This window comes from Molossus molossus, unplaced genomic scaffold (genome assembly GCF_014108415.1).
Source record: "Molossus molossus isolate mMolMol1 unplaced genomic scaffold, mMolMol1.p scaffold_m16_p_7, whole genome shotgun sequence".
NCBI lineage: Eukaryota > Metazoa > Chordata > Mammalia > Chiroptera > Molossidae > Molossus > Molossus molossus.
This window is the reverse complement of record NW_023425401.1, coordinates 598,887-739,164: the sequence shown is the minus strand read 5'-3', so window position 1 is coordinate 739,164 and position 140,278 is coordinate 598,887. Positions and strand designations below refer to the sequence as shown.

At 57.4% G+C, this 140,278-nt stretch overlaps 4 protein-coding genes across 4 annotated transcripts; 2 read left to right on the top strand and 2 right to left on the bottom strand.

Moving 5' to 3' along the window:
• Positions 1 to 53,462: 53,462 nt before the first annotated feature.
• IGFBP3 (insulin like growth factor binding protein 3) lies at positions 53,463 to 60,171 on the top strand. The gene is made up of 5 exons (XM_036247116.1): positions 53,463 to 53,990; positions 56,798 to 57,024; positions 57,499 to 57,618; positions 58,383 to 58,519; positions 59,236 to 60,171. The coding sequence occupies exons 1-4, from the start codon at positions 53,570 to 53,572 to the stop codon at positions 58,509 to 58,511; spliced, it is 897 nt and encodes a 298-aa protein (XP_036103009.1). The 5' UTR covers positions 53,463 to 53,569; the 3' UTR covers positions 58,512 to 58,519; positions 59,236 to 60,171.
• Positions 60,172 to 62,697: 2,526 nt separating this feature from the next.
• On the bottom strand, positions 62,698 to 65,898 carry IGFBP1 (insulin like growth factor binding protein 1). The gene is made up of 4 exons (XM_036247391.1): positions 65,541 to 65,898; positions 64,321 to 64,439; positions 63,387 to 63,515; positions 62,698 to 62,817 (listed from the first exon to the last, which is right to left on the bottom strand). The coding sequence occupies exons 1-4, from the start codon at positions 65,896 to 65,898 to the stop codon at positions 62,698 to 62,700; spliced, it is 726 nt and encodes a 241-aa protein (XP_036103284.1).
• An 11,714-nt stretch (positions 65,899 to 77,612) lies between these two features.
• Positions 77,613 to 80,811, top strand: LOC118620314 (coiled-coil domain-containing protein 201-like). The gene is made up of 3 exons (XM_036247390.1): positions 77,613 to 77,630; positions 79,274 to 79,744; positions 80,725 to 80,811. The coding sequence occupies exons 1-3, from the start codon at positions 77,613 to 77,615 to the stop codon at positions 80,809 to 80,811; spliced, it is 576 nt and encodes a 191-aa protein (XP_036103283.1).
• Positions 80,812 to 86,705: 5,894 nt separating this feature from the next.
• ADCY1 (adenylate cyclase 1) lies at positions 86,706 to 137,355 on the bottom strand. The gene is made up of 20 exons (XM_036247217.1): positions 136,686 to 137,355; positions 132,225 to 132,374; positions 127,772 to 127,890; positions 125,747 to 125,858; positions 120,875 to 121,002; positions 119,626 to 119,784; positions 118,569 to 118,710; positions 117,235 to 117,390; positions 111,119 to 111,313; positions 110,873 to 110,970; positions 110,109 to 110,193; positions 107,855 to 107,944; positions 107,253 to 107,482; positions 105,312 to 105,438; positions 100,371 to 100,487; positions 99,736 to 99,882; positions 99,191 to 99,289; positions 89,143 to 89,257; positions 88,568 to 88,692; positions 86,706 to 87,256 (listed from the first exon to the last, which is right to left on the bottom strand). The coding sequence occupies exons 1-20, from the start codon at positions 137,337 to 137,339 to the stop codon at positions 86,918 to 86,920; spliced, it is 3,387 nt and encodes a 1,128-aa protein (XP_036103110.1). The 5' UTR covers positions 137,340 to 137,355; the 3' UTR covers positions 86,706 to 86,917.
• Between the last annotated feature and the right edge of the window lie 2,923 nt (positions 137,356 to 140,278).

The following is a 140,278-nucleotide window of genomic DNA, read 5'->3' as shown; positions in this document are numbered from 1 at the left end:
AACGATCTTTCATGCCCATTAGTTCATTTCATTGTAACAAACCCACTTGAGCTGGCCGGCGCCTGGTCACTGCTCCACGGAGCAGTGAGTGACCGGTCACAGGTGGTCTGCCCCGTGTCTCAGTCAACACCGAGGCCAGGTGCGAGGCACCGACGTCTCCAGACTTGAGAGGTTGTTCTTCTCTGGGACGCTTCAGGTAGAAAAAGGTAACCTTTCATTTCCAATTTTAAACACTGAAAACGCGTGGTGAACTTTTGTTCCCGTGGTTACACGAGATACAGTTACCCCTGCGTTTCATATGCCTGTTACTCTACACTGAAATGTTACGGCTCAGATGTTTCCAATCATATCATACACATTTTAGTGCTAGGACTCGGGTAGATGAAACAGTTGGAAGTTGCCCCAAATTCTCCAACACTTAGGAAATCGATGCATCCATCGCCTCATGAGATGCTCACGCTGTACACGTTAGCGTTCGGGGTCCAGCATGGCCACCCAGCACGCACACCCCTTTCCGCAGGGGTGCGCCCTGCGCGGCCCTCCACCCTCCCCTGCCCCCACGCCCTCCCCACCGCCCCGCTTCCCGCTGGTTCCTCGGGGGGCCCCTCCCCGGTCTGTTCCCCCCGACCTCTCCTCACGTGGGCTCCTTCCCCGCGTCTGCTGTAATTTCCTGGCACCGGCATCGAGCCCTGAACTTATTCCAGAGCAGGGAGCTCCCGCTGCCTGGACCCCTCCTCTAGGCCAACCTGCATTTCTTCCCACGGGTCCTGTTCTGGCCCCTGGCCGGGACACTAACCTCCTCCCTCCTCCAAGAAGTATCCAATCTCAATATTTCCAGACAAGGTGATCTGATCCCACAGTTCTGGGGTGCAGGAGGGCGTCCCAGGAGCGGGGCCCCCCAGAGCTGAAGGGAGAATGGGCAGCCGGAGATCTCAGCAGATATGTGGGAAGGAGGGTCTCCCTCAAACTAGCCCCACAACGGGGACCTTTCCGGGGGCGTCAGGGATGAAGGTCAGAACACACGGGCTAAGGCACAATGAGACGTAAGGAGAGAGACGCAGCCCACGTAGGAGGTTAATCTGTAATCTTGGCTCTGACAGGACAAGGGGGTGGGGGCTGCTATGGCAAACGGCCCAGGGGAGGAAATTAAGAAATCTTTCATCATAATTTAGCAGAAATGTAAGAAATGTTTCCACTCTGCATTTGCGCCTCGTGACACATCTGGGAACTGTGTCACCGACGTCCCTGCCACCACAACAGGGATTCCGCCCTGCAGCGAATGGGGGGCCAGACACCCCACAGCCCCCGAATTCCGTTCAGCTGTTTCCCGTCCTTCCCGTCAGCTGGGGAGTGCGGCCAAGGGGCGCCTCAGGACACGCGCTCTCGGCCCCCATGCGAGGGTCGAGGCAACCGCGCTGGGACCACCTCCGGGTCCCGATGGCGTCCCGTTAACGGCGACATCCGCTTCCTCCCGCAGATGAGGACGTGGAGCGGCGACCAGCCTGACGCCCCTGAAATCGCCCGCTGCCCAGGGCGGATCTGTGCCCAGAACTGAACTCTGAGCCCAACGCCGACGTTTTTTCTATTCCTGTTTCTAGTCAAAATTCCTGGGAGCCACACCGACCGGGAAAAGGCGAAAGGCAAGTGCCAGGCGCACCCAGAGAAACCCGAGCGTCGCGCCCGGAAGGCGGACGGCAGGGCTCGGGGTCCAGCAGAGGCTCTTACACAACAGGAGTGGACACGTCCGGAGGAAAACAGGACGCGCGTGCCCACGTACGGACGGCGACGTGTCCCCAGAGCAGAAGGAAGGGGCTTCACCCTTGTTCAAAGCAACGGCCGTCAGCATCCACCTGCCCTTCCGAACCCCATTTCCTCACCTGAGACACGGTCTGCAGTCCTGGCCGCAGAGTCAACCCACTGAGGACGGCGGGTCTGGCGTCGGGTCTGGAGACACTGGGGGGCCAGGCCTGTGTCCTGCTTCTCTTTCTAGATCGCCCTCCCCCCCCCCGCCCAGCGCTCCTCTGCTGGGACCAGACTGGTGCTGACGCCCCGCTGCAGGCTGGGCTGTGTCCTGCCCGGTCACAGGGACAGCAACGCAGCCCCGGGCACGGCTGACCAGTGCTCTCATCCATGTTTCTCTCTCTCTCTCCCTCTCCCTTCCTCTCTCTCTAAAGTCAATAAAGGAAAAAGAAATGTCAAACGAGACATGACAACCAACAGTCATCAGGTACACAGGGTCACCGCGAGCTCGGAGCCGGCCTCGGACCCGCAGCAGGGGGGCGCAGGAAGCCGGACCGTTGGTGAGGACTGGACCGTCGTCTGCACTGGCTGCTCGAACACCAACAGCGCCCTTCACTCCAGGCCTGTTAGGAAGTAAACAAGCCAGGATCCCAGAGGGTCTGACTGGCAGGGAGCCCGGGGGGGACCCCTGAGCGGGGACCAGTTCTGCCTCCGCTGGGCAGACCAGCTCCATGCCCGTGCTTACATCTCCGCAAAGCGAGGCCGCCGTGGTCCCGGCCTCACACTCCCGAGCGTTGCAGTGAGACAGGCAGGTTCCTTTTTAAAAATATATTGTTATTGATTTGTTTTTTAGATCCTCACCCGAGGATATTTTTCCATCTATTTTCAGATGGATTATGAGGGGGGAGAGAGAGAGAGAGAGAAACATTGATGTGAGAGGGACACATCGATTGGTTGCCTCCCACGTGACCCCGACCAAGGCTGGGGACCAAACCGAAACCGAGGTACGTGCCCCTGATGGGAATCGAACCCACGACTCTGGTCCATGAGCCAATGCTTTAACCATTAAGCCAACTGGCCAGGGCTGTATTGATTCTTTTTTTTTTTTTTATCCTCACCTGAGGACACTTTTTTATTTTTTGTTCAGATAGAGCAGGAGAGAGGGAGAGAGAGAAACATCGATGTGAAAGGGACACATCGAGTGGCTGCCACCCACACGCCCAACCAGGGCCGGGGACAAACTGCAACCGAGGTACGTGCCCTTAGCGGGAACCGAACCTAGGTCTCTCCTGACCGCAGGCCGACGCTCTAACCGCTGAGCCAACCGGCCAGGGCTGTATTGATTCTTTCAGAGAGAGAGGAAAAGAAAAAGAAAGGAATATTGATCAGCTGCCTCCTGCACACCCCCTCCTGGGATCGAGCCCACAACCCGGGCGTGTGCCCCGACCGGGAATCGAACCAGGGCCTCTCAGTCCACGGGACGACGCTCCATCCACTGAGCCACACCGGCCGGGCAACAGGCAGGCTCTGGAACACTCCTTGCGGCGGCATCACCGCTAACCCCCTTCTGTGCCGAACTGGACGTCACAGATGATCGAGGACCTTCCTGGAAACTATGACAGAGCCTGGCAGGTGCCAAGAGAAACACAGCAGCGACGTATGAGCCAGATGTGTGTTATCTAGACAATAAGATCGCAACCAAATCCAGCTCCTCAAACCAAATCGTCTGCTGTGCTTCACCCCATGTTTACAGCCCCAGGGGAAGGAGACATTCTGTCCACGTCTTCCTGCCCCCAGACCCCGCTGTCCATGACACGGAAGGTCCGACTTGGCCTCATTACAACTGCCGACACCAAGTCGGACCTCAACACCGCGCGTGGTGGTGAAGAGGCAGGAGCAGCCTGCTCAGGAGGGGAGAAGCCCAGCTGAGGCTGTTCGGGGGCGACGGGAAGCAGAGGCCACGGGAAGGAAGTCGTGTGCCCTGAGTACAGGCTTTGGGGCTGAATCAGTGTGATAGGTCTGGGTGCTTCTGAGAGTCTGTGTCCTGCACCCAGAGACCCAGGCAATGTCTGGGAGACATTCGCGAAACCCAAAGTCTGGGATCCGTGGAAGAGCCCAGGTTTGTGGAGGGTTAAGAGAGACAGCGGGTCTGGACTCGACTGGATTCCAGTGGTAACAAATCCTGGCTGTGTAGGCTTCAGCAAGACCGTTCTGGCCTCGCGGTTGGGTTCTCAATGGTCAAAAGGAGATAACGTTCATAACGTAGATACCAGATGCCTACATATACTTTATTCCGTGAAGACTCCCGCTGGCCCTGGCCGGTTTGGCTCAGCGGTTCGAACGCCGACCTGCGGTCCTGAGAGACCCGGGTTCGGTTCCCGCTAAGGGCATGTACCTCGGTTGCAGTTTGTCCCCGGCCCTGGTCGGTCGTGCGGGTGGCAGCCACTCAATGTGTTCCTTTCTCATCAATGTTTCTCTCTCTCTCTCTGTTCCTCTCTCTTCCTCTCACTCTACCTGAACAAAAAAATGGGAAAATGTCCTCAGGTGAGGATAAAAAAAAAAAAAAGACTCCTGCTGGTCATGCATGTCTGCACCTGCCAGGAGAGGAAGCTGGGCTCGGGGGTGACAAAGGCTCGTTGTAACATCAAGTGACCAATGACAGCGATGCGTGTGTGCGCTGAGTGGGGTTCCTCGGGGTGGACCACACTGGGCACATGTCTCCCCCATCTCAGGAGGAGCTGGAAGTGAAGAGAAACGGAGAAAGTCCAGCCTTGTTACCCTTCAGTTGGACATTTTTCTACACTGACATAGATACACTTCAATTTGGCTTCAAGATGCATAAAAAAATACTCCAATCAATAGTCTCAAAAGTGTAGAGATTACTTTCTCTCTCCTAAGAGAAGTCTGGGGGTGGAAGTCCAGGCCGGTGGGCCGACTCCACAACTTCATTTGCAAGGCGGCCCCTTGTCCGTGGAATGTGGCTCTCTGCTAATTTGCCTCATAGCCCAAGGTGGCTGCTGGAGCCCCAGCCTTTTCCATGGACATTCCAGGTAGGAAAAAGGAGTGAAACAAGAACAACACCTGTCCCGGCTGAGTCGGGACCTTTAGAAAATGACCCGAGGGCCTCACTGTACATTGCTTTGGTGACAGTCAGTGGGAAGGAGGCAAGGAAATGTTGCTGTTTAGCTGGGACATCGCCACCTGAAAGGGGTCTTCAGGAGGGGAGAGGAGGAGGGCATCTCCCCTGGCTCCGGGCCCCTCAGGTGCTGTCAGGATTGCCGGATGCTCTCTGAGGGTCTCCCATCAGCCCGGGCAAGGGATGTGCCCACCTGGACCACCTTCTGTTATGAGGGTGAGGCAAAGACCAGCCGGAGTGGCCTCCTCTGCAGGCTGCGAGGACACCAGACGTCCTGCCATGGTCTTCCAGCCTGAGGCCCCGTCCAGTGGGCCACCCTCCTGCCCACAGGCAGTTCCTTTGGTTTATTGTGTGCTCACGGGAACAGGGGTCCAACCATTTTTAAAATAAACTCGACAAAGTGGAAACAGCCCCACTGAGCGGAGGTGAAGGGCCGAGCCCAGCATTCAGGTGCACTGACCCCCGGCCTCCTCACGCTCCGCGGGGCTTGTGTGTGTGTTTTCTCTTTATTGATTTGAGGGAGAGAGAAAGGAGAGGGAGAGAGAGGGAGAAACATCGATGGGCCACCTCCTGCCTGCCCCCCAATGGGGATGCAGCCCACAACCTGGGCATGTGCCCTGACCGGGAATCGAACCAGTGACCTCTTGGTGCAGGGTCGAAGCTCAGCCCCTGGGCCACCAGCCGGGGTGAGCCTGCCGACAGAGGGGAGGGCCTGGGGGCTCCGGGCTGGGATGTTCCTTTACAGCAAACGATGGGCACCCTGGATGCTGAAGTGATGGGCAACGCCGCTCCATCTCCGGGTCAAGGAGCTCACTCCGAAAGCAAGCTTGTTATTTTTAAATCTTGCTCCCTCAGGCATGACCAGCTCACTCAGTGTCCCCAAACCTGCTGGTAGGTCAGAGCCGGACGAGTGTCAGTCAGTCTGCACGGCTGACGACGCAGCCCCGGACCCGCTGAGCTTGCTCAGGGCGTGGATGGCGGGGCCGCTGATCCCTGGGCCACTCAGGATGCGTTCAGGGTCCCCCAAGGACACAGCTAAGAAAACAGTTACTAGTCAATTAATTCACCGAGCCTGACAGTCCTGTGTTTATTGGGGAACTAGGCCAGGGCAGCTGGAGCCTGGCCACGGAAATCGAGGCCCGAGGCACATGACGTCAGCAGCTGGCAGGAGCCGCACGTACCAGAGACACGTACCAGAGACGCGCACAGGCTGCGAACACGCTGCAGTGAGCGGCCCGGGCTGCCTCCCCACCCACCGGCCCCTCCCGCAGCCTCCCTGGTGGATGCGCACAGGAGACATGCACGTTTGCTGGGTGTGTCGGGGGTGATGCCCACGGCCTGGGCCTGTGCCCGGTGACGCTGCCATTCCGCCCGGCAGGGAGAAGCGGCTGAGTAATGGCCTGGCGCCCGGCTCACTGGGCGCGGTGGCTCCCCTGGTTTCGAGCGGGAGGCAGCTGTGTAGGCTGATTAACACCTTGCACCACACCCTGGAGCAGCAGGGCTAGTCCGGGGCAGCCTGGGGCTGAAGCGTGCTGGCTGTGCCCCTGCCTGAGCTGTGCCCCTCACCACGCTGTGACTGCTCCGCGGGCATCAGGCAGCCCGAGCCTGGTGTCTGCAGGTCCTCGTCCGTTCTCCACAGGTGTCCTCCAGAACCTGACCTTCCACGTCCTGTTGCAGAAGGGAGTGATGGCCCCCCTACAACACGGCAGGTCCCCGACCACATGGCAGGTTTCCCTGCAACACGGCAGGTCCCCAAGCTGCATGGCAGGTCCCCCTGCAACACGGCAGGTCCCCGAGCCTCATGACAGGTCCCCCTGCAACACGGCAGGTTCCCGAGCCCCATGACAGGTCCCCCTGCAACACGGCAGGTCCCCGACCGCCTGGCAGGTCCCTGTGCCACATGCTGGGTGTTCAGTAAGCGCCCGAGCCCGCCCTCTGGGGAGGTTATCAGCCTTGGCAGCTGACAGGCAAAGCTCACGCGGTCACTGTTCAGTCCCCCTGTTGCGTCTGAGCCTCAACCAGAAGGAGGTGAGGGCAGCCGTCCTCCTCTGGCATCAGGTGGGAGGTGAGCTTTCCTCGGGAGCCCCCCTGGTCCAGAGCAAAGGCGACTGCTCGCCCCGCACCCGAGGAGCGCAGAGCCGACCTGCAGGTCTCCCGCAGAACAGAGCCGTACAACGGGGACAGGCCGTGTGCAGTGATCCACCAGGGGACCCCAGGGGCCTGCAGCGGGAGCGCGTTGTCTGCAGAAAAGTCAAAACAACGTGGAAACTGAGGTCGGTCTGGCCGTTATCCCCATTTGCGGGCAGTTCTGAACGCCATCCAACGCTGCTCCCCCGGAGGGTCTCCCACGAGCTCTCTCTGGGGCAGCAGGTCCGTGGGCTTAGGAGTCCTGGCAGGTGCAGCTGTGAGCAGCTCGTGGCGACTGGGAAGGCGAAGAGCCGCACGCCCGACGGGGAGTCCGTCACCCGCCTGGTCCCCCGACTGTGATGTACGTTTAAACTTTAACAGGAGGGCGAAGCCAGGCACCAGAGGCGCAGTGGTCGCTCTGATTCGTAAAAGCTCATCTCAGCTCACAGACTGAATGTTCCGCTGACCTGGATGAAGGGATTTCAAAACGAAATGTATTCTTTGTGAAATTGCTCCTTGACTGATCGTTAAAGGATGAACCCAGACAAGAATAATTCCACGACTGCTCCCGAAAACCACTCGGTCACCTGTGGAGGGGACTGTTGAATTAGTCTGCTTTGTCTCGGGGAGATGTGTGTCCGTGGCCACGTGGCCGGGGCGTGTTTTAAGGTCATTTTATAGTGACTCAAGGCAGAGGCCACACAGGCGGTCAAACAGGAGGGTCCAGTCTTGGTGCTTGGATCCCACAAGAAGGTGCTTGTGTTGCCCTGGCCGGTTTGGCTCAGCGGTTGGAGCGTCAGCCTGCGGACCAGAGAGACCCGGGTTCGGTTCCCGCTAAGGGCACGTACCAAAACAAAGAAGAAGGGTTGTGTCTCTACCCAGAAGTAAGTCCTGAAAAACCAAAAGGCATTGACCAGGAGCTGGACAGCTGATCCTTGTGCTCATTCCTGGACCTGGAGTTGGAGTCCCAGCTCCCCCTCTGCCCTCTGCCTCGGTTCTCTGAATTCCACAGCAGGTGTCACCAAAGACCACGCTCCTCCAGGTGGTGGCTGTCGCCTCGGCCCCGCCCACCCGGGTCACCTGAAGCGTGGAAAGGCCGGGGACAGGGAGGGGGAGCCCAGGGGTGCCGGCTCCACGTGTGCACGGCCCAGCTCCAGCCGGCAGACCCGGGCACACAGGAGTGACGCTGCTGCTCCCTCTGGCAAAGAGAAATGAGTGAATGTCAATCACCCTCACGTCCCAGTTGGGAAACGTAGGCGATGGCTTTCGCTGTCGTGTCCGTACAGGCCAGAATGTCACTGCAGCAATCGTTAGAGTTCTATTTAGGTCGCTAACAATTTCCAAATGTTTGATCCCCGGGGCCTCGCACGCACCCGGGCCTGCAGGACGACCAGAGCGGCAAGGGCCCGCGTGGGCACTGTGGCCTCGGTCGGCGCAGGAGGCCCTGGGGCCTGGGTTTCCACGTGCGGAGGCGGCGCCCGTCTTCGGGTCGCGTGCACCTGGTGGGACGTTGGGGGCTGGGAGCAGGGAGGCGCCGTGCACCTGCCCGGGAAGGCAACACGCCCAGGGGACCCCGCACTGAAAGGCACATTGTGATCATTTTTAAAGTTGTCTTTTTCTGAAGTTCCACTTCTCTGAAAGTGGTCTCGAGGCTGTTGCTGTTTTAAGTCATTTGTATGACCCTGAGAACCCTCTCGTCCCACAGCAGTGCGGACAGCGCTGGGCCTGTCCCCACCTTCCTGCCTGGGCACACGGCACGCCCCTCGCCGCCCCCTGCCAACCCGCCTCAGCCCTCGGGGGGAGCAGGAGCCAGCTCATGGTGTGACTTGTCCACAGCCACTCAGGGAAACGCACCTAAATGTAAAACCCAAAACTGCAAAACTCCCAGAAGAAAACCCGGAGCAAGGCCTTCTGGTCGTGGGCTAAGCCGGGAGTTTTAGATGCCGCACCAAAAGCACAAGTCATAAAACAAACGATACGCTCCACGTTATCGGCATTTAGAAAATCATTTCTTCTTTGGAACAAGCTAAAAAAATGAAAAGATAAAATGAGCTGAACTATGAGTTTAAAGATTGGAGAGAAAAAAAACACAGACTGCAAGACAATATTTGTAAACAGTACGTGTGAGAAAAACACCAAACCCAGGGTGGGTAGGAAATCTCAGTTCACCATTACAAAAGGACAAACAACTCAGCTTTTAAAAGTGGCCAGAATGGCCCTGGCCAGTTTGGCTCAGCGGTTAGAGTGTCGGCCTGTGGTCCAGAGAGACCCGGGTTCGGTTCCTGCTAAGGGCATGTACCTTGGTTGCAGTTTGTCCCCGGCCCTGGTTGGTCGTGCGGGTGGCAGCCACTCGATGTGTCCCTTTCACGTCGATGTTTCTCTCTCTCTCTCTTCCTCTCTCTCCCTCCCACTCTGTCTGTACAAAAAAATGGGAAAATGTCCTCGGATGAGGATTAAAAAATAATAATAATAAAAAATAAAATAAAAGTGGCCAGAATGTGTGAACAGACACTGTCAACCAAGACGTCCAGGTGGGGGACCTGAGACGGGCGCTGGGCATCACTCGGCGTTACGGAAATGCAGGTCAACGCTATGACGAGATGCCGCTGCTATTGGGGGAAGTGGGGCTCTCGGGGTGTCTGAGGCCCCCAGGGGAGGATGGGGTTCATGGAAGGCTTGATTGATGATTAAAAGTAAGGGGGTTCCCCGCCTACTTCCCGTCCTGTCCATTTTGTCAAGGTAGAGTCCAACCTTGGCTTCAGCAGGGCCAGAATTAAGGCCGCTGCCCGTGGTTTCTGCCCCTACTACAGTCCAGTCCAGTCCAGCACCCAGTGTGTGGAGTCCACAGGGCCATGGGCCACGCGGCTACATAAGGCCACGTGGCTGTGGAGATGAGCACACAGGTGAGCGTGGCCACGGAGCCGAGAGAAGAGCCCGCAAGAACAGAGAGGGATCTCTTTGGGGTTTTAACTGTCCAAGACTGTACATGCTTCTGGTGGGGTCTACCCCTGGCCTGCCCACCGTTCCTCAGGCTAGACTGACAGGCAAGCCCCCCCGACGTCGCCCTGACTTCACTGGGTGTGCGCCCATCTCCCCCTTTGTTGGGCTCCTTCCCCCAGGGATCTGCAGGGACCGGATAGGCTGTTCCCTGGGGAGTGCGAAGCTGTAGCTTCCTGGTGAAGCTGCCCAGATGACTGCTTATAACGTCTGGCCTCCCCTTCGCTCTCTTCCTGTTAGTTTTTTCTTTTTTTTTCTTTTATTGATTTTAGAGAAAGAGGAAGTGAGAGGGGGAGAGAGAGAGAGAAACATCGATGAGAGAGAGCATCGATTGGCTGCCTCCTGCGTGCCCCCCACTGGGGATCAGGCCCACAACCTATGCATGTGCCCTGACCGGGAATCGAACCAGTGACCTTTTGGTGCAGGGTTGATGCTCAAGCACTGAGCCACACCAGCCGGACTCTCTTCCTGTTATTAATAGTAAGAACTAGCTAATTACATCACAGTGTTCAAGTCAGCTTCATGTCACGGACCCCAACATCACATGATGGGAGGGGCACCTGCCGGTCTTCATCTCCAAATTCACATCGTGGCCCGATCACGAAAACACACCAGACCCGCCCAAGTGGGGGACATTGAGCAAGGGGCCAGGCAGCATGTTCCGCGGCCCCCGGGCCCTGAGACGCCTCCCGGGAACAAGGCCCTCTGAGCCCAGCACTAACCGCACTGCCTGGGGCAGGTGGATTCCGGAGCCCTGGAGAGCCTGCCAGCCAAAGGGAGAGGGTGAACCCACACGCGTGGGCGGACGGGGGTGGATAAACCCACGGTTAGGCCATTGCTCTGGCAGACGTGAACTTGGGTGGAATCGGGGGAAGAAGTCCCCTAGACTGGGAACCAGCAACGGCAGCAGCCCCGTAGGCATGAGGATCCGGTGTCCTAACACGGACACTGTCCTGGGCCGCGGCCTGGCCCTGCGGCGGCAGGGCCGTCGTCACCCACCAGGTCACTGCTCGGGCCCCTCTGGAGGCCACTACGGACGAACGCTCACCCCGCGGAAATCAAGAAGGCTCTCACGCCCCCACATGGAAATTTGCTTGCGCTCCAAAGCGTGCTGTAATTGTTTCAAGCATTTGAGGAAGAATAAATAAAAACACCTACAGAATGTTTTCCTAAATGCGAAGCCCGTTGATCTAACATCAAGCCAGAGAGCACATTCTTCCACTCGCTTTTGGTCTCACCATGTGGAAGCCAAAACCCACATCAGAGCAGACGGAGGGGGGGCAGGAAACAGGTCGGGCTGCCAAGTCTTCCCGGCAGCCGGCCTTTCCGTAACACTCACCGCCGGGGCCCTCGAGCCGCGCTGGTCAGCACGGAGCTGGCCGGGTTGGCACCCCTGCCCCGGGGCCTCAGCTCACTGCGTCGCCCCGTAGGGGGCGCTCTCTCCAGGGGCTCTGGGGCATCAGGCCTCTTCAATGTGAAGAGGTTCAACCTTCCAGGCCTGAAATACGCACCCCAACTGCATTGCAAGTAGGTAGATGGACCTATTTTTGTTTAAAACAAACAGGAAGTTTTCTGTATAAATGTAACTGCTCCAACTTAGAACGAAGGTCACCGGAGAGAAATGACCTGGGACCTGGACAGCTTTGCTGTGTCAGAACTGCTGTCCCCAAGCACCGGGCTCCTGGGGGGACCCTCAGGGACGGCCTCGGGCAGGGCTCTGGGGACGGCTCCCCTGCACCAGGCTTCCTGCTCCGGCTGTCGGGGCCACACCCGGGCACCTCGGGGCCACCAAGGAACCCTGAGCTGTAAAAACTGACCATTCGGGCATTTCTCGCCCAGCCCGTCACTGGTTTGTTCATGAAAGTGTGCCCCACTGTGCCGTTAGGACCCCGCGTGCCCGGGGGCGCCCCAGAGCACCTGCTTCATCAGAAGGGCCCAGACCTGTCCGTGCGTCCTGGGCTCCTGCCCCTTCTCCTGGTGGGTCAGAGACCCCACTTCACTGTGGGGTCACTGATGTCCCCTCTTTGGGGCGGTGCACCACTGAGGGCCTCTAAGGAGGCGTGAATCGATGGTGCTCAGCTACCTCAACCTCCAGGCCTGAGCTCAGCGGAAAGCCCACCTTCCTGGAGGGATGACTCCCCCAGGAAAGGAGCCTTCCTCCAACCCGGGGCTCCGGTGACACCCCCACCCCGCCTCTGCCAGGCTCCGAACCCAGGAGGACCCACCTCGTACCCAGGACCCAAAGGTTCTCCTGCTCACATTTCTCCCTCAACACCCGGCAGAGCGCCTGGCACCCACGGAGCCCACAGACACGTGTGGGATGGGGCGCCTGCACCCCGTGATGGAGATTGGAATCAAGACTGCAGACGGCTATCTGTGCACCCCACAGGCCCAGACCAGCGCGCCAGGCAGGCAGCACAAACCCACGGCGGTGGGCGTTCCACGGGGTCACGGGCAGTCTGGCCTGGGAACATTCCACAGAGGGGCCTGGCCTGTCCCGAGAGGGGGAGTGTTTCCTTTAAGTGGGAACCCAAAGAATGAGTAGGCAGCCTGTGCAGGGTGCGGTGGGGGCAGGGCGGCCAGTCTCTTTGCAGAGGTTGGTGTCAACAAGGGGATGTTGACAGCCTGTAGCTTAGCAACAAGAAACCGGCCACCGGGGAGTGCCAGGGTGGGGCGAGGGACCGCACCTGTGATATTTGGGGGAAGAATTTGTCCACGTCGACACTCACTCTGCAGTGACTCGGAGGTCTTTCCACGTTTCCAAAAGCCTAACTCAGAAGAAAGAAATTCTTAATTTTCTAACGCTGAGAGAAATTAGCTCTTACATTTATTTGTTAAAAGGGTGCTTTACTTTGGAGGAAAAAAATTAAAGTGACACCTTGGTTTCTTCCAGCTTTGGCGTTGCTTTCGAGGGGTATCGGAAAGAGCTAATGGCACGAATGTCAAAGGCAATGATGGAAGGATTGTTTCAGGATATATTTAGTTTTTTTCTTTTACTTTTTTATCCTCACCCAAGGACATTTTTTTTTTTTTTTTTTTTCATTTATGTTCAAATAGAGCAGGAGGGAGAGAGGGGGAAAGAAAGAGAGAGAAGCGTGGATGGGAGAGAGACACACAGAGTAGTTGCCACCCACACGACCCCAACAGGGGCCGGGGACAAACTGCAACCGAGGTACATGCCCTTAGGGGGAACCGAACCCGGGACTCTCTGGTCCACGGGCCAAGGCTCTAACCGCTGAGCCAAACTGGCCAGGGCCAGAATATATTTAGTTTTAAAATTAATATGTAAATTAATATATTCAATTCTTTATAAAACGACAGTAGGTAAAACTGAATCAAGACTTTCCTGTTTTTAGTGTAAGTTGGGTGAGTATGGTCACAAAGGCAGAACGCGTTTTGTAGTATCTTCAATCAGTCAAAAGTTTTCTTTTCTCTAAAGGAATTAAAAGATGGGTCAATATAGGTGTTTAAATCTATGTTTGGAAAGGCTTTTAAGATTTAAAGTACCCAAAGAGAATAACAAAGTAGGTACTAAGACCATAAAATTAAGTAATGGAGAGAGAAAAATTGTATGTGTGTTGGGGAAGGTAGTAATAGAAAGTATAATTTTTTGCATATAATAAATTTGAGGCGCTCATGAGAAATCCACGGCGTTCAAAAAATGCGGTTTTGAAACTCCAACTAGACTCCTGGCCAGGGAGCAGGTCTAGAATCCGTGTGCACAGCGGAGTTGGGAAGTGACCATTGGGGCTGAACTACCCCCAAAACAGTGAAACCAGCCTAGGAAACAGGAAAAAGGGAGACAAAATGCAGTGCCTGGGGAATTTCAGAGACAATTGCCCATAAAGTGTCATTGTAGCAACATAATGTTCTCTAAAGGCACTCACATTGATTGAAACATTGTTTGAAACCAGTGAACTCGGCTAAGAAACTCCTCGGTGTTTGAAACAGTCGTTTTCTAAAAGACAGAGAAACCTGACAAACAGAACCCCCGCCAGGAGATGAAGGTCAGCACCAGCAGTGCTGGGTCACGGTGACAGCGCGTGTCCTTGACACGGTGCCCTGAGAAGGGCACCCACCTCTGTGGTCTTCCTCCTCCAGCGGGCGGCACCCCAGTGTCGCGGGAGAGAAACATCAGACACGCCCCGACCGAGGGCCGTTCTGGGGAACGCCTGGCCCGTCCCCCACACTGCCCGCCCTCCAAGGACACCACTGTCACAGCCCAGAGCCTCAGGAGACAGGAGGGTGGACTGTCCCGGAGTCCAGAGTGGGACCCTGGGACAGAAGGCAATTAGGGAAAAACTGGGGAAATCTAAACAGACTGGAGCTTTAGTTCATAGTACCAGAAAGATGCAATAGTTACAGTTTTTGGTTTCTGTGAGCCATAATATACTTTTTATTTTTTTAACCCTCACCTGAGTATATTTTTCCATTTACCTTCGAATAGAGTGGGAGGAAGAGAAAGAGGGACATCAATGTGAGAGAGACACATCGACTGGTTGCCTCCCTCACCACCAGGCCTGGGGACGGACTGCAACCGAGGCACGTGCCCTTGACTGGAATTGAACCCACGACCCTTTGGTCCTCGGACCAATGCTCTAACCACTGAGCCTCACCAGCCAGGGCATACACTACATTTTTTAAAGCCTGGTGTGCTTCAACATCAACCAAAGTGGGAACGTTTGGAGAATTTACGTCAATGTGAGATTGGCCCGGGGTGGACGGATAGGTCAATGGGATGGAATGAAGGGTTCAGAGGTACATGAAAAAACATACGTGGTCGCCCTGGCCGGTTTGGCTCAGCGGTTGGAGCGTCGGCCTGCGGCCCAGAGAGACTCAGGTTTGGTTCCTGCTAAGGGCGCGTCCCTGGGTTGCAGTTTGTCCCCGACCCTGGTTGGTTGTGTCGGAGGCAGCCACTCGATGTGTCCCTTTCACGTCGATGTTTCTCTCGCTCTCTCTCTCTCTCGCTCTCTCTCTCTCCCTCCCACTCTATCTGAACAAAAAATATAAAAATGTCCTTGGGTGAGGATAAAAGAAGAGAAAAAAAACATACGTGGTCATAGAAGCGGACATGTTGACAAAGTGATTTATTGGGGAAATAAAAGCCTTTTCAAGAAAAAATGCCAAAGCTGCTGTTTAGTCCCACAGTGAATGATAATCGTAGATCCCGGTCTCAGCCCACACACTCCCAAATGACCTAGGCCCCACGGATTTCGTTAAAATGTTGTAAACCCACATGTTCATTGAAAGTCTGTAAAAATATAGCAGATTTGTGTAGGGTTATCTCCTACTGTGTGACATTGCTGGACTTGCTTATGAATTCTACCAGTATCCTTGCAGGTTTCTTGGGGTGTTCTGTGAGGGTAGCTGTGGCATTTGCGAACAGGGACAGTTGTACGTCTCCCTTTCTGGTATGTAAGCCTCTTGCAGCCTTGCTTTGTTCTTGATCTCGGGGTATCCTGGCGAGTGTGGCTGTTAGAACAGAACTGCAGAGACGGGGGCTCATCAACAGTAGAAAGGTCTCTCCCTCGGCTCCGGAGGCGGGAAGTCCGAGATCGAGGTGCGGTGGTTGGGACGGGGGGAGGAGATGGCCGTTTCTCTGTTGTATCTACTGTGGGAGTGAGCGAGCTGGCTGGCGTCTTTCTCGTCGGGGCGCTGATCTATTCATGGAGTCCCCACCCTCATGACCCATGCACCCCCAAAGGCCCCGCCTCCAAGCACTATCCCTTGGGGCCTAGGATGTCAACATATGGATTTGGGGGATACCTACACATGCAGGACAGGCGGGAAGCATTCAGCCTTCCTCACATCGAGGAATATTAGCTGTGGGTTTTTCGTACATGTTCTCGATCAAGTTGAGCAAGTCCCCTTCTTACCCCAAGGCGCCTCACCTCCTGTGTGCCCCGCCCCTGACGGCTGGGACCATGGAGCTGCTGTCACGGGGGTGAGATTTTGCCGATGCTCTTTGTGCATCAACCGATAGGATTGTGTGACTTCCTACTAGACCTGCAGGGGCATTGCCATCCCTGTACCTGGGTGCTGAACCAGCCTCGCATACCCATGGTACACCCCGCGGGTCACGGTGTAGAATTCCTCTCCTGTATCACTGACTTCTAATTGCTACTATTTAATTAAGAAGTTTTGCATTTCGCTTCATCTGAGATGTCAGTCCGTAGTTTTCTTTCGTGTGTGCGTGTGTGTGCGTGTGTGTGTGTGTACTGTCCTGTCTTTGTCTGGTTTTGATAGCAAAGCAGTGTTGGCTGCACAGTAAGGATTGGGGGTTCTTGTTTGAACGGTCGGTAGAAGGTGCCGATGAAGCCACCTGGACACAGGAACCGGCAGTGGGTGGGGTAATGCGAACTCAAGTTCTCCGAGTTACAGGGCTACTGCCATCGAGTTCACTGAGTGGGTTGTACTTCCGGAGAGAGGGGTTCGACGCTTCTGAGTTGCCGCGTTGACGTGTGAAGAGTTGTTTACAGTATCCCCGGATGATCCTTGCGGTGCCTGCGAGTCCGGTAGGGACACCCCCTGACGAACCCCCGATCTGTGCCTTCGCGCTTTTGATCTCCGCCGGCCTGCCCAGATGTTTGCCAATGTCGCTGATGTCTTTAAAAAGCCACCCCTGTCCTGCCCTAACCCTCTCCATTGCGTTTCTGTTTTCAATTTCACTGATTTCTGCTGGTCTCATCATTATTCCTCTGCTTGCTCTGGGTTTATTTTTATCTGCTTTTGAAGTCTCTAGAGTAATTGGCAGGTCTACATGATTAAGTGGAAGGCTTTTCTATTTGTAAGTGTATTTGTTCAGCGATATAAATATACTTTTCCAGCGTGAGTGGTGTCCGCGGATTCCTATTTATTACATTGTCATTTTCACTCGGTTCCATTCTGTTTTCTCAATTGACTTCCTTTGAATTTCCTGTTTGAACCATCTGCGATTATTTAGCCGTGTGTGTGCAGTTTTCACGTGTCTGGAGGTTCCTGTTACCTCGTTCGATCTCCCGTCCGGTGTCAATGCAGCTGGAGAGCCCGTCGTGGGGGGCTGCAGGGTTGCTAACGGTTCTGGAACCGAATTGATGGCCCATTTTTCCTGAGTTCTGCTCGCTGGGGTGGAGGTTGGCCGTGGGGTGCTCGCACGCCCTGGGGGGCTTTCCGCCGGCTTTCCCATCATTGCTGAGCCGGGTGCTGAGGTCCCACCTCGCTGATTGGTTCCACCACGTTCTCCCCTGTGCACCTCCCTGCTCCGTGCTGGCTTTGCGGTTACACTCACACGCTGTCCTGTCCACCGACCCTTCATCGTCCTGGAAAGTCCCTCCATCTCCACTAACCTGGTTCTGCGACCATGTGGGTCGTTGCCTCTCATGGGCATTAAGGCATTTTCTCTGTGGTTAGGGTTTAAAAGGTGACCATGTCCTGGTGTGGGTTTGCTTGAGTTTATCCTGTTTGGACGTCCTCCAACCTCTCGATTCTGTGGGTTTGTCTCTCGTCACCATTATTTCAGGTACTTCTCGGCCTCTTCTCCTGACGTGTGTCGCTCTGCTACTCCCGCGACACGTGTGTTGGGTGTTTAGCCACAGGCCCAGGGGCCTGTTCATCTTTTCTCACTAGCTTCTCTGTGGTTGGGGTTGGGCAGGCTCTGTTGTTCTAGCTTCCACTTCACCGGTTCCGTGTCGCAGTCTGGGTCCATGTTTTCTGTGTGTTGGCTGAGGCTTCCTAGCCGCTCGTGGGCGTCCAGTGTGTCTGTGAATCGCCGTTGAGACATTTCGTGCTTGAAAATCCTTGGCGATGACGCTTGGCGATGACGCTGTGGTCTGCTGACGATCCTGGTTCTGGTTGTAACTCGTGGCTCCGGATCGATGCCGCGGGTGTTGCATCATGAAGCTCTGGGTCCACTGACATCACCGGCAGGGGGAGAGGTGGTTCCTGCTCTTCTACCGTCCAGTAGGGGACACGTCCTAGTTCCCCTTTTTTTCTCTATTGACACCCAAGGTTGGGGTGCTTCTCTTACTGCCAGGTGAGTGTGAGTGTCTGGCCCCCCAGAAGGCCTCCGTGGGTCACTGGATCTTTACTAGCTGGGCAGGCTGGTACCACCTCTGTTCCTCCTGCGACCCCCATGGAGGGTGGGGGTCCCCCTCACTGCTGAGCAGCGGTCAGAGCCCCGATGTTGCCAGGCCTCCTCTGACACAGCCCAGGGGAGGGCAGGCTGTCCCGTAGCTCACTGATATTTACTATTCACTTGATTTATTTCAATCTGTTTTCTATTAAATAGTTTTATATTGGTTTCTTGAGGCTCTTGTGACAAATTATGACAAAGTGGGTGGCTTGGAATGACAGGAGTGTGTTGTCCCACACTTCCGGAGGCCAGGAGGCTGACGCCAACCTGTGGACAGAGCTGGGCTCCCTCCGAAGGCTCCCGGAAACCGTCTGTCCTGCCTCCTCCGGCTGCGGTGCTGCCCCGGCCCTCATCCCTGCAGCCACGTGGCTCCTGCTCCACCCGTCTTCTCGGGTTCCCCCCGTGTCCAAACAGCCCTTTTCTTATCAAGACACGGGTCATTTGGATGACCAGTAAGACCGCACCTTACTTTAGTACATCTGTGCACACACACACACACACACACAGGCCCTGTTTGCCTCACTCACACGGTTTGGAGGACACAGTTCCACCCACAGCCAGACTCTATTGTTTTATATCAAAACCCACTCGTCCTCACGTTTGTTCTGTACAGTCAGCCATTCACCCCGTCCAGTGTGCTCTTGGTCTCAGACAGTCTTCGTGTCTGGAATTTCGTGTTTAAATATACTTTCCATGCTTCTCCTTGACAGTCTAGCTCCGCTCTGCCCCCTTGAACACATAGCATTCGGGCATCGCCGCTGTCTTCACGTCCTTGGTGATGACGCCATGGGTCTGCCCTTCCAGGCCGGTTCCCTCTTCTCGTTGTGATGGTCGCGTCTTCCCGCTTCGTTGCATGACCAGGGACGTTTCACTGGGTCCCTGCTGAGAGCAGACGTTGCTCTGGGCCCCGTGACGTGTGCGGGTCCTCCTCTACCTCTCGGGGGGCTCTCGCCCTGGCTCCGCACGTTTCCCTCACACACGGGACCGTCCTCGGCCGAGCGCTGGAGGTGGACCTCGGCAGATCTCAGCCGGAGGCTCTGACGAGCTGTGTCCTGAGAGAGGGCTGGGCTCCGTGTCGTCAACTCAGAGACTCGGCCAGCCTGCCGCCGAGGCCCGTGCGGCCTGCCCTCCACCACTGTCGGGACGTTTCCTGCCTCTTCCCACCGTCGTCGTCCACTGTCTTGTTCCGATGGCTGGAGGGTCTTTTGTTCAATCTGTCTTTGTATTTTATCCAGTTTTGTGGGTTTTCCCAGATGGAGGGGCCAACAAGCCCTTGGCCGTTCGCTCGGTCGGAGCAGAGCCCACCGCCGAGTCCTCAGCAGGAGCAGAGCCCACCGCCGAGTCCTCAGCGGGAGCAGAGCCCACCGCCGTGTCCTCAGCGGGAGCAGAGCCCACCGCCGTGTCCTCAGCGGGAGCAGAGCCCACCGCCGAGTCCTCAGCGGGAGCAGAGCCCACCGCCGTGTCCTCAGCGGGAGCAGAGCCCACCGCCGTGTCCTCAGCGGGAGCAGAGCCCACCGCCGAGTCCTCAGCGGGAGCAGAGCCCACCGCCGTGTCCTCAGCGGGAGCAGAGCCCACCGCCGTGTCCTCAGCGGGAGCAGAGCCCTAAGTCACTTCCTTGCATTGTCCCCTCTGATGGAGGTACAAAGGGTGGGTCGGATGATGAGCTTCTAGAAGCAAAAAAGGGAAAATTAGGCCACTTTTGCAATATCTTGGCAAGACGGAGTAGGAGTTGGAGAGGACTGTGGGCGTGGCTAAGAGGAGGGGACGGGATTGGAAGGCGGAGGCCAGAAGGAAGAGCGGTGTCCGGGCTGGGTCCCTGCGGAGAGGAGCCAGTGACCAGGAGGCCAGCGGGTGGAGAGCAGCCGACGCCTCCGGCTCCGCGCACGCCCGAGGCCCGAGGGACGTGGTGAGGCTCCAGGGGCGGCTGCGCCGGGAGCTCAGAGACAGACGTGGGCAACGGGAGCGTGGATGACTGCAGATGGGAAAGGGGTGACGGTGGGGAGGGGCTTGGGGATGAACTAACAGTCTGGGCAGCAGAGACCAGGCTAAAATCCGCTCAGAGGAGGTGGCCACACACCACGGGTGCCCAGCATGGTGGACAGGAGGGAAATCCTCCCCGTAAAACCCGATGCAACCCAGTCGGAAGTCACCGCTGATGTCTCCGAAGGAGGTCCATTTCAAATGGAGCACTGCCCCACGTCGGAAGGAGAAGGGCTGCTCCCCGAGAGTGGGCGACGCTCTCACGAGACCCCTTTCCTCTCGAGCAGACATAAGGTGTGACCGACCACGTCCTGGTGATAAATTAAAGGGAGTGGGCAGGAAGCTGAGCGGATAGCTCTAAGTTCGGCGACCCTTCCAGGACTGACCCACAGAGCAGTTAACACAATACTCTGAGGGGGTCATTACTGTTTCTCCTTCTCAGGTTCGGACAGTGAGAATCAGACCTGATGTATACCCCAAATAAAGGGTACAATCGAGCCCACGAACCCCAAAGCCCAAGGTTTCTCCGCTGTGCCCGGCTTCTCCATTCTGCGCCTGCCATCTGTGCCCTTGCACGGGAGTGACTGACCGCCTGTGTCAGGCCCCAAAACTGCCCCAGCGGAAGAGGCCGGAAGGAAGGGCTCTCCCTTGTTGGGGTGATGAGCCCCGAGCCCAGGCTTCATGCTGTGAGCTCCCAGGGAGCCTCCGTCTCTGCGGGGACTTCCGACTGGCTCTTTGACGCCCAGTTCCCAGAAAAATAAGAAATCCGGTTTAAACAAGAATTGAGTGTGTGGCTCTGGCTAAGGGAGGGCTAAGTTCAGCGAAGGAAGGTGTTTCCCTGAACAGCGGCTTGGCACCCACTGGGGAAGAACTTTCGCACCATCCCTGATACAAGCTGATAAGCCGGGTTTTGCAACCCTCACTTGCGCCGTCCCCGGTGATGTGTCTCCACCCTGCTCCCTTACAAAAACCGGGACCACGCAGGAGCCGGAGGAAGGCATCGCCGTCCACTGGTTGTCTGTGGGCCTGGTCCCAGCGGCAAGGCCACAAGTTGTGCACCAGTGTTGTCCTCGGATGGCTACTGTTTTCCAAATGAATCCGACAGAAACGTGCTCCTGGCTCCTGGGGTCATCCGGGGCCTTCTTAGCCGTTCGTCTTCCGCAAAATTTCAGGAAGAGTCAGGGCCAGAGGGGACTGCAACGGCCTCTGATTACATCATCACTCAGGGTGTCATTTCGTTACTAAAACGATTCTCCATCCTTGACGAGACTAAGTGATGACATAACATACTTTGGGGGAGGTGCGTTGAATATCAGTGCCTTGGTCCGTTTGGATCAGCGGTTAGAGCGTCAGCCTGCGGTCCAGAGAGTCCCGGGTTTGGTTCCCGCTAAGGGCACGTACCTCGGTTGCAGTTTGCCCTGGTCCCGATTGGGATCATGTGGGGGCAGCCACTCGATGTGTCTCCCTCACATCAATGTTTCTCTCTCTCTTCCCCCCTCCCTCGCTCCCGCGCTATCTGAAGATAAATGCTAAAATGTCCTCGGGTGAGGATAAAAAAAAAAACAAAAAACATCAGTATAGTTTACAGGCAAGAAAGAAGGGTGAGGTGTTCCGAAGCCAACCGTCTGCTCTACACAAAGCAGAGAGAGCCATAGCCTGGGGCGTGAGTGGCGTCGACCTGGTCGGCAGTGCGACCCGCCAATACCTTCCAACACGCGTCAAACTGAGAAAAACTCAAAATCACATTTGAAAAAACAAAATTTAAAACAACTATTAAAATAATGCTACATATTTCTAAGTAATATATTTTAGAACTATTTTTAAATGATATACTTTTTAAAAAATGTTAATAATAAACATGTTTTAAACGTGCTCATTTCCAGGGGCAGGTTGCCGGACGCTGGACTCAGTGCAGACAGAAGACCTCGTGCTGAGGGCTCCTGCAGAGAGCGCGCCCCCCCCACGCGTCCCCACGTCACCGAGGAAACCACGCGGTCAGAGGAGATGCCGTGGACCCTTGGCGCTGCCCCTTCCCCGGGCACAGGTGGTGGAGCTCGTGTGAGCTCGTCTCGGTCTCTGATCCGCTCCTTCCTTAGCACACGCGCGGCCCCTCCCGTCTGCGACCACAGACACGCCTGCCCACGCACACACACACGCACACACACACGCACACGCACCTTCCCTCTTCTCTGCTTCCCTTCAGGGAACCTCTCCGAACGTCCGTGCTCACCTTCTTCAACCCCTCTCCTCCCCTTTCTCCTTAACACCCCAGCTGTCCCCAGCGGCCACCAGACTCACGGGGTGCAGCTGGTCAGTGTCTGCAGTTCCACCGCCCATCCCAGTGGTCAGCCTGGCCAGGTGCCGGGAGGGGCAGCTTTGCCGACCCCTCCCTGGAGGTACTTCCCGCTGGCTCAGGAGAGGATGCTCACCTCCCCCACCACAGTCGGGCTGGAGGAGGAGAAGGAGCACCCGACACTGTCGTCACAGACGCTTGGGGCAGGCGTGGCCTTCAGCAGGGTCCCCTGTGAGGCCGGGCTCAGGCTCTCCCGTAAGCCCTGACCATCCACCCCAGCCTGGGCCGTGGGTGCCCTCGGGAGAGGGGCCTCCTGGTCTGTCTGTGGCTCAGGCAATTCCTGGAGAGGGGGGCTGAGGCCGTTTGTTCCCCATCTTCCAACAGCAGGCAAGAGGGGCCCCACATCCCTAAGCGTGGACTCTGGGGGTGCACCCAGTACTGCTGTGACCTTTAGGGCTTTGGTGCTAAGACAGAAATGCTCACTGGGATTCATTCACCTTTTTTTTTTTTTAAATCTTCACCCGAGGATATTTTTCTATTTATCTTCAGAGAGAGAGAAACGTCGACATGAGAGGGACACGTCAACTGGCTGCCTCCTGAACAACCCTGACCCGGGCCGGGGACAAACCGCAACCGAGGTACGTGCCGTTGGCGAGAATCGAACCCGTGACTCTTCGGTCCATGGGCTGATGCTCTAACTGCTGAGCCAAACCGGCCAGGGCTCAGCTCCATTTAATAGGCACCGAAAACTCGTGTCTTCGAGTCATCTTGGTCGCACCAGAAGTACAGACTTCCTCTAATGTCAACCTGTTACACAGTCACAGAAAATCTAGCAAAACGAAACATTACCTTTGATACAATACTGTTAACTAAAGCACAGACTTTATTCAGATTTCCTCAGTTGCCCCCCACGTGCCCAGACGTCAGCTGTTTAGGAGACAGGTGAGAACACCCCCTGACACCTGGCCGTCTCCCCCCGTCCTGTGGAAGGAGAGAGCACGAACACTGACGAGTGAAGGAGATGGTTTTATTCAGGTGACGGCAGCAGGGAGAACATGGGGGCCGCCTCAGGAAGACAGGAGTCTGGGCTGTGGACAGGCCGGTGGACGAGGACTGAAATCATCACGGGAGGGGCGGGCGGGCAGCTCTCTGGAAACAGGGGCTTGGGTGTCCCTCCGAGTAGCTCCCAGTCCCACAGAGGACAGAGTCCACACTGGCCCCACCATAAATCTCCCCGATGGGATCGCTGCTGCAGGCGCCCCTTCTGCCGTCACAGTCGGCACCGACCGAGCTCAACACCACGATGGGGATAGGCCCAGCTGGGGGTCATCGGCACGATTTAAGAACAGAGAGCAGCTTTCAAAATTAAAGAAACAACAAAGGGAAAAGTAACGACTCCTGTGTCCCTGGTTGTATCGGGGAGTATGGGATTCAGATGGGGGCTCAGTCCCTCCACTGGACTCTCTGGGTCATTCCGCTGAGTGTGGCCTCTGGTGGCCCACACATCTGCACCTGCTATTCCTCAGCTGTGCGACAGCCTGGACACGTCACTCAACCCTCTGAGCCTCAGTTTCCTCGTCTAAAAATATAAGGATAAGCTTAGTAAGTGCATTTGACCGGGGCACCGTCCATGGGCCGTGCCGAGCGGGAGCCTGGGCAGCCTCAGTGTGTTCTGCCCATCGCTGTCCCCATGCTGGACCGTGGAACCTGAACGGCAGCGTGGACGCCAGCGTCGTCTTTGACTCCCCAGCACCGCACCGTTCCTGCCGCAGGGGGTCACACTGCACCCCGGAGGAAGGAAGAAAAACCAGGAGTTAATTCTGTTCTTCCCCAGAGATCTTCACGCACTTAACACACATCATTGGAGAAGCCCTTTCTCTGCAGGAATGCGCGGGGCCGATAGCGGATGCTGACCAACCCAGAAAACATGTGCCTGGGTCCAAACTGAGCTCTGGCAGAACCGAGAAGAAAGCATCAGAATAGAAATAATTGCTCGGCTCCGTCTCCCTCTAACAATGTCCTTCCGTAAACATTTATTTTAGGAATAATGAGGCAGTGGAAGGACTTCCCAATGGAAAAGGCTCTGTGGTGCCAGAAACAGGAGGATTTCTCACTCTGGTCGCCTCCCAAAGAATGTCTCCGTCTCTGCGAAACACGCTTTTGGAAAATGACTGAGGCCCACCTGGAACATTCCATGGTGCTAAGAAGGACCCAGGCTCTTGTCAATCCTCTGTCTCGGGCCCTAGAGGGACAGCGTGTAGGGGCGGCTGTGATCCGTGACCCCGCCTGGTGGAGGGAAGTTGAAGGGAAATCAGGCTCAGTCTTCCCTGAAACATGGCTTGTTCTGCAGGAGAGGTCACCCCACCACGCAATGAAATAGGGCACCCACCAGCTAAAACGTGACTTTTATTATGCATATTTGCCTTCTGCAGGAAAATCAGCATCAGGCATCGGTGCTGAGCCCCATCAGTGCTGAAGAAACCTGCTATTCATCAGCTGTGCGACAGCCTGGACACATCACTCAACTCTCTGAGCCTCCGTTTCCTCGTCTAAAAATATAAGGATAAGCTTAGTAAGTGCATTTGACCGGGGCACCGTCCATGGGCCCTGCCGAGCGGGAGCCTGGGCATCCTCAGTGTGTTCTGCCCATCGCTGTCCCCACGCTGGACCGTGGAACCTGAAGGGCATCGCTGGTCCCGAGCGGAGAGGGCACCTGGGGATGTCAGGAGAACAGAGAGCAGACGCCGGCCAGGAACTACAGGCCAGGGAAAGGCACAGGGGTGAGAGGCCAGAACCACCCTTTGCTCTTCCAGCCCCGCCCTGCTGCTGGGTGCACCTCGTGATAGTGTGGTCGAGCCCGGGCATGCTGGGTGCACCTTGTGATGGTTCCAGAGCCTGGACGTGCTGGGTGCACCTTGTGATGTTCCAGAGTCCGGACATGCTGGGTGCACCTTGTGATGGTTCCAGAGCCCGGACGTGCTGGGTGCACCTTGTGATGTTCCAGAGTCCGGACATGCTGGGTGCACCTTGTGATGTTCCAGAGTCCGGACATGCTGGGTGCACCTTGTGATGGTTCCAGAGCCCGGACGTGCTGGGTGCACCTTGTGATGTTCCAGAGTCCGGACATGCTGGGTGCACCTTGTGATGGTTCCAGAGCCCGGACGTGCTGGGTGCACCTTGTGATGTTCCAGAGTCCGGACATGCTGGGTGCACCTTGTGATGTTCCAGAGTCCGGACATGCTGGGTGCACCTTGTGATGGTTCCAGAGCCCGGACGTGCTGGGTGCACCTTGTGATGTTCCAGAGTCCGGACATGCTGGGTGCACCTTGTGATGGTTCCAGAGCCCGGACGTGCTGGGTGCACCTTGTGATGTTCCAGAGTCCGGACATGCTGGGTGCACCTTGTGATGTTCCAGAGTCCGGATATGCTGGGTGCACCTTGTGATGTTCCAGAGTCCGGACATGCTGGGTGCACCTTGTGATGGTTCCAGAGCCCGGACGTGCTGGGTGCACCTTGTGATGGTTCCAGAGCCCGGACGTGCTGGGTGCACCTTGTGAAGGTTCCAGGTTCCTGAGCCCGGACATGCTGGGTGCACCTTGTGATGGTTCCAGAGCCCGGACGTGCTGGGTGCACCTTGTGATATTCCAGAGCCTGGGCATGCTGGGTGCACCTTGTGATGGTGTGGACGGTTCCAGAGCCCGGACATGCTGGGTGCACCTTGTGATATTCCAGAGCCTGGACATGCTGGGTGCACCTTGTGATGGTTCCAGAGCCCGGGCATGCTGGGTGCACCTTGTGATGGTTCCAGAGCCCGGACATGCTGGGTGCACCTTGTTGTGGTTCCATCACCTTGTGATGCTAGGCCTACGCGAGGGACAAGTGCAGCCATCCCGAGGTGAGGGACGGCTGTAAGATGAATTTCCCAGTAAAGGCCCCCCTGCTTCCCTCTGTTGTCGTGGGTGGGCTCCCTGTTGGGCGTGGGCTCCGGGTCGTGGGTGGGATGGTGGTGATGACTACTCGAGGTCCTGAGGGTCAGAGTCCTGGTTACCTGGAGCCCTGGAGACAGGCTGGGAATGGACTTTGTTCCCTGGGGCCTGGCCCTGCATCCCCCAGGATCAGCCCTCATTACCTGCCCCAAACCTTCTTTCTGAAGCTGTCTTTCTGAAATCCGCTTACATAACCGTGTTGGCTCAGTTGTGCCCAGACTTCCACAGGAAGGTCGGCACCATCGGCGCGGGGCCTGAGGCGGGGCAGGGCCACGGGCCGTGTCACCACAACGTCCTGTCTCTGCTGGGGAGGACGCCCTCTCCTGACGAGACCCTTTCCTGCAGCCTGGCTCATCTCACACACACACCCGATCCCGTGCGAGCCCCCGACGAGCCCACCCCCGGCTGTGATGAGCCTTGGTCTCCTCCTCCGTCCAGTGAGCTGGTGGGACAAGAGCCGTTCCCATTCCTCGGGCTGGGACTCTGGAAACTGTGTTAACGTCAAGTAAACGCTGGGCTCCTGCCTGAGGCACCGGCAGGCGGCTGAGAAAACGTCTCATTGTAGCCACTTTAGTTCCCCACTTTCCACACAACCAGAAATCACTTGCCTCTCACAACTCCCTCCCCTCAGCGCTCCAGGACGCTCCTGCCAGTACCCGCGGGCCGTCCCCACACCTCCTGCGGGGGCCCTCCGATTGCACCCTGTGTTCCTCGTTCTGGAAGCACCTCGGAGGTGCCCCGTGGGGGGTGACGGGCTCGCCGCGTGCCCGGGGAGGTCACATGCGAGCAAGCACCCGCACGGGTTCTGGGGAGCCTGTAGGGCACGAAACCAGAGCAGACGGGCTGCAGAGCCAGGGGGCGGGAGAGAGGCGTTCGGGGTCTGGGAATCCCACCTGATGAGGACAGGAAACCATGGCGCCAGGGTAAGGGTCGGGGGCAGGAGGACCAGAGGAGGGAGCGTCTGGGGTTGGGGAGAGGAATCGGGAAGGGCCGGCCACAGGGTCAGCACCAAACAGCACAGTTACGGCACCATCCTGATGGGCTCTCTCTGTCTCTGTCTCTCTCTCTCTCCGCCTCCCTCTCTCTCACCCCACAGTCTCCCACGTGCTCCTTCTCGGGCGTATGCGGGGCTAACCTCCGCTCTCCTGGGAGGGCAGCGTGCCCCACAGCTCCACCCACGGAGGAAGCCACAGTCCTGGGGCTGGACCAGTTGCCAGACAGCCTGTCCCATTTTCAGATAGAAGGGGGCTCATGCCAACTGCCTTCAGCCCTGAATCCTCACCCAAGATCAGGGCCGGCATAGGACCGGGAGCTCCGCACACCCAGGGCGGGCTTCTCCCCTGTCGGGGGTAGGAGGAGACCCATATGGGATCGTGGGGCTCACGTCTCTGCAAAGGGCCCAGATCCGACCCCCACCCCATCTGAGAGCCTGGATAGTCACCCTGCTCCAGCCCTGCCCACCTCCCCAGCGCGTCACGTGCCCCGAGCAGGAGCGCGGGCTCTGCTCCCCACAGAGCGGCCACATCTGTTTCCCTGGGAGCCAGGCGGCCACCCTCCTGCAGTGCACCCGCCCGGCGCGCAGCGTGGCCTCAGCCCCCTGCGGACCCCACTCCCTCCGCGCCTCCTGGCTGCTCCTCAGCTCTTCTGAGTCTGGTCCCACGGTGTTTTCCACGGGGCTGGGCCCTCCCCCGCCTCCGGCCAGGTGTCCCTCCAATGCCGGCTCCCAGGAGAACCCGTCGGACCACCGCCCAACCGTGGAGCCCAGCCTCCCTCGCTCCGTCTCCTGGCTTCTGCCCAGCCCACCACCTGCTGCCTCCTTTGGGTCCCTCCTCATCAGAACTGCGGTCCCAGGTTTTCTTTCCCGGTGAGAATCTAAACTCTGCAAAAGTGGGGGTCTCTTCTGTTCAACAGTGTGTCTTAGGTGCTCCCACAAAGGCCTCTACACACTGGGCACAGGGTAAAAATGTGCTGAAGGAGTTATTTACACCCCAGGAGGGAGCTGAGTGTGGGGCCCCAGGAGACCTGTGTCAGCGCTCATGGGCGAGGTGGGCCTGTGCAAAGCAAACCTCGGGTCCAGGGGTTCTGGGGTTGTTCGTGTTGGGGACCTGGGGAGACACTCACACAAGTGGTACCAGGCTTTGTGCCCTTCTGCTTCCCAGGAAGGTGAGTCAGGACCACGGGGCACTCGGGGCCACCAGCATCCACTTCACATAACCGAGCCCTTGACCTCTGTCTCTCTCCTCCCCCCACCTCTGGAACTGTTTCAGGGTCACAACTGAATAATACATTATTTGTGAACAATAACCCTCAGAGTGCTCACAAATCTATTCCCTGGATAAGGGAGTCTACATTTTCACAATGCAGGTGCTCTTTGTGTGGCTCTTTACTGGCAATGGAATAATCCACTAAACCACAAAGAATTCTCAAGCATTTACCCATGTCAAGAAACAAAGTTAATTATACCTTTTTTTTTAATTCTGCAGAAAGTTTAATTACTTTTTTTTTTTTATCCTCACCTGAGGACATTTTTTGATATTTTGTTCAGGTAGAGTGGGGGGGGGGAGGAACAGAGAGAGAGAGAGAAACATCGATGTGAAAGGGACACATCGAGCCGCCGCCACCCGCACGACCCAACCAGGGCCGGGGACAAACTGCAACCGAGGTACATGCCCTCAGCGGGAACCGAACCCGGGTCTCTCCAGACCGCAGGCCGACGCTCTAACCACTGAGCAAAACCGGCCAGGGCTAATTACTCATTATAATTAAATAAAACCTGGTCTCTAGCCAAGAGAGGACCCCCAGAACACCGCGGTGGCTCTGACTCCGTGTGGCAGAGCCAGAAATCCGACGAGAAGCCTGTTCTCACCGCCTTCCCAGCTTGGCCCACACTGAAAACGGCTGACGCTGAATTTGAGTCTGGGTGACCCACATCCCAGTCTAACCCCTACCCAGTGAGTGACACATGGCACCCCGTGCCACGCCCCTTTTACATACGTCGTGGGGGTGACATTGCAAGCAGACACGGACACCCAGCAGCCGCCAGGTTATCCGCAGGGACCCCAGTCTCATTTCCAGGACAAACCCTCAGAAGTAGAATTGCTTGGGAAAATCCTGCATTTCGGCTTTGATAGATACCACCCAGTCACTGTCCGTGACGTTTTATCCATTTATACATGAGCTATAAATCCGAGAGGACCTAAGTTATGAGTCTTTTCGAAGTACTCTATTTTTACCAATGTCCCACATTTAAAAAACAAAACCTCTCTTGCTCTGAGGTTGAGCCTGTGGTCGAGTGTGTAAATGTGAGTGTCTCTGCTGCAAAGGCTGCCGGTGCTGCCGTTGGACGTGTGTCCGGGAGGCTCCGTGTGACCTTCCCTAGGAGAGTTTTTCACGTCCAGGGCCTTTGCCCCTTGGCTGTGACGGAACACACATGGATTTCCCACGCTGACCCGTGACTTCGGGCTTCTCTGCCTTGGATACAGTTTTTATTGTCATGTTGTAAAATTTCTGAAACTTTCCTCAAGTGACTTGTAGGCTGATAGGCCATTACTTTTCTGTTGAAACAATGTATCCATCTGAGATGTATTTTGTTACAACAAATGAATTCGGTGTTTTCTTTTTCCAACGTGGCTCTGTCTTTCCTGGAAAATCCTTCCCTTCCTGGCCGGTTCTCCAGCACATGTTTCCGTTTGTGCTGTTCGTTCGTGGACTTTATTCCATCCCATTGTTTATGAGGTTTATCCAGCACCTCAGTAGTAGCTCTACACGGTGTCTTCACACCTGCCCAAGGCCAGGGCCCTTTTAAAAAATATATATATTTTATTGATATTTTTAGAGAGAGAAGGGAGAGAGAGAGAGAAACATAGATGTGAGAGAGAAATATCAATCGGCTGCCTCCTGCACGCCCCCCACTGGGGATCTGGCCCACGACCCGGGCATGTGCCCCGACCGGGAATCGAACCAGGACCTCTCCGTCCCTGGACGACGCTCAGTCCACTGAGTCACACCTGGGAGGCCAGGGGCCCTTTTTCATTGTCCACTTTTCAAAACAATTGTGAATACTCTTACTCCAAAACAGGAGGTTGAGAACGAACTCGTCAAGTTATGTTTTTAAACGTGCGGTACGTGTTTTGTTATAACTGTGCTAAATTTACGAGTTAATGTGCAAAACGCCATGTCTTTGGATATGGAAACTCCGTGTGGTGTTCTCAGCTTCTTCCTACAGACGTTGCCAACCTACTCTGAATATGTTTGTCCAGCTATGTAAACGTGGTCTCTGCTATTATCAATGAGATACGTTCTTTGATATGTTTCCTAGCTGGTTCCTTTCCGTACACGCGAGAGTATTTGCAGGTCGTGCTGTGACCATGTGTATTCGCTCTCCGCTCATTCACTGTCCCCGGGCCTGTCCACCGTGCTGCCCGACGGCCCGTCCCCTCACCTACAGGTGTGCGAATGCTGCGGCAGGTACGCTTTGCGCGAACTGAGGGGTAAACACACGCCACTCCGACGGCCCCAGACGGTGCATTTCCACGCATAACACTCATGCGACGAAGCCAACTCGTTATTTTGAAGATTAAAATGTAAAGCGGGGAAAATCAACCATCGATCTGGCTTTCCCCAGAGAACGTTGCGTGCATGAAGGTAAGACCGTTTCAGCTGAAAGGAACAAGGAGCAGCAGGGAGAGGAGGCCCCCGTTTGTGTTCCTCCTGAAACGAGCCACCCGCGGGTCCCCCAGGCCTAGCCGCCAGGAAGAGGCACCGCCGGAGACACGGCCGCGACTCCCCCAAACTCGAATCTGAGTCGGACGAAGCCTGTGCGTGCCCCTCACCGCGAGGCAAAGGCAGGGGCATGGGGTAGATTTCCCAGGGGATTCCATCAGCAACGTCAGTGGGGGCCCCAGCCCAGCGGCTCTGTCGGTTGGAGCATCACCCCGTACAGCAAAAGGTGGCGGGTTCGATTCCCGGTCAGGGCACGGACCTAGTTGGAGGTTTGATCCCGGTCGGGGTGCATCTCGGAGGCAACCCATCGATGTTTCTCTCTCACATCAATGTTTCTCTCTCTCTCTGTAAAATCAATATAAACATATCCTTGAGTGAGGATTTTTTTTTAAATCCAGTGTGGGAAATTCTATAGAATGGTCTAATTTCTGTATCAAGTGATTTTCAAAAAAGGATGAAGAAGAAAGCAGAAGGAGAAGAGGGGGAAGGGAGGAGGAGAGGTAACCTGAAACCGACAGGGAAGATCAGCCAAGTACGCGTACGTGTCCGTAGAGACACATCCAGAGACGCACGCGCGCCTGAGATTCTCAGTCAGCACACAGCCCACCGCGCAGTGAGCACCCGCACCGGGAACCCCGGGGTCCGGCGCCCAGGGACCACGGACAGAGCCCCGAGCGTGGCCGGCTGGCTGGGCTCAGAGAGCAGAGAAGAAACCGAGGAGCAGCCCTGTGGGCAAGGTTCGGGCGGGCCTCCCTCAGACCCCACACTCCTGGTGTCGGTCTCCGTCCTACTTTGTTTAGTTTCGTTTGCTTTAGCTTTGGCCTCTGTCACCCCGTCCCTGGAACGAGAAGCGGAGACAGCGGTGTTCCTGCTGCAGAGGCTCGTGCTGTGCCCGTGGTTCCGTCACCGCCCCTCAGTGTCTGCCGTGGCCGGTTGCACGGAGCAGCGCTGTGCGGACTGACCGCATCGGCAGGAAACAGTGAGACGCACACTTCTGTGAGTGAACCCCCAGATGAGTGGCCTGCTCTGGCACCTGGGGGGGTGGGAGGGCAGATCACCCCCAGTCGCTCCGAAGCAGCTCCAAGGGACCCCTCCCCCAAAGACAGGAAACCACAGATTTAACTGAGGGGGCGGAGTCACAGGTTAGTGGAGGGTAGACGAGGGGTCCTTGGGCCTGAGACAGAGTTCTCCCCGAACACCGTTCACATCTGCTCTATCTGGGTCTCACCGTGCACAGTGAGGAGGGGTCCGTGGTTAGATCACAGTGACGGTCTGGAGGGGAGTGGGGACTGTGTCCCCGGCCAGCGGTCACCACATAGCAGCTCCAAGAGGGGAGAACACCTGGCCAGTCCTGTGTGACAAGTGCCCGCAGATGCTCCAGCCACACTGTGCTGTGTGTCTGTTGTCAGGGTTACCAATAGACCAGAATCGCTCTCTAAAATAACAGGTTTTTAAAGTCCGACTCATTCCATGAAATAGATCCATCCTTAACACGGATCCTCTTAGAAACGTCCAGAAGGCGCACAGGAAATGCGTCAGGGCGGGTTCCCCTCAGGGAAGCCTGCTGTGGGGGGCGGGGCTGCAGCTTCGGGGACCTGGAGATGGGCTTGGGGGACCTTCCAGTGACGGGGATCCCAGGGGTGAACAGCGTTTACCCCAAGAGCGGCCCCTCTGAAGCTCAGCCGACAACCCGTGGAGCTCGCCCAGCAGAACCCGCAGACCCCGGCGTGAGCATCGTGAGCATCAGTGTGATCAGCCCTTTTCCCTGACGCAGGGCACCGAGTGATGAAGGTGGACACCAGGACCCCGCTCCCAGACTCCAGCCTCCTGGACTCACTGTGGACCGGGGTCCCCAAGGTGCGCTGCAGGGGCCCCTGTGCCCTCACGGTGAACCCTGGTAACCATGAGACGTGACTTCCATCTCCGGCTGCTCTCTCGGGAGGGTGCAGGGGAGGGTCCACAGGTCACGTGACCTTTGACATCACAACAGCTGGGACGTGGGAACAGACGTGGGACTCGGCCTGCTACTGAGCCAGGCGTGGAAGAGTCTGTGGGGACTGAGATCAAAGAGACTGTCGTCACTTTTAGGAACTGTGTTTGTACTAAGAATATATGATGTATGTAGATGGCATGGGTGTGTGGTAACTTAGTTAATAAGGACAAATTTCAGCTTTGATTTGCATGATGGTCACCATCAGTAGACAGAATCCACGTAACCCGCTCTCTCTGAGGCCCTCGCTGGTTACCAGGGACACTGGGGCTCAGGGCCCACGGCCGGGAGCTGCTGACCCGCTGAGACAGAGCTGCCGTCAGTGCGGGGCCCACCGTGCTCCCACCTGGCGCCCAGCGCTGCTCTGTCACTGCCGTGCGGGGAGATGGTGCGGAATGTGTCCTTTCCACTCCACGTGGTCTCCACGTTCCAGCCAGAACGTTCTGTGTCTTCACAGCAGAGCACGAGGCCGGGCAGAGCTGCGCCCCTTCTCGTGTGTCAGCGGACTGAGGTGCGTGTGGACATGTGCACGTCCACAGCCGAGAGATCGGCAGGGGAGAGCGAGGCGTGGGGCGGCGTCAACGCTGGGAGCACGTCGAGGCCGGGGCACAGCTGCTTCTCTGAGCACGGTCACATGCACAGCCCCCCGGGGGCCGCCTTCGGGGTGCTCCGTGGATCAGTGCAAAAGGCTGTGCTTTTACTCCCCACCCTCACAGAATCACCCCAGAATCACCCCAGGCGCCAATGTGCTCCACAGAAGCTCCGAAGTGACATCAGTCAAGAATTTCCTAATCTTTCTACGACTTTCACTTAATGCATTTTTTAAGCTCAGATTTTTGCCTTTTGAAGGTAAGGACTGGATGTTTCTATCAGATCTGAAGACTCCACACTGCTTAACGGATTTAGTAAAATGATTGGATATGAACATTAAAAATGTTAAGACAGCCCGGATGGTGTGCTCAGTGGACGGAGCATCATCCTGTGGACTGAGAGGTCCGGGTTCGATTCCAGGTCAGGGCGCAGGCCCGGGTTGAAAGCTTGATCCCCAGTAGGGGGCGTGCAGGAGGCAGCTGATCAATGTTTCTCTCTCACGTGGATGTTTCTATCTCTCTCTCTCCCTTCCTCTCTCTCTCTCTAAAAAATCAATTAAAAACGTTTTTTTTTTAATTTGTGAGATAGAAATGACCCAGCAAGGGCAACACCTGCACCAAGTCCCACGTCACGTGGCCAAATAGGGGAGCTCGGAAAGTCACCGGCCATGGTTCTGTGACAACAACAAATACCAACTCAGCGAAGTCGAGAGGAAGAGTCCCTTAAGCATTACCAAATTGCACGATTATAACGGAACGCGTTTTGAGATCGGCATCCGGAAGGGAGGAGCAAGGAGGTCGATAACGAATTCATTCACAGAAGCAGCAAACACCCGGCCAGGCAGAGAACTCGCCTTTCCGAGCACCGGCCCTGCGGCAGCTCCGAAGTGGAAGGAGACCACCGCCCAGGAGAAATGAGGACCTTTTCCGACGACATCAGCGGCCAGTCACGTGGGCTACACCCACCCCGCCCTCCCCAGCACGGTGGTGGGTTGGCCAGAACCAGGCAGAACCTCAGAAAACAGCTGCAGCCCTTTCAGAGCCCCCCGAAAACGGCCAGCCTGGACCCCATCAGCAGTGCCCCTGATGCCACAGCTCCCTGGAAAACTCACCTTCTGAGCGTGACGGCCGCTGGGTTTCACCCAGAGCTCAGGTCACAGGTCACCATCGAAACCCCGGGCAACCACTGGCAACATCTCAACTGCCGGAGGTGTGACGTCAGTGGGGGGAACCAGAGACCGGCTGGGAGGCTAGAGAGAAACCCTGGGAAAGGAGGCGGCCAAAGCACTTGGAAAGTTCCGGACAGGCGCCGAGACAGCTGGCTTGTGCGTGGCCTGGAAACACCTGGGAAAGGGGGAGCACCTTTCTCGCATCCCTGGCCGGACGGGAGGCTTTGCCACCGCAGCAGAGGGAAGCTGAGGCTGTTGGTGAAATCCCTGACGTGTGAAGGGCTGTCACACCCTCCTCTGCCGAGGGGAAGGACACAGGCCATGCACATCAGGAGAGCTGACCAGTTACTGCTGACCCTGCTGTGGCTCCTAAAAATAATTTTTTTTTAAATAAAAAGCTTTAAAAAATAGGGAGCAGAGAATTCAGTGGACCCACACTATAGACTGAGTCCCAGAAAGTCACTGAACAGGTAAGAGCAACGAGAACAACAACAAAACCACAAAAAGCCACAACATCTACAAGTAACGAGGCAGGGAAATCTGATACCTCAAGTGTTATAATATAGTACCTAAAATATTCAGTTTACAACAAAACGTCTAATGTGTGCGAAGAAACTGGAACGTATTCCACACATGCAAGAAAAAAGAAGTCAAAGACCACGTTCCCCAAGAAACGATTGTAGCCCTGGCCGATCTAGCTCAGCGGTTAGAGCGTCGGCCTGAGGTCCAGAGAGACCCCGGTTTGGTTCCCGCTAAGGGCATGTACCTCGGTTGCAGTTTGTCCCCGGCCCTGGTTGGGTCGTGCGGGTGGCAGCCACTCGATGTGTCCCTTTCACATCTCTCTCTCCCTCCCACTCTATCTGAACAAAATATGGAAAAATGTCCTTGGGTGAGGATAAAAAAATAATAATAATAATAGTCCGGTCAGTGTAGCTCAGTGCACTATGAGGTCACCATTTCAATTCCCGGTCAGGGCACATGCTCAGGTTGTGGGCCAGATCCCCAGTGAGGGGCATGCAGGAGGCGGCCAATAAATGTCCTCGCTCATCGATGTTTCTCTCCCTCCCTCTCACTTCCTCTCTCTCTAAATTCAATAAAGAAAAAAATATATATATATTTTAAAAGAAGTGATTATAAATGTGTGCAAAGAACTGAATGAAACTATTTTAAAGTACTAAGTAAAAGCACAACCATGACAGCTCACCAAGAGACATCACACAGAATATAAAAAAAGAGAAATTATTTTTAAAAGGAGCTCAAAAGCACACTGTGGGGGAAAAATGGCGGCGGAGTGAATGGAGCTACACAGACCATCTCCCAGGACCAAACTGGATTTACAACGAAAATAAAGACAAGTCATCAGGAAGGGGCAACCGAAAGGCAGCCTGGAGGACCACATAACCAGGGACACCGACTCAATCCTGGTAGGCTTGCGAGGAGGCGAGAGGGGCGCGGGAGCCCACGGTCCGCAGCAGCCTGGGCGGGGACCAGCGGACTCAGCTGGAAGCTGCTGCCGCCTCAGCTGGGTGCCACGCCCTCGGCTGGTGCTGCAGACTCGCAGCCTCGGCCGCCCTTGTCTGGAAGCAGCGCCCTCGGGTTAAAAGTCCCAGGCGGCTCCACAACGCAGAGTCTGGACAGAGGCTAAATTGGCAACAGCCACTCACCTTGGGCTCTGGCAGAGGGAGGGCAGACTGGACTGGAACTGTGTGGGGACACTCGGGATTTGGAGGGTGCTCAGAGCTTTTGCTGAGTGCAGCCACCCAGGACGGTGGTCATCTTACTCCTTCCCAGGGCCCTGGGGAGAGGCGGTGGCCCCTCCCTCAGAGATTCAACCCCACCCAGGTGGGCCATTGAAATGCTAATTGAGGCCCATTAACAACCAGCATCTGCCCCACCTCGGGAAATCCTCTTACACTGAGAACCTGAGAGAGTTTTTCAGGCAACTCAGAAACCAAGGTTCTTCAGGTGACCTCTACTAATAGCCTCCAGGCAAAAAAAAGCTAGAGGAGAGTTAAGACTTGACAGTGCTGGTTAAAGTGGGTCCTCCCTGCCTCATCCAAACCCAGGAGAGGGAGCCACAAACAGCAGAACACCAACACCCACAGGGAAAATTTGGCAGGCTCCAAAGCCCACTGTAATAGCCAAAATGAGAACTAGAATTCAGAGCCATGATCTTGAGGAAGCTCAACAGCATGTGTAAGGACATGAGCACCATGAGTAAATACATAGAAATGTTGAAAATCAACCAGTTGGCAATTAAAAACGACTTATGGGACAACTGGAAACGTAATAGTATTCGCGCAATAGGAGTCCACGAAGAAGAAGAAAATGAGCAAGGGTTAGAGAATATATTCAAAGAAATAGTGACAGAAAACTTCCCTCATTTGGTGAAGGAAGAAGGCATTCAAGTTCAAGAAGCACAGAGAGCCCCAAGTAAGAAGAATCCAAACAGGGCAGACCAAGACACATAGTAATCAAACTGCCAAAAATTAAAGACAAAGAGAGAATCCTAAAAGCAGCAACAGATAAGCAACAGGTTACCTACAAAGGAAACCCCATAAGGCTCTCGGCTGACTTCTCACAAGAAACACTACAGGCCAGAAGGGAATGGCATGAAGTAATCGAGATCATGAAAAACAAGGATCTGAATCCAAGACTACTCTACCCAGCAAGGCTATCATTCAAAATGGAAGGTCAAATAAGGAGCTTCCCAGACAAAAAAAGGCTAAGGGAATACATTAGCACCAAACCAGCACTGCAAGAAATGTTAAAAGAACTGCTGTATTTAGCAGGAAAAATGGGAAGAAAAATAGAACCACACTAAACAAAAATGGCAATAAATAAATACATATCAATAATCACCTTAAATGTAAATGGATTGAATGCTTCCATAAAAAGACACAGAGTAGCTGATTGGATAAGAAAGCAAGACTCATCTATATGTTGTTTACAAGAGACCCACCTCACAACAAAAGACTCACATAGATTGAAAATGAAGAGATGGAAAAAAATCTTCCAAGCAAACGGAAAGGAAAAAAAAGCTGGGGTAGCAATACTCATATATGATGAAATAGACTTCAAAATGAAGGCCACCAAAATATATTAAAAATCTTCTGGAAGACTTCAAAGGAGAAATCGATAGCAATACAATCATAGCAGGGGACTTCAACACCCCGCTGACATCACTGGATAGATCCTCTAGACAAAAAATTAGCAAGGAAACGGAGACTCTAAATGAAGCAATAGACCAAATGGATTTAATAGATATCTACAGAGAATTACACCCCAAAACTACAGAATTTACATTCTTCTCAAGTGCACATGGGACATTCTCAAAGATAGACCACAGGTTAGGGCACAAACTAAGTCTCTACAAGTTCAAGAAGATTGAAATCATATCAAGCATCAGATCACAATGGCATGAAACTAGAAATTAATTGCAACAAGAACATGCAAAGACATTTGAACACATGGAAGCCAAATAGCATGTTATGAATGGGTCACCAAGGAGATCAAGGAAGAAATCAAAAACTTCATGGAAACCAATGAAAATGAAGACACAACAACACAAAATCTATGGGATGTGGCGAACGCAGTTCTGAGAGGGAAGTTCATAGCACTACAGGCCTACCTCAAAAAAAAACAAGAAAAATCTCTAATAGACTATCTAACCTCACAACTTAAAGAACTAGAGAGCAAACAAAAAGAAAACCCCAGAGCAAGTAGAAGGAAGGAAATAGTAAAGATCAGAGCAGAAATAAACGACATAGAGACCAAAAAAAAAAAAAAACAATTCAAGGATCAATGAAACAAAGAGCTGATTTTTCGAAAAGATAAACAAGATTTATGGACCCTTAGCTAGACTCACCAATAAACAAAGAGAGAGAACCCAAATACACAAAATCAGAAATGAAAGAGGAGAAGTAACAACTGACACCACAGAAATACAAAAGATCGTTAACAACTACTGTAAACAATTATATGGCAACACATAGTCTCCCAAAACTGGACCAGGAAGAGGTAGAAAACTTGAACAGACCAATAACAACAGAAGAAATTGAAGATGTAATCAAGACTCTCCCAGGAAACAAAAGCCCAGGCCTGGATGGCTTCACAGGGGAGTTTTACTGAACATTCAAAGAAGAACTAACTCCTCAAACTATTTCAAAAAATTCAAGAAGAAAGACTTCCAAACTCGTTTTATGAAGCCAGACTACAAAGAAAGAAAACTACAGGCCAATATACCTGATGAACATAGACACCAAAATCCTGAACAAAATACTAGCAAATCAGTTCCAGCGATACACCAAAAAAATTATCCACCATGACCAAGTGGGATTCATCCCAGGGATGCAAGGCTGGTACAATATTCGCAAATCAATAAACGTGAAGAATAAAAACCACATGATCTTATCAATAGATGCCGAAAAAGCCTTTGACAAAATCCAGCATCCATTTCTGATGAAAACGCTCAGCAATGTGGGAATAGAGGGATCATATCTCGACATAATAAAGGCCATATATGAAAGACCTACAGCCAACATCATACTCAATGGGCAAAAACTAAAAGCATTTCCCTTAAGAACAGGAACAAGGCAAGGATGCCCACTTTTGCCACTCTTATTTAACATAGTACTGGAAGTCTCAGCCACAGCAATCAGACAGGAAGAAAAAATAAAAGGAATTCAAATTGGAAAGGAGGAAGTGAAACTCATTATTTGCAGATGACATGATACTATACATAGAAAACCCCAAAGACTCCATCAAAAGTTTACTAGATTTAATAAATACCATTGCGGTAAAAAATTAAGATACCTAGAAATAAAGGACCTATTTGCAGAAAACTACAGGTCATTGAAAAAAGAAATAGAGGAAGATATAAAAAAGTGGAAGCACATACCCTGTTCATGGATTAACATCATTAAAATGTCCATACTACCCAAAGCAATCTATAGATTCAATGCAATCCCCATCAAAATACCAACGGCATACTTCACAGAATTAGACCAAGTACTTCAAAAGTTCATATGGAACCAAAAAAGACCTCGAATAACCACAGCAATCTTGAAAAGGAAGAACAAAGTTGGAGGGATCACATTACCAGATTTCAGCTTATACTACAAAGCCACCATAATCAAAACAGCCTGGTACTGGCACAAGAACAGGCATATAGACCAGTGGAACAGAACAGAGAACCCAGAAATGGACCCAAGGCAATATGCTCAATTAATATTTCACAAAGGTGGCAAGAGCATACAGTGGAGTAAGGACAGCCTCTTTAATAAATGGTGCTGGGAAAATTGGACAGCTACATGCAGAAAAATGAAACTTACACCATATACAAGAATAAACTCAAAATGGATAAAAGACTTAAATGTGACTCATGCATCCATAAAAATCCTAGAAGAAACTGTAGGCAACAAAATTTCAGACATCATACGGAGCAGAATTTTCACTGATACATCACCTAAGGCAACAGAAACAAAGGAGAAAATGAACACATGGGACTACATCAAACTAAAAAGCTTCTGCACAGCGAAAGAAACAATCATCAAAATGGAAAGGCAACCCACTGTATGGGAGAGCATAATTGCCAATGGTATATCAGATAAGGGGTTAATTTCCAATATATATAAAGTGCTCATACAACTCCACAAAAGGAAGACAAAGAACCCAGTTAAAAAATGGGCAGAGGAGCTGAATGGACACCTCTCGAGGGAGGGTCGTGGGCTTCCCAGCCCCGTAACTGACTGTACACGGTCCCGTTGTAAACATCTGCGTGTGTGCTTGTTCCTCAGAGACACAGACCCAGCATGTGCTCCCGGCTGACACAGGGGACACAGGGGACACAGGGGACACAGGGGACAACCGTGAGTCCCTCTTCCGTGTCCGTTCCAACGGGAAGAACATCAGCCCAGCCCAAGTGGGGCCGGCAGGGCCTGAGTTTCCTGGGCACCTGCTCGTGTGGGGTTCCCAGGCGCCCTGTCCTCTCGGTGTGCATCGGGGAGGTCTGAGCACAGGTGCGATCAGACGCGGTGAGCCTGGGCCCAGTGCGGACGTGTCCTGAGCAGGGATCTCCAGGCCACGAAGTCGCCATCACACGAAGAAAGCTCTCTGCCAGCTGAGGCTTTCGTGGCCGCCAAAGATGGCAGAGTCCCGGGTGTGAGTCTCACGGACACACCCCGGGGAGCACACTCCACACACCCCGAGCCCCTCCGATGCGGGCTCCGGGCGCCCACTTGCTGCACCTGTCCTGGCTGGCCTATCCCCCCGAGGCTCTTGCAGCCATGGGCTGCGGTCCCCCTCCGAGGGCCGCTGTTGGAGGTCCCACACTGTGGATCTTCACTCAGGTGCACAGGCAGCTCCCCACTATGTCCCCCTGACCCCCTTGATGATGACAGACCTCCTGCCAAGCTCCCCGTCCCAGGAGGTGCTTAGGGCCAAGGCCCACCCTCCAGGCCTCTCCTGCAGGGAGGTATCACCCCCCCCCCCCCAAAGCAGCGGCGGTGCTGGGCCTTGTGGGCAGCCATGGGCACCCCCCTCTGAAACACGAGTTCAAGGATGGAGAGGCCTCTGAGTCCCAGCAACGCTCAGCTGGGGGCTGCTCAGCCCTCCCCACCCCCACCCCCACCCCCCACCCCCGGGGTCGGCCTTCGGGGGAAGTCCAGGCAGTGACGGTGACAAGCAGAGAGAGTTGGAAAGAATCTTGTCCGAAGAGACCAACTTACAGCTGCCTGCCAAGCACCTGCTCCGCCCTGAGCACTGGCCTGGGCACGGGGCACAGGGCGAGCAGAACAGGCGGCCCGAGCCGACCTGGAGCCCCTGTACGGCGGGAACACGGATGCAAAGAGATCGAATCCGTAGTCAGACCCTCCCAACGGAGGAAGCCCCAGGGCCAGTGGCTGCGTTGGTGAGTTCCGCCAGACATTTAAAGAAGAATTAACACCAATCCTCCTGACACTCCTGCCAAAAAACTGAAAAGCGAGGACACGCCCGTGAGCCAACGAGAAAGGAAACCACAGACCAACATCCCTCGTGAACACGGATGCAGAACTCCCAACGAGGTGCCAGCAGACTGAATCCAACAGCATGTCAAAGGGTTACACGCCGTGACCGAGTGGGACTTACTCCTGGGGTACAAGGACAAAGTCAACGTCCGAAACCAGCCCATCGCGCCACCACTTTCACAGGCCAAAGGGGAACCGCATGACCATCTCGCTGATGCAGACGGAGCCTTTGACAAAATTCAATCCCCTTCACAATAAAAACACCCAGACCAAGAAGAGAAGAAAACTGGTCCAACCTCACCAAGGCCACATATGTTCTATATATTTTTACCACAATAAAAATCAGCGTCGTGAACAAACAAATTAGATGGGGCTGCTCTGGGCTTGGACAGCAGAAGACACAGCAGAGGCGGGGACCTGGGAGGTGGGGGGGCACTTCCCCTGCAGGGCGTCTCCAGGGAAGGAAGGTCAGCACAGGGGGGCAGCACCACGCCGGGTGCCCTGGGGACCCCCAGAGTCTGTGCATCGCGGGGTGGAGCAGGGGGCAGTCAGCGAGACAGTGATGGCCCAGGTCTCCCGGGCCTCGGCGGCATCCGGCAGCGTCCCGAGCATGATGGTGTCAGGAGTGAGGATCTAGTAACTGTCGGGACGTACACAGGAGACTAATCACTCACTCGTGTTTTAGGGACATCCCCGCGCAGCTCCCCACACACGTGAAGCCCCCCCTAACTCTCACTCTCTCCTATGAGTCAACGTGACCTGCGGCTGTGCCAGCTTCGAAGGCATTTCTGAGACTGACAGCCTCACAGACCCGGCACGTGGCGGCCACACTCAGCGCCTGCACAGGGCACCCAGGGCACCCACCGACCGGGCAGTGGGGCCGGTGCTGCGCCCTCCTCAATGGGAAGGGGCTTCTCAGCTCTTGCAGACTGTGCTCTGTGGAGAGATGAGCCCATTTTGGACAAACTTTCCAGCATTTCAAGAGCATCGAGGAGTTCTGATTTCATTATGAAATCTCCCTGACTTTTAACACGGACCCATCAAAAGAAAAAGAAGTAGCCCACTGTGTAGGCCAAATAAAACACTGGCCCAGAGCTGAGGAGGCTGCTGGGCCAGCCTTGACCATTGATTAAGAAGAATCCTAGGCCCGGCCAGTGTGGCTCAGAGTCGAGCACCAAGAGGTCGCCGGTTCCATCCCCGGTCAGGGCACATGCCCAAGTTGTGGGCCCAATCCCCAGTGGGGGGCGTGCAGGAGGCGGCCAGTCAATGTTCTCCCTCATCGATGTTTCTAGCTCTCTCTCTCCCTCTCCCTAAAATCAATAAAGAAAAAAATAATAATCCTAAAAATATTAACAATGATGATGACAGTGGACTTTTATTAGGTCCCTACCACGTGCCCAGCAGTGGACACAGGTTTCCACGATTCCTTCTCCCCGTGGTGCTGCAGAGTCTGGCTGGTGGACACTGAACCTGACCACTCACTGTGCTAAAATTAACACAGGAAGCAGAGGCCCTGACGTGAGTGGCCCCCTGAAGTTTCTGCCCAACAAGCACATCAGTCTGGTTAGCAGTGCACTTTGACCTTCGCGCACACAGCAGGGCACAGGAGGAGTGAGTGTGGCTCAGGGGACGGAGCGTCGCCCAGGGACTGAGAGGTCCCAGTTTGATTCCCAGCCAGGGCACATGCCCTGCTTGTGGGCTTGATCCCCAGTAGGGGGCGTGCAGGAGGCAGCTGATGGATGTTTCTCTCTCTCCCTTCCTCTCGCTCTAAAAACAAATCAATTATGAAAACATTGTCTCTTTTCAGTAAATGTCAATTAAAGTCCATCTGAGAGAGGTCACGGAAGAAGGTGCCATGGGGCTCTGGAAATGGGGTGGCGCCAACATGACAAATGTTTGGGGTGACCTGTGGTTGCCTGGCACTCACCCCCACCCGCTGTAGTGGGTGGGGAGCTGACCCTTCCGCGACTGTGTTTGTTCATCCCAAATTCAGAACAGCTGGGCCTGAGGGGCCCAAGCATTTTCTTCGCGTGCATTACTTTCTTTCCTGGAGCCAAACCGCAGTATGTCTCTTTTTTCCTACAACTAAAGACAAAGCCACAGAAAATAATATATAATAATCAGCAATGGACAGGGACTAAACTCCAAGATGACATTTTTATCTGACGGCGGCTCTTTAGAGCGTACAAAAGGAGAACCACGCTCCCCAAATCCCGGTGGTGGATTTCATAGTCTACTTGTCCTGAGCCGTTTCAGAGACCCTGCGCCCCTCCGCTGCCCCAGCCCAGGTCAGGCAGCCCACTCCCCGGGGGCTGGTTGTTGGTGCCAGAGAAAGAACGTGAACCTTGTCCTCAGCGGTGTGATTGTGTTTCAATCTGCTGGTAACTCCCTGAAAGATCGCCGACTCAGAGCCATCCCAGGGCTGGACCGCTTCCTGAGGGCATCTGCCGGAGCGTGTAAAGGCAAAAATATTGGCTACAGCAGCCCGGAACAAAGGACAAGAGTGTGGACAAGCAAGAGCAGCCCTGACAAGACAGAGGTTAAGAAATGAGATATGAGGGGGAATAAGGAATCTTATAGGACCCACGTATAAGAGGCCCCATGTGTGCCCAGGACTGGATGCATGTTCATCAAAGGCCCGAGAAGACCCAAGCTTTCACTCCTGGCTGACCTTCAGGGGCTGTGCAAATAAGGAGGATGCCCCAACATGAGCCAACCTGCAAAGGCTGCGAGAATATAGATAGGCCGCAGGCATAAAGAAAACTCTGTGACCAACTCACTGACCACTAAGCTAATGGGACTCAGAACTCAGTGACCATGACAGAGAATACAGATTTACAGAAGAGTTCAGAAAAGTCAAGGAACACACAACAACAACAACCCACAATAAGCAGTAACAACAAATCCCAGGAAGGGGGAGACTCTGATTTCCAGAATGGAAACATCTTAATAGTCATAATGTCCACTTTTCAACAAAAAAAATTATGAGAGGTGCAAAGAAGGAAGAAAGTGTTGTTCATTCACAAGAGAAAAGAAATTAATAGAAACTATCCACAAGGAAGCCCAGGCTTTGGACTTACTAAACAAAGACTTTAAATCAAGCATCTTAAATCTGCCCAAAGAGCTGAAGTTAACAATGGACAAATAACTAAAGTAAATCAGAACAATGTCTCAACAAATGGAGAATATCAATAATGAGATAAGGGACGTGAAAAGGATCAAAATAGAGATTTTGAAGATGAAAAGTACAAAATCTGAGATTTTAAAAAATCATTACAGAGGTCCATTAGAAGATTTGAGCAACAAAAGAGAAAATAAGTGAACTTGAAGACAGGACAGTTAAGATTATTTAGTCTGTGAGACAAAAAGAGAAAAAAAAATAGAGAAAATGAACAGAGCCTCAGAGACTCTGGGATACCATCAAACATACAGAAAATATATTATGGGATAATTACAAGGAAAGCCCCGTGGAAGAGACTTATAACTAGAATCCTTGACACCTTGCTAGTCTTGGCCATTCCCAACCTGACCTCATCCTAAGTTTCCTGTCTTGGGAAAAGCATATGTTCTAGACCCATGTTTCTGTATTAGAGTTACTTATAGAGTTTATCAAAAATACAGGTATGTGGGCCATATTCTTAATTAATCTATTGATTATATCTATGAATACGTGTTTATATAAGCTATGTTCGAGATTTAATAGAAGGAATTGACTCAAGGATTATGGCCATAATTACTTTAAATATTTTTTTTGCCCTCTTTTCCCCCTTTGTCTTCTTCTGGGACCCCCATTATGTATATGTTGTTACATTTGATGGTGTCCTACAGGTTTCTTAGGCTCTGTTTATTTTTCTTCATTCTTTTTCATTTATGCTGTTTAGAAAGGATAATCTAAAATGAGCAATTTTCAAGCTTATTGATTCTTCCTTCTTCCTGCTCAGCTCTGTTGTTGAATCCCTCTAATGGAAATCATAACCTCCCTCTCACTTGAGGACTCTTGTTGCTGCTTTTGTGGGTTGTGGTTGTTTGTTTCGTGACTTTTCTAAACTCTTTTTGGTAAAGGCTATTCTTTGTCACGTGGTCACCAAAGTCTCGGGTCTGTTCGCTTCATGGTCACTCGGTGATTTAACAGATTTCCTTAAATGCCTGAAGCAACATAACACACGGTCCCAGTCTCTGCAGTGGCCGCGTGTTGGGCGCTCCTTCCTGCTCAGCTGGGCCATTTGTAACTCTGCCTTAGCACTCGCTTCCCACTTGAGCAGAGCCTAGAGTTCAGCTAGAGCCAAAAGCTTAGGGTCAGACCCAGGCTTTTCTGAGCATGTGTCCATCCCTGGGCATGTGTGTGGGCTCCTGGCTTCCCAGGGCACACGGGAATCTTATATCCCCAGCCTCTTCCTACGCCTTCGGGTCTGTCTGCTGCTTGTCTCCCCTGTCATCCCTTTGTCCCGACAGCTGCAGCCGGGACATTTGCCTCCAAATGCGTTTGACAAATACCACCCAGGAGGCTGCTCCAGCCCTGAGAAATTTCCAGGGCAGTTGAAACAAAGCCCCAGACCAATCCATGGGGGAGCCACCAAACAGACACAGATCATAATTATTCAAGAGCATTATCCCCTCTGGCACCGCCAAGTCACACTAGGAAACTGGCCAACATCCCCACAAGGACTACGGAGCTGAAACATGGAGGTTCAGGTGAGTGGGTTAAAATGCCGCGTGTTGCGCGGCCAGCGTGGCTCAGTGGTTGAGCATCAACCCTGCACCAACAGGTCGCCAGTTCGGTTCCCGGTCAGGGCACATGCCCAGGTTGTGGGCCTGATCCCCAGTGTGGGGCATGCAGGAGGTGGCCAGTCAATGTTTCTACCTCTCTCTCCCTCTCCCTTTCTCTCTCTCTAAAATCAATAAAAATGTTTTAAAAGCCCTGGCCAGTTTGGCTCAGTGATTGGAGCGTGGGCCTGCGGGCCAGAGAGTCCCAGGTTCGGTTCCTGCTAGGGGCACGTACCAAAAAAAAAAAAAAAAATGCTGTGTGCGCTTACACCAACATTCATGAGACACCCCCCTGGCAGTAAATTTCCGATGGGGCCCTAGCATTTGGGAATGTTTGTTCTGATGTTTTTTCCACCTTACCTGTGGCTTTTGTGCAGGGACAGAGTTTTGGAATTCCCCGCTTTGTTCTTTTCAGTGAGATAAGACCCCGAACTCACATCTCAGAATTCCCGCTGGCCACTGCGTCAGGAGGGGGCTCTCGGGAGGACAAAAGCCAGTGTCAATGGTGTGATCAGATATGAGTGCTGGGGACCAGGAGCAGTGGAGGTGATGAGCAGCAGTCCGAGTCTGGGCATCGTTAGCAGGTACAGACAGATGGATTTGCAGCTGGATTGCAATGTGGGTCGTGAAAGGCCTGGGTGCTGAACGGCCGGAACTGTGGGCGCCCCTGCCTGGCCTCCCTGCTCCCACACATACTCCTGTCACCTGTTCCCACAGGGCAGCCAAGGCGAGACTCAGACGCCGAGTCAGACCTTGTGACATCTCTGCTCCAGTGTCCCCGTCTCAAATGCTCACCGTGGCCTGAGGCTGATCCAAACCGAAATGGGCGAGTTCAAAAGGCTCCTCTCCTCTGAAATGTGGAGGCTGGCCAGTGCCCCCGTAAAGGCCACAGAGAGCTCAGCGAGTCTGGATTTGGGGGCGTACCTGGGTAGGAGACCAGACTTTAATTATGTGGCTCATAGAGACCTTTCTGCCCACATCTCCTAACCCACTCACGCCGAGCCGGTTCCGCGCTGGCCTATTGCTATTCCTCTGACTCACCACCCAGGCTTCTGCCTCAGGGCCTTTGCACTTGTGTTCCCTGATAGGCATGGCTCCCACCTCACTTCTTTATGATCTCTGTAACTATCACCTGATCAGAGGTGTCTTCTCTGCCTGCCTCATGTAGACAGCGAGTTCAACCACTGCAGCTGCCCTGTGCATCCTGGCCCCGCCCTCCCCACCCCCACCCCCCGGCCCCCTCATGGTTTCTCCATGTCCTCACGCCCACAATAGGAGTCCCATAGCTGTCTATCTACTGATCGTCAATCCTCTGCACACCCTGCCCCTCGGGACCTTGGCACCGTGAGCATGAGGAGACTGTCAGCCTCAGGTCTGCGTCTCCAGCTCCTTGCTCTGTGCCTGGCAGGCGGGAGAGTTGGGTTCATCTTTCCCGAGGTCACGGAGGCAGAGATTCCAAGGTTGGGAAGGCAAGAGAAACCAGCAAATCTGTGACGGTATTCGGAGGATGGGCCCCAGGTCCCGGACCAGCACAGGGGAGGGACGCCCACAGGACTGTCCCAGCAGGGCAGCCAGGGATCAAGCCATTCCTCCTGATCCTTCCTCACTGTTGGTCCACAGGAGACTTCCTTTGACAACATTCCTGAGCTGCAAAATAACGTCGAGAACAACTGGTCTACCCCACAGGCCCGGGCCATAACCCCCACTGGTCGGCACGGATGCATCCTGGCCCCTGGTTTGGGGGAGCCCTGCCACTAATCTCGCTCTCAGCGTGTCCGCCACTACCTCCTCCAGCACCAAGACAGCGCCGGCCGAGTCTGTAAACACTTGGCCGAAAGGAGGCAGAGCGTCCTCGTGACCTTAAACAGTTAAAACCAAGAATTCATCAACCACTTCCTTTCTCCCAAGAGACCTGCTCTTGTTCTAGAACCAAGTCTAACGAGCAGCTGGGGTTTGTGTCCTGCGTCTGCCATCATCTGAACTTTGATTTTACATCTTCACCGTTGGCTTCCTCGCCTCTGAGATACTCGCTCCAGGGTTAGAAAGGCCCTGCTCCCTGCTTTGTTTACAGCAGATGCTGGAGACACAGAGCCAAGGAAAAAGCTATGATCACTTATCGGCACTGCCTCCCATCAGCGCCTCAAGTGGAGGCCACGTGACCGCGGCGGGGCCCCCCTGTCTTAAAGGCACAAGTCCTCGGCTCGTTTTCTTCAGATCCTTTGTGTTGAACAGTGTGGTCCCTTCTCACAGAAGCCACAGGCCGTGAGAAGCCGGTGACCAGGGGTTCGCATCACTAGAAGGCTCTCAGCCAGGCGGCGGCCACAGGGCTGACCCAGCTTCAATGACCACACAAGGGGCTGGGGAGTGTGCGCGGGGCCGTGGTGACAATGTCCTCTAACTGATCGCATGACTCTGCAAATGTACTGAAAACCCTCGGACGGCTCGTCCCAGCGGGGACCTGACGGCACGTGGGTGAGGGGGTGACGTCTCAGCGGAAGTGCGGTGCTTGGGTCTGCCCAGAGCCTGCTGGGCTACCAGAGAGGTGACAGGTGGCCCTCTGCGGGGTGGAGGCTGGAGAGGGACGGCTCCACGCAGAGCTCAGATGTGTCCACACCCCACACCTGGTCTCTCCTCCAGACCACGTGAGCAGCGTGCCCCCCTGGGCTGACCCCGACGCCGTCACTGAGGGGCTCGGGCCAGGGACACTGAAGTGCTTCTGGGCATCAGTCTCTCTCCACAGCCCCCTCGAACCCGTCGGCAAACCCTCGCTGCACTTCGCCACGGTCAGCTCCCCCCTCCCCCGTCCCCCCTCCCCCGAGACGGGCGCTGTGGCGGCCGCTCGCCGCTCTCACTGGGCTCGGCCCTGCCCGCCAAAGTCCATTCTCACCAGGACGCCCCTTGTCAGAGCACCGCTGGGAGCAATGTGAGTGGAGCCGGAGCGGCGAGGTCTGGGAGGGGAGCCCCGTACCCCGACATCACCGAATGACACAGCAAAGCCCCACAGGTGCTGCCTGCCGGGCCCAGGCCACAGAGCCGCTGGAGACTAGGTGGTCAGCTGGGGGCGCTGACCTCCACGCTGGCCGCCTGCAGAGCCACAGCGAAAGGCTGGCTTTCTGGGCACCAAGGGCCGGCTCACCGTGGCATTCTGTACTTTCCTAAGGACACTTTTTTTTTTATCCTCACCCAAGGACATTTTTGCATTTATCTTCAGATACAGCGGGAGGGAGGGAAGGAGAAAGAGAGAGAAACATCGATGTGAGAGAGACACATCAACTGGTCTCCACCCACACGACCCCAACCGGTCCAGGGACAAACTGCAACCGAGGTACATGCCCTTAGTGGGAAGCGAACCTGGGTCTCTCTGGTCTGTGGGCCTACATTCTAATTGCTGAGCCAAACCGGCCAGGGTGGGACACACCCTGCCCTTGATTGGACTTCACCTGCACACCCTTTCACAGTCCCCAGCCTGGACTCTGCGGTGGGCACGCTCACCATTCTGAGATCTTTCTCAGGAGCAGCTGGACTCTTCGAGACTCAACCCGAGCGCCAATCCCACTCAAACTGGCAAAAAAAAAGAAAAAAAATGACAAAGTAAAGTTGTGCTTCATGGTCAGGCATGGACTTCAGGAACAGCTGGATCCAGGGGACCAGGCTTTGGTCTCTGTCTCTCTCCAAGCTTTGTTTTGCTGACTTCTGTTCTGACTTCCTTCCAGGCTCCAGGGGACCCTCTCCATGTCCAGGGCTGCTGTCCACGCACGGACTTGGATCCTGTGCTTGCTGAGGCCTGGAAGAGGGGATTCCTCAAGCCGAAATGAGGATGGTCTGAAGGCAGCCCCTCATCTTCTGAGGGAGGAGGGGGTGGGAAGGAAGGGGGTGAGCACAGCCACAGCTCCAGCCCTGCCCTGTGGCCTATGTGGGCATCTGAGAGGTCACCAGGCTCCCGTGTTGGAGCAGCCCCTCCCAGGGTGGGCCCGGGATTCATATTTGAAGCAAAATAATCACCTAATCAAGCTGGTTTGGCTGTTATTTCTCCTGAAAGCAGAAAGCTCTTCGGAAACACACACACACACACACACATATTTAAACCATTGCTTAATAAGGAGGGCAGTTTTTTGTTGTTGTTGAATAATACTAAGTAACAACAGATTTTAATGTTGGCTGTTTAATATCCTGACTAAGTTCCATTACTCAAGAAGCTAAGAGAAATATTGTTTAAGATCTTACTGGGCTATGATGTTTCTCAGCACACTGGACTTCCAACGTGCCTTGGCATTTGATTCGCTTTTTTATTTTATGAGGCACCAGCTTTTCAGCAAGCGTCCTGAAGAGAGAGTTTCTTGCCGGGGAAAAGCTGGGGAAGACAGCGACAGACACTTTAGAGGCAGCGTGGGGTCCCTGCGGGAAAGGCAGGGCCAGCTTCCTTCATGCGCCCCGAGCACCCCGCGGAATCAGGTGGGACTTCGGAAGTGAGCCCTGGAAAGGATGCCGGGGGTCTCGGATCCCAGTGCCCTCCATCTGCACTTTGTGAGTGCCGGCTATTCCTGTGTGTCACTTTACAACTACTAAGTGTTGTCTACCAAGTCCCTTCACGGGGGGAAACACACCCTACCCACTCCCCACTCTAGTTCTGTTAATAAACGAACTCCAGATTAATCAAAAGTCTGATAGAGTTAACTAACAGGTCACAAAATTAAGTGTTATCCCATTCAAGTCCTTCCCTGCAATAATGAACATTCTGGGGTTCTTTCCTGACAGTTTTGTCAAATAAAAATGACTAAATATTGAAACATAATTCTCCCCCACATCATTGCCCCGGAGTTGCTTCGCTGTTGTAAGATTTCACACACACGCACACAAAGACGATGGCAGTCTCTAGAATACGTTGTTGTGGAATATTTTTGAGGGTGACAATGTAACCATCAGTTTTCTCTAGTCTTCGCGCGTTTGGGGACATCCTGGGGCAGGGGCGCCCCCTAGGAACTCCAGCGCAACACCTTCCTTTTCTCCCACAGCAAGGTCCAGGGTGGGAGCTAAGAAGGACCCAGGGAAAGGACGTAGACATTCTGAGTAGTTCCCTGTTCACTTCTCAGATGACCACCCCGGGAAAAGGGGCTACACTGACCAGCGCCAGCGGGCCCCGTGTCTCACCCGGTACTGAACAGAAGTGGACCTGGACCTCGGGAATTTTTCCAGACGGATCCTGGCTCTGATTTCAGAGTCCAGTCTCTGCAGTTATTTCAGGAATAAATGTGGCCCTGGAGGGTTTCTTATTTCCTTTAATTTCCCAATGAAATCCTAGACTCTGTTCTTGGCTGTCAAAGCAGGTAACACCCAGCTAGAGGAGGGTACAGGCAGAGGGGCAGCCAGGACGGTTACGGCCGGACCCCCGTGAACAGCGGTCAGCGCTGGGGGCCCCGGGAAAGGGGAGGGGGCTGCGCTCTGCCTTCGCTCTCTTCCCCTTTGGGGAGCCCCCACTGTTACTGTCTCTGTGCACTGTGTATTTGTTTGCTGGGAGAACGAGGGTCTTCCCTTTCTAAAAGGGGTTTGCGCACGTCCTCCCAGAGACAGGGTCCCGAGGAAGAACTCGGCACCGCGGCTGCTCGCGGGCTCGCGGAGCGGACCAGGGCAACAGGCGCGTCCTGGTTTGCGGTTTCCTCCGACGCCCACGCACCGCCCTGGGCAGTGTCCGGTGTCGGCAGCGCGCAGGGAAGTCGGTTCCCCTGTGGTCTCGCGGGTTCCCAGGGCTGATCCACGCGCTCTTGGTAAGAGCCTTGGAAAGCGTAACTTCCGATTTGATCCTGGACCACGAGCGTCCTCTGTCGATCGCCTGCGGAAGGGCGTGCAGACAGCACTGAAGGAAGGACCCGCACGAAGCAGGCGGACGCGATTCACCCCATCTCCCGGGGGAAGGGCGCCCTGACTTGCACCCCAGCGCAGCGTCGGCTGCGCCGAATAGGAGAACGCGGAAGTGGCCGGGGAGACGCTGGTGAAAGTCACCATTTCAAGCGCCACTTGGTTATTAATGACGTTTCGGCAGTGCCCGCGTTACTGTTTTCATTACTCTCTTGTGGATGGAAGCCCCGTGGAACTATCGTGGGGGAAAATACCTGAAACAGGTCGCATTCTTGACAAGCCCGGCTTAGGACCCGTCCACGCTGGCCCACTTTGCCCACTGGGGACCCGCGGGGAGAGAGCAAATGTGAGCCCTCACCGCTTGGAGAAGTGACCCTGGGAAGGGCCCAGGCCACCTGCAGGCGCGCATCTGTGGGGCCAGATGTGGGGGATACGAGTGGCCCAGCGGGTGCAAATAAGACCCCGAGTGTTCGGCTCTCCGAGACCCAACGAGGGTCGGTATGCTCGTTCAGCTGTGTCCCGCGAACGCCCCGACCCTACGACTTGAATTTTGAAAAGCATTGCAAAGTACAGACGGTGTGGGGCGGTTTCCCCGACACAGGTCCGCCACGGGCGACCTCACCCGGGACGCAGACCGGGAAGAGCTGCGGCGTTGGCCCGCGGCGGGCGGGGACGCTGGGGCGGCCGGAGGCACCAGGGTTGGTGAGTGATGGGAGCGCCGGGGGTTGGGGACCGCGTGGTAGCGGGGCACCGGGCGCACACGTGGGGAGCAGGTGCTCTGGCGGCCGCGCGCTGCGCACCCCGGTGCTCCGCGGGCTGCCCGGGGCGATATACGGGACCCCGGAGCCTTGTCTGCGCCTGCCTGCCCCCGTTCCCCCACCCCCACCCCCCACCCCCACCCCCGGCGCGCCGTTCCGGGGCGTGTCCTCGGCCGCTTCAGCTTCTATATAGCGGCCGGCGTGCCCCAGCAGCCCAGATGCAAGCCTGGCGGTGCTGCGCTGAAGTCTGACCGCTGCCCGCTTCGCTCCCGCAGCCTCCCGCCGCAGCTATCACCCCGTCCCGTGCGCCCCGGCCGGCTGAGCAGAGGACACCCGCAGTGGGCGCCATGCAGCGGACGTGCCCCTTGCTCTCGGCAGCGACGCTGATCGCGCTGGCCCTGCTCCAAGGACCGCCCGCGGCGCAAGCAGGTGTCGGCTCGGCGGGCGCTGGGCCGGTGGTGCGCTGCGAACCTTGCGACGCGCGCTCTCTGGCCCAGTGTGCGCCCCCGCCCGCCACGTGTGCCGAGGTGGTGCGCGAGCCGGGCTGCGGCTGCTGCCTGACGTGCGCCCTGGGCGCAGGCCAGCCGTGCGGCGTGTACACCGAGCGCTGCGGCGCGGGTCTCCGCTGCCACCCGCAGCCTGGCGAGCCGCGTCCGCTGCAGGCACTGCTGGAGGGCCGCGGGCTCTGCTCCAACACCAGCGCCGCAGGCCGCCTGCGCACCCACCTGCTGCCCGCGGCGGCCGCTGCCAGTACGCCGCCCACGCCAGGTGAGCTGCCGGGCCAGGTGCGTCCCACAGCGCGCAGGGGCGGCGCCCTCGCCGAGAGTCCGGACGGGTGGTGCAGCTCCGAGTCGTCCTGCTCTGAGTCGTACAAGGAGAGACAGGCGCTCGCGGGAGGGACACTCCACAGCGCTCCGTTTTCTGAGTGCAGAGTGCTTGTACATTGCAAAGCGCTTTTAGCGAAAAATGGGTCAGAGATTGTGTGGGGAGGGAGGGAGCAGATACCGAGCTCGGGGGTTCCTGGGGAGATCCTGGGCGGAGAAGGCTCCGGGCCCTGTGAGCCCGCGGCAGCGCGGGGACATGGACGCGGTTTCGGTTCCCGTGGACTCGGAGCGTGTCCTCCCCGCGGGGCAGGGGCGGAGGGAGACGGCGGGGGCAGATTTGGGCGCGAAGGGTGGGCAGGCGCATTGCAGGAAATGGTACCTGTTTCCTAACAGCATTTGCACTGACCTACGGTTTGCAAAGCGGTGTCACCCCCGGGGTGTCCCACAACCAGCCATGTGGGAACCGGGCAATCGCGTCTTTCGCGGTTGGACAACCTAACCTTCGGAAAGAAGCTGTCCAAGGTCCCCCAGAGGCAGGGAGGGCGGGAGGGGGTGCTGAGCTCCGATCGCTACCATCCGAATCCTCCCCCTGGGGCCCCCTCCCCCCGCCCCCTGCTTGTGTGGCCCTCAGACAACGCCAGGAGCTGGGGCTGCGGGCAGTGTGGACCCGCGGACCCCAGTGACAGGAGGGGGCTGGGTTAAGCCCCAAGGCTACTTGCTGCCTTAGTCTGAAGTGGAAGGAACGCGTCCATTTCAGGGAACCAGAGGAGGAGTCTGCCCGCCCTGGGGGAAGCGCCTCTCTCCCTCCCTTAGATTAGACGTTAAATGGAGCTGGCATCTGATTTTCCAAGTCTCAGCAGGCTCAGCCAGCCTCACTTAGCGAGGCGAGTGGAGTCCCCACACATGTCGCTGGGAGGACTGGGCGGAGCGCGAGGCCAGCGCAGCTGGGGCGGGGGAGGGGAGTCCCGGCACCGTTCAGGTGGCTGCGGTTCCCACCTGGGTGAGGTGCGTCCTTGCTGGGCAGGGCTGGCTCTGTTTCTCCCGGAGAACCTGCTTCCAGGATTGGTCAAAAGACACAATTCCACTTGCCTGAGACATCACTGTTTCATACCAGTGAGACTGTTAAAATCCCTGAAAGCATTTGTCCCCCGGGGCAAAGTCATGCCGTTGTCTGTGCGCACAGCATTGCCCGCAGGGCCTTGGACACCAGAACAGTGATCTGAGAAGTCCTTATAAAGAGGGTCGTCTCTAGTGGGCATGGTAATTACTCCTGAGAGTGGATGTGGTTTATTGCACAAGTGTAGAGAGATACAAGTAACTTCTAAAACCCATGTGGGGGACATAAATTTACGTGACAATTAAAATTATCTGCTGCTTAAAAGGACCAGTGTCCTCTTCACACCGAAGTCTTCAGGCATTAGAGAGAAACCGAGGAAGTTTGAGAAATTACTCAGAGTTCTAGGAAAAGAAATGCAAATGTGCATATGTACGTCATCTTGACTCCTCGGCCCCAGTACTTCCCTGAAGAAGAAAAAAGACACGAAGATGAAAGGAAATGAAACCAAATCCTACCAGTGAGGAGCCTACTCCACGGGCACAGGGCAGGACAATTGTGCCTCCCCAGCACCAGGCGCCTTGGGAACCCTGCAAAGCCTCCCCCTCTTGGGGCCATTTACTGGGTGGGGACACAGAGACCCAGAGAGCAGGGACGTCCCCGGGTCCTCGGGTCCCCGTGAGCGTACCCAGTGCTGGGCGCTGCCAGAGGACCCTGGAGCTGTGCGGCTGGAACACACTGTCTTCCTGCCCTGCTCAGCCCTGCGGAAACATTCCCTGTGCTGCTCCCGGGAGCCCAGCGCCGGAGGCCATGGCAGGCTTCTGGCCCTGGCGGGCAGCCACAGTGATGGGCGTGTCCCTGGGAGGAGGAGAACAGTTCAGCTGGGCGGGGCTCTGGCCACCCCAGGCCGAGCAGACTCAAGACCCGGCCTGGGGGTGCTGTGTAGAGTGAAGTGACCATATGGTTGCTTCCTGAGTGGGCAGACCAGGCAGAGACGGGGCGCACCCACTGCCCCCTGCCCCTCAGCTGCGCCCCGTTCATCCTGGGCAAGGAAAGTGGGGGTCCTGGCTCCACATCAGCCACACAGGCACTCAGTATAGTTGAAACCCCACCCCCAGGACGAGCCAAGATGCTGTCATGTCAGGTTTTCTTCCTTTACCGCGTTGACAACGAGAGGGACCTGCAGGGGGTGGCACTCGGAGCGTGGGCCTGATGCAGCTGTCCTGCCACCCACGCCCCCCGGGTGTCCAGGCGCCGCATGTCAGTGAGGGAGACACGGGACACCGGGGCCTTGAACACTGGCCAGCGCGCCCCGGAGCTCAGACGTGCAGCGGAGCACCCCGTGGGGCGGATTCACTCGGAGGCGCTCTGGCCGGCGCTGGAGTCAGAATTCCCGCGGGGCTGCCTCACCCCGCTCTTCCGACCCAGCAGGGGGAGAATGTGCTCGTCCCGGCTCAGCTCTGCCCCCTCCTGGTGGAGGCGGGGACGCCCTGAGCTTCATGGGCACCTCCTTGGTCCAATCTCAGCTGAGATTTCATTTTAAAAGGTGCTTCGCAGGCACAGCGGTCACTACCGGGGCCCCTGCTGGGAGGGGGATACTGTCCGAGGTGTCTTCGTGAACGTACTTGGGATGGTTGAATAATGTCCCACTGAGATGTGAGTCGGCGCCCTCATTGGATCGGCCCGTGTCTTTCCAGGAAACGACAGTGAGTCTGAGGAAGACCACAGTGCAGCGGCCTCGAGGAGCCCTGTGCTGTCCGTCACACACCGGGCCCCCGACTTCCACCCTGGCCACACCAAGATAGACGTAATCAAGAAGGGGCTCACCAGAGACAGCCAGCGCCACAAAGTGGACTATGAGACCCAGAGCACAGTCACGCAGAACTTCTCCTCCGAGTCCCAGCAGGACACCGAAACCGAATACGTGAGCGTTGCCTGTTCTCCTTGGGCGGGTGGGCCTGGGTCACTCTTCACTCGTAGCCTGTGGGTACACCCACCCCGCCTGCAGGGGCAGCGGCCAGCCCTCCTGACGCACAGGCCAGTGTGACCCTTCCCAGGGGAGATCCTCAGGGTCTGGGCTAAATGCCGTCGGTGAGAGTGTGCGGTGTGTGTGCTCACCCACCTCTGCGCTCAAGAGAAATGTTACGTGAACTGGCTTCGTTCTGTTCACCTAGCCTCTGTCCTGGGTTCCGGTGACTCTGCCCCAGGCTCAGAGCCTTGTCTGGGACACTCGAGAGAGGGGCCGTGGTCGGTGTCTCCCTGGGAGCGGTGAGGACTGAGTCAGGACGCAGATACTTGAAGGCACCTCGCAGGTTTCCCGGGAGGGCTTGGGGCAGACAGGACTTTATGAGGCAGCTGAGCTCCCAGTGACTGTGCCCCACCCCCACCCCCACCCCAGGGGCCCTGCCGCCGGGAGATAGAGGAGACTCTGAACCACCTCAAGTCCCTGAACACGGTGAGCCCCAGGGCCATTCACATCCCCAACTGCGACAAGAGGGGCTTCTACAAGAAGAGGCAGGTGAGTGTGTCTCCAGGAGCCCCTCCCTCCCAGCCCCTCACGTGGAGGGGACCCCCCCCCAGTCCTGACTGCAGCCCTGGCCCTCCCTCCTGCCGCAGCAGTGCCATGTTCCCCTTTATCAACCATGAGGGACACAGGCCAGCACCTTCCTGAGCACCCATCCTGGAGGGACGCTAACTGCAGAGAGTGACTGCGGCCCTCACCCCAGGCCCTCCCCGGAGTGACCAGCTGCAAGGGTCACACATTGGAGAGGAGGGTCATTTAAGCCACAGTAAGTGGCTTCCACAGATCACGACAGAATTAACCACGGAGCAGCGTGTCGTCAGGGGGGCCTCCATCTGAGACCCGTCCTCCCCAGGGGCCATTGGTCCCCTGGCCCCCTTATCACACCTGCTTTCTCTCTGTCACTATTCAGCACTCACTCTGAGAGCCCAGCGTGTCTGCGGCCTGGGATGCTCTCTGAAAGGCAGAGGTGATGAGCACAGGGCACAGGGACATTGTCATCCCCTCCTGCAGCAGCAGACCTGCAGGGCCAGCGGGCCAGGCTACCCAGGACGGGGACACAGCAGCGCCCCGCCCCCGCAGACAGGCAGCGCGCCGAGCGCGCAGGGGCCTGGGGGCCGTGCTTTCCGAGCCGGCTGCCCGGGGATCCCTCCTGGACCCTGACAGCCTGCTCCGCGCTGGGCCCCGGCACCTTTGCCAGCTCTGGGCCCACGGTGAGAGCCTCCCGGGGTTCACACCTGCCTCCTCTGCTCCGTCCACAGTGCCGTCTGTCCAAAGGCAGGAGTCGCGGCTTCTGCTGGTGCGTGGACAAGTACGGGCAGCCCCTCCCAGGCTTCTACCCGAAGGGCAAAGGGTACGTGCAGTGTGACAGCGACGAGGAGAGCAAGTGACTGGCCAGGTGAGCCCGGGGCAGTGGCTCTCGCGGGAAGGGGCGGGGCTTGGGGCGGGGCTGCAGACCAGGACGGGCGGGACTGACCTCTGAGGAGGCCAGGGAGGCCCCGACCTAATGAGAGGGCGGAGGGGCTGCAGCCCGCGGGCTGCTCTCCGGGAACCCAGGGCAGGTGCACCTTGGTTCACACTCAGCGGAGGGTTCAGAGTCGAGCTCTGCCCTGTTCACCTTCACAGGCAAACCCTTTAAATCCGGAGAACCTGTTTCTAAATTAAAGACATGTCTAAGTTTCTGTCCCGTAAAACACACTATGGATACTCAGATCATCTGTGCTTAAGAGAATCTTAATAAACTGTATTTAAATCTAATACAAACAATGAAATTTTAAACCATCGTTTTGAAGAATGCTCTCCTATTTAATATTCTCTTTTAATAAATGAGAAGGTTTCGGGGAGGGGGAGGAGAATAAGTACATTTCCTTCCATTTCCTCAAACCAAATTTAAGGAAACAGAAGGAAATTTCATTTTTAGTTATGTTTTCTTTCTTCGAGGTGGAAACAGTAATTCTAATTTTAGGGGGTGACTGTGGAAAGGTGGGGCCAGCATCTTACAGGCTCCTTCCTTTGTGACAAGGGTGGGCCTGGTGTCCGTCTGAGGACCCTGGGGCGCAGTGGGCCCCTCTGATGTCGGGGGTCGTCCCAACATCCCTTTTCTGCCTGTTCCAGTTCCGAGGGCACCAGCACGCCAGTTCCGCACAGACGACGGCCAAGGACCTGCTCAGCACCTGGCTGCAGCCTCTTTGTATTTCTTTGCGTGGCGAATCAATTTCTTTTTTCGATCGAAGTTTAGAAAGAGATTTTGAGATGCCTGGGATTCTAAGCGGGGACTTGAGGGGCTTTTCCACTTTCCAGTACCAGGGAAACCGAGCGATTTTTCTTGTTGCTTTTTCTGAACCTGCTTGTAAACCCAACCACACACCATGGCCTCCTGCGGTCCGGACCCCGTGGGCGGCGTGGCTGACCCTGACTTCACCCCTCGGCACCCCCGCTGCTGAGCGGACGCGCACTGTCCCCTTGCGACTGGAGCACGGGGCTCTGAGAACGGCGGCCCCACAGGTACCCCCCCGCCAAGGCCTGCGTCCCTCCACCCGGAAGGGAGTTCCTGTCTTCAGGTGACCGGTTCTGCGTGGGAAGGAGTGGAGACGATGACGTGGAGTCTTACTTACGTTTATAAAATGACCAGGAACACGCTCAGGAGCCCTGAGCAGATTCCTAAGGACACAGCCTTTGCTGGTGGCCCCACGGGGCAGGGGATGGGGGGCCAGCACCACACCTGGGTTTCAGGGGCATCCCCCAGATGCTTCCGGTGATGGCAGAAAAGGGTGCTTCCCACCCACAAATGCAAGACCAAGGTCACCTTTGAGGCTAAGTTCCTTAGACGCAATGGAAGGCTGTGCTCGTGCCTCTCTCTGCCGAGCACAGTGTAACGAGCACAGTGTCTAAGCAGAGACAGGAGGCCCCGGAGCTCAGACTCGCCCGCTCTCTCTCCTGACTCACACGTACTTGCAGAGAAATGTCTTCATGAAGTGTCTCCCTTGTATGCATCGCAGTCCAGATATGCTAGGACCTGTACTTGATCATCTTAGGTGAAACGTCAGCCACGTTAGAAGGAAGCGCCGGTGCGGTGTGGCCGCGGGGCCACAGCGGGAGGAAGACCTGTGGCCGCTCACCATCCTCCTCCACAGAGGGGTCTCCAGACCTTCTGCCTACCTATTAGCTTTCCTTTATTTTTTTAATCAAGTTTTTAGAAAAAGGTATTTTTGAAGAATTTGTCTCGCCATGTATTTATACTTGGTTAATAAAGTTCCTACCATGAAGAAACCCTGCCCCGTGTCAGTGGCTGGCTCAGGTTTGGAGAGTCTGGTTGGCACCTCGCACGCAGGGACCTCGGGCGGTGCCTCCGCCGGGCTCCTTCCTGGCTGTCGGCCTCAGTCCGGCCCGGGGAGGACAGGCCGGGGCAGACCAGCAGGTGCGTCTCCGAAGCCCTCATTGAGTCAGGTGTTGTCCCCATTGTCCTGCCCGTCACCACCCACGCAGGCACCAGGGGCACAAAGCACGGTGTCCTTTCCCCACCGTCTCTGCTTGGAGAAGGGACGAGACAGGAGGAGGGAGACCCCAGGAGGCGCTGGGTGGGACTCTAACCCTTCGACTGTGGCACCAAAGGACACACTTTGCTTCACGGAATCAGGTGTGGAGAGTCATCCCCGAACCCTTAAGAAAGCGTCCGAGTCCAGGCCTGTCCCAGCGGCGTGTGCTGAGCAATGAACACTCCGTGTTCAGAGACCTGGAGTGGGGCATCCTTGGGAGGTGACATGGGAACCAGAAAGGTGGGGTGCCTGCAAAGTCATGAGCAGGGAGAAGGCCAGAGAGGGGGGCAGGAGCCAAGAGGCCACGGGGTGTCCGGGTTGGGGCCTGGGCAGCCACCAGTGTGGGAACCCCGGGCAGGAGCTGTGAGCTGTGAGCCCCCCGGGGCCCTCCCGCCCTCCCAGGGCTCGGCTCTCACCTGTCCCAGCTGTGTGTCCCCAGGCGCTGTCCCCAGACAGGCTGCACTCAGGGGACCGAGGCCACACAGGTGTGGCACCACCTTCCAGATTTCGATAGCAAGTCCACACCCGTGAAGAATAACCATCGTGAACACAATGTGGGTGTCCTGAACCCAGCTTCTCTCGTGACAGCCTGTCCAGAGAGACTCGTGCCCCTTCAGCCAGACTCCACGCGTCCAGAAGGCTGCCTCGGGTGTGCCCAGCGAGGACGTGAGTGCCGGGCCACCATTCCTGTCTGTGATGCTGATGACACGGAACAGTCCTTGGGGGGACAAAAAGGAGCAGGGTGCGGCTGTCTTGTGTCCACCACACACACGCACCCACAGCTGGAAGGACGCTCCGTATGTTTTCCTGTGTTGTCTCTACTCCGCTGCGATGTCAGCGGCCCCTGGGCGGACCTGGACGCCGCCTGCTCCTCGTTGCCATGTTTTCTGGGGTCCGTTTGCCAGCGTTTTGTTGAGACTTTGTGCCTCTGTTCTTCGGATAGTGTGACACGGAGCACTGAGTTCACAGATCAGTACTGGGAAGTGGCAGAGGGGGGCTGGCAGCCGGGGGTCACAGGGTGAGGGGGACACCAGAGAGGGGCTGGGGGCTGCGAGAGCAGAGAGGTGACCTGGGCTGACCAGAGGCTCTGGCTCTCCCACACACACAGCCAAGGGTGGGGGGCCGGGTCAGGAAAACAAGCGGGTCACCCCATAAGGAAGAAGGGCCCCAAGGGGCACCTTGTGCTCAGGGCTCAGCGCTGCGGGCAGGCAGGGTGCCCACCCCGAGGGGCCACTTGAACACTGCAGAGGACGGAGGCTAAGGGAGGCCAGAGGAGAGGGCGAGGGAGCTCATTAAGAAGTATCTCTGTCTCGTGTGTCAGATGGGAGACACCTGGCCTGTTTGCAAGTGGACAGGAGGGGCGCACAGAGAAGTCAGGGCAGCAGGAGGGGGAGGGGCCCCAGCCCTGGGTGACAGGCACTGCGGGCGCTGGTGGTCGTGGGCGACCTCAGTGGGGCAGCCTCTCTGGCAGCAGGGAGGAGACCTGGGTGCAGAGGAGCAGGGGGCACAAACTCCAGAGCAGTAACAGTGCTTCCCATGGAATGTTTATTTGTTTACACTGTGCGTGCGTGTTGACAATGGATCCAATGCACGTGTTCCCATGGAGCAACACCACCAGGTCTCACTGTGATTACAGGATTAACCTTTAACTTTTCCTGTCAATTGACGCTGGACTCGGACCCGTGGAGCACACAGGGCGAGTCACCGAGCGGCTTGACGCAATCACGGCTACACGTCTGATTCTGCATCTTCTAGGCAGGATTTTCCTAAGCAATTTACACACAGAGCTTAAATACAGGTATCTACATACAACGTGCTGAGAGGTGCTTCGTGACATATAAATTAGTACAGCACAAGTTACCGTGTAGAAAAAATAAACTTACAGTGAATAAATAAACTATAGCTTTTATACAGCAAGTAGCAAGTGGAGTATACGGGTGGTCCCTGTGCACACGCCATAGACACGTGTGTGCGCTGGAGTATGAAGGGCACGGTGTACGCGAACATTTCACGGAAGGACCGGGCCGTGCTGCTTCTGACCTCACTGAAAATACTGTTGGCAGTCGGGGTCTCCTCTGACCTCAGACCCCGGGATCTTCCTCCCGCTCTGGGGGTACACGCACCAGCAGAGCCCCGGCTCGCCATCCAGAGACGCCTCACACTGCAGAGATGAGAAGCAAGGTCAGAGCAGCGGCAGAAGCTGGGGAAGACGAGCGCCCAGCCACCCAGCGCCACGCCGAGCGCACGCTTGGGAGCTCGGACCACGGGCGGCACCCCGCAAACCCGACACCCTCAGCCTCTCCCATCCCCCACCAAGCACGGCCTCCTCCTCAGTCTCCCCCATGACAGCCACAGAGCGTCAGCGGGTGCGAAAGGGCCCCTCGGACTGCGTCTTGCTCTGTTTGATCTCATTTGTAGTCTGGCAAGTTGAGAAGATGCCATTGTGTTTAATTATAGAGTTCCTTCCCCTTTGTGGGGGGAAGAAACAGTAAGAGATGTTCCAATAGATACTAAATTCCCTAAGCAGAGCAGTTTCCTTCTGTCCTGTGAAAGGTGACAGACGGGGTCCAGAAAGGCGGGGCCTGCGGGAGCCCCGAACCTCAGCCCGGCCAGCGGTGGTCCCGGGCCGCCCGCTCCCAGAGCCGGAGGGCCGGACCCTGCGTCACCGAGCAGTCCGGGGCGTCTGGAGCGTGGCTCTGCAGGGACGGGCCAGCTAGCAAGGGCACGCACCTGCTTGCTGTGGTACAGGCCGCTCCTGTCGCAGTTGGGCAGGTAAAACCTGTAGAGGCTGCCGCCCGCCGTCTCCTGGTCCTGGGCTAGTCTGTCCAGCACAGTGTGCAGTTCTTGCTGGCAGGGCCTCTGGAACGGACATTGGATGTTGGGATAAGTGACGAGAAGAAGTGAACCCCCAGAGGATGGAAGAGGTGTGTGGGCCCCTTCTCTGGACCTCCAGCTCTCACCGGTCGCCGGAGGGCGCCTCCCGCGCCGAACCCCTAAACACCCACGGGAGGGTCTCCCTGCTTTCTCCCTTCCCCCTGCCTCCGTGAGAACTCTGGCCCCCGCCCCCCGGGAGGACAACTTCCTCCCAATGGAGAATCCCGCCGGAGGTTCCCCGCCAGGAACTTCGGTTCTTTGTCGCCCTCAAGCGGCAGAACGAAAAGCGAACAGCACTGGCGGGCGGAGGGGCCACGGGGCAGGCCGCTTGCTGGGGAGATGGATCTGCAAGTGGACGGTGGTGGTGGCCGCAGGACACTGCGGCTGTGCTGACGCTACAGCCCTTCGTACTTTGAAATGGCAAACGTGCTCGATTTTACGTGATGTGTATTCTCGACAATGTCGGGGGGTGGGCGATGGGAGGGAGCTTTGGTGAGTCCCGTGCCCAGCTGTGGAATAGCCAACTCAGTGCCCTGCAGACAGCGTCTGGCACGACGCCCTCAGAGAGGAGCTCGGAGACACGCAGGAGGGTCTCCAAGCTGCGGAGCAGGGGCGGACTCTTCCCTCCGCCCACAGGAAAGTCCTGTCTCAGAAGCTCGGCGAAGCTGGGCTGAGGACGCCTGTGGGCTGTGGGAAGGAGCAGCCTGTGTCCGGGGCTGGGCGGCAGGGAGGGGCTGAGACACCTGTGCAGCCCAGTGGGTTCCAGCCGGCGGCGCTGCCCGGGCCTCACCTTCCAGCTATTGACGTCGGTGATCCCGGGGGTCCTGATGCTGTTGTAGTTACTGACGGTGTTCCACAGGGTGGGCGGCTCCTGGGTCATCTCCATGTGCTCTGAGGACCCGCTGGCACCTGAAAATGGACCGCCACCGCGAGTGAGCCCTCCCGAGGCGTCTGCACCCGCCCCTGAAGTCGCTCCCTTCCCCTGACAGCTTCTGGGGAGAGCGAGCCGGGTCTGGCAAGGGTGCCCCGTGTCTCTGTCTCCACAGCAGTGGGAGGGGGCACCCACCCTCCATCGGGCTGGGAAGAGCCCCGAAGGAGCCCCAGATTACCATGCGACCCGACACCCACCCCACCCCCTGCCCTCCCACCCAGCATTTCGGCGATTCCATGGGAGCTGGAGCTGGGTTAAGAGCGGGTCTACATTGCAGCTGTCCCCTCTACTTTAGGGGTGCCAGCACCCCCAGACAAGGGGGGCTCAGCAGATATCTTGCAGATGGTCTGAAGGTTCAGAATGGATGCCGGACAGACTCCCCCAGAACTGGCCCCCCTGAGGAAGCCCAGGGAAGCCCTCGCCTTTAAGGACCATGGAGAGGACCCCATTTCATTGATTCTGGGGCACAGACCAGCAGGAGAGCCCCGACCCCCCAACCCTCCCCCTCCGTGGAGAGCCAGGAGCTCAGCCGCTTCCTGCAGAACCAGCAGGTCAGGAGGGGGGAGGGGGAGGGGGCCTTTCCTCTGTTCCCCACTACAAATAAATCACTGCTGAATCCAGGAAAGAGCCACTGTCGGTCCTGAGGAGGCCACGGGCACATCAAACACTGTCCCCTGTGCCTTCACAGCAGTGGAGTGTTCAGCCTAAACGCTCACAATGTGTCCAGCACACACTGTCTCCACAGGACGCATATCACAAAGGACATTCAACTCTGGGGGTGGGGGCGGGGCTGGGTCCCCTCCCTGGCTGCCCACGCCCCACTGGGAGGAGGGCCAGGGGCCTGGGATGGGCTGTGGAGGTTTGGGGCTCTCCCCCCATCTCTCCTCCCTGCCCCTGGGCACCTCCCAAAGGGCCAGGCAATGATGGGGCCCTTACAAACTTTGGCCCCAAGCTCTGGGCCCGGGCAGATTTGCACCCCACTGACTATGGGCTTTGGCGGAGCCCCCGCCCCTGCCCCTGCCGGCCGAGGTGCGTTCATCCGTCCCAGGGGAGGAGACCAGGTGGAAGAACAGCAGTACCTGCGGCCTCGGTGCTGGGGTCAGCGGCCTGGGACTGGGGCTGGCAGGTGCCCTTGCCGCGGATGAGGGCCTGCAGGGGCTGCGGCTCCCCGGGCAGGGCGCGGCAGCTGAGTTCCCTGGCACAGCGCGCAGTAGTCATTCCGCAGGCGGCACCCAGTGGCAGGGTACACATCGGGCAGCAGCCGCAGCCGGCGGGCCGGGCGGACTCCGGGCACGAGGCAGGCACCGGCGGGCAGAGCGCAAGCTTCTCGGCGGAGCAGGGCGCGCATTGCCACAGCTGGGGAGCGCCGGCGCCTGCGAGGACCTGGCCGGCCAACAGGAGGAGCAGCCAGGCAGGGAAGGCGTTGACCGCGGGCATCGTCGTCGTGGCGACAGGGGCCGGTGCTCACTGGCTGCTCGCTGCTCGCTGAGCGGTGTCGGCAAGGTCTGGTGCTGGCAGGGTGGTGGCGGTGGCCGGTGCTCCCTGGGCAGTGGATGCTCGACGGTGCCCAGAGCACCTTATGAAGGGCGAGGGACCAGGTCACCTGTCCTCGGAGGTTAATGATTGGCAGCTACACTCTGGCGGACCGTGTTCAAAATAAGTTTGTTTTCCTCGTGTGCTCCAGGCACTGTGCCAAGCGTGGGTGGAAGGAGCGTAAACGTCCAGGTTCCGGGCGCTGTTTGTCCGTCCTGTTGTTATGGAATTCCCACCTGGAGCCAAAGCACAGGTCTCACCGGGAGTGCGTGGCCAGGTGGAGGGGGCGCTGCTTGTTTTGCTCAAGAAGAGCCGGGGCTGAGCCAAGCAAAGCCCAAGACGTCGGCTGGGCATGGCCACCATTTTCAAAAGGGGAAACCGAGGCTCGGGGAGAGGCAAGGAGGACCGCGTAGGGCCCAGGTGTCTGCTGGCCTGGCTGGTTCTCAGGAGCCGCGCTCAGAAGTGCTTGCCTTCTGCAGGAAGGAGGTCCCCAGGCTACTGAACTCATCTCCCAGTCTTTCCCAGGAGAGACAGGAAGGGACAGACGGTCCTTGCAAGGAGGGGACCCCGTCTCACGCAGCCCAGAGACCAGCCTCGTCAATGCACCTCCACGGGGCTCCAACTGGGGCCCAGGGACAGGTGGGGCGAAGGCTGCAGGATGGCACCCAGACCCTGCTGCCTCTGCCTTTCTGGCTCACACTAATGTTTATCAGGAATCAAATACCAAGGCCTTCTCTTTAGTTAAAATTCCTATTTCTTGGATGTCCTCCTGGGTTGCAAGGAAGACGGCACTGTGGCATCAAAGACGGTGAGGGATAGCCCCATCATCCCCACAAGCAGGGGGTGTTTTTGCCAGAGGCCAGTCCCTGGCACGAGGCAGAATTGACTGATCACTGAGAGAAAGACATCGAGGTGAGTCAAGTGTGCACATTACGTTCAATGTCCAAGTGAAGCGCAAATGAGGAGATAAGACGCCCAAGCTTGTGGGCAGCACAGAACATGTATGAGAGGCGGTGTCGCTGGGGGGGTCGAACCCCCGAGAAGAATGTGTGAGAAGCAGGTGTGGTGCATGGGGGTCGGGGAGGAGGAGAAAGGAGGTGCAGGTGCCGAGGGAGAGACGGGTGTCCCCTGCTCGTCTGGTCCTCCCGGGTTCTCATTGTCCAGTAAATATGTTTCCTCCGGTTGGGGCTCACACATCCATCGCAAGAACACAGTCAACACTGGTGCACTGACTCCTTTTCTGGCCCCTGCACCTGGGCCTGGGCACGTCCACAGCAGGTCACAGTCTCTCCCCAGCAACAATCAAAATAAGGTCATGAAATTGTGGCAGGAGTTCAAGGTCATGTTCGTCATTATTTTTCCAGAACCAAGTTCAGTGTGGGCTGAAGAGCAAACCAGCGCTTTCGAACAGGGCGGCAGGAGTCTTGATGTCCTTTCGATGACACCCTACCTCACGGCGTGTCCGGAGAGTATGTGCTCTGAGCTCCCCCCCCCTCCGGACTTCCTGCACGTAGAAACACTGCCCCCGGACTGTTTTCTTACCGACAAGGAGAGCGGGTCATCGGGACGTGCCCGGGGCCCCCGCCCTCCCTCCCCGAGCCTGCCTGTCCCCTCACGTAGAGGAAACTTCTGTCGGGTGATTTCCCAATGTTTCCATCACTTGCATCACACACAGCAAAGCAAAAGACCCCCAAACCCAGCCCTGCTGCTCCCTCCTGACCCCACACGCAGACGAAGGGACACTTCCTGGGCCTGTGGGCCGTTGTCTGTGGGGTAAGTGAGGTGGCTGGGCTCGTGGTCATTTCTGAGAGCTTCCTGAACCGCACCCCCCCACACCTGAGTGGGGGAGGGGAGCTCCCTTGGGGTGCAGAGGTGCAGTGCTGTGTCCTGGAGCCCCCCTGGTCCCAGCCCTGTGGACTCTCGCTCAGCATCCAACCTGAAGATCCCCTCTTCATCCTAGAAAAAAAGTATAATTTCTCCATGACTTTCTTCATACTGTCTCCAGCTCAAATGTTCATCTCCCCGTTCCCTACATCACCCTACCACCTACACCTGTCACCACGTCTGTCCGTCATATGTCCATCTCCCTCCGAAGGCTCGGTCCAGTCCCCTCCCATGTCCACCCTGGGAATGAAAGGCCCCCAGAGCCTTGCGCCTGGGATCTGTCTGCTCTGCCTCCCACAGCAGGACGGCGAGTGGACACGCGTCCTCAGTGTGGTGCGGGGACGGAGCGAGGTGTGGGGAGTGGGGGTCCCCCGATGCCCAGACTGGTCACCGCGCAGTCTCGAGAACACGTTCTGTCCGGGGCGAGTTATTAGCTGGTCCTTATGGCAAGTGCTTCAGTGCAGGTCCAGGGCGTGGTGGGGACAGCGGGACCCCAGCACCCAGCATGCCCGGCGCCTGCCAGAGAAGGTGCAGCCCAGGCAGGTCTGGGATGAGGTGCAGTGTGGGGGGCAGACAGCAGGAGGGGGGTACCATGTGGGGGTGCAGACAGCCGCAGGAGGGTACCATGTGGGGGGCAGATAGCAGGAGGGGGTACCATGTGGGGGGCAGACAGCAGCAGGGGGTGTAGTGTGGGGGGCAGACAGCAGCAGGGGGTGCAGTGTGGGGGCAGACAGCAGCAGGGGGTGCAGTGTGGGGGCAGACAGCAGAAGGGGGTACAGTTGGGGGGCAGACAGCAGCAGGGGGTGCAGTGTGGAGGGCAGAAAGCAGCAGGGGGTGCAGTGTGGGGGCAGACAGCAGCAGGGGGTGCAGTGTGGGGGGCAGACAGCAGCACGGGGTGCAGTGTGGGGGCAGACAGCAGCAGGGGTACAGTGTGGGGGGCAGACAGCAGCAGGGGTGCAGTGTGGGGGGCAGACAGCAGCAGGGGTGCAGTGTGGGGGGCAGACAGCAGCACGGGGTGCAGTGTGGGAGGCAGACAGCAGCAGGGGTGCAGTGTGGGGGGCAGACAGCAGCACGGGGTACAGTGTGGGGGGCAGACAGCAGCAGGGGTGCAGTGTGGGGGGCAGACAGCAGCAGGGGGTGCAGTGTGGGGGGGCAGACAGCAGCAGGGGTGCAGTGTGGGGGGCAGACAGCAGCAGGGTGCAGTGTGGGGGGCAGACAGCAGCAGGGGTGCAGTGTGGGGGGCAGACAGCAGCAGGGGTGCAGTGTGGGGGGCAGACAGCAGCACGGGGTGCAGTGTGGGGGGCAGACAGCAGCACGGGGTGCAGTGTGGGAGGCAGACAGCAGCAGGGGTGCAGTGTGGGGGGCAGACAGCAGCACGGGGTACAGTGTGGGGGGCAGACAGCAGCAGGGGTGCAGTGTGGGGGGCAGACAGCAGCAGGGGGTGCAGTGTGGGGGGCAGACAGCAGCAGGGGTGCAGTGTGGGGGGCAGACAGCAGCAGGGTGCAGTGTGGGGTGAGACAGCAGCAGGGGGTGCAGTGTGGGGGGCAGACAGCAGCAGGGGTGCAGTGTGGGGGGCAGACAGCAGCAGGGGGTGCAGTGTGGGGGGCAGACAGCAGCAGGGGGTGCAGTGTGGGGGCAGACAGCAGCAGGGGGTGCAGTGTGGGGGGCAGACAGCAGCAGGGGGTGCAGTGTGGGGGGCAGACAGCAGCAGGGGGTGCAGTGTGGGGGCAGACAGCAGCAGGGGGTGCAGTGTGGGGGCAGACAGCAGCAGGGGTGCAGTGTGGGGGGCAGACAGCAGCACGGGGTGCAGTGTGGGGGGCAGACAGCAGCAGGGGTGCAGTGTGGGGGGCAGACAGCAGCAGGGTGCAGTGTGGGGTGAGACAGCAGCAGGGGTGCAGTGTGGGGGGCAGACAGCAGCAGGGGGTGCAGTGTGGGGGCAGACAGCAGCAGGGGGTGCAGTGTGGGGGGCAGACAGCAGCAGGGGGTGCAGTGTGGAGGGCGGACAGCAGGAGGGGGTGCAGTGTGGGGGTACAAACAGCCACAAGAAAAGCAGGGCGCTAGGAAGAGGGTGGTGTGTTCAGGGAGTGAGCAGAAGCTTCCTGCTGGAGGCTGGAGGGAGGCCCAGGTGTGGGGCAGAGGTGTTTGGGCCCATCACGCAGGCAGCCAGGCACCACCAGAGGGGCGCAGGCTGGGCTGGGGGTCAGCGGTCAGGAGGGAGCCCGAGAAAGATCGCCAGGCAACAGGCCTGGAGGCCAAAGACCAGTTAGGAGACCCGGATCCCAGCATCCCTCAGGCCAGGCACTGACCGCCGCCCAGACACCAGAGCAAGGGTCCGCCGCACCCTCCAAGGTCCACGGGGAGAAAACGAGTGAAGGTGACCTGACAGGACAAATGCCACGAGGAAGGGAAGCGCAGCGGGCAGGGGTGCAGAGGGGACGGCCGAGCAGCCAGGACAGCAGGGCTGGGCGGGGGTCCGCAGAGCTGCAGACAGAGGGTAGCAGAGGGTCTCAGAGGAGGTCTGGGACCAACGGAGGACCAGGAACACGAGCCCCCGCACAGCCCCGGCCTGCGGCTCTGCCACGTCCTCACTCCTTGGGGACACTGGAGCCCCTTCTGCCCCTCTTATCCCTCAGGACCCACCAGATGTCCTCTGCTCTGGCTTTCCCAGTGGCTCCCAGGCCTGGTGAGGGCCACACTAAAGAGCTACACCGGCCAGTGTGCGGCTGTGTCTCCCACCCAGCTGGGTGGGCTCACAGTGGCCCCTGCCCAGCACCACGCCCGGGACTCCGCTGGGTACCCTGCCATGTGACCGACCACTAGAATCCAGGAGCTGGGCGTCCTGGACCCTGGTGCCCAGAGCAGGGGTGGTGGGGCCAGGGGCCCCCCTATGGACCAGTGCCAAGCGGAGTTGCCAGGGCCCTCCCCAGGCTCCCCCTCAGCAGGCAGGCTGAGCTCACCGGCCTGTCCCCAATCCAGGCCTGCAGGCATCTGAGGCGGGGCCAGAGTGCCTGTGAGTTCAGGGACCTCGGGGCCCACTGGGGCAGGGCTGGGAGGAGCTGGGCGCCCCTAGGGGAAGTTTTGGTGAGCGCACGTAGAGACTCCGTGTGGCGTCCCCTGGCCCACACCGGAGCTGCGGTGCGCAGGTGGCCCTCCGCCCGCAGAGGACGGAACCCCTGGCCGGCCTCAGAAAAGCAGAGCAGGGTGCATCACCCAGGCAGCCTTTGTGCCCCCAGGGGCACGGCACACATGGGCTCCACTCAGGGTTTGCCAATCAGTTCACCCCCCTTCACAGTTCAGCGGCCTTGGGCGGCAGGACCTGCGAGGTGGGGTGTCTCCCGCTGCCGCTCAGGAGCTGAGCTCCGGGCCCGTGAGCCCCGAGGGGCGGGCTGCCATCGAGTGGCACCGCGGCCCAGCAGGACCGCCTGTGTTGGCACCGGGGTGTCCACGCTCTGGCACATTATTTAACTTCGCTGGCCTCAGTTTCCTCGCCCGCGAAACGGGAAGAGCTCAGCCCTGGCAGGCAGCCCGGAGTGTCCCAGCGAGGCCAGGCTCCGGGTGGTGAAACCTCGCGGGACCTTCGTCACCGGTCCAGCTCTGCCTCCGCTCAGCTGGCCGCCTACCACCTGCGGCGGAAAGTTGGGCAACCTGCGCTGGGAAAACAATGCAGGGGTCAAGGGCAGAGCCGGCTTTCAAAGGGAGCGAGCCTGCAACCCAGGGGACCCTCCGCGGGAAGTTGTTTTTAACCTGGGGGAAAAAAACAAAAATATGTTTGGTTGTGCTCCCGGACTGACGGGGGAATGATGTCAATTCGTGCCAAGGCTGGCCTGCTGCCCGGTCCCTAGCGGGGAAGGGCACCCTCCCCTAACTGAAGGCACGTCCGCCGGCGAGCCAGCACAACTCAGACCCTTAATGTGTCCAGGGCTCGTCAGTCCCTCCAAACATCAGGATGCCCTCACCAAGCCCCACTGGAGGGGCCCTGGGGCGGCAGGACCCCTCCCACCCTCATTCGGCAGATGCGTTCTGCTGTGGTGTGCCCACCGCATGGGGGTACAGTCTGCTATTCTCTGACCTGGGCAAAGGGCAAACACTGGGCACAAAAAGGGGGGACAGCCTCCTACAGGACAGTCTCTAGTCCTTCGTGGGCGGTCTCACCAGCATCACAGTATGCACCTCAGGGGTGCAGCCACCACAGACGATGCTGGTCCCTTTGGCTCCCCATCCACAGGTTCTGGTGTCAGTCTGCCTTTGGGCTGGTCCTACAGCTAATTTACTTCTATCTCTTGACTTATTCCCTGATGGTGCTTGTTTGCCTCCTAGTATCTCTTCTGGGGGTGTCTGCTCAGGCCTTTGGCCATTTATCAGTCTGGTTGTGTGTTTTCTGATTTTTGAGTTTTAAGAGTTTTTTTTTGACATTTGAGTCGATAGCCCTGGCAGGTTGGGCTCAGCAGTTAGAGCGTCAGCCCTCGGACCAGAGAGTCCTGGGTTCGGTTCCTGCTAAGGGCATGTACCTCAGTTGCAGTCTGTCCCCAGCCCTGGTTGGGGTCATGGGAGTGGCAGCCAGTTGATGTGTTTCTCTTGCATCAGTGTTTCTCTCCCTCTCTCCCTTCCTCTCTATCTGAAAATAAATGCAAAAATGCCCTCAGGTGAGGATAAAAGCAAAAAAACAAAAAACATTTGAGTTGAGTCAGATTGCATTTTGTTTCTTGTTTTCATTTTTTTTAAATCTTATTATTACTGTTTACCAAGGGGGAGATGCGATTTATTTACACCAGCAGCCATGGGGGCAAGGGGAATACACAGCAATCTGTATAGGATAGACTACGTATGCAAAAATAAGAATCTCCAAAACAAAGGACAGGGGTGAGTTTCACTACACCTCCCCAGGGATCCCAGCATGCTATAACGCCAGGCGATGGCCCCTGGGCATGCGGTGATAGGAACTAATGTATGGAAGAATAAGCCACAAACCACAGAAAATTTGTAAAGAACCCCTTTCCCCCCATACACACACACACACACACACACACACACACACACACAGAGTCAGATTGCGTCTTTGGCAAATATTTCCTCCGGTCTGTGGTTTGTCTCCTCATTCTTGTCACATTTTCTTTTTTTTTAATTGATTTATTTTTTTATCCTCACCCGAGGACATTTTTCCATTTCTTATTCAGATAGAGCGGGAAGGAGAGAGAGGAAGAGAGAGAGAGAGAAACATCAATGTGAAAGGACACATCGAGTGGCTGCCACCCACACAACCCAACCAGGGCCGGGGACAAACTGCAGCCAAGGTACATGCCCTTAGCAGGAACCGAACCCGGGTCTCTGTGGACCGCAGGCTGATGCTCTAACCGCTGAGCCAAACTGGCCAGGGCTCTTGCTACATTTTCTATTGCAGATCAGAAGGTTTTAATTGTATTGTCATGTGGTTGGTGTTGTATCTAAAAAGGCATCATTTGCCCTGGCCGGTTTGGCTCAGCGGTTAGAGCGTCGGCCTGCGGTCCGGAGAGACCCGGGTTCGGTTCCCGCTAAGGGCATGTACCTCGGTTGCGGTTTGTCCCCGGCCCTGGTTGGTCGTGCGGGTGGCAGCCACTCAATGTGTCCCTTCACGTCGATGTTTCTCTCTCTCTCTCCCTTCCTCTCTCTTCGTCCCACTCTATCTGTACAAAAAATGGAAAAATATCCTCAGGTGAGGATAAAAAAAAATAAAATAAAATAAAAAGGCATCATTGTTCCCAAGGTCGTTGAGGTTTCCTCCTAGGTCATCTGCTAAGATTTTCTAGTTCTGCACTTTACACGACTTCTGTGATCTCCTTGAGTCAACTTCCGTGAAGGGCTGAGTGTAGATTCGTTTTTTTGCGTGTCCAGTTGTTCCAGCACCGTTAGCTAAAAACTATGGCGCTATATTAGATTTGTCTTTACCCTTTGTCCAGGATCAGTTACCAGTGTTTACGGGGGTCTCCTTCTGGGCTCCCCAAACAGTCCCATCACTCTATTTGCCTATTTACTCCTTATACCCCACTGTGTGCTGTCGACTTATATACATTATGACAGCTGCAGCTTCACGGTGGGCCTTGAAGTGGGGCAGCGTCCGTCCCCAGCTCCTCCTTCAGTACAGTGCTGGCTGCTCGGGGCTCTCGCCTCCACACAAACTGCAGAATCCGTTTGTCAACATCTACAGATAACTTGCTGGGATTCCGATGGGGTGACATTGAGTCCACAGATCCCGTGGGGAAGAACCGACGTCCTGGCCCTGTTGAGTCTTGCCATCCATGAACATGGGCTATCTCTCCATTCATTTAGTTTTTCTATGATTTTTTTTTTTTTATCATATGTTTCCTCATATGGATCTTGTACATATTTTGTTATATTTATAACACAAGTATTTTTGTTTTGGGGGTGCTAATGGCAATGGTCTTATGTTTTTTATTTCGAAGTCCACCTGTTCATTGCTGGTGTAGTCAAAAGGAATCGATGTTTGTGTATTAATCGTGTGTTCTGGCAACCTTGCTGTACTAACTTAGTTCCAGGAGGGTTTTTTTGTTTGTTTGTTTTTGTTTTTGGTTGATTCTTCCAGGCTTTTTACATAGACTATCATGTCATCTGCAAAGAAATGCAGTTTTAATTCTCTCTTTACACCTTTAATAAAAGGTATAAATCTGTATACCTTTTATTTCCTTTTCTTGTCTTACGGCATCAACCAGGACTTACAATACAATGTTGCAAAGTAATGTGATGGCCTGGCCAGTGTGGCTCAGTGGTTGAGCGTTGACCTGCACCAAGAGGTCACTGGTTTGATTCCCGGTCAGGGCACAAGCCCAGGTTGTGTGCCCGATCCCCAGTGGGGGGCATGCAGGAGGCTGACAGTCAATTTTCTCTCTCATCGATGTTTCTTTTTTTTTTTTTATCCTCACCCGAGGAAATTTTTCCATTTTTTGTTCAGGTAGAGTGGGAGGGAGAGAGAGGAACAGAGAGAGAGAGAGAGAAACATCGATGTGAAAGGGACACATCGAGTGGCTGTCACCCGCACAACCGACCAGAGCCGGGGAAAAACTGCAACCGAGGTACGTGCCCTTAGCGGGAACCGAACCCGGGTCTCTCAGGACCGCAGGCCGACGCTCTAACCGCTGAGCCAAACCGGCCAGGGCTCATCGATGTTTCTATCTCTCTCTCCCTCTCCCTTCCTCTCTCTCTAAAATCAATAAAGAAAAAAATATTTATTAAAAAAATTGAAAGAAAAGAAAAATACTGTGACGGGTCATCCTTCGCCTTGTTCCTGATCATACAGGAAGCTTCAAGCTTCTCGCCATTAAGGAATATTCTGTAGGTTTCTGGTAGATGTTCTTTATCAAGTTCTTGAGGAACTTCCCCTATATTTCTAGTTTTCTGAGAGTTTTGATCATGAATGGATGTTGGATTTTTTTAAATACTTTTCCGCAGCTGTCAGTATAATCATGCGGTATTTCCTTCGCCTGTTGATATGATGGATCACGTTAATTGGTTTTTAAGTGTTGAACCAGTCTTGGACACCTGGGGTAAATCCCACGTGGTCATGGTATATAATTCTTTTCAGACCTTGTTATATTCTCTTTGCTAATATTTTGTTGAGAGTTTTTGCATCTATGTTTCGAGAGATGTTTGTGATTTTTCATTCTTGTAATGGTTTTGTTTGCTTTTGGTATTACATAATGCAGGCCTCATAAAATGGATTAGGAACTATTCCTTCTGCTTCTAAATTCTGAACGATTAAGAGAATTAGTATAATTTCTTCCTAAATGTTCAGGAGGGTGGGGGCCAGCTCCTGCCACAGGCCAGCCTAGAGCCCCTGCAGGCCCCCACCTTCTCCCTACAGGGCTGCACCGTGCGGTCGGCAGGGCCCTGGTGATAGGTGACTCTGGCTGGACACACACTGTACATTTCACAATGTTTCCATTCACAAACACAAGCAAAAGAGCCTTCGCTGTCCTCAGAATAGGCTGCCTATGTTCCCGGAGGTCAGGGCATCCTGGGGTGGCCTGGGGCAGGAAAACAGGACACCGGACAGTGTCCAGACAGTGACCACCTGATGGGCTCTGGGACTTGGGCAAACTGTCCCTGTGCGGCCCCCTGTTTCCCCATCTGGAAAATGATGGGCTGTACCAGGTGAGTTGTTTTTTAAATTATTCTTTATTGACTACACGTTCTGTTCAGAAACGTGAAGATCTAAGCGATGTTCAAATGTGCCCATCATCCCACCATCTAGATGTCAGCCATGTTACCATTTCCTTTTGGTCTCTCCGGATGTGTGTGGTGTGTGTGGCATGTGTGTGCTCATGTGCGTGTGTGTAATCTCTGAAATGACATCACACTGTCAGCACACAGCCTGTTCTCATTCGACATTTCCCAGACGTCCTGTCTGAAGGCGTGCACCTGTATGCACAGGCACCATGGCACGTACACGCACACATACACACATGTGGCACACACACCGATTACCGACTGCGGAGCATTCCCGCCCTTGGGGGCCCTAATTTATTGAGCCAGCTTTTCTGGCTCTGCACTGCTACTAAAGATGATGCTCGTAAAGATGAGGCTCCCTCCCTGGGCGGCAGGAACAGGAAATGAGTGAGGGCTGGGCTGGTCATCTCCTGGGCTTCCTGTAAGTGGGACCCCTCCTTCAAAGGCCCCTCGTGCCTCAAGTGTTTGGCCCCCAGGGACTTGCAGTCCGGAAGGCAGTGTTCCCCAGGAGCTCCAGCAGGGGGTGAGGAGGCTCCCTGCCCTGGAACTGGGTGCAGTTGGGCTAACTGGACAGGATGACCTGTGGAGGCCCCTGCCTCCAACAACTGCAACACTCCTCCGCGCCTCCGTCGGCACCCGGGGTTCTGGGATCGCACCTCAGGTCTCACCTCAGTTCTCAGAGAAAGGAGAGAGGGGGTGGCAAAATCCCTCTGCCCCGCAGCACACGGTGACTCGGGGACCAGGTGCAAGCATCAGATTGCTGCTTCTGATGCTAGCTCGCAGCCAGGGCAGGGAGCACCGACCTTGGGTCCCACAGCCTCGGCACGCAGCTAAATGGCCTTGAGCAGTCCTCCACCCCCCTAGGGGCTCGGTCCCCTCGCTGAATGGGTATAGCAGCCCGCTACCAGTCAGGGGAGAGAAGCCAGCCCGCTCCCCCAGGTGCTGGGGGCACTCTGGGTGAAGCAGCCATGGATGAATGCAGGCCCCCGGCAGTCCCTTCAATGCCAGTTATGGGTCCCCACGCAGAGACGCGGGGCCTGCTGGGCTCACCGGCCCTGCAGGGGTTCCCATCAGCTTGAGTTTGCGAACCCCTGGAGGTGGGAAGGGCCTCGCAGCAGATCCGGGGGCGCAGTGGTCAGCGGGCTGCCCTTCCCAGGACGCTGCCCTCGGGACAGGACGCGGACCGTCTTGGCCTCGGTTGCCTTGGCGACTGAGTTGGGGCGCCCACCTCCAGTCCTTCGGGCGGTCGGACTGCGCCTGACGAGGGCGCAGCGAGGGTCCGCAGGCCTCCGACGTCCGCAAGTCAGGACCCGCGTGGGTGGCAGGAGCCTGCCAGGTGCAGACCCTCCGGCTCGCGGCCCCGCCCGCGCCTTCTGCGCCTGCGCGGCCACGGGGTCCTCGGGTGAAAATCGTGCACAGGTGCGGCCCGCACACCTGCCCGGGCCTGTGCTGGGGACGCCGCGGGCACCTCGGGGCGCCAGGCTTGCAGGGAGGTGGCCGCCGCCGCGGGGCGCGGGATGGAGTCCGGGGCGCAGGTGGGCCCGGCGGGGGGCAGGTAGGGGGGGGGGCGGCCTGTGGGGAGGCCTTTCCGTCTGCGCTCGGGCTGAGCTGGCACCGGGGCTCTGGGTCCCACCCTGAGTCGCTGCCTGACCGCCCAGTCCGGAGACCCCTGCCCCCCACCCCCCGGGCCGCCCCGCGCCTCCCCCGCAGCCCGGGCCCCAAACCCGAAGGGCCCTCAGCACCCTCAGGGCGGGTGGGCGGGGGCCCAGGTACCCACACCCTGCCCACCCCCCCACCCCACCCCCGTGCGGCTGGTCGCTGTCCTGGGCTTTGCTGGGGACGCCGGGAGGCCGCGGGCGCGGTGCCCGGGGCGCGGTGGCCGCTGCAGGTTCAGTACCGGCAGGTGCAGAACCAGGTAACGGTCCGCAGGTGAAGGCCAGGCCTGACCTCTGACCCTGCGCTGGCCCCGAGGCCCTGCGGGAGGGGCCCCCCTCAGCCACCCACAGCAGGGTCGGGACTTCGGAGCCCCCTCATCAAACCAACAGGGTTCCCCCGCACCCCCATTTGTAAATAGGTGGAAACAGGCCCGCGGTGACCTCTGCCCTCGGCCCAGCCCCCACCCTAAGAAAACGAGGCGGGGGGGGGGGGGGCGTTTTTTAGTTGCTTCTAGAACTTCGGATTCTTACTTTTCCTGTTTTCACAAAAGGCGACCCAAAACGTGGGGCTCTTTTCCTATCAGCATATTTTTAACAAACGTTGGCAGATAAGAAGCTGGAAGGGCCCCTGGACGTTTATCGTCGGTGGCAGGTCCTCCCTCCCGGCACAGGGGCTGTGGTCTGCCTCCCGGGTCAGTGGTACCTTTCATGGTTCCGTTCGCTTTTCCTTTCGCCCTCTGACAAGTTCACAGAGGAATCGCCCATATTTCCGTCCAGACTTTTACGCCTTTGTTTTTTATACTGAAATTTCAGATCCGTTTGGAATTTGCTTGGTACATGATGTAAGATTTTTTGAATTCTTTGTTGCTGAGCCATCTATGAATCTTTAAAGAGTACAGTCTACAGCCCCTTGTCACACGTTGTCGGTAAAGCATGAGGTGGGGACCTGGCTCACCGTCGCTCTGGGTGTTCTCCGAAAAACCACACGAAATGAGAAGAAACACTTGCCTCCGGGGATGAACCCGTCTTTCCTGGAAGGTGTCCCCTGAGTGTGTCTGGATGTTCTGTTCTGAGGCTAAATTTGTAAAAACACTAAATGGTTTTATCTCCGTATCACTCTATCAAAGAACAGATCAAATGACCAACGCAGCATCAGGCTTTGCTTGCGTCACTAATAGGTTCGTTCGAAGCCACGCCTGTTGGTAAGAAAATGACTCATATTCCCGTGCGTGTGGTTCCCGAGGCAGGTCCCCGACCCTGAGGCTCCCATGCTGCTGGGACATCCCCGGAGGACTCAACCCGCCCTTCACTGATGAACCTGCCGTGTGTCTCCCCGATCGTGTTTTTTTATGTTTTTAAATGTTGAGCTGATTTCATTGACAAGGCTTTGCACTTTTCTCCCCCAAAACAATGTTTACCTCAAAGCAGTCTGTTCTCCAGTCGTATCCTGAGGGTCCAGTGGCCGCCGCGTGGCTCGGCCACCGCCACGCTCCAGGGGCCCTTCCTGTGCTCTGTTCCCACAGCTTTCTGGGTGGAGCCCCTCCGAGGACGAGAGCCCACCTTCTGAGCGCAGACGGCCGTCCTCGGGGACAGTCCCAAAGCACAGCACCCCTGAGGAAGGCTTCCTTCGTGGTCACAGGCACCCCCTGGGCCGTGTCCCCTACCGCCGGGGATGGGGCCCAGCTGAGGGGTCCCCGCTGCCTGCCCGCTCTTCCCGGGACCTGCCATCCCCCGTCCAAAAGAGGCGGCTTTCCACCATCTGGGCCTCAGAGGAGTCCAGTGTGCAGCCGGGGTCCGACACAGAGCCCGGGGCTCCTGGGGAAGAGCCACCTGCGCCGGCCAAGGTCACCCAGCGGCGGCGGCGGCAGCGGCGGCAACAGCAAAAGGTGCAGCAGGGAGAGTCCCCAGGCAGCTGGACAGGGAACAAGGGGTTGCCCGGGATCCCAAACACGGCTGGACGTAGGTCCCGGGACCTGAAGAAGCTGGCGGCTGTGGTAAGCCCTGACCCCAGCCCTGACCCCTGGGAGCTCTGGGCCCCCCTCCCCAGGAGGTGGCCTGTGACAGTTGGGAACAAGACCACAGCTCTCCCCTCCCTGAAGGACCTTGGCCAGGCATGGTGAGGTCGCCGGCTAGAGCACCTGGGTGCCCTCACCCCATCAGCTCCGCAGATCAGGCCTGTTCCCCTCTGTCCAGCTGAAGTCCTGGGCCAGGGTGTCGCAGGGTTGTCTGCTTCTGTCCTCCCAGGTGACTGCGGGGGGACGTCACTTTCTAGGAAGGCCTCAGCCCAGCAGCTCTGACCCCTCCCGCTCTGCCTGATCACCCCACATCCCAGCTGGTGTCAGCTTCTCCTGTCCTTATTCTGTGTGCCCCCCCCACCCCACCCCCACCCCGTTTGCTACTGTATTCCCACCTTCTGGGTGTTTGGAGGACGCTGGTCTGCAGGGGGCAGCCTTCTCTCCTTCCTCCTCAAAGCCTCTGCAGCCACCATGGGGTCTGGCTGAGCCCCGACACCCCAGCCTCCACCTTGTTGAACAGCAGGAGTTACCCTGCCCCATCGTCCTGAACTGTCCCGGGGCCTCTCTTGCTGCAGCTCTGGAAGAGGGGCCTCTGGACAGCGTGGGAAACGGGCTGCCCACACGGCTGCGTCTGCAGGTGCCCTGCTGGCCCCCTCTGGCCCTGACCCCTCCCAGAGATCTCTCTCTGCCCTAGTCAGACCAGCTCCTCAGTCCTGACCCTGCCTGTCCCCTCAGCCGCCCTCGGGGCAGTTGCTGGCTCTGTCAAGGGGTGGAGTGCCCGGCTCCTGAGCGGGGACAGTGCAGGCTGGACCAGCCATGCTGGCTCATGGCCCAGATGGTGCCCAAACACTGACCGGTGGGGGGTCTGCAGTGCAGGGTGGGCATTGCTTCTCCTACCAGCTCATGTCCAGCAAAAGCCAGTGTCCTGCAGACCCCCTGAGAGCCTGTCCCGCCCACAGGCGGAGCGCGTGAGGCAGTGGGAGGCCCGCCAGCTCCAGAGCATCGAGGAGGCCACACGGCACAACCTCACCGTGCAGGACGAGTGACCCTGGGGGACCAGGGCTGCCCTGTGCAAACGTCCATCCTTCCGCCCAGCTGCCCCTGTGCAGCCGTCCATCCCTCCGCCCAGCTGCCCTGTGCAGCCGTCCATCCCTCCGCCCAGCTGCCCTGTGCATCTGTCCATCCCTCCGCCCAGCTGCCACGTGCATCTGTCCATCCCTCCGGCCAGCTGCCACGTGCATCTATCCATCCCTCCGCCCAGCTGCCACGTGCATCTGTCCATCCCTCCGCCCAGCTGCCCTGTGCATCTGTCCATCCCTCCGCCCAGCTGCCACGTGCATCTGTCCATCCCTCCGGCCAGCTGCCACGTGCATCTGTCCATCCCTCCGCCCAGCTGCCCTGTGCATCCGTCCATTCGTCCATCCCTCCGCCCAGCTGCCCTGTGCATCTGTCCATTCGTCCATCCCTCCGCCCAGCTGCCCTGTGCATCTGTCCATCCCTCTATCCAGCTGCGTGGAAGCCCCTCCTTCCTCAGGACTTGCTGCGGCTGCCCTTGCTGTCCGCCTCCCTCGTTGTGGGTGGGGTGGGGACTGTTGATAAAGATCTTGTTACTCGGATCCAAGTGTGGTCCTCAGGAGCACATGGGGCGGTGAGGCGGGTGCCCTGACCCTGCTTCCCCAACAGTCCAGGATGACTTGCTGTGGGGACTCAGTGACATCTTGCAGGTAAAAACCAGGGAACAGGGACCCACTGGCCTGGCAAAGGCGAGAACACCCTGCGTCATGGGCTCAGCGTCGAGGCAGAGGAGTTGACTCTCCTGCCTGTTGCTGCCCAGCACTGAGTTCCAGGGGCCAAAGGGACGGAGGGACGTCTGACCCTCACACTGTGAGGAAGAAGAAAGGTTCCTGGAGCCTCGGTTACTGAGCAAATCAGCCCCAGCCCCCGGCCCCCAACCCCCAGCCCCTGGCCCCGCCGCCAGGCCCCCACACCCGCCCACACTCGCGGCCTGTGTTCTCAGCCCCACTTCATCTAAAACTGCCTTTTCCTTCTGGAAGACAAAGCTGACGTTTCCGTCCTCAGCCAGGCCTGTCGGGCAGCCTGGCTCTCGGGGAGTGGACCACGCTGCTGCTGGAGCAGAGTCCCACGGGCACCCGACACGGGGCACCCCAACACGGGTCCTGACACAGGGCACCCCGACATGAGGCACCCCAGACAGGAGCTGCACAGCCGCGCGTGGGCTTTGGCGTCAGGGAGGGCAGAGCCCAGCCGGGGCGAGGGAGGAGGGGGCGGGGAACGTAGGAAGCCGGGGGGCCCTGCGGGTCAGCGACGCGGCAGGACTGTCCGGACAACCACACTCGCTGTCCCACGAAAACGACCACAGGGTTAGTCAAGCCACGTTCCGCTTTACTTCTGTCGTGTGAGATTCCAGAGAGTGCAAACAGTAGAAAAGTTGCGATTAAGAAATGTACATTCACATTTAACATGTCCATTCACTTGTTATTTAAATAAAAATAGGACAAATTATTAAAGGACTTGTCTCAATGTAACAATCTTGGAAAAGACTGGAAGGTCCTACAGTGTCCAGTGGACATAAAAATAGACCCGTGTTGATCATCAAATCTATCAGGAGGAGGTGACGTCGCGTTGTCATTCCGTCATCGGGGTTCACGGCTACCAAAGCGTGCTCACTGTGCCCCGGCCGCCGCTCTGCGCCCGGGGGCGGGACAGCCCTCCGGGCACCACTCCCATGGGGGACAGGAAGCCCACCGTGGACAGGGGCTCTACCTACACGAGAGGGGTCTACGCTAAGAGGTTACATTCCGTGTCTCCACTTGTGCGAGGCGGTGTGCGATCGCGTGGGAGGGGAGGTGGGTGTGTGCAGGAGCCGGCTCGGCTGGGGACGGCCCTGCGGGGCGCCGTCGGGGAGGCTCTGCGGCCAGCCGGCAGATGGCCCGAGGCAGGCTGTGCATGCTGCGTGATTCCAGACTCGGACGAAAGTCACACAACCGGGGACTTCACGCATGCGACCCCGCGTGCAAATGGCTTGGTGTCTGCAGTTTTTACAGGGACAAAGGCAAGACCACTGCCCCCTGCAGGAGGTGCCGGGAGTGGCTCCCGCTGTGGGTTCCCGGGACGAGGGGCGGGTCCCCTGAGACGTGTGCTTCGTGCCGGGGCTGCGTGGGGGTTGCTGGTGGGAGGCAGGAGACAAGCTCCGGCTGCCGGTGGGCCAAGTGCCCACTGGGGTGCAGGGGCCCAGACAGCGTCTGAGCGGCTGTCCCCGCAGACCCTCACAAGAGGCTACACAGATCTCCCAGGGGTCAGTCCGGGTCACCCCTCCGTTTAAACACCAACTCTCAATAAAGTGCCTGTTTTGGAAACCAAAACTCCTGAAGTCTGCACTGCCCGCACCGTGGGACTCAGGGTCCAGGGGAGGGGCAGGCACCCGTACTGGGTGTCCCCATTCCTCACTACCCATCGTAATACCCCTGAATCTGCTACTGAAGCAGGTGACTAGGACATCAGGTACCTCTGACCAGGACTTGGGAGCTGGGTTGAGTCCAGTAACTAGGGAGGTGTGCGTGGTTTGGGGGGACCTGAGGACCCCATTCTGCTGTCTGATGTCAAAGGGACCTTACAATCAGGGATGGGGCAGCCACCCGCCCTCCTTGCTGAAGGACAGTCTGTTTCTTAGGTGGTGACAGATTGTTCCGTGGGACACAGCTCAGGACAGAAGGTGGGACCAGACACGGGCTGAACGTTTTAGGTCCTGAGGGGTTGTCGTTAAAGGGGAGGCAGGGCTCAGCCCAGAGGACACAGATCTCATTGCGCAGTGGGGTCCAGGGGAGAGGGCGCTGAGCCTGGGGCACACCCATCGTGGGCTGCGGGGACAAGCCCACCGCCCAGGGACGACCGCCACGGTGGGCACGGTGTTCGGAAGAGCTCGGAGTGCTCCTCATGGGGGGCTGTCTGGAGTTGTGCCCACAGTCCCTGACGCTGTCTGAGGGGAGGTCTAAGTCTGGTTGGAGCCGCTGGGGCTGGGCTGGGGCTGGTCCAAGCAGCTGCCCTGCTGGCCACACCAGGCCCGTCCCGTCCACTGCAGGCTCCCCCCGCACCCTGACACCGTCCTCCTGTGTGGGGCCCACTCTACCCAGATCCACCTTCCGCTCCTCCCTCAGCCCACAGAGAATCACAGTGCCCACCCCGGCCCCTGGCTCCCAAATCCACTGGGTCCAGCTGCCCTCAAGGGTTTTGGCTGTGAGACTGGCCTCAGCCCACTGGACTTGGGGGCACCTTGGTGGGTGTGGGGGCCGGAGCCCATGGAGGTCACAGTGCCTTGCCCACCGCCCACTCCGCGTGGCCTGTGTCCTGTGAGGGGCACTGCGTGGTCACTTCCTTGGGCGAGGCCTCGTCTGCTGTCCCCCAGCCCAGCTGTGGAGACTGGCCGGGCACATCCTGAATCCGACCAAAACCCCCTCAGCCCAAGGACCCGAGAAGGCGACGGCAGCCCAGGACGCCGTGAGGGACGGCATAGCGCTCATGGCCCACCTGCTGCAGAACCCGGCTGAGGCACAGCCCCCGAAGCTGCCGGCCCCCGGGGCGAGTTGCCGGGACCCAGCTCCTGCCTCCAGCCACGCGGCCTGCACAACCCCAACCCGATGCTCAGACCAGCCGCCTCCAGGGAGACGGATGTGCCTGTTTGATCACTTCTGTTGTTTTTTAACTGAAGCCATTCGAAACGTGGGAGTCGGTCCCTGTCTCTGCCTGGTCACCCTCTCCAGGATCGAAAATACCGCACTGCCTCTGACCCCACCGTCCACTGGGTGATGGCGCGGATGGTGTCTGGCCCCGCCTCAGGCCCCACGCAGTGCACACCCGGCAGCCACGTGTCTCAGGTAGGGCCTGCCGTGTGACACAGACCGCAGATCCATGACTCGGGGCCACAGGGACACATGGTGCCAAAGGAGGCAACGCGGGAACCGAGACAGGTCCTGACCCTACCCTGTGGGAGTGGCAGAAAAATCCAGGTGTGGGTGTCACCTCGAGGCGTCTGGGGGGACAATGGCACAGTGCTCCTCTCCGGGGGACACAGATGTGGAGTGTGGAGGCTGGTGGGATCCCACCCAAGCCCAGAACCCACAGCAGCCTGTTGACCACAGCAGATGGGCGTCTGGCCAAGGACAGCCGAGGATGACTGGGCAGGGGCTCGGGAAGGGCTGGGAGGTGAGGGTGTCGGCCCCCAGCGCCCCCGGTTTGAGCGCTCAGGTGCCTGTCCCTGGATCAGCTCAGGACCGGACTTGTCTGTGTTTAGTTCGTTATTGCTTCCGGCAGCCCCGATGCTGTGGGGTCTGACAGACACCGGAGGTCCAGGCGGCCGGGCCACGAGGGGCATCCACCCCGCAGCACAGAGCCCACGGCGGACACCAGCCCCGGGTCGGAGGTCCGAGGAAGCGTGTGGAAGTTGGGGCTGCGTTCAGCTCTACTAAGGGGCGCAGGCATGCGGGGGCATGCGGGGGTACACGGGTCATTCCAAAGGGCCGAGCATCGCCAAGCAGGGGTGCAGTGTGCTAGGAACGCCACGCATGGTGGCTTCCTCTCGTTTTGGTGGGAGTGACGGGCGGCACCAGCACCCAGTGCCCTGTTCACAGGGCTCGAGATCGGAGAGTCCCACTCAAAGGCCCTAACATTGTGCATGAAAATTGTACAAGATTAAAAATAAATAAGGCAACACAACAGTCGTATCACAAGGAGAAGGAAGTGCTCTCCCCACACGCCAGGGGGTGTATGGCTGCGGCCCCTCGTCACGGAGCAGGGCGTGGGCTGCTGGCGACCCAGTGGGGACCGGGAGGTTCAGAGCGGCCCCGGGAATCCTTGGCTTCGCACAGGCGGCTCTGTGGACCGAGGTCCCGCCCTTCGAGGCTGAGTCTCACGGGATGTCTGGAGTGTCCAGCTGGGCTGTCACCCAGGTCCACCTGCCCCCACTCGTGGGGCTGTGCTCGTGGGTGATGCCGCTTCCTTGACGACCGTGGCTGGGGGTCCCCCCTCCCCGGCTGCTGCCACCCCCCTGCACTTCCACGGGGAACGAGGCCACACAAACCCCAGACAGCAGGGCTCGCTCCCCAGCTCACAGCGCGTCCCAGCTCCCTCTGCAAAGTGCCCTTTGCTGTCGGAAAGCGTGGCCACAGCTGGGCCACCCTGACACCCCACCTGCTCTGGGCAGTGATGGCGTCCTGGCCCGACAGAGTGGTCCTTGGGAGGGGGTGCCCCATCCTGCGCTGCTGCCCACCCACAACCTGGAGCCTCCCCAAGAGGAGGCCCCGCCCCAGGCCCACACACCCCCAGTCACCTCCCCTGCCGACTGGACCCCTGGGTTCACGACCGTAAACTCCCAAACACGCATCCGGGGCAGGTTCTGCCACAGAAACGCCTCCGCCCGGGAGGCTTCCCAAGGTGTGAGCAGCCCTGTTCTTCAAAGTCACGGAGCCTCGGACGGCATTCAACAGGCCGAACCCCAACAGGCCACTTGGAAAGGAAGGACCGTCCTGACCCCCCAGCATGGCCACCGGGGCAGAGCAGGGCGCCCGGGCTTCCCGCCGGGGGGCTCACACAGAAGGGGGCGCACTGGTCGCCATGCGGAGAAGTAGCGGTGGCCCCAGGCTCCGGAGACCCGCCTCTGGCTCGCAGCCGAAAGCAGCTGTTGAAAACCGGCAGCCTCCGCCCTCCGGCCCCGGGGCCGGGCTCCTCGGTTCTCCCCAAACCGTCCATCCAAGGCCCGGCGGCTCTGGGCCTGGGCCCGGCCCTCATCCACGGCCCTGGAGCAAGACCGACCACCTCTCTGGGCTCCTGCAGGCCTGCTGTGACCAGCCAGCCAGACCTGGCGCGTCCCCGAGCCCTGGCGCAGGCCCGAAAGTCCTCACACCCGTGCTCCCTGCCCGGCCTGGACCGAGGACAGGACGGGGCGCCACGCTACCAAGAAGCCTCGTGTCCATGCAGGCCCCTCCTCGGGCCACTGCCCAGCTGCTTCGGGTCCTGCCTGGACAGCGCCCCTCCCCCAGCCTGGCGCCGGCCCAGCCCTGCCCTGCCAGCCGGTGGGCCCCCCGCAGGAACGAGGCCCTGAGCATTCTGCCCTGTGCCCCAGCGGCCAGCTCGGGCCCGCTAAGCCTCCTTCCCAGCTGCTCCCGGCGGCAGGTGCGGGTCGGGGGGCCGGGGGTCAGGCCCCGAGGCCTGCGGAGCCCCCAGCCCGGTTCCGACAGGGAGGCCGGCCACGGAGGACACCGGGGGGTGACCCGTGGCCAGTCTGGTCTGGAGGCCAGCCCTCCTGTAAGGACACATTTTCCGCTCCGAGTTCAGGGACCTGCTTTGCGAGCCATTTCCGCTGGCCCTGCCCTCCAGGAAGTACGTCAGCATCTCGCCCTTGCCCTTGACGCTGACCTTGCCCCGGCACAGGAACTGGTAGGCGCCCTGCCTCAGCAGCCGGTGCACCTCCTCCGTCACCTGCGGGAGGAGAGGGGGCCTGACTCTCTGCAACAACTGGCCCGCACACTGGTCACTCCCGGGGAGGGCAGGAACCTGCCGAGAGCCAGGGGGCTGGGGCTCCTGGTGGGGACTAGCCTGGGAGTCGTCCTCCTGTGGGCCCTGGGCAAGCAGGAGACAGCCGTGCTCACCACGGGCACCACCAGAGCAGGCGGCTGGAGGGGCCCACATGGACCAGGCGCCAGGACAGGGCGGGGGCGGGGGGGACTGTGGGGCTCAGCCGGGGCTCTCGGCACCCGCCGTGCCCCAGGACGGTGGCTGCAGTGGGGACAGCACAGAGTGGCGTTGGAGCAACACCAGGCTGCCCCCCGGTCGCTGGCCAGAGCCCGCAGTGATCAGGGGCACAGCGAACATCCAGGGACCCCTGGTGCCTCCGAGGGCCCTGGAGTGGGGGGCCCGCCCCCGAGGGAACAGAGCGTGACTGAAGAGCCCTGAAGCTTGGGCTCCCGGGATTTAGCCAGACTCCTGTGTCACAGACTTAGGAAAAAGGTCAAAGACCAGGAAGCACTTTGTCATCGAGTCCCGTAAACCGCAGAGGACAGGACGGCTTGGTGTGTCCTTCCTCCGGCTGGAGGAGCCCCCCCCCCGCCTGTGGGGGTCCCCCGGAGCCCAGGCTTCCGCGTCCCCAGGGTGTGCCAGCCCAGCCCAGCCCACATGCCCCACCCCCGGACAGTGAGTGCCTCCCCACGGGGACCCGGTCGGTCCCGCCCTGTGGGGCTCCCACACCACACAGCAGGTCTCCAACAAGCACCCCTCTCGTGGGAGAAGGAGGAGCAGGCGGAGGAAGGGATGGTGGGCGAGGACAAGCATGGCCAGACCAGCCGAGCTGCCGCGTCTAAAACCACCACAGCAGCCCGGCCGGTGTGGCTCCGTGGGTGAGCGTCGACCCTGCACCAAGAGGTCACCAGTTCGACTCCCGGTCAGGGCACATGTCCAGTTGTGGGCCGGATCCCCAGTGGGGGGCATGCAGGGGGCGGCCAGTTGTTCTCTCTCATCGATGTTTCCATCTCTCCTCTCCCTTCCTCTCTCGCTAAAATCAATAAAGGGTGAAAACTGGGAAAATATATCTTTAAAAAAAAAACACCCACCGCAGCACACGAGGAGCCGCAGCTCCTGGGCACAGGCCCTCAGCCGCTGGTCGGCGGTGTAGACAGGAATGGCGCACGCCCGGCCCACAGGAAGGGAAGGGTGCTGTCATCCCTGCGGCTGCTGGTCAGCTAGGCCCTGGCTGCAGGAGGTGCCAGTGCCCTGAAGACTTGGGACTGAACTGACCTGGATTCTGCCCGGGACCCCAGTGCTATCCATCCGACTGGCCACGTTGACCGTGTTTCCCCAGATGTCGTACTGCGGCCGACGAGCCCCAATCACTCCGGCCACCACAGGGCCAACGTTTATGCCTGGAAGACACCACCCCGTGGGGTTTGCAGGGACACACCCAGGGGACGGAGCTGCCCCTCTGGGGTGCGCGCACCTGAAGTCTCCTAGCCCAACCCCCTCCCTGAAGCAGGACCCGCAGCCTCACAGGCCAGCATTGTCCTGACCCTGAGAACAGCGCCCCGTGCTGAGCTCCCCTGGAGGAGTCTGTGGGTTGCCATGTGCCCCCCGAGCTCCCTTCCCAGAGGAACAGGGGCTCCTGCCCACTCCCCTGGACGGGACCCTGTGGCTGTCTCGGGTACGGGGCCCAGAACTGATCACAGCATCTCAGGACGCTCTGAGGGGGGATGGAGGCTCCTCCTCTCTATGGGGCTCAGGCCGATGGCCCTGTGGCCTTCGTCCAGTTCACCACTCCCAGGGGAGAGCCCGGCCGCCAGCCCTGAGTGGGTGCGGGAAGGCCGATGGCCACGTACCCACGCGGAGCACGAAGTCGTTGTAGGACTGGTAGTTGATTTCGTCCAGGACGTCAAACATCTCGATGGCGAAGTCGGCCAGCGTGCTGAGGTGGGAGGAGATGCTCTTCTTGGCCTGGACACGAGCAGACACGGGCGTTACATTGTGGGGAGCAAGGGCCGAGGGGCAGGGACACCCACAGGCCACCGGCTGCTGGTGGGAGACCAGCCTGCAGCCTGGTGGGATCAGAGACCCCACATCGACAAGGCAGCCCCCCGGGGTGTGGGCCTGCTTCTGTGGCCCCGGGGACAGACTGGTCTTCATCAGAGGTCTGGTACCTACAGCTTCCCGGGGTGTGCTCAGCACCCCAATGGACAGGCAGGAGACAGAGGCCAGCTGAGCCCAGGCCCAGCCCATCACAGACAACGGGCCGCACCTGTGAGGGGGAGACAAGATGTCCCAGGTCCTGCTAGGACAACAAGTCACCATGTCATAAACAAGGGAACAGGGCAGCAGCGGGCACCTCGGGGAGCAGGCCCAGCTGTCCCTCAGCACACGGGACCACATCCGTCACCACTGGTGGTGTCGGAGATCCTTGCCTTTTTTTTTTAATTTTTATTTTACTAAATTATTTTTGTTACAGATGTTTCTCCTTTTTTCCCCATTGACACCCTCCTCCCAATGCCCCCCCCACCCCATCCCCAGATGTTGTCTATGTCCATGGTTACGCATACACGCCTATAGGTTCTGTGGTTTATCTTTTTCGAGAAACGATAAGAACTGTACATTTTTTTAAAGATACCAGGATTAATTCCAAAAGGGCGGCGGAGTGAATGGAAGCTACACAGACCGTCTCCCAGGGCCAAACTGGAATTACAACTAAAATCAAGACAAATCATCAGGAAAAAGCAACAAAAAAGCAGCTTGGAGGACCATATAACCAGGGACACTGAATCAATCCTGGTAGGATTGTGGAGGCGCGAGAAGGGGGCTGGGAGCCCACAGACAGCAGCGGCCTTAGCTGTGAGCAGCACCCTCGGGGATACACTCCCAAGTGGCTCCACAGAACAGAGCTGAGACAGACGCTAAAATAGCCACAGCCACTCACTTTGGGCTCTGGCAGAGGGAGGGCAGACTGGACTGGAACTGTGTGGGGACACTCGGGATTTGGAGGGCGCTTAGAGCTTTTGCTGAGTGGCAGCCACGCAGGACAGTGGTCATCTTACTCTGGGGAGAGGCAGTGGCCCCTCCCTCGGAGATTCAACCCCACCCAGGTGGGCCATTAAAATGCAAATTGAGGCTCATTAACAACCAGCATCTGCCCCACCCTCGGGAAATCCCCTTATGCTGAGCACCTGAGGGAGTTTTTCACTAAAATGAGAACCCAAGGCTCTTCAAGTAACCGCTACTAATAGCTTCCAGGCAAAAAGCTAGAGGATAAATGAACCTTTCCTGGGCTTGCAACTCTCCCCAGGAAAGTAAGACTTGACAGGGGTGTTTCACATGGGTCCTCCTACCCTCAACCAAACCCAGCAGAGGGAGCCAGAAACAGCAGAACACTAACACCCACAGGGAAAATTTGGCAGCTCCAAAACCCACTGAGATAGCAAAAATGGTGAAACAAAGAAACAAATCCCAAAAAAAAGAACAAGAGACCTCTACCGAAGATGAGATAAATGAAATGCAATTAAGCAAGTTAACAGAGCTAGAATTCAGAGCCATGTTCTTGAGGAAGCTCAACAGCATGAGTAAGGACATCAACGCCATGAGTAAAGACATAGAAACATTGAAAATCAACCAACTGGAAATTAAAAACCACCAAAAAGAAATAAAGAACTGGAAACGTAATAATATTCGCATCATTGGAGTCCCCAAAGAAGAAGAAAATGGGCAAGGGTTAGAAAACTACCCAAATTTGGTGAAGGAAGAAGGTATTCAAGTTCAAGAAGCACAGAGAGCCCCAAGTAAGAAGAACCCAAACAGGCCCACACCAAGACAAATAGTAATTAAAATGCCAAAAATTAAAGACAAAGAGAGAATCCTAAAGGCAGCAAGAGATAAGCAACAGGTTACCTACAAAGGAAACCCCATCAGGCTCTCAGCTGACTTCTCAACAGAAACACTACAGGCCAGAAGGGAGTGGCATGAGGTAATCAAGGTCATGAAAAACAAGGATCTGAACCCAAGACTACTCTACCCAACAAGGCTATCATTCAAAATAGAAGGTCAAATAAAGAGCTTCCCAGACCAAAAAAAAAGGCTAAGGGAATATATTAACACCAAACCAGCACTGCAAGAAATGTTAAAAGGACTGCTGTAATTAGTAGAAGAAATAGGAAGAAAAATATAACCACACTAAACAAAAATGGCAATAAATAAGTACATATCAATAATCACCTTAAATGTAAATGGATTGAATGCTCCGATAAAAAGACACAGAGTAGCCCTGGCCGGTTTGGTTCAGCGGTTGGAGCGTCAGCCTGCGGTCCTGAGAGACCCGAGTTCGGTTCCCGTCCCCGGCCCTGGTCGGTTGTGCGGGTGGCAGCCACTCGATGTGTTCTTTTCACATCGATGTTTCTCTCTCTCTCTCTCTCTCTGTTCCTCTCTCTCCCTCCCACTCTACCTGAACAAAAATGGAAAAAATGTCCTCGGGAGAGGATAAAAAAAAAAAAAAAAGACACAGAGTAGCTGATTGGAAAAGAAAGCATGAAACATATATATGTTGCTTACAAGAGACCCACCTCATGACACAAGACTCACATAGGCTGAAAGTGAAGGGATGAAAAAAAATCTTCCAAGCAAATGGAAAGGAGAAAAAAGCTGGGGTAGCAATACTCATATCAGATAAAATAGATTTCAAAATGAAGGCCATAACTAGAGACAAAGAAGGCCACTACATAATATTGAAAGGATCTATTCAACAGGAAGATATAACCTTGATAAACACATATGCATCCAATATAGGAGCACCAAAATATATTAAAAATCTTCTGGAGGACTTCAAAGGAGAAATTGACAGCAATCCAATCATAGCAGGGGACTTCAACACTTCGCTGACATCACTGGATAGATCCTCGAGACAAAAAATTAGCAAGGAAACAGACTCTAAATGAAGTACTAGACCAAATGGATTTAATAGATATCTACAGAGAATTACACCCCAAAACTAGAAAGTTCATATTCCTCTTAAGTGCACATGGGACAGTCTCAAAGATAGACCACATGTTAGGACACAAACTAAGTCTCTACAAGCTCAAGAATGAAATCACATCAAGCATCTTCTCAGATCACAATGGCATGAAACTAGAAATCAACTGCAACAAGAACATGCAAAGACATTTGAACACATGGAAGCTAAATACCATGTTATTAAACAATGAATGGGTCACCGAGGAGATCAAGGAAGAAATTTAAAATTTCCTGGAAACCAATGAAAATGAACACACAACAACACAAAATCTATGGGATGCAGCGAAAGCAGTTCTGAGAGGGAAGTTCATAGCACTAGAGGCCTACCTCAAGAAACAAGAAATATTTCTAATAAACTATCTAACCTCACAACTTAAAGAACTAGAAAGCAAACAAAAAGAAAACCCCAGAGCAAGTAGAAGGAAGGAAATAGTAAAGATCAGAGCAGAAATAAATGACATAGAGACCAAAAAAAAATTCAAAGGATCAATAAAACAAAGAGCTGGTTTTTCGAAAACATAAACAAGATTTATGGACCCTTAGCTAGACTCACCAAGAAACAAAGAGAGAGAACCCAAATACACAAAATCAGAAGTGAAAGAGGAGAAGTAACAACTGACACCACAGAAATACAAAGGACCATGAATAAATACTATGAACAATTACATAGCAACAAATTCGACAATCTAAGCAAAATGGACATATTTCTAGAAACACATAGTCTCCCACAACTGGACCAGAAAGAGATCAAAAACTTGGAATTTTACCAAACATTCAAAGAAGAACTAACACCCATTCTCCTCAAACTATTTCAAAAAATTCAAGAGAAGGAAGACTTCCAAACTCGTTTTATGAGGCCAGCATATTTCTAATTCCAAAAGCAGAAAAAGACACTAAAAGAAAGAAAACTACAGGCCAATATCCTTGATAAACATAGATGCCAAAATCCTGAACAAAATACTAGCAAATTGGATCCAGCAATACATCAAAAAAATTATTCACCATGACCAAGTGGGATTCATCCCAGGGATGCAAGGCTGGTACAAATTTTGCAAATCAATAAAAATGATACACCACAAAGACAAAACGAAGAATAAAAACCACATGATCATATCAATAGATGCTGGGAAAGCATTCAACAAAATCCAGCACTCATTTCTGATAAAAACACTCAGCAATGTGGGAATAGAGGGATCATATCTCAACATAATAAAGGCCATATATGAAAGACCAACAGTCAACATCATACTCAATGGGCAAAAACTAAAAGCATTTCCCTTAAGAACAGGAACAAGACATGGATGCCCACTTTCACCACTCTTATTTAACATAGTACTGGAAGTCTTAGCCACAGCAATCAGACATGAAGAAAAAATAAAAGGGATGCAAATTGGAAAGGAGAAAGTGAAACTGTCATTATTTGCAAATGACATAATATTATATATAGAAAACCCTAAAGACTCCATCAAAAATCTACTAGACTTAATAAATGAATTTGGCAAAGTAGCAGCATACAAATTTAATGTCAAGAAATTAATGGCATTCTTATACACCAATGATGAAGTCACAGAAAGAGAAACTGAAAAAACAATCCCATTTACCATTGTGGCAAAAAAATTAAGATACCTAGGAATAAACTTAACCAAAAAAATAAAGGACCTATTTGCAGAAAACTACAGGATATTAAAAAAAGAAATAGAGGAAGATATTAAAAAGTGAAAGCGATATTAAAAAGTGAGAGCGCATACCTTGTTCATGGATTGGAGGAATTAACATCATTAAAATGTCCATATTACCCAAAGCAATCTATAAATTCAATGCAATCCCCATCAAAATACCAATGGCATATTTCACAGAACTAGAACAAATATTTCAAAAGTTCATATGGAACCAAAAAAGACCCCGAATAGCCACAGCAATCTTGAAAAAGAAGGACAAAGTAGGTGGGATCACAATACCAGATATTAGGTTATACTACAAAGCGACTGTAATCAAAACAGCCTGGTACTGGCACAAGAACAGGCATATAGACCAATGGAACAGAACAGAGAACCCAGAAATGGACCCAAGACATTATGCTCAATTAATATTTGACAAAGGAGGCAAGAGCATACAATGGAGTAAAGACAGCCTCTTTCATAAATGGTGTTGGGAAAATTGGACAGCTACATGCAAAAGAAATGAAACTAGACCATCAACTTATACCCTACACAAGAATAAACTCAAAATGGATAAAAGACTTAAATGTGACCTTTATGGATTTAAAAGACTTAAATCCATAAAAATCCTAGAAGAAAATGTAGGCAACAAAATTTCAGACATCATACGCAGCAGAATTTCCACTGATACATCACCTAAGGCAACAGAAATAAAGGAAAAAATGAACACATGGGACTACATCAAACTCAAAAGCTTCTGCACAGCAAAAAAAACAACCATCAAAATGGAAAGGCAACCCACTGTATGGGAGAGCATAACTGTCAATGATACATCAGATAAGGGGTTAATTTCCAAAATATATAGAGTGCTTATACAGTTCAACAAAAGGAAGACAAAGAACCCAATTTAAAAATGGGCAGAGGAGGTAAATAGACACCTCTCCAAATAGGACATACAAATAACCAAGAGACATATGAAGAAATGCTCAACATCACTAATCACCAGAGAGAAGCAAATTAAAACAACAATAAGGTATCACCTCATACCTGTCAGAATGGCCGCCATCAACAAATCATCAAACAACAAGTGTTGGCGAGGGTGTGGAGAGAAGGGGACTCTAGTGCACTGCAGGTGGGAATGCAGACTGGTGCAGCCACTATGGAAAACACTATGGTGTTACCTCAAAAAATTAAAAATTGAATTGCCATTTGACCCAGTGATCCCACTCCTAGGAATATACCCTAAGAAGCCTGAAACACCAATCAGAAAGAATATATGTACCCCCAGTTTCATAGCAGCACTATTTACAATAGCTAAGATCTAGAAACAGCCCAAGTGTCCATCAGTAGACGAATGGATAAAAAGCTGTGGTACATATACACAATGGAGTACTATGCAGCTGTAAGGAAAAAAGATCTCTTATCCTTTGAGACAACATGGAGGGACCTAGAAAGTATTATATTAAGCAAAACAAGCCAAGCAGAGAAAGACAAATACCACATGACCTCACTTATTTGTGGAATATAATGAACATAACAGTCTGAGGAATAGGGTAGACCCAGAGACGTGGCAGAAGGATACAGACTGACAACCCTCAAAAAAGGGGGTGGGGGGGAGGGAAGAGATAAACCACAGAATTATGTGCATGTACGCATAACCAATGGACACGGACAAGAGTCTGGTACGGGGTTGGGGGGATGGGGAGGAGGGTGTCAATGGGGAAAAAAAGGAGAAACATCTGTAACAAAAATAATAAAAAACTAAATAAATAAATAAAGATACCAAGATTTCTCATTTTTCTTTGTTAAGGGATATTTAACTAGTTCTCATATTTGAGGAACTAAAGCTTTTTTTTTTTTAATGAACCTACAGGTTTTAGAACCGATTCAGGTTTGCAGATTATCTGAGCCCACAGTACGAAGAGTTCCCTTTCACTACGCACCCCCACAAACACACAGAGCCGGCTACTGTTAACTTCCTGGCATAGGGGATTTTGTTTAGGTTTTGTGATACAGGGTTGATACACTGTTGCCAATGACTCATTAGTATTTGAAGTCCACAGTTTACATCAGGGTTCACACTGTGCTTTGTATCTTCTACGGGTTTTGACAAACGTGTATAATTGTAGTATGATGTAGAACAGTTTCACTTGAAAAAAAATTTGTCTATAGACTGTCTTTTCATTATAGTATTTTCCACAGAGTAGAATTGTAACACTTTAATTAGGTCCAACTTACCCATGTTTTGTTTCATGGATCATGCCTATGGTGTGGTCCCTAAAACTCACCACTGAAGCCAAGGTCACCTCGGTCTTCTCCCATGTTGTCTTCTAGATGATTCCGAGTTCCACATCTTACATTTAGTTCTATGATCCGCTTTGAGTTAACTTTTGTGAAGAGTGTAAAGTCTGTGTGGAGATTCACTTTTTACTTTTTTTTAATTTTTTTTTTTCTTTATTGATTTTGGGGGGGGGGACAGAAACACTGATGAGAGAGAACATCGATTGGCCGCCTCCTGCATGCCCCTTACTGGGGATTAAGCCCACAACCTGGGCATGTGACCTGACCAGGAATTGAACTGGCAACCTCCTAGTGCAGGGGTCAATGCTCAACCACTGAGCCACACCAGCCAGGCGAGATTCACTTTTTAAAATAGATAATGATAAGTAGATAACAGATACAGATAGATGATAAATAGATGATAGATACATAGATGATAGATGATACATAGATGACAGATAGATATAGATAGATGGATAGAGATAGATAGATAGATAGATAGATAGATAGATAGATAGATGATAGACAGATGATAGATGATCGATAATAGACAGATGATATAGATAGATGATAGATGGATAGATAGATGATAGATAACAGATAGGTAGATGGTAGATGGTAGATGATAGATGATAGATAGATAGATAGATAGATAGATAGATGATGATAATAGACAGATAGATGATAGATAGATAACAGATAGATAATAGATAGATAGATAGATAGATAGATGATAGATAACAGATAGATAGATAAATAGATAGATGATAGATATAGATAGATAGATAAATAGATGATAGATAACAGATTGATAGACAGATAGATGATAGACAGATAGATAATAGATAGATAGATAGATAGATAGATAGATAGATAGATAGATAACAGATAGACATATAATAGATAGATGATAGATAGATAGATAGATGATAGATAGATGATAGATAACAGATAGATAAATAGATGATAGAGATAGATGATAGATAGATAGATAGATAGATAGATAGATAGATAGATAGATAGATGATAGATAACAGATAGGGAGATGGTAGATGATAGATGATTGATAGATAGATAGATAGATAGATAGATAAATAGATGATAATAGACAGCTAGATGATAGATAGATAGATAACAGATAGATAATAGATAGATAGATAGATGATAGATAACAGATAGATAAATAGATGATATAGATAGATAGATAGATAGATAGATGATAGATAACAGATTGATAGATAGATGATAGATAGATAGATAGATGATAGATAGATAGATAGATAGATAGATGATAGATAACAGATTGATAGATAGATGATAGATAGATAACAGATAGATAGACATATAATAGATAGATAGATGATAGATAGATGATAGATATAGATAGATAGATAGATGATAGATGATAGATAACAGACTGATAGATGATAGATAAATAGATGATCGATAGATAGATCGACAGATGATAAATAGATGACAGAGGGTGTTCAGTGTTTCCAGTGCCGTTGGTTGAAGAGTCTGTCTCGGCCCCATTTGCTCCTCTGTGGGAGGTCGGCTGGCGGTAGGTGTGAGGGTCCAGCTCCGGGCTCTCTGCTCTGCCCCACTGACCGGCGGTCTGTTCTTTCGTCGACACCACACTGTCCTCAGCTGCAGCTTCGCGGTGGGTCTTGAAGTCGGGCAGCGTCCGTCCCCAGCTCCTCCTTCAGTGCAGTGCTGGCTGCCCCGGGCCTTTGGGCTGGCATCACAGAAGAACCTGCTGGACTCTGGACGGGGGTCGCATGAGACCTAAGGTCAGTGTCGGGACGACTGACATTTCAACAGCAGCGAGTCCCTGTGCAGCCACGGGAGTCCTCGGGGTCCCGTCCTCGGGGTCCCATCGTCCTCGGCACGCAGGCCCGTGCACCCCCAGAGGTGGGTCTGCTGGTTAGCTGGGGTGGGGGCGTCTAATGTGAACAGTTGTCATGTGTTTCTAGTTTCGAATTCCACTCGGTCGCCCCGGCACAGGAAGGCTCCTGACCCGCGCATGTGAATCTTGCATCCTGCAGCCTCTGCAACTGCTTCTGATTCCACCGTCTTGACTGATTTCAGCCGCTAGGTCTGCCCAGCACTGGTCACCAGCGGCAACAGCGGGTTCCTCTACTCCTCCCGGCAATTCTGCCAGTTTCTGCCCCGCCCCCGGACTCTGATTCTCTGTCAAGTGCAAAACATCAAAGGTTATGTCTTGGATGAGTGACTGTCTTCATGATGAATGACCCCTTCTCTCTGAGGTTTTCCTTGATCTGACGTTTGCTTTGTCTGAAGTCAAGGCAGCTGCCTGAGCATTATTTTTGTCACTGCGAGCACAGTATGTCTTCCGACAGCCTTTCTTTCTCACGTCTCTCTGTCTTTATACTTAAAATGTGTTTCTTCTGGGAAACCCCATCAGGTCTTTTTTTTTTTTTTTTTTTTTTGTTTCTTTATTGATTTTAGAGAGAGAGGAAGAGAGAAGGAGAGAGAGATGGAAACATGGATGAGAGAGAACATCGACTGGCCGCCTCCTGCATGCCTCCCACTGGGCATGTGCCCTGACCGGGAATCGAACCGGCGACCTCTTGGTGCAGGGTCGACGCTCAACCACTGAGCCACACCGGACGGGCCAGTCGAGTCTTCTTTAAGCCACTCTGCCAGCTGTCTTTCCGCCGGTGTGTCCGCCATCCCCACAGAGTGACACAGGTGCAGCGGGCCTGGCTCTGCCACAGGCACAGCTCACTCACTGCCGGGGTGAAGGGGGGTCCTAGGACGGCCCTCTGTGCCGACTCTCAGCAGGAGACTGTGTCCGGAGAGAGCTGGTCACTGACAAGGTGGCCACAGGCCGCTGCGCTGACGCTGTGCAGAGGGCAGACGGGGGCCCAGAGGGGCCTGCGCAGGGCCCGGGGCAGTGGGGCACCTGGCCAGCACTCACCTGGGTCCCGGGGGCGGGTGCCAGCCCCGCGGCAGCCATGTAGGTGCTCCCGATGGTCTTGATCTTCTCCAGGTCCTGGTAAAAGTCTTTGTCCATGAGCTTTGTTGGAAACACAAAACTGTTCAATGTTACATTACATCTTAGACAGGCCCCCATGATGGCGGGATGCCAGGAGCAGCCGCACACAAGGTCGGGGCTCGGCTGAGAAACGCAGGCCTGAGGGGCTTCCCCAGAGGCCTCAGAAAGAGGAGCGGGGGACCCCACACAGTGCGCCCCTGCTCCAGCTCACGGCTGCCCAGGACAAGAACAGAGTCCCCAGGCGGAGGGACACAGGACTACCTGACACGAGGCGCCTGCCCCCACCTCCAGGTGCGCCGTCCAGCCCGAGCCCAGCACCCCCCTGGCAGCCTCCTCCTGTCCCGCCTGCACCCGAGGAGACAGATGCCTGTGCCTCCCCGTCTGGCCCTCGTGGGGCACCACCCGCAGTGGGAACAGGTCCCCTTGCCCCCCATCCTGGCCCAGGTCGCACGGCGCCGCGCCCTTACCTCGTCGAAGTCGGCGATGATCTCGTTGAGCAGCCGCAGACACTCCACCCCCATGTTGTTCCCGTCCAGCTCGATGTAGAAGTCGTTGAAGTTGGGGATGGACGCGAACATGACGCCCACCTGGGAGTAGGACTGGTAGTAGAGGTCCTGGGGGTCAGAGGGGGGTCAGAGGGCGGGTCAGCGAGGGCAGGGCGGGACCGCTGCGGAGGGGAGGGCTGGGGGCAGGGTGGCTTCTGGGGGGGACAGAGGGGCCCGGCACGAACGGCTGGGGGAGCCACTCCAGGCCCAGCTGGCCAAGCTGACCCTGGGACTGTGCCCCCGGAGCTAAAGGCTGACCGGGCCCCTTCCCGCTCGAGTCAGCATTGTCCCCCCTGCTCTGCGGCTCCGGCGGCCACAAGAAGGCCGGACCAGCCCACACGGCCGCCCCACGGCAGCAGCCGAAGCCAGGTCCTTCCTCACGGGTGACAGGCTCTGTGCTCTCCCCTGGGATCAAAGGCGCCACCATCTCCGGAGTCCTGACGGCCCGACCCCCCTGCTCTGGGGGTGGCGGAGGGGACCCTGAGCGCAGTGAGCCTCTGCGCAGTGGGTGGGCCCAGGGCGGCCCCCGCCGGTCTCTGCGGCAGGCCAGCGCTCACCATGTGCCGGGGGTTGGACATGAGGAAGTGCTGGGCCACGTGTGCCGGCAGCAGGTTGAAGAGGATCCTCCTGTTGTCCAGCTTCACCCTCTCCATGTCGTCCCGCTCCTCCTCCGCCTGCAGGGGGCGCCAGACACTCAGCACCCGGTGGCGACTCCGAACCTCCCGCCGTGGGGTGTCCCGCCCGCCAGTTCCGCAGCCCCCGTCCTCAACGCCCAGCCTGGGACGTCGGGCAGCGGGCGTGTCCGCAGCAGCAGCCCCATCTGTCCGCTGTCTCCTCCTTCGAGTCTCCCTCTGGCCCCCCTGCTCCCGGGCTGAACCCCTCATCCCCGTGTCTGCGGGGCTGAGCCCCACTCCCAGCGCAGTGGCCCCCACACCTCACATCTGCCCTGAACCCCGTCCACCTCGCCACGAACCACACCGCTCAACACCTTCACTGGTCACAAGCCTGGTCACAAGCCTGCTTCCTTCTCGTCCTTCATCCACACCAACAACAAGAGCACCCGGGCCCGCGGGCAGAGGAACTAGATGGGGTGACAGCGACCCAGAGGGCCATGGCTTTCGGGCAGGTCACCGCCTGGTGACGTCCACAGGAACTTCCACAGGACAGACAGTGGGAGCCTCGTCCATCTCCAGGGTCCGTCTCTGCCCCTGGGGGCCAGATGTCCAAACAGCCCTCTCCGTGGCCAAGTCCACTCTCGGGCCCCCCCGGCCCAGGCCCTGGGGGCCACCTGCCGCTGGCTCGTGGGGAACGTGGAAGCACCTCCCAGACTCCTGTTCCCGTGGAATCTCTACCTGCACCGGGACGGGGCTCCCGAGCTCTGAGACAGCAGAAAGCTGTGGAACCAGATGGGGCAGATCCGGCCCGAGCCGGTCAGCAGGTCAGCCGGGCCAACGCCCTGGAGCAGGTCTGACCAGCAGACGAGGCCGAGTCCCAGGTGGTGGCCCTGAGCTCTGGGCCAAGGAGCAAGTGCAGAGACTAAATCAGCCAACCGACGCCCCACCATCGCCACGTGAGGCCACGTGGTGGGGCTCCAGCGACACGCCACGGGGACCTCCCCGCCTGGCACAGAGCCCGTCTTCCGAAGCAGCTCAGCTCCGGAACATGTCGGCGTGGGCGGCTCCGCAGGGCCCACACCCCGAACGCACTAACAGGCCCGCAGGACGCCCCAGAGGCCTGTGCTGGGCCCTCAAAAGCCGAGGCGTCACCCAGCCAGGCAGCGAGCTGCCGCCTCCTCGCCCGCGGGGTGTAAAATGCCCGTTTTTTGGTTTTTTTTTATCCTCACCCGAGGACACTTTTCCATTTTTGTACAGATAGAGTGGGAGGGAGAGGAAGAGAGAGAGAGAGAAACATCAACGTGAAAGGGACACATCGAGTGGCTGCCACCCGCACGACCAACCAGGGCCGGGGACAAACTGCAACCGAGGTACGTGCCCTTAGCAGGAACCGAACCCGGGTCTCTCCGGACCGCAGGCTGATGCTCTAACCGCTGAGCCAAACCGGCCAGGGCAAAAATGCCCGTTTTTAAGGCCACAGTTCCTGCTCGACCGCGGGGGGCAGGGCATGTGCCGCCCAGTAGGGGTGGACGCGGCACCCGTGGCGCCGTCATCACAGTCGCAAGTTCATGTCGTGATTCTGCAGGTAGAAGCGAGAGACGCGCGGCTCCCAGGGCAGCCGTGGGGGACCCGCCCCGGCCCAGCATCGTTTTCCTGGGAAAGCGGCAGAGTGAGGTCCCCAGGAGCCGTTCGTTCGTTCGTTATCGGGCAGCTGACACCACAGCAGGTGCCGCTCCTTCCAGCAGGCAGACAGGTGGCAGGTGAGAGACAGGGAGGGACCTGTAAGCTAGGAGAGCCAGCCAGGGGGCGAGCCCTGCGGAGGAGGGGACGCTGCCCGCTGCCCGGGGAGGGAGGGACCTCTCCTAAGACCCGCAGTCAGTGCTGTTAGCACCTGCGCACTGACACACACAGGACAGCATTTTGACGAATGGGATAAGGAGGAAGTAACATTTTTAACAGGACACTTTGGCCCGGCCGGTGTGGCTCAGGGGCTGAGCATCGACCCTGCACCAAGGGGTCACTGGTTCTATTCCCGGTCAGGGCACATGCCCAGGTTGTGGGCCGATCCCCAGTGGGGGGCGTGCAGGAGGCGGCCCGTCGATGTTCTCTCTCATCGATGTTTCTTCCTTCCCTCACTCTCTCTAAAAATCAATAAAGGGAAAAAATTTTTTAAAGAATAATAATAAAGTAAAAGAACACTTTGTTTTATTTATTAATGGCACAGAAATTTTTTCTCTCCAAAATAGGATCCTCAGTGTCGATATTTTTTACTTGTTTGTTTTTATTCGTTTTTTTAATTGATTTTAGAGAGAGAGAAACATCGATGAGAGAGAACATCGATTGGCCGCCTCCTGCATGCTCCCCGCAGGGGATCAGCCCACAACCTGGGCCTGGGCCCTGACCGGGAATCGAACCGGCGACCTCTGGGTGCAGGGTCGACGCTCAACCGCTGAGCCACACCGGGCAGTGCAGATAGTATTTTAATGGAAGCAATGCCGTTGAATGTGCTTCAGGTTTAGAAAGAATCTCAGCCCCTCACGGTGAGAAGAGCCTCGGTGCTTCACTCAGCTTATTTCTCACCATGTTTTCTGGTTAATCCTCACCTGAGGATGTTTTTCATGGATTTTTAGAGAGAGTGGGGGTGGGAACATCGATGTGAGAGAGAGACATTGATGAGTTGCCTCCTGCAGGAATCTGACCAGGACCAGAACTGTAGCTGCAACCCAGGTCCCTGCCCTCGACCAGGAATCGAACCCAAGACTCTTTGGGCCGCAGGCCGACGCTCTAACCGCTGAGTCAAACTGACTCATCGTCTGTTTCAATCCATCCACGGACGCACACATTTTCGTTGAAAAGTGGCAAGTGTCCATCTCCACGGATAAGAGCCTGCGGTCTTCCCCGTGTACCCGCGGTTCCCCTGTGTACCCGCGGTTCCGAGGCCCAGGGCCCAGGTACCTGCAGTCAACCGCCATCCAGAAACACTGAGCGGAGAAATCTGTACACATCGTTCACACGGTTTCAGTGGAGAAGGAGGGTGACAAAATCTCCCGACATCCTGCTCACCCCCAGGACGCGGCTCATGCAGTGGGCACGCCTGCCCGCCGACCGCTGTCTCGGGCACCAGAGCCGGGGCCACGGGGTCACAGCGCTGTGTCCAAGCCCCCCTGGCTGCACCTCCTGGCGCCCAGAGCGGAACCCGGAGGTGCTGGCACTCAGATGTGCCCTTGAGGAGCTAGAACTTCTTCCTCCAGTGAGACGCCCGATGCCCCACGCCCCACGCCCCACCCCCACGTGCGCTGGTGTGAGAAAGGAGGGTTAGCAGGCGGCGGGCGGGGCAGGGGCGGTGGGCCCAGATGGCACATCCCTCGCGTGGCCGGCAGAGACGTTGTCGTCCTACGACCGTCACAGTCATCACCGCTGCTGTGACCCTCCGAGTCCGGAGACAAGGCGGGACGGCCACAGGCGAGGGCTGAGGGGCCGGAGGAAAAGCCCGTCTGTTCCCGTGGGTTTAGACAGCCAGCCGGGCCCCGACGGGGTTAGACAGACAGCTGACCCGAGCCCTCGGCCTGGCCACTTGGCGACGGCGACAGCGGCACCAGCCGAAACGTCCAAGGGCAGACCCACCATTTAGAAACATCCTTGTTTCGCTGGATTTACAGGAGAGCGAGGGGTCGCTCTTTGTGACATATCCTGGGAAAACCGCGTCCCTGTGTCCCGTGTGGGAGCCCCCCAGGACAGAAACCCTGGAAAGCTCACCTTGCAAAGGGGCCAGCGTGTTGAGGCATGTCACTGGTGGGGAGCCCAGGACGGAGCTGGTCAGCTCTTGTATTTAATGACATTTAAAGAGACACCAACACCAGGAAAAGCCCTCGCCAACCCAGGTGACAGAAGACGCCTGGCCAGGGGGTCCCCAGCTGGAAGAGTCATCGGCCAAGGCCCCAGTGCCCTCTGAAACCTGCCCCCGAGCTGGCGTCCGGGTCGAACGTCGGACCAGCCCAGGCCTTCCGGCTCACCCTGTCTGTTCTCCAGCTCTGAGCAGCTGCTCATAATGAAAAGATTGAACCCAGAGAAGCAGAGCAGATGCATCTCGCCTCGGACCGGCAGCCTGGTCCCCGTGGAGACCCAGCCCGAGCCAGACCAGACCTTGCTCGGCAGCACAGCCCACACAAAGCACCGCGTCCTTACCCAGCGTGGCTCCAGCCCTGCCACGGCCGGTCTGCCCAGAACCCAGGGCTGGCGGCCACCCTCACCCGGAGGCCCTCCCGACAGGTGCTCCATCGGGCACAGCCAGTGGGAGCCAGCAGGAGCAGGGAGGAGGGAGGGCACCGGGCTGGGTCACTGTGCCGAAGGTTGTGATTCTGTCTGGTGGCCCACCCTGTCCCAAGTTCTGGAATCTGTCCCCTGGCTCCCAGTCTGCAGTGGGAATGGGGGCCCCTGAGGTCCAGACAGCCCACCCAGGCATCCCTGCCCCGTGGGGCCCCCACCCCCTGGAATCCAGCCTCGGGCATGGAATGAAGAGAGTGCCGGCCAAAGACCCCTCAGAGTCAGTGGTCTCCCCACAAGGCTGGTCAGAGCTCCTGCCAACATGGGGTGGGTTTACTGAGGACCGGCACTGACTGAGTGTACAGGTTGAAAAATAAATGAAAGAGGCAAACCTTCAGGGACAGAAAGCAGACCCGCGGTTGCTGGAATGCCTCTGGGGACGGAGAGCTCACTACCCACAAAACCACCAAACTCGGGCCCTCAGGGTTCATGGAGCTGTCTCGCCGGCCTTCCTGTGTGGTCTTCCCTCCAGCCCAGGTCCCACTCCTCGCCCTAGACAGCGCGCCTACCTGGCGCCCCTCCCCAGGGGACCCCCCGAAGACGCAGAAGGGCTCATCTTGCCTGTGCGGCCCAGAGGTAGTCCAGCCGCAGCCTCACGTCCACCTGCCGGGCGTGCAGGGCGAGCGTGCAGGAGAACAGCAGGACGGCCATGATCGGCTCGAAGCTGCGCCGGGAGGCCGCGCCGCCCCTTGGGCCGGAGGAAGAAACCCAGTCAGAGGCGAGACTTGGCCATGGACACACGGCCTGCCGGAAGAGGGCCCACAGACATGGCAACACAGCGGCCCCGGGGCTGAGCCAGGCCGGCCACGTGCCCCGGAACCGGAGGCCTTTCCACACCTGGGGCCCAAGAGGGGCAGTCGCCAACCCAGACGGTCCCAGAACACGCAGCCGCAGACATCGGACACCTGTGCCGGTCCCTTCCCGCAGCGAGGGGGCGACCCCCCAGCCTTGGTGTACCCACTGAGCTCCAGGCAAGGGGTGACCTACCCCCCAGCCTTGGTGTACCCGCTGACCTCCAGGCAAGGGGTGACCTACCCCCCAGCCTTGGTGTACCCGCTGACCTCCAGGCAAGGGGTGACCTACCCCCCAGCCTTGGTGTACCCGCTGACCTCCAGGCAAGGGGGCGACCTACCCCCCAGCCTTGGTGTACCCGCTGACCTCCAGGCAAGGGGTGACCTACCCCCCAGCCTTGGTGTACCCACTGACCTCCAGGCAAGGGGTGACCTAACCCCCAGCCTTGGTGTACCCGCTGACCTCCAGGCAAGGGGTGACCTAACCCCCAGCCTTGGTGTACCCGCTGACCTCCAGGCAAGGGGTGACCTACCCCCCAGCCTTGGTGTACCCGCTGACCTCCAGGCAAGGGGGCGACCTACCCCCCAGGCTTGGTGTACCTGCTGAGCTCCAGGCGAGGGGGCGACCTACCCCCCAGCCTTGGTGTTACCCGCTGAGCTCCAGACGAGAGGGGCGACCTACCCCCCAGCCTTGGTGTACCCACTGAGCTCCAGGCAAGGGGTGACCTACCCCCCAGCCTTGGTGTACCCGCTGACCTCCAAGCAAGGGGTGACCTACCCCCCAGCCTTGGTGTACCCGCTGACCTCCAGGCAAGGGGGCGACCTACCCCCCAGGCTTGGTGTACCTGCTGAGCTCCAGGCAAGGGGGCGACCTACCCCCCAGCCTTGGTGTACCCGCTGAGCTCCAGGCAAGGGGGCGACCTACCCCCCAGGCTTGGTGTACCCGCTGAGCTCCAGGCAAGGGGGCGACCTACCCCCCAGCCTTGGTGTACCTGCTGAGCTCCAGGCAAGGGGGCGACCTACCCCCCAGGCTTGGTGTACCCGCTGAGCTCCAGGCAAGGGGGCGACCTACCCCCCAGGCTTGGTGTACCCGCTGAGTTCCAGGCGAGAGGGGTGACCTACCCCCCAGCCTTGGTGTACCCGCTGAGCTCTAGGCGAGAGGGCGACCTACCCCCCAGCCTTGGTGTACCCGCTGAGCTCTAGGCGAGAGGGTGACCTACCCCCCAGCCTTGGTGTACCCGCTGACCTCCAGGCAAGGGGGCGACCTACCCCCCAGGCTTGGTGTACCTGCTGAGCTCCAGGCAAGGGGGCGACCTACCCCCCAGCCTTGGTGTACCCGCTGAGCTCCAGGCAAGGGGGCGACCTACCCCCCAGGCTTGGTGTAGCCGCTGAGTTCCAGGCGAGAGGGGTGACCTACCCCCCAGCCTTGGTGTACCCGCTGACCTCCAGGCAAGGGGTGACCTACCCCCCAGCCTTGGTGTACCCGCTGAGCTCCAGGCGAGGGGGCGACCTACCCCCCAGCCTTGGTGTACCCGCTGAGCTCCAGGCGAGAGGGGGGACCTACCCCCCAGCCTTGGTGTACCCGCTGAGCTCCAGGCGAGGGGGCGACCTACCCCCCAGCCTTGGTGTACCCGCTGAGCTCCAGGCGAGGGGGCGACCTACCCCCCAGCCTTGGTGTACCCGCTGAGCTCCAGGCGAGGGGGCGACCTACCCCCCAGCCTTGGTGTACCCGCTGAGCTCCAGGGCCAGGATGTAGAGCGTGCTGAGCGCCGAGAGCAGAAGCACCTTCAGCAGGGACGAGACCCTCAGGAAGACGGCGAGCGGGAGGGTGCCCACCAGGCCGCAGAGCAGGGCGTGGGGCGCAGACTCGCAGGGTGGGGTGGGCAGCACCACCAGGGACCCATTGGGACTGGGTCTCCAGGCCCAGGGCAGGCAGCCCACCTGGAGGGGACAGACGGCGAGACATTGAGCTGTCTGCCTCCGCTCCTTCAGACCCACTCACCAAGGGCCACAGCTTCACCCCCGCCCGGGTCCGTCCTCCAACCCCCCCGCCCCGGGTCTGTCCTCTGACCCCCCACCCAGGTCCGTCCTCTCTACTGCGAAGGGGCAGCTCTCACTGGACCACGAGAAGGTTGTGTTTCTTCTGCTGGATAAAGTCTCCTCCCCTGGTTTCCTGGGCACCCCCAGGCCCATCTGAGCCCCTACATCTCCCTCTCCCTCCCTGTCCAGCCCCCCACAGCTCTCCACAGGCACCCCTCATCCTGCCCCTCACTGCCCGCCACACCCAGCCTGCAGTGAGTCAGAGATGCTCACCACGTATCCTTGGGCCACGGAGTAGACCAAGACCACAATGAGAATGCACAGGACGGTGCGGATCCGGATGGTCAGGCACCCTGGGAGACACTGAACAGCACCGTCTCATGTCAGAACGGCCTCTGTCCCAAAGGGACCCACATCACCGCGAACAGCTCGGAGCTGAGCGACCTCATGCCCCACAGACTTGGCCGTGTTCTTGCATCTGAGCTCCCCACCGAAAAACCTGCTGGGGAGCCTGGTGTCCGCACATTGAAAAGACCAGACCTGCCCTCCCCGCACCGTGGCAGCGTCGCCGCCCCCAAGCAGACGCCCCCGAGCAGACGGGCCGGACACCTTCCATGGCGTCTGCCTCGCAAACCGTGAGAATTTCCAATTACTGGTGTCTTCACGCTTAAGTGAGTTTCATCGTTTTTTTCAGGCAGGTTTTGTATAATTTTTGTTAAGTTACTAGACTCTTTATCTTCGATCTATTTTTTAAATGCATGTTTCAATAGTCAACAATGTCATGGACAAAAGCCAGAGTTCTCTCCAGGCTGACAACTCTGGGAATCAGAATAAGACACAGGCGGAGACCCCACGGGGGACGTGGCCCGGACGTGGTCCGAACGTGGCTGGCGCTGCCGGGCCACACCTGTCTGGGTTTTCTTTTTTTGTTTTTGTTGTTGCTGTTAATCCTCACTCAAGGATATTTTTCCATTGATTTTGAGAGAGAGGAGAGAGGGAGGGAAGGAGGGAGAGAGGAACATCGATGGGAGAGAGACACATGGATCAGTTGCCTCCGATCGATGTGACCGGGGCCGGGATCGAACCTGCAATCCAGGCACGTGCCCTTGACCGGGAATCAAACCCGAGGCCCTTCGGTCCTCGCTCTAACCCCTGAGCCACACGGGCCAGGGCGTGGCTGCAGAGTTCAAGCAGTGTGGGCCAGGGGAGAAGGAGACCACCACAGCCTGCCCCCTCAGCCACCAGCTCCTGTTTCTTCTCCGCCGTGTGAGGCTTTAGGGCCCGAGGAGCACAGGGCACGGTTGGCACCAGGGAAGACACGCCCTGGGCACAGCTGGGCTGACTGCCCCCTCCCAGCGGATCCTGCTGTCCGGCCACACCCAGTCTTCTTTGGGGGCCCCAGGCGAGCACACGGGATGTGGGGCCTGCTGAAGGGAGTGTAGGAACCTGCCCACTGTCGGGCAGTGGAAGCCAAGACCGCACACTCCCTGCACTGCCTCCTGACCTCAAGCCCGGAGCAGACCGACTGCAGCTCACAGGGAGCCCACAGGGGGGGGGGGGGGAGCGGATGGAAGGGCTGAAGGAGCTGGGGTTCTGGCAAGAGACCTGTGTCACCACCGGCACCCAGGTCCCCAACGCTGGGGCAGACAGGCAGGCTTCAGAATGAGCAACCGCGTGTGATGCTTTCGCTGGACATTAGGTGACCAAAGCAATCCCGTCTGAGGTGGGGCATTTCAGTCACCCAACCAACGCCACTCCACTGCGAACGGCAGGGAGCTGGGATGTGGTTTGAACAAACGGCATTTATTTCATTTTTAAAAAGTCAAGAAGTTCCCTAGGAATAGGAAAGAGGTTCAAGGAGTGGAACTAGGTTTAATTTTTCAAGAAGTTGCTAGTTCCAACAATTACGAAAAACAGCAACGTCAGAGCTTAATGAGCTCCTGTTACTCGGGTGACACCTTCTACCTGCCAGGTGGACAGGCAGTCGGGGCAACGGCTCCACAACCCACCTGTCCTGCAGAGAGGACAGGTGGAGACACACGTGCACCTGTCCAGGTGATGCACGGGCACAGGTCACACACATGCACCTGTCCAGGTGATGCACGGGCACAGGCCACACACATGCACCTGTCCGGGTGATGCACGGGCACAGGTCACACACATGCACCTGTCCGGGTGATGCACGGGCACAGGCCACACACATGCACCTGTCCAGGTGATGCATAGGCACAGGCCACACACATGCACCTGTCCAGATGATGCACGGGCACAGGTCACACACATGCACCTGTCCGGGTGATGCACGGGCACAGGTCACACACATGCACCTGTCCGGGTGATGCACGGGCACAGGTCACACACATGCACCTGTCTGGGTGATGCACGGGCACAGGTCACACACATGCACCTGTCCGGGTGATGCACGGGCACAGGCCACACACATGCACCTGTCCGGGTGATGCACGGGCACAGGTCACACACATGCACCTGTCCGGGTGATGCACGGACACAGGACACACGCACGCACCTGGACCCGGGCGATGTGCAGGTACAGGACACAGGCCACCAAGAAGCAGATGCAAAACACCAGCAGGAGCAGCAGGACCACACTCCTGGGACAGAGATGGGCGTCACTGCAGGAGGCCTGGCAAGCTGTGCCCCAGAGGTGCCTAGGACTCCGCCCCCCACCGCAGGAGGCAGCAGCCGTCTCTGGGACCTGTGCAGGCTGGTTCCCTTCCAGAACGGGGCCCCTAGGACTCCCCAGTCTCGCCCCGCGAGAGGCCCTTCCTCGGGAGGGAGGGTGGGCTGTGCCGAGCCGGCCGCCTGGCTCCGTCTGGGGCACAAAGCGCTCAGTGGGGGGGGTCTGGGAACTCAGAACACCAGTGCACTTGGGAGGTGTGGTCAGGAAACGCCATGGGGGAGAGCAAACCAGAGGCCTCCTGGTCTCCACTTGGACGCTGACAATTCTGTTACTAAAACAACTGCTCTCTCCTCCTTTCCAGAGGCCACTTTTTCTTCTTTTAGTTTTCTGAAAACGTTACCCCCCTAGAAACCAGCGTTCCCACTGCTGCCCTGTCTTCTCCCTGAGAAGCTGAGGCCACGGTGTGTGTGTGGACGGCGACACCGAAGGTATCCGGTCTGAGTTGCAAAAGGGAACGTGGAGACCTGAGCAGGGGCAGTGACAGCCATCGGGCGGGTGTGTGGCTGGGGCGTCCCCAACAGGGGGCGTGATGGACTGACGGGAAAGGAACCCCTGCGACCTCCCCCCGACAGAGACACGAGCACACATACTGCGGGATGATCAGAAGGTAGATGAGGCCAAACAAGGCGGCCAGGATGAGGGCGAGCACCACGGCGCTGGTGAAGTCCTCGTCCTGGAGCTGGTGGTACTGCAGACGGAGCCCAGGTCAGCGCCCGGGACACACGCAGGCGCTGCCAGGGGCCCAGAGCCGCCGCCGCGTCCCAGAGGACAGCGCCCGCCCAGTGGACCAGGAGGAGGGCCCCGGGCTCCCGGCCGCGCCTGGGCCCCTCACCCACCTTCCGCTCCCGCTCGGCCTGCTTGTACTTGAGGGTGAAGAAGTCCAGGTCCGCCATCTCCAGATCCGTCTGGCGGGCTTCCAGGAGGCGGCTGATGTACCTGTTCACGCGGGTGCCCGGGGTGGTGTAGACGACGTTGGTCGAGAAAGACAAGCGGTTTCGGAGTTTCTCTGAGGCTGTTCTCAACGCCCTGCGCTGGGGCCGGCAGGGAGGAAAGGGCCACCGTCAAATCCCACGCGCTGAAGAAAGGTGCGCCCACCCCCCTACCCCAACCCACTCCCACCCCCACCCCCACCCCCTCGCACGGCCTCTGACAGCAGCCTCTGCTCCACCACCTGCTGGTGTCCCAGGAGAGTTACTTCTTTTCTTCTTCTTTTTTTAATCCTCACCTGAGGACATTTTTACAGTTTTTGTTCAGACAGAGTGGGAGGGAGAGAGAGGAAGAGAGAGAGGAACATCGATGTGAAAGGGACACATCGAGTGGCTGCCACCTGCATGACCAACCAGGGCCGGGGACAAACTGCAACCAAGGTACATGCCCTTAGCAGGAACTGAACCCGGGTCTCTCTGGACCGCAGGCCGACGCTCCAACCGCTGAGCCAAACCGGCCAGGGCCCTGAGGATATTTTTTCCACTGATTTTTAGAAAGAGGGAAGGAGGGTGGGGGGGAGAGAGAGACATTGATGTGAAAGACACACATCGACTGGCTGCCTCCTGCACAACCCGGACAGGGCCGGGGATCAAACCTGCAACCCCACTTCCAGTCAGGATGGCGGGTAGGTAAACGCGGTATCCGTCCTCCCACAATCACATCAAAGTTACAACTAAACTACAGAACAACCATCATTCAGAACCACCTGACACCAACCTGAATGGAAGTCCTACAACTACAGAATTAAAGCAGCAGCCACATCGAGACTGGTAGGAGGTAGGAGGGCGGAGGGGAGGGACTGGTCCCACATCCACGTGTGGTGGATAAAATCAGGACACCTCGGCTGGGAAGGTCCTCCCTGAGGACTAAGGGGTCCCCGTCCCACACCAGGCGCCCAGCTCAGGGTTCCAGTGCCAGGAAGAGAATCCCCATCACTTCTGGCTGGAAAAACCAGCGGGAACTGAGGCTCAGGGAGTCTGATGTGGCTGGAGCCCAGGCAGCTCCTTAAAGGGCCCGCACATGGACTTATCAGACTCTCTCCCTCTAAGCTTGGAGGGGAGGCAGCTCGAGGGGCGCCAGAGACATACAGGGAAGAACTGAGCTGTTTGGCACTGGAGCGAGGGCTGGAGAGGCAGCTTTCTCTGGGACAAACGTGCTGTCAGAGACCTCTCTTCCTTCGGTGAGCCCGTCCCTGGGGCGGCAGACAGCCCCCATATCTGGGACTCCAGCAACCTGGCTCACACTGGTAGCCCCGCCCTGGTGACTCCCTGAGGCCCCGCCCCACCCAACTTTCAGGTCCACCCAAGCTGTTGCCACTTGCTTAACCAGAGGATTGGCCTGTCTTGGATCCTGCTTCAGGTTTTCCTAAATTCTTTCAAACAAGCAGCATCTGGTCTCAGATAGCCCCATACCTCTCATTAAGTAACACACAGAAACAAACACAGGGAGGAAGCCAAAATGAGGAGAAAAAGAAACAAGTCCCAAATGAAAGAACAGAAAAAATCTCCAGGAAAAGAACTAAGCAAAATGGAGATAAGCAACCTAACAGATGCTGAGTTCAAAATACTGCTTATAAGGATGCTCAGTAAACTTAGTGAGAACCTCAGTGAACTTAGTGAGGGCCTCAAGAGCATAAAAAAGAACCAGTCAGAAATGAAGGAGGCACTAACTGAAATAAAGAATAATTTACGCAGATTCAATAGTAGAGTAGGTAAAGCCAAGAAGCAAACCATCGATTTGGAATATAAGGAAGCAAAAAACACCCAATCAGAACAGCAAAAAGAAAAAGAATCCAAAAAAATGAGGATAGTGTAAGGAGCCTCTGGGACAACTTCAAGTGTACCAACATTCGCATCTTGGGGGTGCCAGAAGGAGGAGAGAGAGAACAAGAAATTGAAAACCAATTTGAAACAATAATGGCAGAAAACTTCCCTAACTTGGTGGAGGAAACAGACATACAAGTCCAGGAAGCACAGAGAGTCCCAAACAAGATGAACCCCAAGAGGCCCACACCAAGACACATCATCATCAAAATGCAAAAGGTTCAAGACAAAGAGAGACTCTTAAAAGCAGCAAGAGAAAAGCAGTTAGTTACCTACAAGGGAGTTCCCATAAGGCTGTCAGCTGATTTCTCAAAAGAAACTTTGCAGGCCAGAAGGGAGTGGCAAGAAATATTCAGAGATGAAAAGCAAGAACCTACAACCAAGGTTACTCTATCCTGCAAAGCTGTCATTTAGAATCGATGGCCATAGAAAGAGTTTCCCAGACAAGGAAAAGCTAAAGGAGTTCATCACCACCAAACCATTATTATATGAAATGATGAAGGGTCTTTTTGAAGAAAAAGATAAAATATATGAACAAACAAAACGGCCATGAATACATATCTATCAACAACTGAATCTACAAACAAAATGAACAGGCAGAACAGAAACATTCTCATAGATACAGAGAACATTTTGTTGGTCACCAGTTGGGAAGGGGGTTGGGGGAATGGGTGAAGAAGGTGAAGGGATTAAGAAGTACAAATTGGTTGCTAGACTGACAAATCTCAAAGGGAAAGGGGTTTGGGGGGTACGAAGAAATAAACCAAAGAACTTATATGCATGACCAATGGACACCGACAACAGTGTGGGAAAAGGGGGGAGGGGGGCAGGAGTGGGGACAAGGGGGTCAATGGGGGGGAAATGAGGAACATCTGAAATACATTCAACAATAAAGATTTTTTAAACAAAGGTAAAAAAAAAAACAAAAAAAACCCGCAACCCAGGTACATGCCTTTGGGAATCGAACCCATGACCTTTCGGTGCACAGGCAGACACTCTAACGACTGAGAACTCCAGCCAGAGCCCAGGAGAGTCGTTTTGTCATTAGTGACGAGGTTTCTGTGTCTGTACCGAGTGCCCTGGGGACAGCACCCAGCACAGAGCGGCGACAACATCAATAAGATCACAAATCTCCAGCAAGTGTGACAAAGAATAAAACACGAACTCAGGAGGGAAACGTGATCTCAGACCCCACAGAGCTCAGGAGGACAACGAGGACGTACGTGACCAGTGCTGCACGTGTACATCTGACAACTTTAAATTTCTGCCTTTATTGATCTGAGAGAGAGAGGAGGTGAGAGGGAGAGAAACTTCGACAGACCCGTGAGCACGTCCTCAAGACACACAAACCACCACAAGTCACCCCACAAGGGACCCCCTGAGTAGCTCTAGGATCACTAAAGAAACTGAATTCATAATCTCAAACTCCTGAAAAAGTGCTCTCCAGGCCCAACGGCAATTCCACCGAACGTGTGCAGGAGAAGGAATCCAATTCCACGCAGTCTCTTCCAGAAAACAGAAGAGGGGGCTCGTCCCCGCCCACTTCATACCATCCACTCGAACCAGGCCGCACAGAGAATTAACACAGAGCCACACGCAGTCCCGAGAAAGCAGTTCCAGGCTACAGCACGTGTCGCCAAAGCCGACGGCCAAAGCCCCTGGAGAGACAGACACGCTCGCGGACGGGACGACCCGACACGGCAGTCCCCATGGCCCCCCGGGTCGCTCTGCATGGGGTGTACCTTCGGTGAAATCCTAGCAGGCCTTGTAGACAAACAAGCTGCTTCTAAGTACCGAGCGAGAAGGAGGAGGACAAGAACAGCTCCCCTTCCTTCAGAGGCCAGTGGGGGACTCGCTCCGCCCCGCTGCGGGACGCGGTGGTCTGGTCAGGAACAGACCGCGTGGTGCTGGGCCAGGCGCAGGCCAGAGGGCCCGGGGTCCACACAAGCATGGCCGGCAGATTTCTGGACAGAAGTACACAAGCCATTCCGCGGAGGAGGGGGCTTTCCACATGGGCGCTGGTGTCCACAAGCCGGAAAATGGAGCGTGACCCAAACCTCACACCTGATAAAAATTTAGCTCAGACGGCCCTGGCCGGTTTGGTTCAGCGGTTAGAGCGTCGTCCTGCGGTCCGGAGAGACCAGGGTTCGGTTCCCGCTAAGGGCACGTACTTCGGTTGCAGTTTGTCCCCGGCCCTGGTCGGTTGTGCGGGTGGCAGCCACTCGATGTGTCCCTTCACGTCGATGTTTCTCTCTCTCTCTCTCCCTTCCTCTCTCTCCCTCCCACTCTATCTGTACAAAAAATGGAAAAATATCCTCGGGTGAGGATAAAAAAAAAAAAAAAATTAGCTCAGACGGGAGCGTAGGTTTAACAGGTGGTTTTAACAGGTGGTCCCCGAGCAGGCGGGTGGCTCAGGTGAGGGGCTGTGGACACCATGTCCTGCTGGTGTGAGGGGAGAGGGGGAAGGGCCTGTATGAGGTGACGCCCAAGACAGGGCGGGGGACAGAGCTAAGGCCCCTCTGCCAGGTCCACACACCTGCCAGGACCCGGCACCCACATGGAGTGATTCTGCCCCTCCCCCACGCCCTCCGGAAATCCGGGGGCGTCGGCCTCCACGCTGTCCTGTCTTCGTTCACAATTTCTGTATGTTTGTTCACTGCTAATTCTTCCAGGTTAAATTTGAGTTTTGAAAATACTGCACTAACTGTTATTGATCACGACTCAGTTTGGAGCACACACTTGGGTTGTCTTCACTCCCCCTCCAGCCCCCTCACCCCGAGTCCCAGCCCTGGGGCTGCGGCGAGTCTGGGGGAGAAGACAGTGGTGGTGTCGGTGTTTCTGCTCCGGCAACGTGGCCAAGGAGACAGCCTGGGAAATGCTCCTGCTACAAACTCCAGGTAAACATGTTGACAGCGCACACCTGAGTGGACCAGTGAGGGGCCCGAAACGCCGAAAGGTGGGGCCCAGATGGGCCTGCAGCCTAACAACCTGTCTGGAGCCCGCCCCAAACCAGGTCCTCAGCAAAGTGGGCTGCGACCGCCCGGCACTGACCCCCAGGCCCCGGGAGGGCCCCACCAGCAAACACTGACCAGGAGGCCCTGCAGGTCTGCCTGCGACCCAGCTGTCACCGAGGGCCCTGGGAACACGCCTGCACACGGGTGTACATGCCTGCACACACATGGACTGCCTGGGACACCCAGAAACCACAAACCAAGCTCCTAGTGTAGAGCCCCCAGGGCTGGGCAGAGGGTCACCACCCTTAGAGCTTTAGGGAATCTCCGAACGCAAACTCAGCCAAAACCACAACAAATCCCCGAGGCAGTAAGCCACCTCCAGTGAGAGTCTGCGGGCGTCTGCTCCTTCCTGAGAAGTCTGTGAACCTCTGGTGAGGAGAGGCCTTTTCAAGGCACAGAACCCCAGAGGCAGAGGAGGAGGCATGAGGGGGAGCGGGCAGACCCGGGACGCAGTGATGGAGGAAGGCAGTGTGTCCCGGGGCATGGGCGTCGGTGCCACACGGGGGCTGGAGGGCAAGGACAGGAGACAAGGGGGGACACGCAAAGCTGCTCTCCGAGTGGTGGTGGCCAGACCTCGCTCCGGCTGCCGGGACGCGGCCCTCCTGCTAGAGGACGGGCTTCCCTGGAGGGAACCGGGGTCTCTGGCCAGGGTCACAGACACAAGGCAGGTGTGGTTAGAGTGGATGCTCAGGACCCCAGGTGCCCCAACTTAATGCCAGGCCCTCCCCCAGGACCCGGCCCCAACCCCAGCAGAGATCAGAAGGTCCAAAGGCGACTCTGACCCACGAAAATCCTGCAGCCAGGCCACCACGAGGGACGCTCGTCAGTGCCGGAGCTGGGTTCCACCAACCAGAGGAGCTCAGCCAAGGAGGCGCCTGCCTAGCACCAGACAGGAGCCCACACGGGAGGGCAGCCCTGGTGACCGACAGAGGCTCCAGGGCGGGACAGGAGGCCTGAGGCTGCAGATGGAGCGACAGGCACCTGACACTGGAACATCTGAGGGCAGGTTCGGACAGCAGCAGGGAGCCAGGCTGCAGAAAAGAACCACGGACACCAAGACCTCTGCAGGGGAGCAGAGAGGCCGGAGGGAGCGGCGGTGCACCTGGAGGCCAGGCTCAGCGGGCCTACCTTGTCGCCGCCCTCGCACGCCACGGCGTCAGAGAAGGGGATCTCGGCCTTGAACATCTTGCGGCACTGCATGAGCTGCACCAGCAGGTAGCACACCGTCTTGAACTTCATCCTTTTCGCCGGCTTTATGTCCGAGAGGATCAGCCCGGGGAAGATCTGTGTGGACACGCGGCGGAGAAAGGGCCTGAGCGGCTGCAGCCTGATTCTTGGCCCCCGAGAGGCTGTCCCAGGTCCCAGGACGAGGCATCTGCTCGGGGCCTGCTGTGCACCAGGCCTCGGGGACACGCGGGGACCACCCACCTCCTCTGAACCCAGAGCACCGGCCGGGGTCCTGGGCCGAGCAGAGTTGGGGCCCAGGTCTGGGTCAGCACGTGGCTGGTGAATGTCACCACGGCCCCGGGACCCTCCCACCTGTGCCGTCAAAGGCTCCTAGAAAGGCACTCCGACCTCAGCTCCTAAACCCCGAGACACCCCTTCTGCCTGTCTCCTTTTCTCTCTCCTTCACACCCTGAACTCCTCTGAAGGAGACAGCTCCTTACACTGGCTGCACCCTGCCCACTCACAGCACCGCCACACCCAACGCTGGTCCTGGAGCCTGCCGGGGGGTGGGGGGGCACCATGCAGGGCACCTGGGCTCCATCACCCACTCAGCACTTCCTCACGGTCCTCCCTGCTCAGCCCCACGTCCCTCACCTGAGCCCTGGGGCTGACTTGTAACCTCCATACTATCCACGTCACCTCCTCTGGGCAAGCTGCCACGCCTGGTCACATCCCTGCTGAGTGCACAGCCCCCCGTGCACAGACCCCCAGGCCCAAGCCCCACAGAGGGTGCTCTGACCTGTTTGTACAGAGGCAGTGAAGGCCCAGGGAGGGGGCAGGACGGCCCTGCCACTGAGGATACAGGGCTCAGAGATGACTCAGAGTGCTGCCACGTGTGCACACACACAGACACACACAGACACACACACAGAGACACACAGACACACATGCACACACGTGCACACACACATTCGCACACATGGACACACATGTGTGCGCACACGCACATGAACACAGACACGTGCAGACATACACACAGACACGTGCACACGCGCATGGACACGTGTATATACAAACACACATGTACGCACGCATGCACACAGACACACGTAAGTGCCCGTGCACGCGCACACACACGCACACAGACACGTGTATACACACGCACACATGCACACACGTGCACGCACACCACGCACGCCAAGGCCAGGCCCGGGGCAGGATGGGGTGGGGACGCCCGTGTGTGGGAGCAGCAGCCTGGAGAAGCACCGCAGGCCCGGGCGGGGTTCCAGGCCCACCTTCCGCCGGTGCGAGGGCACAATGAAGAAGGTTTCGATGTTGTGGGCTCTCAGGAAGCTGTGCCGCTCCTGCCCGTGGCCGGGCTCCACCTCGTAGTCGCCGTTCAGGCACGCCAGCGTCGTCTTGGTGATGTGGACCTTCCTGCAGGCGGGAGATGTGGGGCCGAGCGTGATGCCCGCAGCGCGGTCACGGTGGCTTCCCAGGCCCCGGCACCTCTGTCTGCGTGAGGCCAAGGTCCTGCAGGAGGGGCCTGGGCATCGCAGGCTCCACGCGGAGCACTGGGGCAGGGAGGGGGCTGGGGGAGGGCAGCGGGGGGAGTAGGTCCAGGGTGAGAGGAACCGAAGGGGAGAGGGGAAGCGAGCGCCCGGCCGCGGCAGGGAAGGTGGGGAAGGGGTGGCAGCGAGGCCACAAGACACGAGTCTGTCCCCGTCTGTCCCCGAGACCCCAGGGCAGGAGGCCCCGGCCGGGCACTGGGCGACGGGCAGGCAGCGAGAGGCAGGGCAGAGGTTCTCCCCCCGTGCCCGCGCAAGCAGACACGGTGTGCAGGTGTCTTGTTCACTGCCACCCTGGACCCCACAGCCAGTCTTTGCAGCCGCCTCAGGCACGTCCCGGCCACCCTCCAACAGAGGGAAGCGGATGGAGCCTCGCGACACCCACTAGGCCCCCCCTGTGCCAGGAGAGCACCCTCCCATCCTGCTCGGGGGTGACTGTTGTGGAACATCAAGCTTTGGCTTTGTGGACAGTTTGAAGAACATGAAGCCAGAGCAAGTGACTGTAATTAGCGAGCTTGTGAAGTGAGGGAGCTGGGAGACACAGTCCCGGGGGGCCTGTACCCCCAGCTCCAACCCCAGCACCTCCCTCAGGGAGGGAGAGCAGCGGAGAACCGCGGTCAGCACCCAGGACAGCGCCCAGCCTCCTGCGTCCTGCCTCCAGCTCTCGGGCTCCCCCTGGGTCCCCTGCCCACTTTGAGGCCCCCCAGAGCCTGCCCAGTGCTGGCCCCTCCCACACTGGGGGGGGGGCAGGCCCACAGCACCCTCCCTCAGCACCCTGACATACCCAGGCAGGCCCGCGGTCTCCATGACGTTGGCCAGGGTCACGTCGTTGGACCACACGTCATACTGCCACTTGCGCAGGCCCAGGACGCCGCAGAGGACGCGGCCAGTGTGCAGCCCCACACGCATGTTCAGGTCCACCTCGGTGGCCTCAGCCACAGACCTGCAACACAGACACGGGGGGCTGTGGCCCCGTCCTCTGCTCCCTCGAGGCCATGAGCACAGGGTCAGGCCTTGTGTGTTCCTGCTGCGGGTCCGTGTGTGGGGCCTGGACAGGCAGGAGCACAGAGCCCCTGACCCATCAGCCCCCGGCCGGTCCCCTGCCCCCGGCCACTAGCCACGCCACACAGTGTCACACCTGCCTGCCCCGCGCAGCCCAGGAGAGACAGGACCCTGCTCTGTGTCCTGCAACCTAGTCGGGCCCTCGTGCTGTTTGCTGGCTAAGGTTAGCGTGACAACTGTGGGACCACTGACAGTGCCCACGGCCCCGGAGCCCAGGCACCGTCAGGGTTTGACCCCAACCTCCCTGACTCCGGGTGGGGGCTGCAGGACAACCTGCAGGGAGGCCCGAGGCCCGGCACAGCATCAGAGGGCTCCCGGGCACCTGCAGGGACCGGCTCTCCCCCAGAATAACTTCCTCATCCATAGCAGTCAGGTCAGCAGGACAGAAACGGGAGGGAGGGACCAGGCAGCACCGGGAAGGCCCAGCACCTGGGAGAGCAGCCGGCGTCACAGCCGGGCCTCCGCCCAGGCCTTCCCTCACCACACAGAGGCCCTGGACTCTGCGTCCCCACCACTGACAAGGACCGGACCTGGCAACGCTGGCCGGGAAACGGCAGGTCAGCCAGTGTTCCAGGAACACGCTCCACAGACAGCGCTGCCCTGGGACCTGCCCCAGGAAGACGAGCACACGCGGTTCCCGGTCAAGAACTTGGCTGGTTTGAGCCAACTTGCCCTAGTGACCCCCTGACCACGTCACCCAGCCGCGCCTGACGGTCACTTCTTCCTGCGTAGCTAATGCGTACCTGGGATCACCACACGGAAATGCAGTCCCTACAAAGTGCGAAGGGGGGTCACGGAGACTCCGCAGACCGGGGGGACTTCCTCCTCCAGCCCCTCCCCTGCGGGCTGGCTCTCTGCGGCCCAGTGACCCACCTGGACCGACTGGCCAGGACAGCCCAGGCCCGCGGGGGCTCCCGGGGAAAACGGGGAGAGCATCCCGGCTGACGCCGCCGGGCCCCAGAGACACTCACGTGATGGTGTCGATCATGTCCAGGCCCATCTCCACGCAGCAGTGGGCGTGGTCGGCCTTGGGCTGGGTGAGGCCGGACACGCAGTAGTAGCAGTCCCCGAGGATCTTGATGCGCCGGCAGTGGTTCTCCTTCAGGCAAGCGGCAGGTCAGTGATGCTCTGGGCCGGCACTGCTCCTTCCACACCACTAGGTGCTGTGACCACGGCCACGGGGCGCAGCTCACACCGGGGCCCGGCCCCCACCCAGGATCCCCACGGACAGGGCGGCCGCCAAGGGCGGGCAGCCCCCCTGGCTGGGATCAGGGTTGCCCTGGATCACCCACACTTCCCCCACACCTGCACTCAGGCCTCCTCCAGGCAGGGGTCCAGCTGCTCGGCCCTCAGCCCACTGGCCAACCCCGCAGACCCTGCCCCAGGCCTCCCGCTCCTGTCCCACCTCCAAACTGCCCAGTGACACCGTCCCAGGCCTCCTGCATCCCGTCCGGTGGGCAACAGCCCCTGAAGGGCGGGGTTATGCCCAGAGCCAAGAACAGGTTCCCACTGCCTGTCACCCTGAGGAGCAGAGCTGGGACCAGGCCAGGTGGCCCCCTGACAGCCAGGCCGGGGCCCAGGCTCGTCCGCACGGCCCACACACGCAGAACTCTCCAAGCTGTTCCACCAGCTCCTGGAACCAGCCAAAGAGACATGGGCAGCGTCCAGCTCATTCACTTTCCCGCTAAGAAAACTGACAGCCAGTCGGGCCCATCCCCCGAACGACAGTGGAGCAAGGCAGAGCCCCAGACAGGGGTCGCCCCAACAATTCAAAGGGAAGGGACCAGCTTCCCAGATACACGTGGACGTCAGAGCAAACGAGATCTAACACGGAGCCGATAAATGGGGGAAAGGTCAGAAATGTGTGCACGTCCGCAGCCTCCGGCCATGGGTGAGGAACAAACAAACCGCCAGCCACTCTGGAGACCAAGGCAAACACCGCGTGTGTCCAGCCGCCGCGGCCGCTGTGCAGAGTGGTGTTTGCCCACAGCTGTGTGTACTTTTCCAGGCCTGCACGCATGACGGCCCCCATCCTGCGCACCCCACAGGCACTGACCGCCCAAGGGGAGCCGTCCCATGCGCCTCACGCAGGACTTGAGTAAAGGTGTGTTTTAAGAACATACACCACTGTCCATGCACAGAGCCAAGGAAAAGCCGTCGGTGAGGGAATGCGTCCTCAGGGTGGGGCTTCCTCAGCAAGTGGGGAAGACCTGATCCGAGCTTGCAGGGGGCCCTCCAGTGTCTGCCTGGAAGCCACGCGGACAGGGGCACAGCAGGAGGGGAGACGGGGGAGCTCAGGGAACAGCCGCAGAAACTGTCCAAATGAAACAAAAATGAAAGGAAACCAACAAGCCCGAAGTACCATCTGAGCTGCAGGCACCTGGTGTCCCTAAAGGAACAGGGAGGCATAAGAATACTCGAAAAGTGGTGGTAGAGTTTTTCCCAAACACGATGACACTGTCAACCCACAGACGCGAGGAACTCACAAGAGCGTGAGGGAAACCAGACGAGGCGCAGCCAGGCCAAGGGCCAGGCAGAGACCACCCGAGCCACAGACGGAGGAAGAGGACGGGTCGTGCAGAGGCGCAGACTTCTCCTTTTTTTTTTTTTTATCCTCACCCGAGGACATTTCTCCATTTTTTGTACAGATAGAGTGGGAGGTTAGAGAGAGCAAGAGAGAGAGAGGGAAACATCGATGTGAAAGGGACACATCGAGTGGCTGCCACCCGCACGACCAACCAGGGCCGGGGACAAACTGCAACCGAGGTACATGCCCTTAGCGGGAACCGAACCCGGGTCTCTCCGGACCGCAGGCGGACGCTCCAACCGCTGAGCCAAACTGGCCAGGGCGGAGCAGACGTCTCGAAAACCACGAGAGACGACCACACAGCAAGGCCTTTGAAGTTCCGGGGAAAATCTGCCCCCCAACATTCTATTCCCAGCAAAGAAACATTCCAGAAAACGAAGGACAAATAAGGAGTTTTCCCCAAACACGAAGCATTCGTCAGCTGCAGGCCCACACCACAGAAACAGAGGTTTGAGCTGTGTAGGCAGAGGACAGCGTGGAAATGCGCCACGTGTGTGCAGCGGAGTGAATGAGCGTGGATGTGGAGGCCACACAGCAAACATGGAGATACTTTGTTACTTATGGTTCTTGCGACAGAGCTGGCTGTATAAATAAACACAGTAGCAGAACAGAGCGTGTAGTACAAGCAAAAGCAAATGTAACAGTTTCATAAAGGCAGAGAAGAGGGAAACAGAGTCCCGTCAGGTGAGTGGACACCGGGAGTCTCGTGCGCACATGGCAAACCCCACAATGGAGCCTGTCGCACGTGACGTGTGGAAGCCAGACCCCAGGGAAACCACTAAAATAACAAGAGTCATAAATAAGCCAACAAAGGTGGCCGAAGGGAGCCGTGCACCTGCTCAGCGAATCTACAAAAAGGCAGGGAAAAGGGGGACGAGAAGCAATGGGATGAACAGGAGCAGATGGAAGCCAACAGGCTGAGCTGAGCCATGTGGACCACATGGGTGTCCGTCCAGACAAGGCAGAGGGTGTCCGATTAGACCAAATGCAAAACCTGACACTTTAAATAAACACTTGGCATTAAGACACAAACAGGTAAAAGACAAAGGGATGGAACAAGGTGTCTTCCAACCATCACAGGGACGTTGGGATGGCTGGATAGGCGTGGGGCGGAACAGACGACAGCACAGACTAACACCAAGACAAAGAGGGCAATTTGTTCATGAAAAAGAGTTAGTTCAGCCCTGGCGAGTGTTGCTCAGCGGTTAGAGCATTGGCCCGCGGACCGAAGGGTCTCAGGTTTGACTCCTGGTCAAGGGCACATACCTAGGTTGCAGGTTCGATCCTCAGCTCTGATTGGGGTCGTGTGGGAGGCGGCCAATCAATGTTTCTCTCTCTCTTTCTCTCTTTCCCTTCCTGCCTCCCACTCTATCTAAAACAAAAAAAAATAATCAACAGAAAAGTATCCTCAGATGAGGATTAACAAAAAATCAATAATAATAATAATAATACAAGTTGGACAGGAATTTATTAAAATAGAACGGAGAAATCAATGTAACCAAAAGCAACTTCTTTAAGAAAATCAATACATCAGTAGATGAATGGATTAAAAGGCTGTGGTACATGTACACAATGGAATACTATGCAGCTGTAAGAAGGAAAGATCTCTTATCCTTTGAGATGGCATGGAAGGACCTGGAGAGTATTATCCTAAGGGAAACAAGCCAAGCAGAGAAAAACAAACATCACATGATCTCACTTATTTGTGGAATATAATGAACTAAACAAACTGCTGAACAAAATTAACCCAGAGACATACAGGTGGGGTGCAGGCTGATAAGTCTCAGAGGAGGGGGGGTTGGGGGGGACAGATAAACCACAGAACTTACATGCATGTACGCATGACCAATGAACATAGACAACAAAGCTGGGGATGGGGCAGGGGGGAGGGGGAGGAGGGTGTCAATGGGGGGAAAATGAGAAACATCTGTAACAAAAACTAATAAATAAATTTTTGAAAAGACAGAAATAAGCCCTGGCCAGTTTGGCTCAGCGGTTAGAGCGTCCACCTGCGGTCTGGAGAGACCCGGGTTCGGTTCCTGCTAAGGGCATGTACCTCAGTTGCAGTTTGTCCCCGGCCCTGGTTGGTCGTGCGGGTGGCAGCCACTCGATGTGTCCCTTTCACGTCGATGTTTCTCTCTCTCTCTTCCTCTCTCCCTCCCACTCTATTTGTGCAAAAAATGGAAAAATGTCCTTGGGTGAGGATTAAAAAAAAAAAAAAAAAAGACAGAAAGAAAATGAATACAATGGACAACCTTTACCCAGAATGATCAGGAAAAGATGGAAGACACAAGCGACCACAGTCAGGAACGGTAGGGACGACACCACATAGACGCTACAGATCTCAGGGCCACAAGAAATGCAATGAACAGCTTTATCCTGGTGACTTTGACGGCTTAGATTAAAGGGACAGATGGAAAATAAGAAGAACCACCCGAAGCTCATTCAAGAAAGAAGAAAAACAGACAACCTGACTAGCCCTGTCTAAAGAGATTGGATTTGCAGTTTAAAAACTTCCGCAAATGGAACCCCTTGCCCAGGGGGCCACCGCCAAGCTCGCCGCACGCTGGGGCCCGCAGCGGCCCTGCCCCCACTCCCCGGAAAGCGGCAGGAAGAGCTGCCCCAGGCCTTCTGTGGGCATGAATGACCCTGACATCATGCTGGCAACACGAGGAAGCCGCAGAACCTCCTTCAGGAACATAAATGGAAAGATTCTAAATAAAGTTTTAGCAAATCAAAGCCAACAATACATCAAAATGATAACACAATACGCCCACGTCAGGCTGTCCCAGAAACGCAAGGTCGTGCTAACATCCGTCAGACGTGGGAGCGACCCATCGGATCAGCAGACTGAGAGGGGGAACCGCGGGGTCGGCCCGAGAGGCGCAGCCAAACCCTGGACACGAGCCAACATCCGGCTCTGAGAAGCTGCAGAGCCAGAAGGAAAAGCAACGGCCTCAACGCGGAACAAGCAGCCAAAGCACCACAGCGCTAACGTCATGCCTGGCAAAGGCACCTCCCCTCGAAGGTCGGAACAGACGAGGACGCTCGGGAGGGCCCGTGACAGCCAGTGACCTCCAGGCGGGGGTCCCCGCGGCCTCACTGCACTGGGGGTGCACCCCCTGCCCCAGGAAGCCAGTCGGTGAGCAGGGAACTGGCACTGGGTGACTGGGCTCCCCACTTCTGTCCATCTAGGCCACAGCCCCTGGGGACCCCAGACCCAGCTCCAGCGGCGTCGGCACACGGCCGTGCTTACCGTGGCCAGCTCGTCGAACTTGCCGAACAGCTCGTTGAGCAGCTTGACCAGCTCCTGGGCCGTGCACTGTGACGCCAGGCCCGTGAAGCCCACGATGTCCGCAAAGAGGATGCTGCAAGACACAGGGTGCCTGCCTGTCCACCCGGCACGACCCTGCCCTGCTCACAGTTTCCCTCCAGGTCACCCCGAAGCAATTCTCCCACTTACTCCTCAACCCAGGCTGGGAGCCAAAGCTCTGTTCTTCCCATGTTACAGGTAAGAAGACTGAGGTCAGCAGGTGGCCACAGAGGGAGATGCTGCAGCCACTCAGAGCCCCTGATGACCCTGGTGCAGCCTCAGCCCCACCACTCGTTGGTCAGGGACCCCTGCACACTCACCTCACTCACCAAACCTCAAAGTTGAGGACCACAGGGGTGTAATGACATTAAATGGAACCAAGCGTCCAGAGGAGAGGTTCGTCCTGCATGGGCTTGAAGGCTGCCCCGCACCATGGGCCCTCGCCCTCCCGGTCTCCAGGAGGACAACGCTGGTCCTCACTGAGGGGCATGGCAGTGGGACTGAGCACCCGCATGTAAGGAGCCCAGCCAGGTGGCGGTGAGCCACGCAGGCCGCACACAGGAGCCGCTCGAGGGACCAGTCTGCAGCACTGGACAGAAATACACGAGGTGTCCTGATCTGTGTGCACCTCGGGCCCAGTGAGCAGGGGGCACCACACCAGCAGCAAAGAACCACCACCTCCTGCCTGGGCGACAGGCAGAGCTACCCCAGACAGGCACACTCCGCTTGCTCTTTCAAAGGAAACACACCACTTAGAATAAAGTACTTTATAACATACTTTAAAAACAAACAAGCAAACATGAGCTTGTCCGGGGCGAGCTGGCTCACTCAGAGGTGCTCCTTGCTGTAACAGGGGGACAGTAAGCCCACCCACAGCTGTCACGAGACAGACAGACACAGGAAGAGGACACCTGCCCCAGACCTGGCACCCACGGCGACAGGGCTCAGCTGTGAGCCTTACACAGGACATTCCCAGCCCAAGGCCACGCCCAAACCTTAGGGACAGAGTTCAACCTCTGGGCAACACAGGAGAGAGATGCTAAGTAACAGGACAGGCAGTGGAGACAGGTGTCACCTGAGAAGCCACCACTGCACCACTGTGGGACCCTGCTTCCCTGCCAGGCAGGCTGACCCACACCTGCGCCCTCCTCCCGCAAACTGGGGACATCGGCCCACTTCAACCATCACTTCTCAGCCACCTCCATCACCCCTCCGTCACCTTCACCCCCTCCGTCACCCTCATTTCCTCCGTCACCTTCACCCCCTCCGTCACCTTCACTTCCTCCGTCACCTTCACCCCCTCCGTCACCTTCACCTCCTCCGTCACCTTCACCCCCTCCGTCACCTTCACCCCCTCCGTCACCCCCACCCCCTCCGTCACCCTCACCCCCTCCGTCACCTTCACCCCCTCCGTCACCTTCACCCCCTCCGTCACCCTCACCCCCTCCGTCACCCCCACCCCCTCCGTCACCCTCACCCCCTCCGTCACCTTCACTTCCTCCGTCACTTTCACCCCCTCCGTCACCTTCACCCCCTCCGTCACCTTCACCCCCTCCGTCACCTTCACTTCCTCCGTCACCTTCACCCCCTCCATCACCTTCACCCCCTCCGTCACCTTCATTTCCTCCTTCACCTTCACCCCCTCCGTCACCCCCACCCCCTCCGTCACCCCCACCCCCTCCGTCACCTTCACCCCCTCCGTCACCCCCACCCCCTCCGTCACCTTCACCCCCTCCGTCACCTTCACCCCCTCTGTCACCTTCATTTCCTCCTTCACCTTCACCCCCTCTGTCACCTTCATCCCCTCTGTCACCTTCACTCCCTCCGTCACCTTCATTTCCTCCGTCACCTTCACCCCCTCCGTCACCTTCACCCCCTCCGTCACCTTCACCCCCTCCGTCACCTTCACCCCTGCCATCACCTCCACTTCAGCTCCCAGGCTGTTGGCAGCTGGCCAGTGCACCCTACCTCACATTGTCATGCCGCTGGATGTAAATCTTGTGGAAAATCCTCTCAGGGGGCTTCAGAAAGTCCTCTTTCATCTCCATGGCGACATTCCGGGGCAAAAGACTCATGAGCAGCCGCTCCTGGATGGGAGAGACAGCGGTGTGCTCCACGGGGCCCTCCTGCCCATCCTTCAGGCACCCACCCAGGAGGAGGGGCTGCAGACCCTCCTCACTCAAGGCCCACAGCAGACCAGTCCCGCAGCCCCTGCCCAGCCCCAGGGCTGCGGTGGGTAGTGCCCAGGCCTGGACAGCCACTGCGCAGGTACCTCCATCCCGGAACACCCCTCCATCAGTGTTCCTGAACTTCCAGCCACTCACAGCGCCCCCACCTGTCCCGTGCAGCCCACCGTGGGCCCCGGCTTCTCCAGGCGGCGGTCACAGGAAGGAACCCAGGTCCTCCAGCCCCGCTGCCCACCCTGCGCGGGCCGTCGAGTCGGGCTAGGAGAGGTCCCGCCCCTGGGACAGACAGGGCCCTGTTCCTGCTGCGTAAGAGGCTTGGACCCAACATGGCATCTTCTTTTGCCCTCAGCTGACTCTCCCTGGTCTCTGGGAGCCAGGTATTCTCCCCGCCAGGGGACAGGATGAATGTCTGGGCTTTTCCAGAGAAGCACTGCCCTGAGGACTCTGCCACCCTCCTGGGCCCCAACTTCCTCTGCCCCCCGCCCGGGGTCCTACCTGACCTCGCCCTGCTGGCCCTGACTGTCTAGCCACCGGGGCCTGAGGCCCACTACTCCCTCAGTCTCTCACACCTCCTCCCACCTGCTTTGGGAAGAAAACCAAAGAAGAGAGTTCGATGCCACGTGGAATGAATGGGCCATCCTTCTGAGGAAGGTGGACCTGGGGTGGGGGTGCAGAAGAACAACCCCCTCCTCACTTTGCCCCTCCAGCAGCCCCATGGAAATTACCAACCTCTAGAAAAAACAAGAGAGAGACGCCCAACGCTTGAACCCGGGACGCAATGGCACGTCACGGCTGGCCCCGCAGACATCACAAGACGAAGGGGACTAGAAACAACCCGCCACACAGAAATCTGACATTTTCAAAAAACACCAATATCTCAAAAAGCACAAATTACGACAACTCACCAAATGTGAAATAAATACAATGAATAAAATACTTGACTAGTTCCATATCTATTAGAGAAACTGCATTCTTAATTTTAAAATCGGTAAGAAAAATGTCCAGAGCCCGACGGTTTTACTGGAAGGGTATGCCAAGCGCCAAAGAAGACAGAATTAACACTAACTGTACACTGAAGCTTCCGCAGAAGACAAAGGAACACATCCCAATTCATTTTACAAAGTTAATATTATCTGACACCAAAATCATACAAAGAGAGGAAACTCCAGACCAATGTCTCTGAAGAACACAGATATAAAAACCTTTAACACAATGATTAGCACCTCAGCAATACATAAAAACCTGACTCGGGGGTGTGGGGTCAGGGGTGCAAAGCCAGTTCAATGCTGAAGTATCACTCCATGTTGTACACCATGTCAACAGGACAAAATAAAAATCACACGGTAATCGATACAGAAAAAACATTGGCAAAATTCCACATCCATTCATGATGAAAAGTCTCGGGAAATTAGGAAGAAGGGGAGCTTCCTCGTCTGGATAAGGAGCATCCAGAAAGAGCCCCGGTTCACGTCACACTCGGGGTGGCGCTGGCCCCTTCCACACCCCGTGTGCACGGCCTGGAAGGTCCGGTCGGTGCAGGAGAGCGAAGGAAATGAAAACCACAGTGACATGTCCCAACACACCCGTCAGAACTGCTGCCACAGAAGACAGCGATGCCGCCACATGCTGGCGAGATGGCAGACACACGGGATCTGCCGGGAAGGGAAATGGCAGGAAGCCGGTTTCACGATTTCTCCACAAACGCAGCCCCCACGCGCCCCCGCCGCGCACGCCAGGAGGTAAGACTTGTGTTCACGCAAAAGCTGCTCCCAAATGTTCGAATGTTCGTGGTGACTTCGCTCGTAAGGACCCCAGGCTGGGGCCCCATGAGGTGCCCTTCAGCGGGCGAGGGGACGAGCCGACGGTAGCCCAGCCCGACAAATGCAACCCCACGAATCTGCGTCCTGTGTGGTTCCGCCCCCAGGAAACGGCACCGATTCCCCTGGTGTTGTGTTCGGCGGGTCTGCAGAACCTCTGGGCTCGGGGTTTCCTCTCCCAGGAGCGAGTCACTGGGTCGGTTTCTCCCCAGAGTTCTTTTTCTCCTAGAACTGGTTGGGGTAACTGACACCATTCTGGGAATCGGTCCACGTTCTCCAAGCTTTCGGATGCTCTGGCACCAGGCCCTCTGAGTTTCTCCCTACTGTCTATTTTTAACCCGCCGTTACCTGTGGCTGCGAATTCCCGCCCCTGAGACTCGTTTCGCCCCATGTGGGCTCCAGGGCCTTTCTCGCTCAGAGAGCCAGTTCCGACACCCTGCTCAGAAACGGCGAGAGGCCGACAGACCTCCACAGCGTCTGGGCCATTTCGTGGTGGTGTCTTCGACCCGAACCCCCGTGTGAGCCTTGTCAGGGTGGGAGTCCTGAGACTTCGGGATCTGGGCTCCCCCCCCCCCCCCACCCCCGCCACTGGCCACTTTCCTTCCCAAGTCCACAAAATTCTCCTCCCAGCCCCCGTTCTCAGACTACAAAACAGAACCAAGTTCCTTTATGTTCAACTACGAAGCCGAGGCCTGGATTCGCTTAAGGAACCCAGAAGCCAGGCCGAGGCCGCCGTCCCTGCTCTGCCAGTACCCTGCCCGGCGGTGGGGCAGCGGGAAGACGGTCACCTCAGCGTCCCATGGCCTTCTCGCAGGAGCGGCCTCGGGACCCCTCAGCATGGGGCAGAGAGCCTTCCAGAGGTCAGTGTCCACTGTGCAGACCGGCCCCGCCCGCCCTCCCCCGCCCTCTGCCTGTGGACGGCCCTGAGACGCACGGACAGTCATTCTAGAACGTCCACCGCGGACACAGCGCAGGAGGCCTCGCTCTTCGAGATTCGGGGTGGCCACGCCTGTCTGCGTCCGTGGGAGCAGGGCCGGAGACCCACCAAACTCAGATTTTGCAGCAAAGAAGTCAAACTTTGTTTTGAAATGACCTCTCTCGGAAACAGCCTGGCGAGGTGACCTCAACAGCAGGCTCTCAGTTCTAAGCCATAAAGGAGGGTGTTCCTGGTGCCACAGCAAGTGCCACCTTCCTCCCGGGGTTCCCTAACTCGGCCACGACAGCCCAGACACGCGGGGATGATCCCAGCCACGGACACTGAATCCCATCCCCACGCGAAACAGCCGGCAGCTGGGACCGACTCGGGGTGTCTGTGTTTCAGGGCAGGTCCTTTGTCCCCCCCCCCGACCCTGGGGGCCAGTGGTGGCCACACAGGTGCAGACCTGTCCTGCGAAACCACCTTGGCACCACCAGGAGATACCGAGAGAGGAAATAACTCGCCAGCCTCACCTGATGCTCCCGCCGACCCCCCGCAGGTCCTCACCTCTGCTGCCCCACAGCCTGCGCCTGACACCCCCCACCCCGTGCAAAGCCCTGACTCACTCTCAACGTCTCCCTCCCCTTGCACCTCCTTGCACAGAGGCCATGCGCCCCCTAGGCACCCCTGCTCCTGCTCCACCCAGCAGGGACCCTGCTCCCAGCCCCTCGGCCGGTCCAGCCCCTCCTGCTGCCAGCAGAAGCCGACGGGGTGCTCTTACCCACACAGCGACCATCCCGGAGTGGGGCCCCAGAACCCCTCTCAGGCTGGGGTGCATTCCTCAACACTCCCTCCCAGAACTGGGCATGTCCCCAGCACCCCTCCCAGAACGGGGTGCATCTCACTGGCTCAGGGCCTGGAGAAGACTCCAGCAGAGCTGCTGAGTTGAACTGCTCTGTTACTGAGCTGAAACATGAAAACAGAGACCATGACAACCCCGTGCGGCCGGGGCACCCCTCACCTGTAACTCGGGGAGGTTTTCACACCTCCAGGCAGCTCCGGGACAGCCAGGCAGTCCCTGGGGAGCCTGGGCCTGTGCCTGAGCCCGAGAGGTGGCCCAGCCCAGTCCGAGCCTGTGTTCCCCTCCGCCATCCCAGAAAGACAGAGCTTCCTGGGCCGTTGAGGCAGGGAGTGGACCTGAGTGTCAGTGACAAGGGACAGGCCGCCTGGGGAGACAGCTGCCCTGTGACTGCCCTGCGGGCCTGCACCTCCATCAACAGAGACGGCCCAGCCGGTCCGGCGCTGACTGGCCAGAGAACTCGTGGGAAATGACCAACCCACGCTCCCTGTCTCGTTCCCCAACGGCTCCTCCGTGAAGCCACAGAGGAGAGGACAATGACCCACACATCCGAAAACGTGAGAGACTGCGCTTCCCCCCAGAGAAGTGGAGCTAGAGGGACGGAGGGACCGAGGGACGAGGGACGGAGGACGGCCACACCCACCTGCTTCTCGTTCTCGTCCTCCAGCCTCAGTCGGTCCTCGATGCAGGTGCGCGCCTGCAGGAACGCCCTCCTCTGGGCGCGCTCGGCCAGGAGCCTCACGAACACCCCGTACATGTTCACGCCCACGAACAGCAGGGCGTTGGCACCAAGCTGGAAGGGAGAGACACGGCCGGTGGGCAGGCGCTCCCGAGTCCCTCCGACAAGCAGCCCGAAAGGGCCACAGCGGGGCCTCTGCTGGTCCGCGATGGCTGTTCCCCACCTGTGTCCCCGGCACTGCAGGGCTCCTGCTCCTGGACTAACCAGAAATACTGCCACACGGACTGGCTGCCCCTCAGGATGACACGCACAGGCCCCGAGACCGCAGGCCAGAGACCCAGTGGGAGGGCGGGAGCCTGAGTAGGATGAGCTGCAGGACACGGAGGGGAGACAGGTCCACCCGCGCACGGACCGGAGTGGGGTGGGGACCAGGGTGGAGACAGCGGTGTGCGGTCTGCAGCCTTCGGATGACTGCGACGGGCTCCTGCCCTCCAGGGGACGGACGGACACAGCTGCGTTGGCAGTGACTTCCGTCTGGAGAGGTCAGAGCTGTTCGCAGGGGACCGGAGACAGACCAAGGGATGTGAGTCTATGACCCCAGCACTCAACGGACGTCTCCGAAAACAAAAGGGTGAACTCGCGTAAACAGTATGGACGGAGCGGCTTCCAAGCCCACCGTGCACCTCCACTCGGACGCTGAGACCAGGCAAAGGGGCTCTGCCCTGGGCGGAGAGCAACAGTGTTTCCTCAAGTGCTGTTCGCGAGAGTAACGAGAGAGATGACAACTACCGTCTGGAAATTAGAGACACTGTTTAGAACCAGGTCCCTGTCCTGTTATCTGCACCAACAGCAACGCCTTCCTGCTGTGGATGTTACCGCTGCCGTCCCTCCTCATAGCTACATCGCCTCTGTCTCCTAATCAGAACATCGTGTGGGCTTCCGGCCGAATCAGTGCTTCCCAAATCGCTCTGCTTGTGGACACAACGAAACGCTTGCTGCCTCTCACTCTGAAAGGCCTGCCCCTTGGGGGTCGCAGTCAGCAGGCTGGGCAGAGCCCGTGCAGTCTCACCCACACCTGCCAGGGTGGGCGCACACTGCACATCTCAGACTGACCGAGGGCCGCGCCCCCTGGAGACCACCACACGAGGACCCTCGGCCAGCCAGAGAGAGAGCTGCCCCTGGGACAGGCACACGGGACAGGTCCTCTAAAAACAGTGCCCACTCTGACCCTGAACACCCCCACGTGACCTGACCATCTCCACGTGGCCCTGGTCATCGCTCTCTGACCCTAGTCCTCTCCACGGTGACCTTGGACATCTCTAGTCCCTTTAAACCTGGGCATGTCTCCCAGCTGGACGCTGCACGTGCGAAGCAGGTGCATGCAGGCTGGCTCCGGTGGTGTGGTGCCAGCTTCTCACCAGGCCGGGCGGCTTCGCCTGGGGACCGTGCTGGGTCCTGGTGGTCAGGCCATCTGCTGCGCTGGGGCCTGAGCTCGCGCTGGCCTGTTCACAGAGGCCTGGTGGCAGCTGGGAGGCCAGCGAGAACGGAACAATGAGTGATTTCTGCAGAGTCTGTGTCCGCACCACTGGGCGTGTGTCACAGGCCTGCGGGCACAGCAGGGCCATCGCCACACAGAGCACCTCCTCCCGGGGGACACAGAACCACTCTGGCTCCCAGCCTCGGTTCAGTGTTTCGAAGACGCAGAACACATGACACGTGGGACACCCAACCTCCCTGGAGACGGCAGCAACCCCTCCCCAGAGGCTGCCGCCAGCACCCCGTCTCCAAGGGCCTGCCATGGAGTTCTCAGTGGCCATCTCCTCAGGACGGGCACCGTCGGTGGGGCCAGGGGCCGGGTCAGCCCAGCACAGGGACTCAGGATGCCAAAGGCCTGCTCACGGGCCAGCGAGCGTGGGTGAGGAGGGCAGGCCTCCCCATGGAGCCAGGGTGGGCGGTGGGGCTGAGGGGCAGACTGGGCTGGGAGTTCGTTCGGTCATGGGGGAAGCGGCTGGTGTGGTGGGAGACAGGCCACCTGGGAGCCCCACCTTGTCACACCTGCACACCCACCTCCTCTGCCCCTTCCTCTACTCTGGCCTGATGATTCCCGGGAAAGCGAGGCCCACCTGGTTGCCCAGTCGGCACTGTCTGAGCTGCTCATCTGGAGAAGGAGCCCCCCGACCTGCCTCAGGTCAGCCTCTGTGGGCAAGGGTGGGGTCTCCCCTTGCTGAGTGCCTGGATTCGCCCCCGGGGGGTCCCTGCACCTGGCTGACCTGCCCCCAGCGAGGCAGACAGCCCTGCACACCTGTTTTCCTGCCTCCTTCACTCACACCTCCGTGATCAGGGCCTCGGCAGGGACGAGGTGACAACGCAGAGAGAAGCCCAGACGGGGCACCTGGCAGCAAGTGTGGCCGAGACAGGGTTTTGGGTCACAGACAGCAAAGCAGGCTGTGAGGGACCCCAGCTCGGGGAAGGGCGGGGAAGCGGAGCAGGGGGGGCAGGACGGCCATAGATGGGCTCCGGGAATGTGGGTGCCCTCTCTTTCACTGGCGTCAGGAGAGACACACCCAGCCCCCTCCCCACATGCTTCTCGGCATCCACCCCATCGATCTGTCACTGTCACCAACACCCGCATCCACTGTGAACCCGAATACATTCTACTGAGGCAGGAGATTCAGAATCCAAGCTTTTCCCACGTGAATTTCTCACCTTTGCCACAAGCCTGCAGGGCAGCTACAGGGAAACCCAGGCTCAGCGAGGGAAGGACCTGCACTGCCCAGGAGGGCACAGCCAGGAGCAGTGACTCCCCCCAGATGGCTGCCCTCTAAGAACCTCCTCCCAGGAGGGGGTCCTCCCCCTAGCACACAGGGCCCCTCCTCCTGGGGACAGGGCAGAGACTGTGCCCAAGGCTCCCTTGACACACTGTTTCCACTCCTGTAACCTTTGATTCTCTGACATGCGTGGAGGCTGGACAGAGCCTCCTTCACTGAAAAGGGGCAGCAGACAGCAAGCCCAGCGCAGAACCGGCAGCCACGGGGCCTCCCCGCCCGCAGCTGCCCACCTGCCTCTGTGCCTCCCTCGGGGTCCCTCGAGGGGATGTCATCCTGGCTGGGGGTGGGGGGAGCTGACTATGGGGCCAAGCACACATAGATCGGAGGGTTGTGGGGGCAGAGCTGTAGAAGTGACCCCCCAGAAGGTCAAGCAAGGCCAAGTGCTGCCCACAGGAGGTGAGCACCAGGCAGGCTGGAGAACTGGACCTCTGACCTACCCCCTCCCCCACCCCGCCGCTCCCCAGGGCACGCAGCCCTTTTCCCTTCTCTCCGCCTTCACCCCTACTTCTCTTCCTTCGCTCTCCCCCAAACTCCCTCGAGGTACTCCATCTTCCTGCCCTCCCAGCCCCACCCCCTCTCTGGCCCCGAAATGCAGGTCCAGAATTGTGTCTCTCCAGTGGGTCCCAGGGCTCCTCCGACCAGGGGGGTCCAGGGCATCACATCCAGGGGGGCCTACCTCATGCCCCCCCTGACTCCCATCCCCCACCAGTTGTCTTGTGCTTCCAGCTTCCCCTCTTCACCCCCTTCCCCCATCTCCTCCATCTGCCGCCTTCTCCCCCACCCCTCTGGTTCCCACCACCCTCTGGCTAAAATGTGGCCTGAGGCAGAAGCAGGAGGGGGGCGGGGCAGCGCCTTCGGAAAAGCTGGAGAGCTCTGAAAGCCCCTCTGGCAAAGGAGGGTCCCTGGGAAGGGACTGTGTCCCCACCACCTCGCCCCCCAGCCCAGACAACAGTGACAAAGTTCAGCACTGTGAGCCAGGCCAGAGCCCCAGTGGACCAGGGGTGGTAGGGACCGGAGCCCTGTGCTACCTTGGCAAACCCAGGCCTCTGGACGGGGAGGGGTCCACCCCAGGAAGCCAGGGTGACAGGAAGGGGCCAACGTCATTTTCCCCTCCCCACGCTCCCCAGGGGCTTCATGGCTGGGAGGGGGCTCTTCCAGCCTCCCCGGCGCCCCAGGTGCACACAGGAGAGAGGCCCCCAGCCAGCGGGGAGCCCTGACCTCCTGGACTCGCTCTCCGCACCCACTTTCCAACCCTCCTTCGAGGATGGGTGCATCCGGAGCAGCGGACCCCGCGGCCGTCTGGGCGGCTCACAGGCTGCCTGACCTTGGGGCGATCCTTGCCCTCCCCACACCCCACACCCCACACCCAGAGGCGCGTGTGCACTGTAACTCGGAAAAGAGCCCAGCCCCAGTGCCAGCCCCACCGGTCCCCAACTCGCTGAGTGACCTTGAACGCTGCCCCCCCAAAACCGGGGCCTCAGTTTCCCCACCTGCCCAATAGGTAGAGTCGCCCCTGGTACCCAGCGGTCCCAGCGTTCCCAGTCCCTCCCGGACAGGTGTGTCCCAGAGCCGAGGGGGGGCGCGCGCCGACACCTACCGTCCTCCAGAGACGTGGGCGCTTGGCAGGGACCAAGGTGGCCGTGACCACCAAGTGCGAGGCGGCCACCACGAGCCCGAAGCCGATGGCCAGCAGGCTGCGCACGGGCAGCAGGGAGTAGGACACGAAGGTGACCAGGAGGAGCTGCCACACGCCCTGGTCCGCCGCCGCCCGCCCCGCCGCCGCCCCGGCGTGCAGTCCGGCGGGGCCCCCGAGCGCGAAGGGGCAGCAGAGCAGCGCGAAGGTGAGGCTGAAGAACAGCGCCAGCTGGCCCACCTGCCGCAGCTGCGGCACCTGCAGCGAGCGCACGTTGGTGACCACGAGCAGCGCCAGGAAGAGCACGCAGTGCGCGGGGTGCGAGCCCTTGGCGAGGCCGGGCGCGGGCCCCTGCGCGCCCAGCAGCTCCGCCAGCGCCAGCGCGCCCGCCAGCAGGCTGAGCACCGCCAGCGCCTTCAGCGTGGCCGCCTGCTCCAGCCGCAGCGTGTAGCCGCGGAACAGCGCCTCCAGCTCGGGGCACGCGAACTCCTCGTCGCACGCCCGCAGCCCGCGCCGGCCGCCCGGTTCGGCCGCCCGCTCGGCGCCCCCGGGCTCGCCCGCGCCGCCGCCGCCGCCTCCGCCTCCGCCGCCGCCTCGGCCGCGCGGCGCCCCCGCCATCTCAGCGCCATGCAGCGGGCGCGCCCCTCGCCGGCCGGGGCGCCGGGGCGCGGGCGGCGAGGCGCCGGGGCGGGCGGGCCGAGTTGGGGCGCCGGCTGCCCCGCGCGCGCGCCCCGAGCGCGTCCACTCCCGCCCGCCGCGCCTGCGCACTGGCGCCCCCCGCGCCCCCGCCGCGGTCCTCTGGCGACCGCGCTGCGACAGCCGAGCCCAGAGCCGCCTGGCTGGGCGCGCACGGCCCACGCGCGTCCCCACCGCGCCATCCGTGCCCCCCGCCGCCGGAAGGGCTGCGTGACCTTGGGCGCCCGCTTCGCCCCGCCTAGCCTCAGTTTCCCCGCTCGCGCGCGGTGCCGCCCGCGGTGCCGTCTTTGGGGCCGTCTCTGGGGGAGTTAAAAATGCTGAAACCACGCGCTGTTCCCCGTGGAGGGTTAATCCTGCCAAATGTACCCCCACCCCAATATAACCAGACCCCTCAATTCTGGAGGAGCTCGAGGTGCTGTCCGCGCCCAAGGCCAGGTCCTCAGAGACGCGAGGCGCGGAAGCGGTGCCGAGGACCCAGGGCGGGAGGAAGGGGGCGGCCCGCGGTGGCCCCCTTTTTCTCGTCCCTCCCCTCCCCCTGCACGCGGGACCCTCCCCGCGGCGGGCTGTGTGGACAAGGCTCCTCCAAACCCCGGGAGCGAGTGCGGGGCGCAGGCGCTGTGGCGAGGTGCCGAGGCCCCGCGGTGAAGCGGAGCTGGGGGCGTGGGGTGCGGTGGTGCCCCAGGGGCCCGATGGAAGCCCCGCAGCTGCAGCAGTTAGGAAGCCGGTGTGGAGGCTGGTGCGGACAGGAACGGAGAGGGGCGCTGCGGTTGCCCCAAGGGGGGGCTGGAAGCCCCGGTGACCGCAGCGGATGACTCCCCGCCCCGCCAACGCTGGGCGCTGCGCTCACACTCACTCCCTGTAGGAATGGCCTCGGGCCAGAGCTCCACCGGTGTCATCTCCCTTGCTGCCCACAGTGGCCCAAACAAGAGGATCCCAGGGCAAGGGGCCCCAGGAGGGATGCGAGGGGGTGAGGACTCAGCGGAGGCCCTGACTCCTCCGTGCAGACGGACTGGGAACTGGGGTCCCATGAAACCAGAGACCAGGAGGTTGGCCCTCGGCGGGAGATCCCCCCTGGCCTGCTTCCAGACCTGGGCGGCCCGGGGATCCCAGCGGCTCTAGGAGTGAGAGCCCCCTCGCCCCCCTCCCTCCCCCTTTTGTTAGATGGGCCTAAGGATTAGAACTTGAGGTGTGTTTGACGTCTCTCTGGAATCAGTGTTCCTTAAGCCACGTAAAGTTGCCATTTTTTTGTAAAAAGGCCCAAAGTGGTCACATAGCCACTCTGACCGAGGTAGAGATGGCACCTTGTCTGTCCAGGCCAGGACTTCTGTCCGCTCCGTCTGCCACAGCTCACATCAGCAAGTGGTGGTGGCCCCAGGTCCCGCCTCCCCTCCCCACCCCCAGTCCCTAATCCCCCAAACGCCACCACTTTGGCCGTCCAGTCACTTGTCTTCCTCCCCTCTTGGAACTGGTGCCCGAAGGGTAGCCACTCACCAGACCCCTGGGCCCCCTTCTTCCTGTGGCTGACCAAGCGTCGTCCGCCATCATCTTGTCCCCTGCCTTCCCCAGAGGGTAGCACCGTCTGCAGGACTTCTCTGTCCAAGTATTGAGTACAAAGGATGGAGTCTCTGGTTAAATGATGGGGTGTGGCTTCTGTCCTGGTGGTATCATGAAAGGAAGGCCGAGTAATGTCCAGAACTCGGTCAGTTTCCATGCCGAAGTCATGGGGGCACGCTCGCAAACCAGCAGCACCCTGCTCCCTCTCCCGCCAGACTTCACGGGCGGGGTCAGACCCTGCTTTTCAAAGAGCCTGTGACGGTTTTGTCAGGGCTGGGGTCTTGGGGCACACACGCTGCCCTAACGCAGCCCCCAGGGCCCTGTGGCGCAGTGCCCGGGCACCGTCCTGTGGTCCCATTTCCTCCTCATGGCACCTGGGCAGAGGCTGACTCCTTCCTGTGTGGATGGAGAGGCCGACAGGGGCGCGGGCCGAGTCTCAGGCCGGATGAGCCAGAGCCCGGTGGGTCAGCCCCTGGACGGCGTCCCAGCAGCGGGTGGACTTGTCCTGCGACATGTCCGTCTTCTCTCCCCATCTGCTATGAACGCAGAGGGCCCCAAGGGCAGTGTGCAGTCGGGGTGGCGGGGACGCTACCTGACAGGCAGTGATGTGTGCACCCCGAGCCTCTGTGGGCATCACCAGGTGAACTGTGTCCCCCCAAATTCATGTGTCGAGGTCCTCACCCCCAGGACCTCAGAATGTGACCTTGTTTGGAAATAGGTTGTGGCGGGTGTAGTGAAGAGAAGGCCATGCTGGAGTGGGGGCCCCAATCCGACATGACGTGTTCTCGCACAGGGGGACATCTGGGGACAGACCCGCACCCCAGCAGGACACCGTGAAGACTGGAGAGGCTGCCACAGCCTGAAACATCCCCACCCCACCCCGAAGCCTTCAGAGGGAGCGGCCCGGCCCACGCCTGGGTCTCAGCCATCGCGGCCCCTCCCTCGGCTGTGAAGAAGCTTCCAGGGTCTGAGCCCAGCCTGGGGGCTTCATCACTCGACAGGGGCTTCTGAGCGGGACAGCGCCAAGTTCCTCCTCTTCGGCCAGAGATGTGGCTCCCAGTTGAGCGTTTCTGCCCCACACCACGCTGTCTCAGCGCTGAGCTCCCCACGCACTGAGCCACTGTGGAAGGAGGCGACTGGGGGTCCACAGGGAGCTGCGTCCAGTCAGGTTGGCTGTGTCCAAGCGTTTCTCGGTCCTCGCATCCCCCGCACGACAGGCCCCGTGAGCGTGGAAATGGAGGAACCCTGAGCCCGCTGACATGCGGGGCTCAGCTCGGTCCCTGGGGGTGGCAGGCACAGCGCCACTC

Coding starts and splice junctions, on each gene's coding strand:
- IGFBP3 (XM_036247116.1), top strand. CDS start 53,570: ATGCAGCGGACGTGCCCCTTGCTCTCGGCAGCGACGCTGATCGCGCTG. Junction 53,991..56,797: donor CAGTACGCCGCCCACGCCAG/GTGAGCTGCCGG, acceptor GTGTCTTTCCAG/GAAACGACAGTGAGTCTGAG. Junction 57,619..58,382: donor GCTTCTACAAGAAGAGGCAG/GTGAGTGTGTCT, acceptor CTCCGTCCACAG/TGCCGTCTGTCCAAAGGCAG.
- IGFBP1 (XM_036247391.1), bottom strand. CDS start 65,898: ATGCCCGCGGTCAACGCCTTCCCTGCCTGGCTGCTCCTCCTGTTGGCC. Junction 64,440..65,540: donor CCCCAGCACCGAGGCCGCAG/GTACTGCTGTTC, acceptor GTCCATTTTCAG/GTGCCAGCGGGTCCTCAGAG. Junction 63,516..64,320: donor CCGACGTCAATAGCTGGAAG/GTGAGGCCCGGG, acceptor TGTCCGTTCCAG/AGGCCCTGCCAGCAAGAACT.
- LOC118620314 (XM_036247390.1), top strand. Junction 79,745..80,724: donor TGAAGAAGCTGGCGGCTGTG/GTAAGCCCTGAC, acceptor TCCCGCCCACAG/GCGGAGCGCGTGAGGCAGTG.
- ADCY1 (XM_036247217.1), bottom strand. CDS start 137,339: ATGGCGGGGGCGCCGCGCGGCCGAGGCGGCGGCGGAGGCGGAGGCGGC. Junction 125,859..127,771: donor CAGCGGCATGACAATGTGAG/GTAGGGTGCACT, acceptor TGTGTCTTGCAG/CATCCTCTTTGCGGACATCG. Junction 110,194..110,872: donor TACCTTCTGATCATCCCGCA/GTATGTGTGCTC, acceptor TCTCTGTCCCAG/GAGTGTGGTCCTGCTGCTCC.